Consider the following 109,220-nt stretch of genomic DNA (forward strand, 5'->3'; position numbering starts at 1 on the left):
TTTATCTTCTTTTTCTTCTTCTCCATCATCATCATCATGTTCAGCATTATAACATTAGTAATAAAAGTCATCATCATCACTGCCGTCCCCATAATCATCTTTTCAATAATCATAATCATCACCATCATCATCATATCACCACCACCATCATAATCACCATCATAATGACCAATATAATGATAGTAATCATCATCACCAGCATCACAATCACCGTCACCAGCATCTTCTTCATCATCTTCTTCTTCTTTTCTTCTTCATCACCAGCATCACTATGATGACCAATATAATGATAATAACCATCGCCATCATCATCACCAGCATCACCACCATCTTCTTCTTCTTCTCCTTCTTCTTCTCCTTCTTCTCCTTCTTTTCTTCTTCTTCTCCTTCTTTTCTTCTTCTTATTCTCCTTCTAACCACCCGACTACTAGTAGTAGTACTGTTTGGAGAAGCAATGACTTATAATGCAGATCTTTTATACAGATGGGCTTTTTTAGATAACAATATATTGGCAATGCTATGGCTATTCTTCTTTCTCTTCTTCTTCCTCTTCATCTTTCTCTTCTCTTCATCTTTCTCTTCTTCCTCTTCTTCTTTCTTCTCATCTGCCTCTTCTTTCTCTTCCTCGTCTTCCTCCTCATCTTCCTCTTCTTTCTCTTCCTCTTCTTTCTCTTCCTCCTTCTTCCTCTACCTCTTCCTCCTCATCTTCTTTTTCTTTCTCTTCCTTTTCCTCTTCTTTCTCTTCCTCTTCCTCCTTCTTCTTCTTCCTCTTCTTCTTCCTCTTCTTCTTCCTCTTCCTCTTCCTCTTCGTCTTCCTCTTCGTCTTCCTCTTCTTTCTCTTCCTCTTTCACCTTCTCTTTCTTCTTCCTCTTCTTCCTCTTCCTCATCATCTTCCTCCTCATCTTTCTCTTCCTTTTCCTCTTCTTTCTCTTCCTCTTCCTCCTTCTTTTTCCTCTTCTTCTTTTTCCTTTTCCTTTTCCTCTTCTTCTTCCTCCTTATCTTCCTCTTCCACCTTCTTCTTCTTCCTCTTCTTCTTCCTCTTCCTCTTTCTCCTCATCTTCCTCTTCCTCTTCTTTCTTTTCCTTTTCCTCTTCTTTCTCTTGGCTCTTCCTATTCTTTCTTTTCCTCTTCCTCCTTCTTCTTTTTCTTCTTCCTCCTTCTTTTTCTTCCTCCTCCTTTTTCCTCCTCCTCCTCTTCCTCCTCCTCCTCCTCCTTCTTCTTCTTCGTCCTCCTCCTTTTTCCTCCTCCTCCTCCCCCTTCTTCTTCTTCTTCATCCTTCTCCTCCTCCTCCTCCTTCTTCATCCTCCTTCTTTGATGGATACGAGAGATTTTCAGATGAAATATGAACCATATAAAGGAAATGAGATAATTTTTGATAACAAAATAATACGAGTAGAGGGGAAATGCATATTTTACAAAAACGTATTCGATAAAAATATACATATAATAAAACATTTATTAGACATATTTCCAACAGCTGGAATTGAATTTAATTGAATTTAGAATAATACAGACAATTTATGAAACAATTCCAGTCAGCTGGAAAAGAAATATGAGAAAAGACAGTGGTACGGTTCATGATGTACACGGAATTGCGTTTGTACTGGAAAAAATATGATATCTATAAATGATATTGTATTAAAAAAATCTGCACAGAATTTCTTGAACCGAAATCGGTAACGCCAAATATTTTCGAAAGAATAAAAGATAAACATGTTTTTTCTAATAAAGACATGAAACGTTTTTAAGAGACCAAGACAAAACATTAAATAGCCGATTAAGGGAGTTCCGATTTAAACTACTGCATGGAATTATTTACACATAATCATTTGTATCGATTTGGAATTGCCCAAACTAATCTGTGTTGCTTTTGAAAAAAGGAAGAGGAGACATATCGTCATTTTTTCTGAAAAATGAAATAGTTCGTTTGATATGGAGCTGCTGTAATAATATATTAAGCAAATAATTACCGTTGGTGAAGGTGAGGGGACAAACTTTCACTTCCGAGGCGATCTGAGTGTAGCTATCTTTCAGAAGCGAAGCTGAGGAAAGATAGCGTATACATTCTGATCGACGAGGAAGTTTGCCATCGTCTGAAACCAAAAGGTGATTATTTGCTTTATATTCCACATCTAAAACAATTTAACTACAAAAAGAGAAGGATGTGTATGCATCTACATAAAAGATACCTAGGCCCAAATTCGTACTCAAAAAGTATAAGTTTAACCAAACCACTTGAGGGTACGGTGTGCGTATGTGTTTTCTTTAATTGCGCTCATTGGTAATGCGCGCTTAATTACGCCTGTTTTAGTGCGCTTTTAGATAATCTTCAGTGAAAGTGCGTTGCCCTGTGTAGATAGTACCTCTATCTTCAGTGAAAGTGCGTTGCACTGTGTAGATAGTAGCACTATCTACACAGTGTAACAAACTTTTTGCTCAGCCTCCCATCATTAATGGGCGAACTATCTTTCATCACGTGATTTACTTTTGACCAATCTTAGAGCAAGATTCTTAGTATGTGGAATATTATTGGCTTTATAAATCCATACCTAATCTAAATTGGGAGGAAATTTTTTTTGGAATTACATTAATTGATCAAGGAAAGGAGCAATTGGTAAATCACTTTTTAATTCTGGTACATATTTGATTTTCATGGGAAGAGAACGGATTTCACCTATATAACCATGTACAAAATTAAACGCAGGTTCAAAGAATGTGAATTGGAGGGGAAAAAATTAGCATTGATGAGAAAAAAAAATTTCCCCTACATCTCAGAAAATGGGAAAACTGAGGTGGAACAAAGTCAAGTGAGTCATTTCGACACAATTGTAAGGAAACCTTTACCAGAATGCATTCCCTATCCAGGAGGGGAGGGGGAAAAGAAACGAGGAAGGGGGAGGTGGATAAGTCCATGGGGAAGGGTTTTGGGATAGATCGTGTTTTGATAAAAGAAAACTAAAAATTTCAATTCTGTATAAAAATATGTTGAAAATATGAAACTCATTATTTTTATATATTCTTTTTTAAACTATATTCAGTCTTTTTCTGAAGAAAAAACCCCATTGTTTGTAGTTTTGTGGTTGAATTAACTGTGTAGTGCGGTGCTATATTTCTATTATGTGATTGTGGTATATTTTCGACCTATATATAGGCCTACATTGTGAAATAATGAACAAGGAATTGTATTGTATATATTTTTGTTTATCAAATGGTAACAAAGCTTTGTAATAATTATGTTGCAGTTTTGTATAAACTATTGAAAAAGAATTTTTTTGAGAAATAAAATCAATGAATACAAAAAATAATAATAAATATATAATGAAATAAAGAAGGGATAATCTTTTCCGCCGAAAAATGGTTGTCATTCGATATAGATTACATATTTATTTTAAGCCGATTTTTTAGTTGTATAAGGTCCAGGAGACATTTCACCTCGAGCTACATATCCGGCGAACCGTATAGCTAATTACAGTCTATCGCCACCCGAGCTTGTTGCCACACTGCCACTGAATCGGATCACCTGACGCACACACACGGCAAATTGGTGCAGACGACGTAAGACCCGCAGCAGCTCGCAGAACACAACACAGAAATCAGAATTATAATTTTGGGCAGAATTGGATATTGTATATAAATGAACCGAGTATTATTTCGTCGATAAGCAAGGCCGTGAACAGTCGCTCGGCCACTGGAACTTGTTGTAATGTTACAACCTGCCACTATTGTTTGGTGAGTATATTATACAAATTGCGTACCATTTCAAGTTTCGGGGGTCGGTGTAATATAACTACCAGTGATCAAATGATATGACAAAGGCATGAGAGGCATCGCCGTTGCCTCTGTTGGGCCATATGCAGGGACGTTACATCAGGGGCGGATCCATGCAGCCAGCGGGGAGGGAGGGGGCTCGAGAAAATATTTAGCAGCAACTCCTTTCTCATCATATCTTATGTGAATGCTTTTGGTATTTCCACTTACTTATCATTGGTTCTCTTCTCCTTTTCCTTATGAATATTCAGTCTTACTCTCAAATCCTATTTTGCTATTGGTTGATTATGTTTTTATTTGAGAAAAAATATGAGTGCAGGAAAACGTATTGAAATCTTCAGACGAGCAATATAATGATAATGAACAAACAAACAAACAAACAAGGAAGTAAAGAAGATGTTAATTATTTTTTCAATTCATTTTAAAATCAGAACAACAACAAAATGTTGGGAAAAGTATATTTTTGACAATGTTATATATTTGAAGAGTGTATAGCATTTTGGATTCATAGGTGTCAGTATGACAATGTTTTCCAAGTAATTCATGACTATTTTGTTTTCTTTACTTCTGTAGTAGAGACTTAGAAGATATATCCTGAATGTAATTGTAAAGGTATCAAACTATTCTTTATTGTTAAGTACATATAAAATTAATTTGTCGTCAGTGTAGCTGTTCAAAATAGAAATAGCAAAATTTGAAGAAAAGAAAACTAATCTGAGTAGACGTATCCGATGTTTAAATTAATGTTTTAGCTCTTTAAAAAAAATGAAGACATTTTTAGTTGAAAGGGAAGTTTATGTATGAGTTAAAATTAGACTCATTCCATACTTGGATTTGTTACAATTACTGTTTGTTTCTCTAGTCTCTTCTCTCTATATACATATATTCATTTCACATCATTTGCATATTCACTTATGGCCTTTTGCACATGGAAATTAACTGACAACCCATCATTTACAGGCAGTCTGGCTAGAGACATGAAACAAAGCTTAATATACTATTTTAATAATTGTTATCAGTTCCTATTGCTTAGTTTGTTTATGATATTTCGACAATTATGTGAGAGAGACCTACTAGAGACTAGAGTAGTACTCCAGTAGAGTAGCACTAGTAGTACAGTAGTACAACTATATACAAGCTCATTTACACAGAGGCAGCACACCAGGGGAGTACAGTGCCCCCCCCCCCCCCCACCCCACTTTTTCAAGTACCCCAAACGTGCCCCTTTTTAATCAGATAAGTGCCCCATTTTTCCTTTGACAAATGCCACTTTCCCTCTTCTCATAAATGCCCATATTGAGATCTGATAGGTGCCCTGTTTCCTTCAACAATTCAAATGCCCCTTTTCCTTTCCGATAAGCATCCCTTTTCCATTCTCATAAGTGCCCCTTCTCAGGTATGAGAAGTGCCCCCTTCACATCTGATAATTGCCCCCATTTAAATCTGAGAGGTGCCTGTTTTTCTTTGATAAGTGCCCCTTTCCTTCTGATAAGTGCGCCTTTTCACTTCTGACAAAGGCCCGTTTTATTTTGACACGTGCCCCCTTTTTCAATCTGATTAGTGCCCATTTAGCTTTTCATGAAAAGCCCTTCCCCTTCTCATAAATTCAGCTCTTCGCCTCTGATAAGTGCCCCTTCAATTTCAAAGCCTGTCCATTTTTCCTTTCTAAAGAGTACATATTTTCCTTCAGATGAGTGCCCCTTTTCAGGTATGAGAAATACCATTTTTCACTTTTGAAAAGTGCTCCTTTATCTCTGATAATTACCCCTATTTAAATCTTAGAGGTGCCCATTTCTTTGACAAGTGCCCCTTTACCTTTGTAATAAGTGCTTCTTTTCGTCTCTGATGAGTGCCCCTTTTCACCTCTGATAAGTGCCCCTTTTTTCATTTATAAAAAGTTTCCTATGTCCTTCTGATAAGTGCCCCCTTGTACTTCTTTTATAAGAGTGCTTCCCCTTTTCATGAATACCCCTTTTGCACCTCTGATAAATGCTCCTATTCAATCTGATAAACGCCCATTTTCCTTTGACAAGTGCTCCTTTTCCATTCTCATAAGTGCCTTTTTCACCTCTGATAATTGCCCTTTTTCTACTTTGACACTTGCTCCTTTTCTTTTATTATAAGTGTCCTTTTCCCTTCTCTCAAGTGCCCCCCCCCCTTTTCCTTTCTCCATTACATGTGCCCCTATTAATAAAGCGACAAAGAGCAACTCTTTCCTATGTTTCTCATGAAGCTCCCCCCCCCCCCCCTCCCTCCACTCACTTGCATTTATAGTTGATATAATTACGTTTCTTATTAAAGGTCTTTTCAGTTTTTCATGATTACATTAGGATTTGTTCCTTTTTTTTCTTCCCTTTATTAGATGTAATGTTTTGCCCTGCAACCTCACAAATCTTAAAACTTGTTTGGAATTTTAATTTTAGAATTTCACCTTTTTTATTTATTTAGGCTTGTCCTACCTGACTATTGATTCTGTTACACGTGTTGCTCTCAATGCTTGGATGTTTCTCTTGTGATACGTTCAAGACCTACTCCGTCATCGAGACCAATCGGAGACAACGATATCTATCAATCTAGGAGTCATGTCTGGGTTTATTAATTCAAATCGAGGCAACATGGAGAGGGAACACCTTTTAGATGGAACAGAAGAAGATAGTGAAGAAGACCTGAAGAGAACGCCAGTTAATGCTCCTACTCGGTCGCTCAACAAGGAGTACATCATTTATAAAGAAAGATGGTACATTTTGGGCATTTTCTCAGCTCTAGCCCTTCTCTACTTGTGTAATTGGAATACCTGGGGACCTATACAAGACACAGGTAAGACAAGATTTGAATTCATAGGACTTTTATATTCAGAAACAAATGCAATGATGGTTGTCAAGGACACAAAGTAATTCATTTTATTTGGACCTTTTTTTGAAGTAGAAGCAAAAGCAAATTTATATACTTTTTTATTTTCACCCAAGCTTGGGCTCAATTAGAGGGTGTCCTGGTTTCCTTGAGGAAGATGCCACATTATTTCTTTTTAATCAACATTATTTCTTTTAATCAACATTATTTCATAGGCTACCTTCTTGGGACATCCTATTTTTCAATTAGGACATTCAATTGTGAATTAATTCCTGGCCAGAAGCCTGTCTAGGCTTCATACGTTAAACCTTTTTATGTAGGCCATCTAATGGAAATTTTAAAACTTTCTAAACAGGTCCTACGAAACACATTTGCCCCTATAGGAAGCAAATAAGTGACCACTATGGACAGGTGGTCTTTATAGAGGTGGCTGCTTAGGCAGATTTGACCGTATATTCTGAAAGTTACATATTAGTGAAATTTAAATCACCTCAACAAAATTTTCATTTGAAAAATATGTTGTGGATTAGTGTTAAGACCACAATATACACAAGACAATTTATTGAAATGTAATACCACTGTAAGCCTGCATGCTAATTAATGCTTCGTTTCAAAATGGAAATCCATCCTTAATAGCAAGCTAATATTGGTCCGGTCAATCAGGGTGTTTATGTGTGTATACTGGACATGGCCTGGGTATGTAATCAGAGGTCAAATTCCTATCTCAGGTCAAACTGATATCCTATCTCGATCAGTTCACTTACTGTATTTTATCAATATGATGTTTTCAACGATTGTTCTTCTTTGTTTGCACGTACATGTATGTAAGTAGCTTCTGAGGTTCTGCAGTGGGGTCCAGGTCAATTTGCTCTGCTAGCCAACTGGGGCCCCATTTCATTTCTCACATCTGCTTTCTTCTTTTCATGGCTTCTTCATGCCAAAGGTCAGTATATCCACCATTCATTTTTTTTTAAATGATATCCCTAAAATATGTGTGACCCCTTTGCCCTGTAACTATACAAGAAGGCACAAGCCTTCTCAATCCAATTGTACAAAGAAGAGGGGGAAATATATCAAAATAGAGAGAAAGAAAAAGACCCATTATAAAGTTTAAATATTATCCTTATAAATGTCTTTGATGTGTTATACTATGGATATTTATGGTATGTGTGTAAAAATATTTAGCCTATATGATTGCTTCTTTCTTAATTACCACACTGTTGATGTCAAAAGATTAAAAAACTATAGCGTCAGATTTTGGGCTGTTAAAGGGTACTTATATTATGTCATTTATTCCTCAGCAAGTTTGAACAATCAAAGAACTTTTAACTTTACCATTTTTATCTCTAACGTTTTTAGCTGTGACAATTTTACCTTTGTTATTTTGTACCACCATCTTTTTTTTGGAGAAATTAGTTAAAAATCAGCCTAAAATCAGGCAATTGATTACCTCTATTTACTTTATTTACATGATGCCTTACTGTACAATGCATTTGCATGTATCCATACTTCAAAAAAACAGTGCTGTATAATCCTTGTATTGTAATATATTTTGCAGGTCTTCGTATATCAGTTCTGATTTCTGGTGGACTTCTTTTCATTGGATGTGGTATAAGATGTATCCCTGTATCCATAGCTATGATGAAATGGTATGAACAATCAAAAAGCTTTTAACTTTACCTTTTTTGTCTCTAACGTTTTTAGCTTTGACAATTTTACCTCTGTTATTTTGTACCACCATCTTTTTTACTATGAATTTTTTTCTATCTTTGTCTTTATTATATACCTTAGTTATTTTCACCTGTGCTATTCAGCTCCCCCTCTTGACATTTTATTTCCTGTCCAACTGTATCTACCTCTGACATTTTTACATTTGACCTTTGTACTGGACACCCTACAAATTCCATGACAACACCAGTACTCCACCATATTGTCATTTTTCAGGTAAAATTAACTGATGTAGCCCAATTAACACACCTAGCTAGCCCAAAATGTTCAGCTTAACCATATAATTATGTTCTAAAGACAGATTTGTCAGAAACAATCAATTTATCAAATGGTAGACATTGTAATGTTGTGGTCAAGAAACCTAATATACACAATAGTTTATTAGTGACTTTTTATCAGATTGATCAATTTAACTCCTGATTTGACCCTGTCCTTCTTCTTATGACATGCTATGTTGGACATGCTAGTACCAGTATATTTCAATGAAGAGCAATTAAGGGTGGGGCACTTTGCAGAATAAACCCCAAACCATATAAAACAAAACAAAAACCTTTCAAGTGTAGGACAATTAAGGGGGTAATGAGTGCATTATTATGTACATGTATCTCGAAATTCATCAATGAAGCCTTACCAATATATGCACTGCTGTTATCTTTGATAGATATGTGGCTGAAGTCTGAAACGCCACTGCCAATTTAGATCCAATGTGAGGAATATATGTATAAAAATACATTTTTGAAAGAAATGACATGGCTTGGAAATCTATTTGTTTCTTTAAATTATCTTTTTGCAATACAGGACCATGAACATTGGGCACATCTTCATAGGACTGTCTGGGCCAGTCTTGATGGCAGCAGTCACGAGTATATCTGCCACCTGGTTTCCAACTAATGAACGTACCACAGCAACGGCCCTCTCAGCTACTTCGCCGTACCTTGGACTTGCAGCCTCCTTTGTCATCGGACCAGCCATTGTGACAGAAATTCACAGTCCAACAACTGGGTATGTGACATGTAGTTCAGCCATTATAATAAATCTGAACTGCAGGGCAACATGATAATGCAGTATTGAATGACTAAACACTGCAGTGTAGAATATATGACTGTGATGGATTATTACATTTTCTGGCAGTGGTGAGAATAGGAAAAGTTTTGAGAACTTTATTGGCTTGCATCGTAGTCAAGTGAGCATTAATGTGGTGTAATCAGGCCTGATAATTACCCGATTTAAATCGGTTTCCTGATTATTTTTTTCCCAATTTTTTTTTTTTCCCAATTTTTTTACTCAAAAGACGGGGAATATTGTTATTTAGATGCCATTTTTTTCTTCCTGAATCTGTTTTTGTTTTTTTTTACTCACGGGCCGCAGGTGGTTGAGGAAAAAAAAAATTGTTCTTAGTGCTCACTATCACCCCTGTGTAATGGTTCCTTAGACATCAATCACTTTATCTCAGTTGAGAGTTTGGTTCATGGGTCATTTGTAAGGGCAGAGATTCATACATATCCCACCGCTGCCACCAGAAATTCAGAGATTCCACACACAGGGTTCCCAGCTATCCTGGAAATCAGGGAAAACAAGTTCATTACGGTGACTTAAGCTCACGCACGCAAGCTATTCTCCACTCCTGACGACGGATAGTCAACCTGTTCGAAACGTCGAGCCACTCCCGCCACCCAGGAAATATGAGGAAAAAAACACTTAAATCATGTAAAAAGCAGGGAATAGCTTTGGCACTGGCCTTAAAAGAAAGTAGTCTGTCTAATATCTTGTGTCCACACAGTAGAAGATTACCTATGTGAGTTGTTTGGGGTGTTTTCTTCCTTTCTTTTTAGTGTGTAATATATACGTATATACCTTTTCTTGTCTCTGTAGCCAAGGGGATTAGGTGCATGACCTGTGAAATCTAACTCTATACCTCTATACTAAAAGCCAAATGGGAATATAATGAAATAGTGATCCTGCAATTTTGAGACTCCATCAGGGAAAAAACAGTCATTTTTATTCATGAGAAATGCTGGGAACCGCCACACATTGTTTATAGCCAACCAGAAACAAATGTTACTTGGTTCACTTTGTAAAAATATAGAATATATGAGATGTGCGTTAAAATCCCTGCCTGAAGCATATATGTTCTTAGATGGAGTGGGCAACAACTTTCTTTTATCTTCCTTTTTACTCTGTGCTGATAACAGCTGCCTCAGTTTATGTCAATAATTTGCAAAGCACATGTGAAGCACATATACTAATGAGTAAGCAGATAGTAAGCATTGTGATGTGCAAAATAGGAAAATGTAAAATAAAACTATCAAGAGCTACCAGCTTCTATCAATAGCATTCACAGCTAGCTCTTTTGAAGTGGCATTAATCACGATGTGCTGCATTACACATATTGTAAAATATCATTATTATTCATGTTCCAATGTTTGCTAGACAGTCTCAGTTATGGCACGCGGTTGGTGTAAGTAACTCCTCAGAATTACCCCTTGAAAGGGGTTCTTATGTAAAGAAATGCAGACATACCTCGATATATACTTTAAAGCAAGCAGTTATTGTCTTGTTAATCTTAACTTCTCGATAGCATAAAGCTGCGTGAAGCTTAATTGATTTGGAGCAGTGGTCTCTTTGAACGTAAATACAAACCTGTCTATTGAGGCCACCAAAAAGGAAAAACAAAAAGTGGCCATAAAAGTCGGGCATTGTAGACAGAGAAGTCATTCTAGAGAGGTTGTTCAACGCACATTTCTATCTCAAGGGATACAAACTGCATGGCCACTGTCTACAGGTGGCCTTTATACAGAGATGGCAACTAACACAGGCTTGACTGTGTATATTTTCCTGTTATTGTTATTAAGCAGAGAACAAATGACATTGTTCTTTTTATTTTTCTCTTGCATAGATCCCCATTGACAACGTCTAGTGGGAATTATTCTGATGAATATTACATAGGTGTGAGCTTTGACTTTTACCCTTTCGAGACAATTATTCCACATTTTGTGGTTTGGCTCAATAACTCTTGATTCAGAGCCCTAAGAATTATACCTGATGCTCAAGTAGAAATGGCGATAATTATGTGCACAATGTACGTAACCATTTTTGTTTCACAGCTTTATTGCGTGTGATGCCAGGAAGTTTTAAAGGAAAATAAGCTGTAACATCCTTCAATTGGCAACACATTTAGAGATTCAAATTTATTGTCATTCAATCAAACCTGGCCATATATTTTTGACATGTTGCCCATTTGAAGAACAATACATGATCAATTTAACCCTAAAGATAAATTCTTTCCTGAAAGGGTTAAAGATAATATCATTGTATGACAATAATCAGACTATTATGAAGTCATATCAGGCAAAATTATAATTTTGCATTGAGGTCGATACATGAAGAATTAATCTGTTTCTATAATATGCCTTCGGTTAATTGGAAACGACCCCTTATTTATTTTGAGCAACTTAACTTCAGTTTTATAGGAAACACATTAAAAGCCTCAATCAAAGTCTGCAATTAAAACTTGATGAGATGATATACTTTAAGAACAGGAAACCTAGATTAGCCATTCAAAATGTTTTGTAGTATTTTGATTGTTTAAATAAAAATGGTCAACTGTTTTGTTTACAGATGATGAAATTCAAGAGCATCTACAGGAAATTCGAAAGCTTATGTATGTAGGTGAGTTCACCGAGCATTATATTTGTTTTATTTTTGCATTTATTTTTGTTTTTGTTTTATTCTTATTTTAATTTTAATTTTAGTTTACAATTTCACCAAATAATCATATTCAAAGTGAGATGTCGTTATAAAAGGTGTAATATGCTTCTAAACATCATATCAACTCTGTGTCCAAAGCCATTTGTGTCATCAGCTATTTGATTACATGAGAAACACTTTTATCAAAGTGTAATTTGCTTCAATTCAACAACAACAAAATTAAAGGAGTAACATGGGACACTATACAGATTGCATTTCTACCTGTATGAATTAAGCATCCAGTTTCAGTGCAGAATTACTGAACTTTGGTTCAAGTTAGTCATAAAATCTTCAGGTTATGGAAAAAAATCTCCCATCTAAAGTTGGGGCAGAAACATAACAATATCTTGGGTCCGTGCACTGATGACAATTTATTGAATAGGGTGTGCCTCTGGCCTGGGAGTGCAATTTTTATGAACAAAAAAACTAAGAATTCTATGCATAATACTATACTAAAAAAAGTACATGCACAATGCTTTTTATGGATGACCTTTAATCTGCACCAAACAATATAAAATGCAATGAAGTATAGCAGCTTAATACAATACAATGTCAACCCAGTGGGTTAGGAGGCATGCAGGTTACTTATAATCAACAATATATACAATTGTACAGTACGATAGCAATACAAATTACAATGTATTAATATATGTGTTAAAAAAGGAGCACCGGGATAGAGAGAAAGAAAAAGGGAAGAGGTGAAAAAGAGAGAAAAAACAGAAGACCTTATCTATTCAGGGCTGCAGGCCAGACTACAGATGATATTAATATATCAGTAACAGCATGAATAACAATCTGTGGAGGGGGGGGGGGGGCTGACAATAGCAAAGTTGCAGAGATTTGCAGTGGTGTGATTACCAAGCTACCAGCACCATTCCCATTCTACATATAGAATAAGTACATGTACCAGACTTTTGATGGATGACCTCTTCATTGAATGATATGAAGTGATTTGAATGCATTTTATGTCTGGCTTTAGCTACTTGAAGTCAAGGACTGTTGCACAATAGACTAAAAAAAAAAAATTAAAAGAGACTAGGCTAGACTAGACAGAGAACAGACCTTCGCGCCCAGAGTAATACTTTTGTGTCTGGCAAAAATTTGGAGCAAACAGTTGATATCTTTGTTGATATCTCTCTACTCTTATTTATTTAGCCTAATAGTTATTAGTTTCCAACCCACAACACATCAGTTGGTAGAGTATCAAATTTTCTTTTATTTGATATATCTTTCATTATATTTAATTGATGATTTTTATTGAAATATTGAACGATAGAGAGTACCCACTTTCTGTTTTGCTGAGTGTAGTTATTGCAAATTGCAGAAATACTCATGAAACAGTAGTATTAATGACTGCTTTGAGAGAAATAGTTGTTTTTATACGCTCAAGGGAAGGTTAGAATTGTGCTATTGCCGAGGCATGCCGAGTGCAATAGCCCAATTGTAACCTTCCCGAGAGCGTATAAAAACAACTATTTCTCGAATATTAAAGCAGTCATTAATACTTTTATATGCCAAAAAAAAAATAGACTAAAAAATAAAAAATAATAAACTTTTGTCGAAGATGGGATTCGATCTCTTGCGTACAAAAGGTGATGTAACTAAAATCAGCGCCTTAAACCGCACGGCTATCGCGCTCTGTTACCATACTTACCAGTTTTCTCTAATATATACATTAAAATGGATTTAAAACGGCTTCGCGTGATTGATGATTCGCGGCTGCTCCATTAATCGGGGCCTTCTTTTACTTTTGCAATGCATATTGGCACGAACTTAGATCAAGATCTATCGGCAGATGTTGTTTTTTTGTTTTTGGAAGTTTATTTTCGTCTTCATGTCAACAATGCAAGATAAAATTGTCGGTAAGATCGATCGTGATTCAATTGTATTGAAATTACCAACAAATTCTTCGCACACGTACGGTATCCTTGATCGCTCAAACCATTTTTTAACATGTAAACCTATGGGGTAACCATGGAGACTGACCTATTTTCCCAATAACCATGATGGTTATTGGGAAAATAGGTCTGTTTTTACAGGAACAGTTAAAGTTTATGAATGCAATTTCGACCAATCAGATTGCTGGATTACTTAAGTGAGGTACTTATGTTTTGTTATCTTTATATTTCAAAATATATTTGATAATGATATAGAGATATGCAAGAACACTTCACGATATTGAAAAAATTTAGGTTTCATTGAATGATGCCAGCAGTGCAATAGAGTATTATATGGTTCCGCTTGAACTATGGTAGAAATTTAAATCAAGTAAAAAATATCTTCTGTACCTTTAAATGACAGCATTGATGATTATTTTGAAGTTAACCTAGATGGTGTATGCAGAAGTAGCTAAGTGATGTAGGTTTTAATAAAGCCCCACTACACTACTTATAGCTACTTGCGCCCTCTATAATATAGCAAACAATGCCAATCGGTGCCTGTTGGTCCCTCTTTTTAATTGAAAGCTGATTTGATGAGATAACCACCTGTCAGTGACCTTGCAGGGAGGTCTAATCCCCCTGGCCAAACTAGTGCAGACAGGCTTTAAAGCTTTGCTTGACCACATTCTCAATGATGCCTTCAGATGAGCCAAACCAGCCTCTTACATCATTTGTGCGAGTTTTGAAACATGCACAGAAAATTGTTCGAAAGACCTAGCATCAGATTTTTAATGTTGATGTATTTTCCCCATTGATTTTCAACAGAGTTTGGTGCAGTAGCTGTGGTATGTTTAGTAGCTTTGATTCGCTTCCCTGCTAAACCTGCCACTCCACCTACTGCTTCGGCTGTGACGGAGAGACAAGATATGAGAACTGGAATTATTGCTTTAGTTAAGTGAGTCAAAATTTGTATACATATACATGTAGTTTTACCTTTTTTGGTGGAGATATTTCATTGGAGATATTTATTATTAACTTTTTTTTCTATTTTTTTTAGTTGTATGAATGATACAGTCATATGCTTTTATTTCAAATTATTTGATGACATATCTCACAAATGCATTCTAATGTTGAAAGGCACATGTGTGTTTAAACCTTGTTGATTAAAAAAAGGGGGAAGAGTATAGAGGTGTCATGGTCTAGTGGACTGGACTGTGGATGACATGGATCACGGTTTGAAGTCCTGTCGTGGCGCTAAAGTCCTGTGTCAAATCACTAATCTGCATTTGCTACTCTTCACCTAATTTTCCTACCTACGAATGTATTCCTTGAATGCTTAAAGCGCCTTAGGGCAGCTGAGTTAAAGCCAGGATAATCATACTACTTTGTAGGCATCTTGAGCATCCCCTGGGAGAATTACGTGCGCAATATAAATATTGCTCTTATCACTTTCAACACAAATAATTATGATTAGGATAACCAGGATTCACTTCAAATACTTTCTGTTCAGATTTTATTATATTCCATTGCTAATTAGAATCATGCTCTACGATTGGTCAAAAGTAAATCATGTGATGAAAAAAAGTTCGCCAATCATTGATGGGAGAAGAAAAGTTTGTTGCACTGTGTAGATAGTACTATCTACACAGTACAACGCACTTTCACTGAAGATAGAAGTACTATCTTACATGTATACGCTGCATATGCGTATTGCTCTCCTCTTTCAGCGCTTTTAGTGTTAGTACGCAAATTTTGGTCATGCGCGAACTATATGGTCACACCACCATACTGCATGCACGTACTGTACGGTATATGTATCGTACACCGTTTGCTATAGCTGTTAATTGATTACTTTTTGCTCTAAAATGACGGAAGAAGTGAAATGTTTCTGATGTGGAATATAAAGCATAAATAATCACCTTTTGGTTTCAGGCGATGGCAAACTATGAGGCTGTTCACACCGGCAGAGATAGCGCAGTCTAGCGCGCGCTAGACCGCGCTATCTCTGCGGTGTGGAAGGTACAACATCGTTTCGGTACGCCCAACAGTGAGCCACGGCAAGCCAAAACGGCGTGCCACTGGAGCACCTCTTGGGGGTGGTCCACGAGAGATAGCGCGGTCTAGCACGCGCTAGACCGGAAAGAAAGCTACATCCAGATCACCTCGGAAGTGATAGTTTGCCCTATCCTCATCACCAACGGTAGTTATTTGCTTTCTATACTCCAAGAGTTTAGTAGAAAAACAGCCTCCGAACAGTGTGTAATTACCATGTATTTGTGTATTTCTTTTCTTTTTACTAAAAGGAAAGAATCATTCTGGATTCCTGCTATTGCTTATGCTTGTATCACTGGTGTGTTTTATGGTTGGACATCACAATTGGGGGCCATTTTCAGTGACAAAGTTGACCAGGTAAGAAGATACTCATTTCATGCAAAAAAAATATCTGGGGGTGTTTCACAAAGATCCCAAGTCAAACTTAAATGGAGATCGAGCCATTTGTAGCCTTAAAATAAAATATATTCAAAAGCGAAGATTCTAATAAAAAGGCGCTTTAAAAATGTAATATTATTATATTTATGTATCATATCATTACTATAATTAGTACACTCTCTTCATTGTGATTTATACGTAGATAATAACATTTGTGTTGCTAAATGGTTTTATCCTTAGACAACCTCAGGCTGGATGGGTTTTTACACAAATTTAGCATCATTAGTTGGAGGGGCAGTGACTGGCAGGTAAGGAAAAGTAGGAATTAATGTGGTGGCATTTTCACTATAGATCTCGAGTTTTGTTTTAGTTTGGTGAAAGATGAAGGACATATATGTCACCATACACTGTAATAGGTTTGTTAGTGATTGAAGTATATTCTGGCAAAGTTGTAGTACAGTAATAAAAGAAATTTGACAATATCAAATACAAAAGGCAATCCTTCCGAATGTCCTTATAAATTAATCATAACAAAAGAACCCCCCCCCCCCCAAAAAAAAAGGGGGTGGATATTTGCATTGAAAGCACACAGCTTACATGTCACAACAAAGAAAGACAATTTTAGATCAAAAGAGTTATGAACATGTTGTTATCACAGTTTACCCCTCTCTTTGCATATAATAGATTTATTCTGTTCAATTTCAGTCCATTTCTAATATTTAGATAAAATTACAAACAATATGAACAAGCATATAAAATTACAAAACTAGAAAAATAAATAAAAAAGAACCTATACAGTACAAATCAAAATTGGGGGCTAGCAGAGGCTAAATGAACTATCAAAGGTCAATTAATCCCCAAATTCTCCTAAAACATTAGCTACTTGTTTCAGTGAATTCTACAAAAGAAATAAGCTATAGAAAACATTGCTAGTGCATTAGAGTATATTTATATGGTTGATGCCCTAGGTAAATCATTATTATTGTTACCGGTTCTTTCTTCTTACCACGAAGTATATGCATGTGTATTATACCTCGGTCATAGAGAAAATAGTCACTAATACCACCAAAATTATTGTTCTTCTTCTACTTCTTCATGTTCATCTACTGATATTACTGTTATTATTATTATTATTACCCGGTATAGTATTATTATTACTATGACTATTATTATAATCATCAGTATTTGTTATTATTATTACTACTACTATAATCATTAAGAAAGGCGGTGCTGATTCAAACGATTAGAGAGAGACAGAAGAAATGGCTTGGACACATAATGCAGCATGACGAGGGCTTGATGCTCAGAGTCGTAGAAGGTCGTATTCATGGAAAGAAGAAGAGGGGAAGACCTCGTAAAGGCTTTCTAGACGATGTAATCACACAATGTGGAGCAACAGGGTATGAAACAATGAAACGGTTGGCTCAAGGTCGTATTCATGGAAAGAAGAAGAGGGGAAGACCTCGTAAAGGCTTTCTAGACGATGTAATCACACAATGTGGAGCAACAGGGTATGAAACAATGAAACGGTTGGCTCAAGACCGAGGAACTTGGAGAGAAACTTGGAGAGACACTTGATATAGAAATTTGAATGGGTCACTGAACCTGTCATAAACTGACAGATCACTATTGATGATGATGATGAATTATTATTAATACTACTACATACTACTACTATAATTACTTTGTGCTTTGTGCTTCAGATGTGCAGATTACTTTACTGGGAAGATGAAACCCATTCTTCTATTCCTCATCGTAACATCCTCTGTAGCTCTAACCGTGGCTATTCTTCTCGTCAATGACTACATCCCTTTCAACTTGGGTAAGAGTTTTGATACATATACGAAATAGAATGCTCCCAGGGGAGTGTTACCTCATTATAATTATTATTATTATTATTATTGTTAGTGTTTTTATTTTCGTTATTATTATTATTATTGTTAGTGTTTTTATTATCATTATTATTATTATCATGATCATCATTATTACTAATGTAATTGATATAATCAGCATATTGGTGGGGAGTCTTGAAATTATTAAACCTACCATGTAACCGATTGTGATCCCGAGTTGTATTCTAATGTTTGGATTTTTCCATAAAACTACATTAAGGGGGAGCATTTGAAGTGGAAAGCCAATCATTCACCATGTTAATATAGCAGTGCAGGTGCGTTGGTCTACCTTTGAAATTTCATCATTGATTTAATTGCCTTGTATACATTGAAAATGGAGCTTGAAGCCTTACATTTCATTTATGGAAAACATCACTGATTGATTGTTTTATTTGTTATCTTTCAGCTCATTGAACTTTGGACTGATCAATTATATCTGGAAGTTTGTTGTTTCCTTTTTTGCATTTCTATTTCCATTTTTCGTCCTTGATTAGACCCTGTTTTCTGGAGGTGGATGATTACCGGTATACATGTGAAGGCTTGTTCAGATATGAATGGCAACTCCGTCTGCGCAACAAAGACTTAATTGGGCATGTTCACTCAGCTCTATGTCATAAGATATAGAAATGTGATGTGTATAACACTTTACTGCAGCGACATATCTGAACGACCCCTTAAAACCCGTCAGCACTAATTTGGCCAGGGGGATTAGGCCAAAGGCAAGGTCACTGAAGGGCGGTTATCTCATCAAATCAGCTCTCAATTAATATAAGAAAAAGGGGATCATGGGGGACCAACAGGCACCTTTAGGCATATTGTTAGCTATATAGAGGGTGCAAGTAGCTATAAGTAGTGCAGTGGGGCTTTAAGCGTCACCATTTATGTAAACATGAAACCGAACCTCAAAACATATTATTTTGTCTTCTTTCATAGCTTGGCTGTATGTCACTGTCATTCTATTTGGATTGTTCCTCAACTCCACCATACCACTCTTTCTGGAGATAACTGTAGAGGGCACTTTCCCCATCGGTGAAGAGACGACCACAATTATGATGACTATGTTGAATAATGTAACTACTCTAGGCTTCCTCGTTCTACCCATGGTCCCATCCATAGGTTTGTATGTTGTCATTGAGACAATTTCAAGTTTCCATGTTGTTGCGGTATGTGTTTGTATAATAGACACATATTGCTCCTGTAAAAAATGCTCTGCAGTGATTTCCTATACTTACTAAATTCCTAACTGCAACCCTTGATCCTTGCCCTATACTTGACCTTAACCGTAACTCTAAACCTAACCTAAAAATGGCGACTGGCTGGAATGCTCCCTAGGGAGTGGAAAATGTGCATACATTGTGTGCGGTTAAGCCTGAATCCGATGACCGGGGTAATAATATATCTGTAAAGCGCTGCAAAATCAATGTATTGAGCACTATATAAACATGGAATATTATTATTATTATTGAAAATCCAAATGCAACCCTCAAACTAGCCCTACTGTATAATGCTTTTGATGAAATAAACCCTAGAACAAACATCAATGAAGCATATTTCATATCACCTTGTATTTGCATGTGCTCGTAAAAAAACTAAGACTAACAATCGAGAGACATAATGAAGCATTTTCGTCTTACATTCATCAGTCAACTGCAAAAATGAACAGAAAACTGAAATAGGACTATTCAACTGGCTCTCATTGACTGCCTGTGGTTATGTGAAGCTATTAAAGCATATATATACAGCCATTGATAAAAGATAAATTAATGTTCAGCCATTTTATATACCAGTAAACTAGAGCAGATTAGCTGTTACAGTTTACTTTTTCATTTCATTTATTTTCCATTAAAAATTCAGAATAAAATACATAACAAATTAACAGCAAAATCGGAAGGACCCCAAGAAAAGCATGCTTGTGAGAATGGGACCCTGTACAAAAATAATCATACAAGCAAATTATTATAACAAACATTGTAAAACTTATCAAAACAAACATACACTCACCTCATTCATTCACATGCACACATGCACACAGACACACCAACACACACCGCAGGAAGAACATTGATGAGTCATGACAAAGAGCCTAATTAATGCATCTCTCTTAAAAGCTGTCTCGTAACTTATAATCAAAATTCAGTTTTGCATTATTTGAATGCATTCAAGATTATCGTTATTACATTATTGTAGTGTAAAATCACAAAAGAGAATTTCTGCGAGAAAAATATTGTGATGGCAAATGAATTCAAGTATGACTTAGGCAACCCCGGGTGTTTTTGAACCAATGACCTTTACTTTTTCAGTCAAGTGTTTGACCACTTCACCCTGACACCTCTACTGCTGATCATTTCATAAGGAATAATGAAATCAAATGATAATAGTAATCCATTCTTGTATAGCACATAACACATTATGATATAGACTAATGTCCCAAGACGCTTCCAAAGAGCTTTAGAAGTTGCATGTTTTACCCTAGCTTTAGCTAATTATTGTCTCTTCTTTTTTTTTTCTTCAAATTTTCAGTTGACTTTGCTTGGCTGAACTGGGTGATGCTAGGATCTGTGGTTATATGCATCCCTCTTATGCTCTTCTATAGAGAGCACTACAACCGACTTGACTTTGACGGGAGTCATCCAGCGAATGATGAAAACTCACCAGACATCTAATGGAGAAAGTTGTGTTAATTTGTAGTGATTCTGTCCCCCCTCCCTGTATCACTTCACGTTGTCCTTGTTTGCGCACGATATTCAGACATTTTGCAAAACAGAACATTTTCAAGTATTTCAGTATTTACAGATTTGAAGGGGAAAAAAGAGATATTTTACGTATTAATTTCACAAAAAGGGTTATATATTTCAAAGAGAAAGTTGTGATATGAATGACACTGGCAAATTCCTTGAAAAGGGGGTACTTAGTACTTTGTTTGAATTTTTACTTGATCAGCCGAAAGAAGGGTTGTATGTAAAGCCTATTTTTTAGTTTTTTTTCAGGCAAAAAGGGGACAGATTTTATGAAAAATATTCTTGAAAGTCTTATCTGAAATAAGGGGGGGGGGATTTTTTACACCAATAAACAATCATGTTACCCCTTTGAATATGAAAAACTGAACACCACCGGAACTTGCCAGTCCTACCCAGGCTAAGTTTTTTACTGCCATGGGTAGCTTTTAGCACCCAAATTGTATATGGTATCCAATATATTGAGAATAGCTTGTCTTTCTTTTTGAAATTCAAAATGGATTCATGACTGTGAAGTTACATTTAAATATCATGGAATAGTGTGTGTATCAAGATGAACTATGATGAACAATCACTGAAATTGCACTTGTCTGCCATTTCTATGTTATATCAATGCTTACTACAGAGGTGCCAACCAGTACGATTTAATCGTATTTAGTACGATAATAAGAGTGGAATACGATAATACGATATCACCTCGATTTTTTTTTTTTTTTTTTTTTTTTTAATATTTTTTTTAAATATTTTTTTTAATGCCCATAAAAACCACGGAATCGCCCCAACTTTGCTTTTCTTTTAAAATTTTAATGAAAGAGCAAACATTTTACTTGACTGTACGTACCAGTATCACATTTTTCTGAAATTTTAGTGGCCCGGGGCCAACCGGCCATTGGTGTGTCGAGTTTTCGTGAAAATCTGATTTTTCTCTCCAAAATCTGATTTTTTAGGATACTCAGTCCGTTTTTTTTTGTGTCAAGAGGTTGGCATCTAGATAGATGAACAATTACAATTGAATTTGTTTTAAAAAAACTAATTACAGCAAAAATATGGTCTTTACGGTATGCATTTGCGCTGCATTACGACATCAATAGGTTTTTAATAGGTGAAAGGAAGGCCGGTTGAAAAATTCTAATTTTGATGGTATAATACTAATTTTGGTGGTGCTGAGTACTAATTTATACTTCCAAAGGTTAGCAGCTCTGTTACTAAAAGAGTGCTTGATAAGAATTATTATTCTAGCATACTATGATTATATTAACAACAACAACAACAACAACAACAACAACAACAACAACAATAACAATAATAATAATAATAATAATAATAATAATAATAATAATAATAATAATAATAATAGTGGGTTCTTGTATAGCGCTCATGTCAGTCAGATTTGACCCTCCTGGCGCTCCCGATTATTACCCTGGCTTTAGCACGGCTGCCATACGGCGCTCTAGCATTTCAAGGAATAAATTCCTACCAGGTACCCATTTACTTCACCTAGGTGGAGTGTGGCAAATGTAGATCAATGTCTTGCCAAAGAACATTAGTGCGGCGGCAGGACTCGAACCACGGACCTTGTGATCGACAGTCCGGCGACGTATCCACTCGACCACAATACCTCTAATACTTGTAAACAAAAATTGTAATTCAAATGGAGTCTGAATTAATACAAAATGCTGGGTATAAAATATCAGGCATTTGTAAACTTCATAAAAATAACTGAAATACATCAGATTTTGTCAGCTTGGGCAAATGAAGAAAAATAGTTGTTGCAGATTTGTATATAGGCCTAAGTTACGTCTGATGGAGAATGTTGATGCCAAAAGGTATTACATACCAGAACACTGGAATTGCGCTTGTATATAAAACGCAAGTATTTACCTTATATTTAGAACGGAAGTACATTTCTACCTCAATTATGTTTCCTTTGCCATTCATTGCATTTTTTTCCTTTCTATGATGTATGTACAAAGAACTTTCATACCTTTTTTTTAAATTTCCTCACATTTTTTCTGATCATCTCCTTATTTTTACTGTATTTACTATAAAAAAAACCAACTTATATTGGTCTATCTTCACTTCAGCACAAAATATTTTATATGTATTACCATTTGTCATTTTCTTATTTATTTGAAGGAATGTATAAATACATGCTTGTACAATGTTGTTTTATGATATTTAATTGACTATTTTCATCTTCCTTCCGACCATCATGATGGTAATATGTTGTTTTCATGTATCTTTCAAGTGATTTTTTCTTCCATATTTGTAAATCTTATGCCTATGTCTTGTAAAATATAACTTGTTATAATGAGACCCCTCCCTCTCTCTCCCATTCCCTCTTCCCCGCTTCAACTCTCTCTCTATGGAGATAGGTTCTCGTGGTTGATTACTCATGATATTAAAGATACTATGTCCCTTTTAAAGCCAACCTCAAATTCTGTAGAACTTTGCAGGAATTATGAATATGTCATGTATGTTCTATCTGTGAAATTTGAAGGTTAGCAGTGTCTTAATATTCAAATTATGCAAGGAAACTCGTTTACTTGCTAGACTTCACTGTCAGACACTATTGAGTGACTAACTCGCTTTTTATCAATTTGGTAATAACGTACATAAAATGAGTTGTAAAGGGTACATGAGCATTTGTCTACATCAATAACCCACTTCGTGTGATGGCCACAATTAAACTGATTGAATCTTTGCGCAGCATAAAACGTATGACCATTCAGCACAATGGTCTGAAAATCAAGACTATTACTTATTGGCTCTATAGCTCTCAAGTCGATTTGACAACTAATAGTCGTAATTTTCCCACTTGAAGCCTTTTTTAAGCCCCACCTTTTTTAGGGAAGCTCTAAATAAGCGTTATCTTTCAAATGCCGTCGGAATTTAACCTTTTCATTTTTTGGCCTGCAAATGGGACATAGTACCTTTAAGAAGAGATTGATAGATATGACCACAGTATATAAATGTATAGTGAGGTATTCCTATTTAAGAAAATAATTATTTACTCTTTGTCAGGAATCATTAATCTTTTCATTCTAAAAAAAAAAATTGTTATAATGTTCTCTTTTCCGTTTTATTATTGTGGATGAGAAGCATCCAATGTAATCCAAATCTCGGTCCTGGGTTTTATGTAACGTCTTTATTATCATGTTACATGTATTTTCTTGAATAAAGATGAATAAACAATATATCATGTGAATGAAGCCTTCTAATAAATATTTTTTGAGTACATAATTACATGTTCATTTTCAGTTGTACTTGTTTGTTTTATCAAATGATATTAATTCTATATTCCTTCTCGTCTGATTGGTATGTCCTGTGAAAGGATGTGAGAAAGATAAATTTCTTCTTTTCAGCATCATTAATCAAGAATCATTCTTGATACAAAATAAACAGAGGGCTACTCACAAGGGAAAGACTAGTCCTTATCAAAGCCAGGTTTATAAAACTTTAACAGACAGCTCTATTTTACTTCTCTGCCTCTATATAAATCAACTGAATGGAATTTCCTTTTAATTTCCCAATGAACGACTTATTTCAATTCCCTACTCTCATTCATCATCTTTCCTCATTTTTTAAAGTCGGTATTTTCCCTCTTCCAACTTACTGACTTTTGCCCCATTATGACACTGCCTCTAGTTCTTTTCCTCTTAAAGCCCCACTGTCCTACTTGCTCCCTCTATATAGAAAACTTCCCTAATCGGTGCCTGTTGGTCCCCCATGATCCTCTTTTTCTTGAGAGCTGAGTTAATGAGATAGCCACCTGTCAGTGACCTCGCTGTGTGGTCTAATCCCTTCTGGTCCGGTAGTATTGACGGTTTTTAAGCATCCTCTTTGTTTAGACAACCTTACTGCTTTTTTTCTTCATCATATCTTTCCATGAAATCTTTGACTCTTTGACAACTTTCATACTGGTGTGTTGGCTCGGTCAGTAGAGCGTACGCCTCATAACCGGAAGGTCGTGGGTTCGAACCCCGGCCGCGTCATACCAAAAGACGTTAAAAGACGGGAGTTGCTGCTACCTTGTTTGGCGTTCAACAATAAGGATAGAGCAACGTCGATCTGGCGCTGCTCAGTGGCTGCCGGGCTCACGATCAATTGGGGAAAAAAAATTCCATTTTCGGTCTTAATAAAATTTGGAGTGGACTTCAAAAGATTATTATTATTATTATTATTATAATTATTATTATTAGCTTTAATATTTATCAGACAGATCAGTATGTGCGCATTTGTGTGCATGGGAGAGAGTGTATGTGTGCAAGTAATTTTTTTTCTCTCCTTCTATTAAATAAGTAATAATTTAAATAATGTACATATTTATTTTAACACAATCACTGGAGACAGATTTTTACATAAAGCCCAGCCTTCCTGTCTTGTCTCAAAATACTTTCACTGATGAACATGTTTAGATCTTTTGTTTTGTTTTGTTCTTTTCTTGTCTTCTCCGCTTCTGTGATTCTCATGTTATATATAGATATTATATTTCAACTTTTATATGTTTGTTTACCTTTGTATATTTACTGACTTTTGCCCCATTATAACACAAATGTCACAAAGCTTTTTTTCAATGACAAATGACAAAAATCAGTGACAAGTCTGCTGATAACTAATCAGAAGCAAGGATTTCAGTAGCTTATAACAAAAACTGTCATGTGTCACCGATGACAAGTTTTGTGAAACGGGTCCCTAGACCCAACCTTTCCTGGCCTCTCTTTAGTTCCTTCTTTAGGACAGTTTCACATCACGCATCTTCCATACCATTTCACTTTCTGTTCTCCTTAAGATACCTTCTTCTGTCTTCACATTCAAAGTTTCTGAACCATATACCATTCCTGTTCTAAGACGAGTCTTATAAATCTTGCCTTTTATTCTCATTGTAAACCTTTGAAATTCAATTTTTTTTTTCAACACTTTCAAGGGACTAACGAACATTGTTCAGATGAGAGGAAAATGTTGCTAAGGTAGTGACCTCAATGCTGTATGTACAATTGGAGATAATCTGAAAATTTGAGTGAAAAACGGACCATTTTTAGTGATAGAAATTGGGAAAAACTGATCTGATCGCGTCGTTAATTCTCCCAACTATATTATTACAATTTAATACATTTTAGGTGAATGTAAATCATCACAAAGCAATGAATTGGCTCTATATACCATTCCAGAAATTATAAGTGTAGAAATATTTTTAAAAGCCTGTTTTAGGTCTTAGTTTCATGGAAAAAAGGTTGGGAAAATTCAAATATGGTTGGGAAAATTCAAAAATGATTGGGAGAATGTACTGTTAATTAATTAAGGTGCTGCACAGTGACACCTTCAAAGAAAACCATAGATATCTATGGTTTGAGAATTTGGGGCGTTTTAGAGGGTTAGTACAGTAGAAGGAATATAATAAGTAACATTTCATTAAAAAAAATACGCAATTTGTTCATCAACCTTCAACAATGTTACGAAGTCACTCTGTTCTGTTCATCAGTTCATATAAAACACTTTTTAGTTCTGTTAAAGGGAGTGTAGCTTAGCAAATTCTGGTTAACGCCATCTAGGTCTTCTTTTGGACAACTACACGTACATGTAAGTGAATGGACTTGATTAATGGTAGTCGGCGCCTTAATCTCTACATGGTCTGCGTTTGAGTAGGTCGCTTAACTTGGCACCCATTAGAGGAAGAAGTGAAAAGAAGATTAAGCCTATCCAAGTTTAATCGCACAGCTCTACTGTTTGATTGTTTGTGATTTTCAGTTCCAATATTCGGGCAACCATCACCTGAAGTTCGAGCAGCAACGTGCCCAAATTTAATTTTTATATCGTATTTGGTGTATTCTAATGATGAATCAACATTTTTTTCTATGGTGGAAAAAAAAAATTATTTGCTCACTCACTTCATTGGCTTACAAAATTTAGACACAGGATGGTTGATATTTGGCCAAGAGACCCATATACATGTAGTTCACTACTCCAGGGTGCAAATGATTATGGGTACTCCGTGGGTGATCAAGAAAATATGATTACTTTCTTAACTTTTGCAATCTGTTCTTGCAATTTTTCTCCGGTGCTCCTGCTTCCTTTCATAAACATCGAGGGTGGAATTCCCTTCAGTTCTACTAGAGGGACTGGGAAATTGGTCATTTAGTACCACACTGACTTCATATTTGAACCTCTGTCCTTCCACTCTGGGGATCAATGCCATAAACCACAGAGCTAATATTGCACTGTCCAGTGTCCATCTCTTTGAATCCTTCATTTCATTCTATGTCATGTGTCGGATGCCTTCTTCTTCTGTTCTTCTTCTTCTGTTCTTCATATTTGAACCTCTGTCCTTCCACTAAGGAGATTAATGCCATAAACCACAGAGCCACATTGCACTGTCCAGTGTCCATCTCTTTGAATCCTTCATTTCATTCTATGTCATGTGCCGGATGCCTTGTTCTTGTGTCCTTTGCTATGATGACCACTTCTCTGATGACCGGTCGGGAGTGTCGGAAAGGAGAAGCGTACAAAGTCCACTTCTATGTCTACAGAGGAGTGCTTGTGAAATTTGTAGGACGAGGGCAAATCAAACCGCAACTCTGGAAAATGAAAGAAAAGAAAATAAAATATCAAAAGGACTCCTGCTCTTTGGAGTACTGCTGGACAATACTTCCAATACATGGAAGGAAACCTCACCCCCAAAGAATAAGTGTAGGTACGCTGAAAGATGAGATCTATTAATGCCTTCTGACAATTGTAATACAAAAGATAATAGCAGTTGAATGATATACTTCATCACCACACACATCTGGGGAGGAAGCATCCATAAATTTGAATACATTTTCTTGATTAACAACTTTGTATACATGTACATGTAATAATAATAATAATATGTCTTGTTTACCCAGGGTAGCCTCATCAGTATTCATACTGTTCTCCCTGAGGGCCCTGCAATCATATCATTACCCCGGACATCGGATTCAGGCTTACCCGCACACAATGTATGCACATTCTCCACTCCCTGGGGAGCATTCCAGCCAGGCATCATTTTTACATGCGCACACTTGCTAATCTAAGCACATTAGCTTTCGCATCCTACCAGGTACCCATGTAGTACATCATGTTATCAAAAAAATGGCGATGCCCATGTCATGCTAAGAAATTGTACATTGTACCTCTCTCTCTTGTACACTTTGGTGGGGAATCTTGTAGATTAATGGGCAAGAATACAATTAAAAATCTCTCAAAAATAATTTAAGTTATTTCATGGGATGAGGTTTCCTTAAGCTTGAAAAAAATAATAGCACCTCTACTACCTCACCTGCAACAACCTCGCAATCCACACCCCACTGCACAGCTTTCTTCTGAATATGCTGCAAGACAAACAAGATATATTGATATATATTGCACATTACATTATCATCTTCAAATTAATAATAAAGTACAGTGGAAACTCATTATAAAGAGATCTGATATAATGATGTATCTGTTATAACAAGGTGATTTTGCTGGTCTCGGCTCTATGATTGTTTGTTTTTTTACCCCGATTTAACACGATTCCTGATATCACAAAGTAATTTCCACGTTCCTCCAAAGGACCTCATTATAACAAGATTCCGCTGTACCCCCATATTAACTTAAGCTCAATATGAAACCTCCAACAAACTTCTCAATTTCTTATAGCTGTTGAATGAATAAATGCAATGAATTGCATGAATGCACTTAAAAAAAGAAGATTATCATTTTCAGGGCAGCTGACACAACATTTCCTTTACCAAGATAAATGACAATTATTTCTTTCCACCATATACCCCCCCCCCCCCCCACAAACAAGAGTCTTTCACATGAAGTATTCAAACTTTAATGGTATACATATACTAATTAGTAGTAATTGATAGATGCCTTCCACCATATACCCCCCCCCCCCCAAACAAGAGTCTTTCCCATGAAGTATTCAAACTTTAATGGTATACATATACTAATTAGTAGTAATTGATAGATGCCTTCCACCATATACCCCCCCCCCCCAAACAAGAGTCTTTCCCATGAAGTATTCAAACTTTAATGGTATACATATACTAATTAGTAGTAATTGATAGATGCCTTCCACCATATACCCCCCCCCCCCCCAAACAAGAGTCTTTCCCATGGAGTATTCAAACTTTAATGGTATATATATACTAATTAGTAGTAATTGATAGATGCCTTCCACCATATACCCCCCCCCCCCAAACAAGAGTCTTTCCCATGGAGTATTCAAACTTTAATGGTATATATATACTAATTAGTAGTAATTGATAGATGCCTTCCACCATATACCCCCCCCCCCCCCAAACAAGAGTCTTTCCCATGAAGTATTCAAACTTTGATGGTATACATATACTAATTAGTGGTAATTGATAGATGCCTTCCTATAGAAACATGAACAACTTTAACCCTTACTGTACTGGGGGGGGGGCTGGGAGACCCCCACCCCCTTCCTTGAAATTTTCGAAGATTGCGCCGCAACCGCTTGGAATTTTGAATTGTTGTTTCATGACTTTTTTCCCTCTAGTCTTACGCACATTTTGATACCATTTTCGTCGAAATCGGATATACCTGTAAGGTGTTACATAGTATGCGCATGTATTCATGTACAAGTAGAAATGTGAATACAGGTTTAGATGTATTGCTTCCTAAGTGGGAGATATGAATTCATATCAAATTGCTTTTATATGTTTCTCAAAGTAACTTAATGTATTCCAGAACAAGAGAATACATTAGAAATAAAACAATAGATATGATAAGAAATAAAAAAAAACAATAAAATACATGAGAAAATAAATATTTGAAAATTGCATCAAATTTGCATAAATTATCATTATTAATTACATCAAAATAACTATCTTGTGTTAGAAAAGAAGTTTCATATGAATAATGAGTTTCAACATTTAAAAAGTGGAGTCTGACAATTTTTGTACTGATTCTAGTTCCCTATATATATATATATATATATATTTCCAGATTTTATATTTATGAATGCGTAATTTGCGTATTCATAATTTATGCAAATTAACCTATGCATTTTCAAATATTATAAAAATAATGAAACCTCATAAATTTGAGATGAAGGAAACATTTATTCAATACATTTTCAAGTCTACTGACAAATATGTAGAGTTTTCTTTAAAATGCATAAATTAGCATTTTGCATAATTAATCAGGCTATAACAACAAAAATTTGCTTATTATGAAAAAAACTAATTATACCATCTTGTTCCTAAGGGTTAAAGGTAAAGACCAGTTATGGTCATGCGATTGCATTGTGAAAGAAACGTTGTGGAATCGATCAGAAAAGGTTGATCATCTAGCATCTGCAAGATTCTGGAATCATCAAAATGATAAGAAATTTGGCCCATTCTTCGTAAAGTTACAAGCACTATACACAGAAAGATGTATATGGGACTACCCTATATCTCTCACAGACCATGAGAGAAACAAATTTACCAAATATATGAATTAGTAGGCGGTTTCCCGGCAAATTTTTTATCATCATGTATTAGTCAAAACATATTCTTTCACATGATTGGTAATGAGAGCTTCCATTTCATTTTTTGAAATTGGGGCATTTCCAATACTGGTCTTTACTTTTAAGGGAAGAAGTGTATCACATTTTTGTGAATCTATCTGGCTCATCTTACCTGCCTTGTTGATGTTTTGTGTAAAGAATAGACAGACTTTGTCGCCATCTCCAAACCCAGCTGTACAAACTGCAAATCAATCCCTGGTAATACAGATATAATGCATTATGAGACAATGGAAACAATTTGGAGAACCACAGAGAGAAAAGAACTCATCGACCATAGATGTTCATGACTGCAACAACAACAACAACTTTTTATTTAACTTGATATATTTTATAACGGAGATGTAAAAAATGTATTTATAAGGTAAATAAAATGTTGAAAAAGACACAACCTATACAGTTAATTTACAGAGTCAAACCTATTGTTGTGTTGGGATCGGATTTTGAAGATGAGGAGCATAAATGAAGAGACTCTGTACTAGTTCTTGTTACAATTCAATAAGGATTTATTAAACGTAGATAAAAACAGTCTTGATACAATTACAATGTGCAGAATTGGAGATACAAATAATATGTCTCTCTGGTCTCCAATCTCCTTCTGTAGTTGAGAAAGCCCCTAGAGTGAGGCTTTCTCAACTACGAATACACAATCGCTTTTTTTAAAGCTGAAATGTGTTTGGCTTATAAAAGTACCATCCATATTTGAATATCGAGCCTGATATAGCTTGCGACACATTGAAACTGGATGCAAATTCATGTCAGACAAAACTGACATGTCCAGTGAGTTCAAAAGAGATTCTACAAACCTGCAGACTACCCCCCTATTCACACAGGGTAACATTCTTTAAAGCTGATTAGTTTAAAGAGCTTTTAACTAATCAGCTTTAGATACAACTTCATTCACACACAGACAATTTTGGTGCGGTCGTTCAAGATTCACTGCTCTTTAAACGCTCAGTAGGGCCATTGCACATTTACGAGCAGTGACTCGCTAGATACGATGAATTTTACCCCTGTGTGAAAAGGCTGTACGACTAACCTTTGTTGTGCTTTGTTCCAAAGGGTGGGTTCATGATGACCGTGTCAAACTTTTTGCTCCAAGGCCCTGCCTCCATCTTGGTAAGGTCAGACTGGACAGTGTCAATGCAAGGAAGCTCAAACTCTTCACAGTTCCTCTGACAGATCTCCAGAGCATCTTGGTCAATGTCAAACCCTATGCACAGACTGAAAAGGAATTGTTGTGACAGATAATCTCAATCCTTTAAAGGTAAAGACCATTTCTGGTCATGCGATTGCATTGTGAAAGAAACGTTGTGGTATCGATCAGAAAAGTTGATCATCTAGCATATAAGTATTGGTATGTACTGCAAGGTTCTGGAATCATCAAAATGATAAGAAATTTGGTCCAGTCTTGGTAAAGTTACAAGCACTGTACACAGAAAGATGTATATGGGACTACGCAACACGTGCACGATAGCTATTCGATCCAGATAGATATATAATAATTTACCAATATATCAATAGTAGGCAGTTTCCCGGCAAAATTTGTATCATCACGTATTAGTCAAAACATATTCTTTCATATGATTGGTAATGAGAGCTTCCATTTCATTTTTTGTGAGGGGGGCGTTTCTAAAACTGGTCTATACCTTTAACCCTGACAAGCAACTTTGCTTTTGTTTTTCACCCTTCGCAGACTGGTTTATCATCTTATTTTTCCCTTTTGTCACTCACTTGTCTTCTTGTTATGTATGTATTCCTTTGTATTTTATAAAGTACACTATTTTGTATTTGCATGTTGTTGTTTTTTTTACCGAAATGTGGAAAATAAATGAAATGAAAAGAAAGACCAAGAAAAAAATATCTGATCTTAAAGGTAAAGACCAGTATTGGGAACGACCCAATTTAAAAAAAATGAAATGGAAGCTCTTATTACCAATCATGTGAAAGAATATGTTTGGACTAATACATAATTATAACATTTTTGCCGTGAAACCGGCTAGGCGCCTACTAATTGATATATTTGGTAAATTTGATTATCTATTGTTATGTGATAGATAAAACGCACGTGTCGCGCACGTGTGCGTAGTCCCATATACATCTTTCTGTGTACGGTACTTGTAACTTTACCAAGACTGGGCCAAATTTCTTATCATTTTGATGATTGCAGAACCTTGCAGTACACACCAATACTTATATGGTAGATGATCAACCTTTTCTGATCAATTCCACAACGTTTCTTTCACAATGCAATCGCATGACCAGAACTGATCTTTATCTTTACGTAATTAAAGTGGTAATGAAGCCATTCTTTTTTTTACTGTTACATTACTTCAATAAAGAGAGTTCAATGAATCTGATATTAACAATGAAGATGAAGCAAACATGAAAAAAGGGGTTGTGATTATTGGGGTATGTACATTTTTAATTCAGCTTTGCTAATTAGTCTGCATAACTATTTATTCCTTTTCCTGCTATTTTTCAAATTTTCTATTCTCAAAATGATGTTAGTGTAGTAATCCAGAATTTATGGATTAAAAAAGAAAGAAAGAGAGACATTTAAACACCAACAGTACAAATAATGTACCAGTTCAGTGTAAATAGCCCAACATTTATAAGTTTAATCACAAAAATAAGACGAATCTTACCCTGCATCAAGCATTGCAGCTCCAATGCTCAACATCCCACAGCCACAACCAAGATCTGCTATCAGATGACCACTAATATCTCCATAGCTTGCCTCAATAGTATGCAGCATTCGAGCTGGAAGATGAATGAAAGACAAGATACATGTAGATCTAGAACATGTTCCAAGAACGAGAGCCGTTCATATGTACGCAAGTCATAAGGATTATAAAGATTAGTGCAAGTTATCCACATTTGAATGAATGGATAAACCACTCCAGCAAAGCATAGAGAGTCAATGCTAATGTGTATTGACCTCTAGCACTGCATACTTGCTGTGAGGCAGGTATTATACACAAATATACACATCACACAATATTGCATAGACTGCACACAATAGGACCGATTGGGCTGATCGGCAAATTCGACACTAGACTTACAATTTGAATTTTTAAATTATTCTTTTTAACATCAGTAAGTTGGAAAAAATGTATTTTACTGCTATTTAAGTGTCATCAATTATCACTAAAGTACCAATTTTTAGTGAAATCAGTTGAGTTTTGGTGGTGTTTGAAATGTTGAGAATCAAAAGCACAGCTTTTACTGTAGCCAGGATAGTAATGCACGTATCTGGGGATAAACCTGTGTTTTTAACTGTCATACTGACTAACTAGTAAATCTCTCTTTTATAGTTATGCACGTTCCCATGTACGTTCTATCTCTTTACATATTTAAAGAATTTGCGCATATATTCTGTTATTTTAGTCATGTTTGATTGGTAAATTGTACTGTTTTTCTCTGTAAAGGAAACTTTGTCATTTTCTTTGTTATTTCTTTCTGATTGCTTCCCCTTTGTCTTCTTATTTTCATCATCATTCATCTTCTCCATGTCTTCACAGTTCCAGCTGTTCCATTCTTCTCATACCACTCCCTCTCTCTCTCTCTCTCTCTCTCTCTCTCATCTTCGGCATTTCTCCCTGTTTTTCTTTCTAACCCTCTTTCTTTAAATCGTTTTCTCCCTGACACTTTCTCTCTCTAACTAAGTTTCAGTAGACCTAGATCTAGATCTAGATCTTTATTTTATTGGTTAATCATGTTTCTATGATAAATCCTCATATATTACGGTTCGAAATCAAACAAATCTTCAGTATTTACTTGTCATAAACTCAATTAATCAGCCTCAGTTTCTATTTAAAATATGAATAGGCCCTATTCCTCACTTAACAATGATTGCAAAAAAAATAATAATGACAATCAAGGCCACACAAATTTGAGTGGTTGGGACTAAGCTACACTAAACATGGAAAGGGCGAGGACATGATTTACTTGATTCAACGATACCTGCAATATGTGGCCTAGTTGGATACTGCTCGAGCCATATCTTTGGTTCTTCAAATATATCAACTTGCTGGAGAAAACTTTCAAATTCCTTCAATTTCATTGTTATTCGTGCCTCTCAGCTCTGATTTACAGTTTCAATGCAGCAGCCGCCTCAATACTTGCTCATTGTGAACAATAGAGGGCTAGGAATAATTTTGGTCAAGGCATGAATGTAGATATATGCGACATAATTTATAGGCCTAATATATATTTATATCCCGCATATAAGAATCTTGCAATCAGCTGATTGGTCTAAACGAGGTCACATGATAGATAAGTACTATCTCCCTGCGATAGGACTTTTGTAAATGAGATATGTTTTAAAAAACATATGCGAGTAATCGTATTTTAGCACAGCAGCTCAATCACAATGTATCCCATGGTCGGTATTATGAAAATTGTTCGTGTCTGTTTGTACCTGACTGCTATATAAGAAAGCATGCTTGTTAATGAATTAAGCATGCAGCCATGCATGCAGGGGACCGACGGCTGTTAATCCTATCCGATGGATTTGCCAATACATTATGTAATGATATTTCTTTAGATTAACCCAGCAGCAACGAAACCTCAATATTGGATAAAGATTTATTTATATCCTCTGAGCGAGAAACGTTTAGGCCTATTTTGCCTTTAAATGGTCTGCCTGAAAAGTTGCTAGCTTTAAATCAAATCTAGATAATTACGTAGATAAAATGAAGAGTGAACAGAGTGCAATAAATGAAAGACCAACGTCCCAGTTGAGTGTGGATGGTTTTTGTACACTTCTTTGTCATTCTTTTGTAAATGCTGCCCTAGAAGTTGGGGTCTGTGACAAGAAGTTCGAAGAAAAAATTTAAAGGAAACAATTGGTATACAAGTAAATAAACCATGGTTCGATAATGAATCTAAACAGGAAAGGGATTCGTATTTTAGTTTCAAGAATAAATTGAAGCGTAAAAAGAAGGGTGAGCCATCTAATAAAATAGAAGAAATTAATGTCGAAATTTGTAAAGCAGCGAGGGAATACAAAAAGTTGCTTCGTAGAAAAATGATTTATGACAGCAAATCTCTAAATCTCAGATCAACATAAAATACGAATCCAAAGGGGTATTGGAAAATTTGAGTTGTAACTCTGGAACTGAGCAAAACAATAACAAGGACTCACTTAATAATTTTGTACTTCATTTTCGTCATTTGAATGTTCAGTGCTCAAGATGAAACAGGTGCAGTACACCAAACTGAAATGGTGTCAGACTTGGACAACTATTGAGGAGGTTATTTCGATGATTAAGAAATTGAGAAATAATAAGGCATGCGGTATTGATCAAATAGGTAATGAATTTTAGAAAAACGTAACCGGTAAGGTTCTGGAAGTGATAACAATTGTTTTAATATAATTCTAGAAAGTGGAATAGTGCCTCATGATTGGTGTGTAAGTTGATTGTTCAAATATTCAAAAACAAAGAGTCGGACAAAGATCCAGACAACTATCGTGGTATTAGCCTTTTAAGCTGTTTAGGAAAGTTCAGCGGCGGATTCAGGAGGGCACAGGGGGCACGTGCCCCCCCCCCCCCCCCCCGGTAAAAAAAAAAAGAGTGTGAAAGGGGGAAGAGGAAAAAGAAGAAAGAGAGAGGAGATAAAAGGCGGAATAAGAAAAAAGGGCGGAAAGACGGAGGAGAGCAAGGGAGGGAAAGTAAAATAATGAGAAGGGAAAAGATAGAAAGCGGGTGATATTATAAAAAAGGTGTTGTGTTTTTTTTTACCGGGAAAGGGGCGGAGGGGGCACGCAATTTTGCAGTGTGCATAGTATAGGGTCCCTCCTGCCAGGCGTGTACCCCCTCCCCCCCCCCCCCCCACTAACAAAAAAAAAAGCACAAGAAGAAGAAGAAAAAAAGATGGAAAAGGGGGAAGAGAGCATTTTTGTGAGTTAAAGGAGAAAGGAAACAAATGAAAGAAAATTAAACAACGATAAAAAAAAGAGGTGCGAAAGCATGAGGAATTGCATTTCTTTTAAAAGAATAATGGGATAATGACCAGGGTCGTTGCTAAAGGGGGCGTGGAGTGCGACACCCCGCCCCCCCCCCACCTGTCACGATATTGGCGGTAAAATTGCGCTGCTGTCGGGGAAAATGAGGAAAAGGGGGAGGGCCATCATGACCATAAGAGGTAAATGGAAATAAAAAGAAAAAAAGAAAAGGAAAAGAAAGGGAAGAAAGGAAAGAAAAGAGAAGAAAGAAAAAGAGGAAGGAGAGGAAAAGAAAGAAAAAAAAGAAGAAAAAAGGGAAAAAAGAAGAGAAAAGGGAAAAAAGGAAGAGAAAAGGGAAAAAAGAAACGGGGGATGAAGGAAAAGGGACAGAGAGGGGGTATTAAGAGCCTAAGAGAAGAGGGGTGGAAGTGAGAGAGAGAGAGAGAGAGGGGGGAATGTTGGGTGGAGTCACCACGTCGAGGGGGCAAAAGAAATACGCACAGACATAATCATGTTGCTGTATAGGGTTCGCTGTGTCGGTATTCTTGCTCGATCCTCGTGTACTGTATCAATGCAGAAGTTTGAATTCGGTAAAACGTCAAAGCTTCCGCCCCTTCGGAGGGGGGAAACTACTTTCAGACAAGGATTATAGTTTATAGGGTTAAATATGTAGACGTTGGGACATTGGCATTAATATATTTGTCGGTGATTGGTGGCTAGTTTTGTCGGTAATTGGTGGCCTCTACACCCCGCCCCCACTGAAAAAGGTCTAGCGACGCCCCTGATAACAACACAGTTTATACACTCGAGATAATGTTTTACTACTGGTGAATCGCCAGACCACCGGCTTTGTGCATTGTGCAGCAACGAAGCATTATACAACGTCTCTCGACGTGACAGATCACTTTTCTCTAACTTCTAACCAATCAGAAGGCCTCGTTTTTCCAGTAAGGGCCGGTGCACATTAATGCGCCAAATATGGTTCTCAAATTGCAAATAATCCCTACTCTTGGAGGGGGTAGCTAGGAGAGAGCAATTTTACACCACGTTACTCCAGGAAGTGCCTAAAAATGCTCCTACTGTGGTTCTAAAGTTGCTATGCTTCACACTCACGGAGGGGGTTCTGACCCCCCCCCCCCCTCTAAACCCACCCCCGCTTGGTTGCTCCGCTCCCTCGCCGCTGACGCCTCGCTCCATTATTTGTTTAATATTTCACCAAATGCGATATTGTGCCCCCCCCCCCCCCCCGGTAGGAAATTCCTGGATCCGCCACTGAAGTTGTTTACTTCATTATTGAATCATAGGATTACTTTATATTTTGAAAATGAATCTGTACTTGGAGAAGAACAGGCAGGTTTTGCTAAGGTTATTCCACAATGGATCATGCACTTGTGTTGAAATCTTTACTGGATATTTGTTTGTCAAAGGGAAGGAGGATTTATTGCGCCTTAGTGGATTTTAGAAAGCCTTCGATAATAGATAGATCGAGCATCCCTTTGGTATAAATGATTATTGTCAGGAGTAAACGGCAATGTATTTAAAGACATTAAGAATATGTATGCCTCTGCTTAGTCGTGTGTTACGACATGTGGTCAAACCTTTGAAACATTTGCTTTTAATATTGGGGGTAAGGCAGGGTAATAATTTATCCCCCCTTATTTTTCGCCATTTATCTTTATGATTTTGTTGGATATATTCGAACCACAATTGAAGGTTTACGGTATTTATATGACGGGGTATGTTTTGATGTTCTTGATAAAGTTTCTGATGAAGACTTATTTATTAATTTATATTCATTGCTATATGCAGATGATACTCTTATCTTTGCTGAAAATCCAGAGGAACTCTAAATGGCTTTAGATGCTCTGTCTAACTACTGTGAAAAATGGAAATTGCGCGTGAATAATGAAAAAACAAATTGTAGAATGGTAGGTTTTGGGCTAAAAGTAGTTAAGGAAGACATTGTAAATATTCATTTAGATTCTATAATCTTTTAAAAATTACTTATGGAAAGAGGTACCCCGTCTCAATTATCTAAATGGTTGTCATTGTGTAGAAAATAGATTAAATAAATGTGTGGCAAAGGCAAGGGGATGGATTCAGTACATGGATTATTTATGCTCTTAAGCTCAGGTTGACTAACATGTCAAAGCAAGAAATACATATTGTCAAATGTTTGGTCAAATCGCATTATTAAGAACGAAATTTTATTTGAACAGTACTTGTTAAAGTTGAATAGAAGAGGGTGCAATCACTTTGTGCCGATTCCGATGCAGGTTACATCGCCTACCAATTAATAATGGAAGGTTTGAAAGTAGTCCCGAAGAAAATAAAATTGAATGTCCCTGTTAAAATTTAAAGGTTTTTGGAGATGAATTTCATTATATTTTTTTTCTGCCCTTTTTTCAAGAAAGAAAGGCAGTTATACTTAGATTGACGGTTTGTTGTGAGTAACCCTAACACATTTCACATGGACAAATTGTTTAAAAGATCTAGTGTCAAACAATTAAGAAAACTCGTAAAATTCATAACAGTAATGATACAATCTTTTCGGTGGATTCTAAGGCTGAAAGTCATGGTCTATATTTTTGTTAATAAAAGTGTAGTTATACTCGTACTGGTAGACAAACCAAACCATGTGATATTTTAGACTTATAACTCTAAACTGTATATTGTATACTTAGTCTTTAGCTCATGTTTATTGTGTTTTAGAAATATTAAAATGTATAATACCGATTGTAGCATATCTATTTCTCTCTAAAAGAAAGAGTGAATTTTCACTCTGTTTTTACTTTCTTGTGAGTGACGTCAGGGATCACTTGTTTAGGAGTGAATATCAATTCAGATTTGCGAGTGCTCTCTAAGAAGAAATTAAGAGGACATCTTTTTTTTCTTTTTTTTTGTGTTTCATAATTTGAAATTTGGTCGATCGGTATGGGGGGGGGGGGGGGTTAAGGTCTGTCATTTTGGGTCACCAATTACCACAATTTTTTTTTTCTCTCTCTTTTTTTTGTTATTATATAAAAAAAATTAAAAAAGAAAGAAAGAAACGTTATAATTTTGTACTTTCTAATCTTCATTTGTGGCTGTCGGCTGTGTGACAACTTTGTAAGCGAAGCATATAATGATATACAGTAAATATATCATACCAACAAAATGTGCAGGGGTTGCTGTGCCCCCCCCCCCTGGAAAAATTCCGGGGGTGCTGCAGCACCCCCAGCACCCCCGCTTCCCAGGGCCATGGAGAAACTCTCCTTTTTCATGTTTTTGGAAGACTTTTGAGAATCTGTGCTGTTTTTATATCAAAAATCGAAGTTTCAAGTTGCTCCGATTTCCACGTACACGATGGCGTCTCCGTCAGGCAGCACCAAGCAGGAAACCAGCGGAACGCTGAGCACGGCTTTCTGTTGAATACTGTCTAGACGGCTCTAGTTTTTCTAAATTCCAACAGTTCTTTTTTAAACTCGCCCAAAGACAATATTACGGACTTTACCCTGATTCTATAATTTTATATCCAATATTTCATTGCAAAAATAATTGTATTAAATATCTTTATTCGTGGTGAATTACCGGACAACCCTAAATGAATATCTATACCCAGTCGACAGACCTTATTTCCTTACCTCAAACTTAGCTACTACATTATGCCATAACCTTTGAACATGTGCACACTCCCAGAACAAGTGTAAATATGTTTCAATCTTTTGCTTACAAAATGAGTACAAGTTATCTTCAACAAAGCCGAATCTGAATAAGTGTTCTCTAGTATATATTGCTCCATGAAGCAGTTTATACTGAATTTATCTTAGTCCGTCAACAAGAGTAACTTTCCTAGGTCAATATCTCCCTAAATACCTCATTTTAAAAATCTGAAAATCCCCGTCCATCATAAATCTTCAAAACACATAAATTTTATAACTTCTTTATAAAATATTCATAAACCTTCCTCGACAATAAATCTCTTAGGAGCTTCACAGTACTGTTAAACTGCATTAAAATATCATACTCTTTTACATCCATTATACTCCAGTTATCCTTTTTTCCGCTTCTTAAAATAGCTTCCCCAATATTCCATACATCAACAATTTTGTTTCCTTTTAACCCCAAATGTTGACAATTAGATATTGACCGCATGCCATTTTCAGCAAAAATATCTTGATCTGAAATTGTATTGCGTGTAAACATGCAACTCCTCATCAACAATCAACAATTTTCATTTACAATAAGAAATTTTGTATTGTTAAAATTAATTGGATTATTCTTTTCTTCAAAATTCCTACAACTTTTTTTGCAATGGCTAGATAAGTGCAGTGACCCGTATGGGTGAAAAACCTTAAATCACATCCAGACACATCAAAACCAATCACACACACCCAAGAACCCCGCCCTCAAAACCACTGACACACACCCAAGAACCCCGCCCTCAAAACCACCGACACACACCCAAGAACCCCGCCCTCAAAACCACTGACACACACCCAAGAACCCCGCCCTCAAAACCACAGACACACACCCAAGAACCGTGCCCTCAAAACCACCGACACACACCCAAGAACCCCGCCCTCAAAACCACCGACACGCACCCAAGAACCCCGCCCTCAAAACCACCGACACACACCCAAGAACCCCGCCCTCAAAACCACCGACACACACGCAAGAACCCCGCCTTCAAAACCACCGACACACACCCAAGAACCCCGCCCTCAAAACCACCGACACACACCCAAGAACCCCGCCCTCAAAACCACTGACACACACCCAAGAACCCCGCCCTCAAAACCACCGACACACACCCAAGAACCCCGCCTTCCCAACCACCGACACACACCCAAGAACCGTGCCCTCAAAACCACCGACACACACCCAAGAACCCCGCCCTCAAAACCACCGACACACACCCAAGAACCCCGCCCTCAAAACCACCGACACACACCCAAGAACCCCGCTTTCAAAACCACCGACACACACCCAAGAACCCCGCCCTCAAAACCACCGACACACACCCAAGAACCCCGCCCTTAAAACCACCGACACACACCCAAGAACCCCGCCGTCAAAACCACTGACACACATGAATTGCACTGTCAATCCAATCTTCTTTATACAGATAGTTCATGAAAAAAAATGAAACCCTGGTTCAATGCTTAATGTGTAATAAAAGTACATTCGTGTAGATCTTTGAAAAGCTCCGACAGCCTACTGTGTTTTTATCGTTCATGTTTCGTTTGTTTTAATTTGCCATCTTGATAAGTAAAAACTGGCCAAAGATATCTGAACCCCTGTTACTTTTGTTGTTTGATTTTATAACACAATATATAAGTCTGAACTGACCCCTTTTGTAACAAAAATTGTTGGTTCATGCCAATTACAGTACCTCGAACCAAGGTTTGGTTGATCTCTCCTAAAAATCATGAAAGCATTCATACAAAATGAGAGTAACTCCTGAACATCACTCAACCCAAACCATCAATTAAAGATAATTTTAACATTTTTATGTAATGGCTAGATAAGTGCAGTGACCCATATGGGTGAAAAACTTCAAATGAAAGATTACATTTTCAACTACCACAATGTGAACAGGGCATTTCTTTCTTCTTCTTTTTTACTATACAGGTGTACTTTACTCTAGCATGATGTAAACAAAAATAAGCATCACAATTTGATTTGCACATTCTTTTTTCTTCTTTTCCTTTAATTCTTTTTCATTCCTATGTTACATATATACAATTATACATATATTTGGACTATCATTTCAAAGAGTGTAATTTAAGCTTTACTTAAACACAAAACCACACATTCTCTATTTATTACATAGAAATGTACAGGTATAATACCACAAATTTGTCCCAGGCAAATTCAAACTTAAAATTCAGTCAATAATTGTTGAAAGTGCACTTGCAACAATTCTGCATGAAAGAAAATGATGTATCTTATGGAATGAATTTATGGATGTATAGGTATAAGGTATATACAAATAAAGTTAAGTGTAAAATAGATTTTCATTCAAGAACAATATACAGTGAATATAATTCAGAGAGGGTCTGCATAAAAAATAGTTTATACAGTCAAGTAAATACAGCATTACATACAGTGCGTTAAAAAAAAGTGTACCCAACTTTGACAGATTCCCATTTAATAGTTATAACCTGTGTGACCTTGAATTATATTTCATTTTAAATAGTAACTAATATTCGGTCCAATGAAACCTTATTCATAACTCTGCTGTCAGGGATGACTGAGCAGCTGCCATCTCTAAAAGTTTGGGCTGAAGCAATGAATGTGGGTCAGAAGCCCCTAGGTACAGTTATTCTAGTATAAATCTATTTGTTGACTTATTCGAATTGTTTTGTGAATTTGAAGATGTGACAATGTCAACTCAGAATCAAGAAAAGGCTAACTTACAAGCGTAAGTTCAGTTTTGATAAATTCTTTGGTATGATCACATACATTTTCTTCTCTTGCATGATCACTTGATTAAGGTTAGCCTTGTCATCGAGTCATTCAAAAATGGACAATGTTTACTTGAGATTCTGGGTGGTATTCTCGAAAGCGTACTAACATATAAACATGTTTTTGAATAATTTATTCTGTCTCTCAATTAAAATAAAATGTAATAACACAATTAATTAACAACAATATAACTATGATATAATTATGTTATCATGGTAATTTAGGGACATATCAAATTATTCAAAAATATATTCATATGGACACTTGGCATTCCATACTTAGTCGGTGGATTAAACCATGGACTAAAGTTAGTCCGCTTTCGAGAATACCGCCCTCTATCTTTTGTCATGACGGTCTATTGTCACTATCTTTGGTAGATATGAACATGTCTTCTTTCTTGCATTTACTGAATATGTGAGGTTAGTAAACCTCTCAACTTTCATGTGCTATTCGAGACAAAAACCTCATATACCTTACACACCTTATGCATGTAAAATAGTGCACTGGACAATGAGCAGAGAAATATCAGATATCGAGACAAGAAATTAGTAGACTGTTAAAATTAATTGAAGTTTATCCTTTGGATTGAACCTAGGTCCTTTAAAAGCTTAGATACATTGGATCACTTTATTCAATAAAGCATCAAGCAGAATAAAGCTTTAACAGTAACACATTAAGATGGTCTGATACACATTCTGGGCATCTACCAACACTTAGTACAAGATATTTTGACAACACTTCATCGCCCGGCTGGCAGAAGGGCGTTAGCAAGCGAGCGACTCGAAAACTAATTTTCGAATTATTTGCATTTAAAGATTTGTTTATATTTAAACTGATTTTCGTCCCGAAAATGGTTTTAAAACTCCAAAGACTAATAGAAATCTTATAACAGAACACGGCCACAAATTTTTTCCGGAAATGAGTCAGTTTTATAAAAGTTTGAAGCAATTTAGTGTTAACGCCCTTTTGCTTAGCGCTTCATTTTTCACCTGAAATTCGAGCTAACGCCCTTCTGCCAGCCAGGTGACGACTTGTATCATTAAAAAGAAAACAAGTTCCTCTTTACCATGAAATAATGCAAGGTCACATTGATTATGACTTGTTAATCATAAGCTAACAAGCTGGTTATGTATGTTTTTTTGATACGCACTGGACGTTGAAAATTTTGTACAGTTTATATTTACAAGCATAAACCTCCATATACCGGTAATTAATGATGTGTGCCATATACAGGCATGTAAAGTCAGATTTTTCTGAAACTATAAAGCCATAGGTGTACCACAATAGTTGACATTATTCCAACCTCTGACAACAGTGTTGGTAAAAATTAAAAGAGCTAGGAAGGGAAGAACAAATGAATTGACAAGATCGTTTTGTACCTCATTTTAAAGAAAGTAAAGGCTAATCTCCAAAGTTTAATGTAGTGTAAATGAACCTTACATTAAGACTTTGTGAACAACAAGTACCTCCAAAAGAAGTATCAGACAGCTTATATGTATATATAAATATATATATATATATATATATATATATATATATATATATACTTGAGGTGATCAGGAATGTAAAAATTCCATGAAAATTGGACCATCTTGTTGGATAGTATTTTTGGTAATTGTGGTAGGTTATTGGAAAAATTACCAAAATACTTGTAGCTCTAAGAAAAATTCACATCATATATTAAAAATTATATTTTTCTGACCATTATAACATCCATTGGTATCCTTAATGAATACCATGGTTCTAATGTTTACAATTAGTGCTTTTATATTTACTTATTCAATTATTTATTTATTTATTTCTAGTTTTATTTTTACTGGGTAGCAATGTGAGTTACAAAACTGCTCTCCACATGTCCAATAAATAAATATTATTTCTCATGAAATGTATATGATTAGAAGTGCACTTATCCTTTCTTTCAACCCACACTCAGTACATATAACAAATATATTTCTTTAAGATAGTGCCCATGTAAGGAACTATTTTATTAAGGGATGAATATGATGATCTTGGATTGGATGGATCCGGCTAGGGTGTTGGTACCGCAAACATTACCATGAACGAGTCAATTACCTGCAGGTTGAGAAAGGAGGATAAGAAAAATGAAAGATTTATTAATCTTCAGTAACTCAGTACGGATGAGTTAATCTGAAATAAATTGTCTCTATTATCACATTCACTATCGTTTGATCAATTATCGGACTTCATTTCTTTTTCCATTCACAACAAAAAGACAGAAAGCACATGGTCATGATCACTCACTCTACCTGTGTATGGAAAAATCATGATTAGAAATTAATCAAAATTAAAACACAACCACACACTTTGAAGAATTTCCCCCCAAATTGCCATAGCCATAATTGTTTTAAGGTATATAAACAGCAAGATACTCCATATCCAAAACTGCAGTAAATATTCTTATATTCACCTACTTAATAATTAATTATTTTTATTATATAATTTTATTCTTTTTTTTGGGGGGGGGGGGAGGGGTCATCCCAGTAGACAGAGAGCCATTGAGACCGATATTTCCTCACAATTTGCTAGACCGACAGCCCACAAGACCAACATTCCATTAGACTGACATCCCATGACACTGAAGACAAAGAAATACAAGAGAAAAAGAATGTTCCAAAAAGTCCCTGAGACCGATGGCCCACAGGACCAACAGCCTACATGACCAAAAGCCCACTAAGCTGACAAAACAGAGAAGTACATTTATAAAGGAAGAAAAAAGGTTGGCATCTTGTTGGCTGTTGGTCTAGTGAACCCTATAAAAAGTAGCTTAAAGGCTGTCGAAGCGAACCTTTAAAGGGATAGTTTAACAATGTCAAATATGAGTTGCATGGCGCTACGCGCTACCACTGTCTGTGATATATGGTGTAGTATTAAAGCCCTAAAAAAAATTGCACTTCAAAATAATCAAGAAGTGCCTCAAAAAGGTACAAATCTTTGAGTGACCGGTTTTACCATACTTGTTTTCCCCAATAGACTGTAGTGTTATGAAAATCGTTTGGCAAACGCAAAATTTGGTTTCGATTTTCCAATCATAAACATCTTGATAATCAGACAGGCGATCGGCTTGTTACAGTCATGGAGTTCCTGACTGACCTTAAGGTTTATAATTATAATTGCAGCATGAGCTAAATCCAGGATTTTGTTTCAGAATCTGAGACAAAGTTACCAGATCCCTTTAACAAAAAATTGTAAGAAGGCTCACGAAAATGACAATGTTGGTCTAGTGAGCTGTCAATCTCAAGGCACTTTTTTCTTATTACTTCAGCATTTCTCTTCTTAAGTAGAGTATGTAAGATCACCATCCATTTCATAATCTATGTACTCATTTCATTTGTTTGTTTGTTTGTTTTCTCTTGCAACCCCCCCCCCCCCCCCCCCAGAGCAGAGCTTACATATAGTAATGTAAATGGATTTAGGAAACTTGCCTCTTTATCCAAAAGATCAACGGTAACATACTATTATTCCAATTATCATAGTGATTCTTGTCATTGTTATAAATAGCCTTTCCCTTCAAGGCAGTATTCAACAACTGGCCTGACTTGAAGCTCATTCTTTGTAAGCAAAACTGGTTAACTTTCCAGTACTGATATCACATTATAGGAAATTTCATGTACATTATATTGTGCATACAACGGTATGTCTACATAGAATCAGACACTAGAAAACCTATATGACTTGTCAAAAACAAAAACGACAAACAAAACTAGATGGAATTTTGACTGCGCGCAGTCAAAAATGATGCCTCCGCCATAGAGCAACTTTACAAACCAAAACGGAAGCAATTTTTAAAATTCAAGTTTGATTGTAATCCATCTGTCGGTTTTAATAATAATGCATTCACAAGCTATTTATAGTCATACATAATGAGCCCCATGACCTTTGACCTGATGACCCTAAAATCTAATCAGTTAATTGGCTCTGCAAGATACATATATACATGTCTTGAGTTTGATAGTAATCTGTCTATTGGTTCTCATTATAATGCGATCACAAGCTATTTGTGCATACATAATGAGCCCTGTGACCTTTGACCTCGTGACCCCAAAATATAATCAGTTCATTGGCTCTGTTAGATACATACATGACCCAAGTTTGGCAGGAATCCATTGACCGGTTCTTGAGATAACGCGATCACGAGCTATTTTTGTAGACATAATGAGCCCTGTGACCTTCGACCTCGTGACCCCAAAATCTAATCAGTCCATTGGCTCTGTTAGATACATACATGACCCAAGTTTGGCACGAATCCATCGATCGGTTCTTGAGATAACGCGATCACAAGCTATTTTTGTATACATAATGAGCCCTGTGACCTTTCACCTCCGACCTCGTGACCCCAAAATCTAATCAGTTCATTGGCTCTGTTAGATACATATATGACCCAAGTTTGGCAGGAATCCATTGATCGGTTCTTGAGATATTGCGATCACAAGCTATTTTTGAATACATAATGAGCCCTGTGACCTTTGACCTTCGACCTCGTGACCCCAAAATCTAATCAGTTCATTGGCTCTGCAAGATACATACATGATCCAAGTTTAGAGAGAATCCATCAATTGGTTCTTGAGATAACGCGATCACGAGAACGGGACGTACGGACGGACGGACGTACGGACGTACGGACGTACGGACGGACGGACAGCCAGAAAACATAATGCCTCCGGCTACTTTGTAGCGGAGGCATAAAAATGTCTATAGGCAAACTTGATACCAGTATTAGTTTCATAGTTTGCCATAAGGAATATTATACATACATTTTACAATTTATTCCTTGGCATTTTGTGAACAACAAATGATTATTCAGCATAATTGATAATCATGACACATGCATCAGCACATTGCAGCAGCAGCAGCATTGCAACAAAAGCAAGGAATGCAACAATTCATGCACAGTCATTTAAAAAATAAAAATGAAAATTGTTCCTTTTGAAAATCTGAGGATGCCATCCTCTTGTGGTCTTGACACATAGGGGTTACCCATAGTTTCTTGGAATAAATGAGTGGTTCATAATAAGATTATTTTTTTTCTCTTTGCTTTTTATTAATACCTGCCAACTTATCAGGGTAGACATTCCCTTTAAATCTTTACTTGAGTATATGAAAGCCTGAAATCAGCAAAATAATCCTGACAGATCGAGCCAATTTTTTTATTTCTCCAATACAGCCTACTTGAAGACACCATACAAAATATTGGTGGCTAATTTTTGTCAAGCATGCTGGACTGATGGATATATTTGAGAGAAAAATATGGGGGTAAATTGTTCTTTTTTGTCATCTATGTAGCATGATACATAGTGAATGTCATGCACTAGCATTCAAATATTTCTCGTCATAAATTAGAACCTAGATATATTCCAAGAGTCTGTCAGATGAAAAGTACATTAGCTTGACAGCCTACGCTTGCATATTATTTGAGCGAGGTTTGCAGTTATTCTTTTGTCAGGGTTGGCTGCATATTAATTCGGCAAATAAAAATGAACAAAAGAAAAGAAATGGAGTGGAATACAATCAAGTTAATGCGATTTTTTGGATAGTTCAAATAAATAAAAATAAAAGCACCCATGATACACAGCTCATAAATATAGGTATTAATTCAGAGACATTGTAAATTAAGACAAGTCCCCGAAACCTCTTAAAGATGACCACTGAATCATGGAAAAGGAAAATAATGAATTTTTAAAATTTTAAGGGGCCATCACAAGCAAAAGGTATTAAGGCAATTCAACAAGTACGGATTTCTCCAAAAAAAAACTTTATAGAAGCAGCAGATAATCAATTGCAAGGTTTCCAGGATGTATAAACAGGCCAAAAAGCTATTCATATTTATACATTTAATATGCCAGCAAAAAGATAACCACTTGCAGATAAACAATTGCGAGGTTTCCAGGTTGCATAAACAGCTAGTCTAACAAGCCATTCAGATATACAATACAGTTAATATGCCAGCAAAAAGAGAACCAATTGCAGATAATCAATTGCAAGGTTTCCAGAAAAACAGTCCAATAAGTCATTCAGATTTATACAGTTAATATGCCAGCAAAAAGATAACAATTTGCAGAAAATCAATTAATTGCAAGGTTCCCAGGATGCATAAACAGCTAGTCCAATAAGCCATTCAGATTTATACAGTTAATATGCCAGCAAAAAGATAACTAATTGCAGAAAATCAATTAATTGCAAGGTTTCCAGGATGGCAGGCCAAAAAGTCACTCAGATTTATACAGTTAAATGCCAGCAAAAAGATAACCAAAATCAATTGCAAGGTTTCCAGGATGCATAAACAGTCCAATAATTAAGCCGTTCACAAGCCAGTTAGAATGCCAGCAAAAAGAAGAACAAGATTGTTTTTCCCACCAGACATTGCGCTCCCTTGGGAGTGGATGTTGTATTTCTTTCTGCACCCTAGCAGTACAGCAAGGATTTCCCGAATTCGCATGATGTCATCCTCGCTGTCAGATTCGTCATCAGAAGAGCATCCACCCTTTGTGTTTCGATGGCCCTTACGTGGTAACACAGGCCTTTAATACCAAGGAAAGAAAATGTGAGGTGCATATATTCTATTAAACCGTAGATCAATGGACGAGTCCGACAGATAAAATGCACTGATCTTCTACATCATCATCATCATCATCATCATCATCATCATCATCATCATCATTATCATAATTGGTGATCTGATTTGTTGAGGAAAGGTTTACGTTTTCAACTTCATTCAAATGCAAAATTATGAATTAATATAGACTTGAGTTACATTTTAAGGGCAATATTCTCGACATTATGAAGATCATAATTTACCTGTGGCATCCCAGACCTACACATGTACATGTATGGATGTTTTTTCATGCATTGCTCTTAATGCACTTCCATTAACATTTCAATATTCAAATCACATGAAGGACACTTGAATACAATAATGAAAAACAATATAATAGGCCTCCACCTAATATGCATCGTGACCGTAATCAACTGACCTCACAAACCTAAATAAGTTTCATTCAATTGTTTAATGCTTACACATACACATAATTTATTAATTAAAATTGAATTATATACATTCAGCAAACCATTTCCTTTTTTCTCAATTTAAAATGAAGACTATGATTATAGGCTTTCATTTTTAGTAATGAAAAAACAAACAACAATCCACCATATAGAACACAAAATCCCATTACAAAGAATATGAAAGAATAAACACATGCAAGCCATACCAAAATGCCACACTTTATGCGGTCCCTTCACCAACCCAAAACTCAAATAAATCGCACAAATAAACATTTAAAAGTTAGATTCAAATAAAAACAGTCCACATGCGTGGGTTTAAGCAACATTACTTGAAAACATGACTTGACCTGCGGTGAAGCTACATTTTTAGGCTTGAAATGGAAGGAAAATGAAACCCGACAAACTCTAGCTCGATAGCCTTATTGAAAATTGTGAGCCGGTTGAATATATCTTGAGATTACTCCTGCTTGATTATTTAGCAATTTATCAAACTGGAACGTTCAACAGGCAAGGAAACAGCGAAATTTGGAGAGATGGTTTTTCTCGCTAAATAATCAAATAGAAGTAATTTCAAGATATTTTTAACTGGGCGGCTCACACTTTTCAATAAGGCTATCGAGCTAAAGTTTCTTGGGTTTCATTTTCCTTTAATGGCAATTAGACAATGATGAGTTACACTGGTAAGTAGTGACTTTTATCATCATATATTGTTAGCTGAAAGAATAATTTTTTTCTTTTCTTTCTTCAAAAACACTAAATGGGAATAAAACTGGTGAGGTGGGTTAAATCTGACATACCAGCCTTTTCTCAAAATAATCTAAAGTTAAATCTTTCATTGGTAGAATATCGGTATATGTATTCTTATTTAGTTTGCTCATATTTTTTTTCTACCGGTAATTAAACAAAAATCTTAAGCAACTACAACTAATTAATGCATGGCAAGCACAGTAATAGAGTTATTGATGTCAGGCTGAATCCATACAAAACAGCATAATAAGCACCAAATTTACCTAATTGGTACAATTTTCTTCAGGTACATGTAAAATCCAAATGCCCTTGAAAGAAAGAGAGTTTTAGAGGTATTTCAAAACACTGTAGTTTACCAGTACTATATATGTTCTTTCATGCTAATAATCTGAAAATGAGACCTATACATATAAAATTTAACAACTAGGATATTGAAGCTTATACATCCAGGCTACGTAATTGCTGGGCAATGGCGGTACATGCACAAGGAACAAATATGTATATTTGAGATTCTACTCCTGTTTAATGCAACTATATTTACAAGAGTCATAAAATTATTTTATTTTATTTCTCATGCTATTTGATAAGTTGTTCTAACTAAAGCTTGACCTGGGGGGTGTTTCACAAAGATCCTAAGTAGAACTTAACACTAAGTTTGACTTAAAAATTATGGACAGCCATTGGAGCCTTAAAATGAAATATACTCAAAAGCAGAAATTCAAGTATTTTAGACATTTTATAAATTCCACAACAAGAATATGAAATCTCCTTAATGATAGAAAATATGAATGATTAGAATAAACATTTTATGCCTTTCAAAAATATTTTTACCAAATTTTTTTAAAGATGCTAATGGCTTTCCATAATTTTTAAGTCCAACTTAGAGTTAAGTTCTACTTAGGATCTTTGTGAAACACCCCCCTGCTGTGTAAAAAAGATCAGATAATTGCCGTTAGACCTTTAGAAAGTTATTCCTTCTATGCATTGATGCATGTTTTTTAAATTGTTAAATGTGATAATAATTATAATTATATTTGTTTATATAGCGCCTAACACTTACTTTATCAGAAATCTCTAAGCGCTCTACAATAATGCAGCATAATGACCCTGGCTCAAGCAGTTCAGCTGTTACGCGCTCTGCGTTTCAAGGAATAAATTCCTGCCAGGTCCCTATTTACTTCACCTGGATGGAGAGTGGCAAATGTAGATCAATGTCTTGCCAAAGGACATAAATGCTGCGGTGGGACTTGAACCGCGGACCTTGTGATCGACAGTCCGGTACTCAATGTAATTTTCTATGAACACTGAAAGATTTCCATGGGTATTTTTGGAAAGGTATGCACAATGTAGTCACTAGCTGAACAGGAAAACAATGCACCATTCATGCAAATTTGTTAATTTGAAATTCCCATCTTGAGTGATCTAAAGAACTAAAGCAAATATCTTCTGTTTCTCTAATATATATTGCTCTGTTTTATTTTACTTCAACTTGCTTTCGAAGATTGGAATTTCATTTATACACTGTAGTGCAAAGTGCCTTGAGTGAATGGCAAGCAAAACATGAGATATAGGAGCATTGGAAGTTGCACATGTGAATAAAGCATGTGTGTACTCATGAATGAATGAGCCTGTGATGTGGTTACTACATGTAGTTACCGGAATGAATATGTTCATTAAATGATGCAACCACTTCCAAATCTCTATCAAACGTTGCAAACAAATAAATGAATTAATGCATAATGCAGTGATACTGATACATTAGAGAGGAAAATAACGTATTAATTATAGGCCCGTTCAAATATGAAGCTGCAATTAAGGGCTGCCGATTTGTGACGCCTGGCTGTAACATTTTTTTCAACCAATCAATTTTATTTTTCAAAGTTTGCATAAAAATTTGATATGTCACAGCCTGCGCAGCTTTTGGCAAAACTCTCCTTGAGAGGAATTTGCAATGATGGCTAGGTTCAACCAGCACCTTTTTTTAAATTTAATCCAGCACTATATGGATATCACAAGAATCAGGAAGTCTTTAATGTGGGATACCATCGGAGCAAAACCGGGAATATCAGCTATGGGGAGAATTTATCCATCCACAATCTGATGATATAATGTTTTGTTAATGAATTTTAAGTTTCAAGATTGATTACAAACTTTATCTGCTTCCAATGTATAACTGGGTGGTATATTGCGAGTATAGAGATTAATACCTAAGAAGCGTATTTAAAATAAATTGACTACATTTTTTTGGTATAAATTATGTATACCGTATTCTATTCTTCAATGATTAATGGGCAGATTTGAGAGTTTCAAAGAGCACAAAACTATTTTGCAAGCAAAAGAGAAAATCACAGGCTTACATTTGATTATTGATTGATATTCATACCGGTAGTCCATTGAGGAGCTACTTCGGCTCCATATGAACTTGCAGTGAGCAATGCAAATGGAGTACATACGGTATACTAGTGCTCAATGGAGCATACTGTGCTGTCTCCCCAAAAGCCAAATCGTACGTGTACAGGAGTAAGAAATGTGTTATTTTTTACTTCTCTTTTTAATCATGAATATATATCTTGACCTCTATCAATGGAGGAATATAGGCACACATTTGAATACAGCACTCATGAATTCAGGAAATAACATTTTAGATATAAGCAAAATTACAAAAATGCCTACGAAGGGCAATCCAACCCTTGTAATGAGTTCATTTGTATGAAAGAAGAAAAAGAAGAAAAATAGAATGTTGGTGAAAGTTTGAAATAAATCAGACCAATAATAAGAGAAATATGAATGGTTGAAATGTGAGATCATTATTGGCAAATTGGTTCGTGGATTGCGACGTGGACAAGGACAACTTTCCCATTAGTGGAGTTAAAAAATAAAGTTTTTTTTTCTGCCTTCTTTATAAGGCAATACTACTCAAAACATATTATAGGTAGCACTTTATTATAGGTCCTCTAAAGAGTAAAGACCCTCCTTAGCCATAAATTGTTGAAAAATTGAAACTTTGGTCATGATTTTGTGGGTATAGGAACATACCGGTATGCAAAAGTTGTCCGTCACTTCTTTACAGAGACATAACTGATTCAGTCAATTTGATGAGCTCATACCTATAGTGATTACAATTAACTTTCAAAAATTCATATCTTTCTCATTTTTTGTCCAATATCATTCAAACATTTTAACCAGTCTACTTCGCTGATTTGTCTGCTCTCTTCCAGAGTAGTTTTATCTAGGTTGGATTTCCCTTTAATCTAAAATGGTCAACCAACCAGCACGCAAAGCCAAGACAAACCTTCCACCAAAACTACCCAAAGCACGGTTAAGGCCATTAAAAAAAACATGTTTAGTGTCTCCACCCGCTTCCTTTTGGGGGGCCGCCTCCTCTTTTTTTCTTTTTTTTTTCTTTTTAAACATGAAAAACACTGCTAAAATGGATCCATTTCTGATCTTTTTTCTTTTTTTTTAAATCGGCGGCCATCTTGAAAAATAGCCCGACTGTAAGGGAAAATGTACTGAGCGGCCATTTTGAAAAAGAAAAAAAAGGGCCTCCTCCTTCCTATTTTTCAAAAAGGCAGGACACTAAACATGTTTTTTTTTTAATTTGGCCTAAGACATGAACGAACGACAAGGATACATGAATGTGACAAGCTTTAAGAAGAAAAAAAAAGTGTAAGCATGATGATAGCAAGAAAGAGAACTCAGTTTACTGACTCTGGGAATAGAAGATCCTCCATCATCCGTCTCTTGCATTCCCCCAAGAAATGGTTACAAGTCTAGTATGCATATTTAACATATAGATTGAGATTAAGATTCAAGGGAGCAGGGTAGGACAAAGGTGAAAAAGAGGCAATTTTGTTAGAATCAATTATTTCGAAATGAAACATCATATTCTCATGGATTTCATTGCCATAGGCAATTCTTAAGCAGTGGAAATTTTTGCAACATGACCACAAAAAATCAGAATAATGTGCAAATGTATACATTACAACTAAAGATGGCTCTATTTCTGATCAACAGTTATGATTTTTTCTATTTTAATTTTTTATAATTTTGATGATTGATGAATATTTTTCTGAAATTCATGATTGAAGGCTTTCAGTAAAACCATGTGGTGGCCTTACTGAAATGGCTGCTGCTGAACTCTTGCTTGAAAATTAGCCACTTATGGTTTGTCTATATGAATTAAGGAATACATTTAATAAAAGGGAATGAAAAGGAAAGAGGTGATAATAGTATGAAGTTATTTTAAATCGAACTCTCAACACAACATTACTTTTGGTTCTTGGTTTCCAAGTCTATACACCAAGAAGGATTATAAAGAGGAAACGGAAAAGGAAAGGAGGGGTAATTGCATTTGAGGTTGTGAGAAGATCACAGAAGTTGAAAAGTGCAGTTCTGAAAAGAACTGTTGGTATTCCTCTATGGACAAGTTTGGAAAGAGAATTCAAAATTAAAGTATCCTTTCATGAAAAGGAGTAATTTGTCTCGACACGTTTGGAATAGCTACCTTGTGCAACGTCAGGAGACTCCTTTTCAAGTAAAAATACTCAAGTTTGTAAAATCCCTATCAGAAGAACTACTTTACACAGGAATACCAACACTTCTTTTAAGAACTACCGGCCCTCAACTGCTGTGATCTGCTCAAAACCTGCTCAATCTTGATCACTCTTTTCCCTTTCCATTAAGTCTCTCCACTTAACCTCAATTTTGGTTTATAAACACTAAAATCAAGAACAAAGTTAGCCTTGTGTATAAAAAGTTTTTACTTTCAACTTCATTCCTCTTTCATTTTCTTTCCCTTCCCTTTATTTCAATCATAATTCCTCTAAATGCCATATGAGTGTGTTCTTTCGACAAAATAATAGCCTTTTCTAAGGCTACCACATGGTGCTACTGAAAGCAAGCCCTTCAAACGTGAATGCTCACTCATCATGGAAACCTGCAGAAAACATAAATTTCTTTGTCAAAGGAATTTAAAATGCTTCAATCATGTTGACGAAATAATTAGATCTGTGCAAATCTAGCCATTTCTAGTATGGTCAGATAATGATTACTGTGCATTCAAAATCAGTACATCATGCAATATCACAGACTAAATGTACTTCTAAATGTAGAAAGTGTTTGAAAGGTACATCAAAGTTTTTAAGTACAAGTTAATTAATACACCACAAATTATCTATATATAGAGAGAAAGAGGGGAATGTCTTGGAGATGGTTAATTCATCTACTGTATTCTTGCATGGTACATCAACTGGAACTGAAAATAAATAGGAGGGGAATGTATGTATACATCTATTATCTACAAGGTGTTCTGTCTCTACTAATAATATTCTGATTGGTCAAAGTGAGACTATTTTTTTTAAAACTCAGAACTCACCTTCTGCTCCGGTAAGCATGTCCCGAAACACTCTAACAGTAGCGGCTCAACATTGACAGAGTCAGAGAAATCCTTGAAGGACAGCTTTCCATCATGGTCAAGATCCTACAGAGAGAGGAAACATACCAGCAAGATAATTATATATAATACTTTTTCATCTGGTGTAAGAAAACTATATAGTACCTATAATAGTTATTATATTCCACATACTAAGAATCTTGCGCTACGATTGGTCAAAAGTAAATCACGTGAAGAAAGATAGTTCACCTATCATTGATGGGAGAAGAAAAGTTTGTTGCACTGTGTAGATAGTAGTACCATCTACACAGTCCAATGCACTTTCACTGAAGATAGAAGTACTATCTACACAGTGCAATGCACTTTAATTGTATACGTTACATATTGCTCTCCTCTTTAAGTGCTTTTAATGTTAGTACACAAACTTTGGTCACGCGCGAACTATGGCCACACCACCGTGCTACATATACACTGTACGTTTCGTACACCTTTTGCTAGCTGTTAATTGATGACTTGTTGCTCTAAAATAAGGGAAGAAGTGACCATTTAGTTTCAGGCGATGGCAAACTATCACTTCCTCGGCGATCTGAATGTATATGCTATCTTTCCTCTGCTTCGCTTCGGAAAGATAGCTACATCCAGATCGCCTTGGAAGTGATAGTTTTCCCATCACCTTCACCAACGGTAATTATTTGCTTATTATATCCTGCATCAAAAATGTATTAGTTTTTGATTGGTTGAAAGCTCGTCACATGACCAGAATATTTCAACTATTTTAAGGTTGCACTGAAAAAGTACTATTTGGGAGTAAAAGTACTACTTGAGAGTACTATTTGGGAGTTGAAATTCTTTTATGAATTTTTTTTTCTTCAAATCCAAATTTAATAATTTTGTCTTATTTTCAATTCTTTTTTGATAAAAATTGTACTTATGATACTGTTTTGAAGTGGCAAGTCTTAGTAGGGATAAATTTAAACCTACCATTTTCTTGATGATGATCTCTACCAAGTCCTTGATACCTTCCTCTGGGTCTTCCTCGGTGGGTTGCTTCACCATCGATGTCTTCAGAAGATGAAACATTTCCTCTCTTGAAATGAAGCCATCACTGTTCAGATCATACACCTTGAAGCAAACTTCATCAAAGCAATGATTAAAAAAATCAATCATCGTCATGTCAGGTCGAGGAAAAGGAGGAAAGGGACTCGGAAAGGGTGGTGACTCAAGTTTGTGAAAGCTTTACACATCCCTGCCAACTTTTTCATTTGCCAAAGACAGGCAAGTAGGGTAACTATTATATTTTCATGGGTATTTTTCAACATTTTGAAACACGTACACATGTATCTTACTTGATTATGGTTATTTCCATGAAATGAAGGGGTTACCCATACATGTAGCTTCATGTGTACAAGTCATTATCTACATGGTAAAGCCACTTGAAAGTACATAGCGAAAACATGCTCCAGCAGTGCATTTACTCCAAAATTATTTGTTTCAAAGATATACACTAAGGGTTAGGTTTAGACTAATAAGGTATATCGTGTTTGGTCCAGGGTTTAAGTAAGTCTTGTTTGATGTTTTCGATTAGTTACAGCCAGTCTTACTCTATTCTACATATATTCTTTTGTCATGATTGTGTAAAAACTTGCAATGTTTTGTTTGTTAATCATATTTTTAAAACTGCAAAAGAAAAAGAAAATCAAACAGAAATAAATAAATCAAATCAAATCAAATCAAGTGACCATTTAGCAATTGTTATTAGAGCATTTGTTGTAGAACCGATAGTGCCCAAGTTGAATTGCCCGGAAGTTTCACTTTTAATAAAGCCTTAACTAGTATACTCACATTGAATTTTCTCTTCAAGACTGCCTTTCAGAAAGACAGATAGACCTGTCAACCATTCGTACAGGTTAATGCAGGCCTCGTGGTCCTTAACGAATGCTCTCAGGACTGTCAAAAAAAGTATAAATACAAGATGAATGACATTACAAGTTCAAGAGATTTAGGCTGATTAGGCACAACACAGGAAACAAAAAAGAAATAGCTATATTCAGTAATGACCAGGGTTGGAAGAAAATCACGATTATTATTATTTTTCTTTTTTTCAAAAATTCAAATCACAATTTTTTAAAATTTCAATCAAATTTTTAAATACTTTTTTTAAATCAAGGACATGTGTGATTGAAACTTGGTCAGATAGCTAAGGTTATAAGGATATTTTCCACTACTTGTAGAGTAACCTATTATCGAAAGGAAGAAACCAGCATTGAGATAATCAAATCAGTTATAATTTTTTAATTATGAAATGCCTATACATGTACAGTAGTGGATAAGAATTTCAGAATTTGTCATTTCATACATTACATGCAAATTGCATATTATATTTCTACAATAATTAATATTAAATCCTACAAAGAACAGGGACAAGCATTCACTGGGAGTACAGTATACCTCACCTCTGTCCATTATGACATCATCTGTCATCTTGAAAATTGAATGAAGCACTTCCCTGAACTGTGATCTATCTAGTTTGTCTTCTCTGATAGAGCCAGTGTTATCTTTGGTGAGCTCTTTGAACATTTTAACAAGGGACTCCTGCTCCTCTTTGCTGACTGAAATAAATAAGAAAGTGTGAAAATTGAGTAGAAAATAAGTAAAGAAACCATGGTGCTGAATTAAGTCTACAGAAGAGAATCAATACAGACAGAATAGATCAATCGAGGCTGATCCAGCATTTGTATCCAGGCTTTAATTAGGTGGTCTGTCAACGACAGATCACCTATTGATTTCGTTAGAATTTTCTTTCTTTATTTATTTATTCTTTCTTTATTTATTTTTACTTCTGTACACTTTTTTGTGCACACGTTCACTCGAAATCGACATATTCAATTTCCTTCGAATTTCTGTCAGTCATCAGGCCCTATAATTTCAAGTCTAATCAACTTTTTCAAGGTCATTAGGTCATTGTGACGTCATCCAGACGCCATTTTGTAAAAATCAGGCCATTATCATATCTCGATAACGAGTCATCAAAAATCAACTTCAGGTCAAAGGTCAACTAAAAATGTCAACAAATTCCGCGCGCCTACATACGCGCGCATCAAAATTTCATAATGCTCCGATTCGTCCCAAATTAATTTTGCATTTGTTTCAGGCCATTTTAAGCATTTTGCAAAAAAACGCGCAGACGCACATGCGTGCGCGTTTTGCATTTCGCATTTTGCAACATAGAATCGCCAAATTTTCTGTCATCATATTTGGCACATTTTTTCAAGCATTTTGATACCTTGTTCACCTTTTTCTGACCATTAATAACGGAATGAGCGTCTGTTAAGATACGCATCCGTGCGTGCGAGCTCTTGTAATACATAACATACATGTGCAAAAACATGCCTATACAAAATTCATTGTAACTCTTCAGAATGGATGGATACCCCCCATTTTTTTTCATATTTGGATGGATTATGAGTCGGAGATATGATTTCTAGTCTCATTTGACCCTCAATTAACTCATGACGTCATCATAATGGCCTCCGAACACAAAATTTCAATTTGCATATTATGACGTCAGCAGATTTTGGAAAATTGATTGTATCTCTGTAAATATTGATCAATTTTCTTTCAAATTTTGATATGTTCTACCTGAGAATATTCTCTACAAATGCAGTTACCACCAATATTTCATTTTGACAATGGTATCATGGCGTATTTTTGCGATTAAAGGAGGCATATCAATTTTTACATTTTGCGTGTATTCTCTATGGGACATGACTTTTTCTCAAAACTGGATTCTACATTCTCGTCTTTCGCGAGCAATATCTCCGTCGTTTTATCTTTGTTTACGCTGAGCTTTGAGTATGTTGTAGCTGAGAGAAAAAGCTATCACAAGTGTGTCCTTTATTTTTCGATCAGATGCGAGGATCATGCTCATATTTCACTTACAAAGTGGGATTTGAGAATTCCATTTTCCGTTTACGTGTAATCTCTGTGGGAAATGTTCTGGTATATCGGTAACGCACTTGACTTCCGACCTGGAGGTCCCTGGTTCGCGTCCAGGCGTCTCCAACAATTTTTTTTCTTCACTTCTTCACTTTTTTTTCTTTTAGACCTTTCACTGTACCATATCTCCTTTGAATATTAAAACACGTAGAATCGCAAATAATGTAATAAACAACCATATTTACTTTATTATTACCCTATTATCACTTGATCCATTACTTTTTGCGTGTAATCCTTATGGAGATGACTTTTTCTCAAATCTGGATTCTACATTCATGTCTTTTGCGAGCAATATCGCCATTATTTCAGCTTGATTTTTGTTGATTTTTGAGTATGTTGTATCTGAGACTATACGCTATCTAAATGTCCCCTCATTTTTTCAATCAGATGTCATCAATGTCTGTTGATGATGATCATCAACATCACCATTATCATCATCATCGTCATCACCATTACTATCAAGATCATCATTATCATGATCATCATTGTTTACATGTCTATACAACTTCTCCCTTTTTCAATATAGTAAATATTATAATCTATCATAAGACTTGAAGACAGACCACCTTATTCGTCCTCGTGACAAACTAAATTCTAGTTGTCTTTTAATATTGAAAGACATTTTTTGTTTTTAATTAGATAAAATGTAATTTGATTTTCGATGCTTTTCGGAAGTGTGTATCAATTTTTAATTTGAAACAAGTTTTTTTTGTACAAGTTAAAAGACCTTCTAGCAGACATTAAAAAAGTGTAAAATTAATTTTTTTGTTTTTTGTAAAGATTTTAAAAAAATAATGAAATATAATTAGGCCTATATTTAGTTACAAAGCAATCTAGCCGGAAAATTATATCCCAATTTTATTGTTTCTTCATTGACGATTGTGAACATGTGCATGCAGTGTGCATATACAGGTGTATGTTTACAATCCGTACACAGATAATCACTGATGGAAATCAAAACATTGTGATTGGCTAATTTTCCTGCTGGATTGCTATGACAGCATTTAATTATTACAACATTTACGGATGTGAGGGCAATTGGGTGTTCTAAATTCAGGGTTTGAGAGTAAAACTATCTACCGGTAGTAATTAGAGATTCACAATAAATTAATTCAAAACGTGTGAATCCAATTTTGTTGGCAATGATAACAAATAATTAACAATTCATACCTTCCACATATATTTGACATTTTCTTTATTTATAACAGGGATAATGAACAAATTTAATCATTAATAAGCCATATCAAATGTGCATGTGCAAAAATTAGCATGTGATGTATGTATACCAATACGTTTTGTGTCTGAACAGTTTGAAACAAATGGACAGTTGATTTAAAACAGCAAGTTGAGAAAGTTTACTAGCGATGTTTCATTAATCTTCTAAAAAACCTAAGACAATTATGTTGGAAAATATCAGAGGACAAATATTAATGGTTAGGCCTTGTATTATTTGATGAATATTTTTCATTCAATTCTGAAGACAGACTTGAACACTGGAAGAATTAGGAGCAATATAATTCACCTGTTTCACAGGAGTCGATCACTCCAACGATGACCCAGCAAGCACGAGACAGATTCAAATTGACCTTGGACCTTGGTGCAAGACACAGAAACTCAGACATCCCCTCCCCCCCCCCCCCTTCCTTGAAGTTAGATCTGGAAGCTTGGAAGCTGGAGACAACTTTCTTCCAGTTGGAATTCAACCTTTAAGGTATTCAAGTCTTTACGTTTGTTAATTTAGTGTCCCGACACCCCTCCCCATCAAATGATCTAGTGAATTTTAATCCATAAAAAATCACTCAGGGGTGATAGTGAGCTCTTTAAAAAAAATAAGTTTTTTGCTTTCCCCTCAACCACGCCCCCTTTGAGTAAAAAAAAGAAAAAGAAGAGGATTCGCGGGGAAAAAATGACATCTAGCAACATTCCCCCCTTTCGAGTAAGAAAATTGGGACAAATCGGGAAGAAGAAAAAAATATCGGGAAACCGATTTAAATCGGGTTTTTATCAGGCCTGAACTGGCTTTAATTCATTTTAAAACTGGAATTTCGTACAATAACAGAGTATAAAATAAAAAGGATCAAGAGCCAGATCTAAATGAAGTTTAATTTTTAGATTGTTTTGAGAGTGGCGGTAAATCTCTATCCCAAGCCACATATATACTTCATGACTTTTGATCAAAAAGGTTTACTTTGTGGCAATCACCCAAACTTCAGAAGTCAAAGTCTGCATTGAACTTCCGGAGTAGAGCCAGAAGATGATCATTGACATTTGAGGATCGGACAGACCTGGCTAGGGCAGTAGGGCCGGGGCTAGTACTAGTAGGCCCTAATGTACATGTAGGTACATGACAATTTGCCCCGGCCCCCCACTCCGGTATGGGAATGACTGCATGCGCGTTACCAAAATGTCAGGTAAAGGGGTACTTTTCGTGCGACAAAGTCCGGCCCGAGAATTGTAAAAAAAGGGGTGTATTTGACTTTTCACCCGGAGATTTCTTTAAAAAGGGGGTGTTTTTTTTTTTTTTTTCTCTCATCTCTTTGGACTCCTGAGAAATTATTCAGAATTTAGGGGGTAGGCCTACATTGAGCATTTTTTCTGGGTTAAGGGGGGTCTCCAAGGCAGGAAAAGCCCGCGAAAAGCCCGCGAAAGGGAGGTTCCAAAATGTTGGCAGTCCTCAGATAGGGGGTGCTTTCAAAAAGAGGGAAAAAGCATATGCACACCCTAAATAACACTGAGTGGGGGGGGGGGGCCGGGCAATTCGCGCGTCCACGGTGCATCAATTTGGCACCTCGCTCTTAATTCACGATCAATTTCAAGTGCACCCACAAGGCTCTCTTCAAATTGCTATAGCGCTACTATTTTTAGCGCTGCTATTTTTAGTGCTTATCATGACTATGGTATCGATCAAGAAGTGGGGAAATTCCACTTCGTAGCGTTCTCCTTTTTTTTTTTTACAATGATCAGAACAGGAGCTACGAGCAACCGAACATCAACTAAATGTTCAAAGCGTCAGATTTCAAATTAAGAAACTTACATACGGCATGAATTTTACATGTTTCGATAGAATATTTATTTATTTACCTAGGTGATTTGAGCTCTGAAACAATGTTTTTTTGCTCCGAAACTTAAACAATCTGTGCCAACTTACTTTTACTCTATTCCCGCCTCTCTCCTCCTCCCTTTTTTTTTTGGCCGGCGTTCCCACCCCCCCCCCCCTCCCCTGCCTACACGCCTGGTGGTTAAGGGGGGGGGGGGACTGAAAATGGGTGTTTTATTTAATTTTTTTTAATTTTAAGCATTTTGTCATTAAACTGTCGATATCGTTATTTCGCTAGACCTAGATCTAGGGTCTAGACCCTATTTTGTTGATCTTCAGCATCAGCATCAGCATCAGTATACGGAAGTGTGAGGTGATCCTGTTGAAACTTCCGGTCGTTTCATTGAGTGGTGCTTCGTTCGAAAAAGAACCTTAACTATTTTTGCTCGCATGGCGGGTGGACGCACAAATAAATTTTATGGAAGCATTTGGTGCTGAGAGGACCAGTGCTTGTCCAATCTAATCTTGAAAGAAGTGATTGAGGATGAGGAGATGACAGATGTAGGAAGACTATTCCAGGATTCTACTACTCTCTGACTGAAGCTGTTTCTTCTTAGGACTGTGTTGCTCCTTTGCTTATACAGCTTCTGGTGGTGTCCCCTTGTAGCTTCATGAGGAGCAGATGTGAAGAAGGCTGCAGGATCGGAGTTTACGAGTCCGTTCATCAGCTTGTAGACCTCAATCATGTCGCCTCTTATCCTTCTGTATTGCAGTGAATACATTTTGAGGTTCTTAAGTCTGTCTTGATAGGATAGGTGTCTGATCTCGGGAATTAACTTTGTTGCTCTTCTTTGCACCTTCTCAACTTTCACTGCTTCAGCCTTAAACCTTGGATGCCAGATGACATTCCCATATTCAAGAAGAGGGCGAACAATGGTCGTGAACAGGATTGGTAATGTGTCTCTTGATATTCTTGTGAAAGTTCTCTTTATAAGTCCTAACGTCTGATTGGCTCTTTTAACTGCAGTGTCAATATGTGTATGAAAAGTCAGCTCATCATCTACCATGACACCCAAATCCTTTTCTGCAACAGTTTCTTGAATTATTTGGTTGTTTATGCGGTACAATGACTTGGTGTTACCCTTTCCAATGTGCATAACTTTGGTTTTTGCTGAGTTGAAGGTGAGTTGCCACGATTTGGCCCAGGAAGCTGCTTTGTTCAAATCCTCCTGTATTGAGTCTCGTTGGGTTGATGTACTAACTTCTCCATATATCTTGGTATCATCAGCATAGATTTGAATGCCGTTACTAATCTTGCAGGGCAAGTCATTTACATAGAGGACAAAGAGTTGGGGCCCGAGGACGCTACCTTGAGGCACGCCGCTGATCACTGTAGTCCACTCTGAGAAGTCCCCTCCAATTGCAACCCTCTGAACTCTTCCTATCAAAAAGGCTTCGATCCACTTGAGAACCTGGTACTCGATGCCGTAGGCTTGGACTTTCTTCAGGAGCCGTTGGTGAGGCACAGTATCAAAGGCCTTACTCACGTCTAGGTAACACACATCTATGGGTTTCCCTAGGTCTAGTAGTCTAGTCCAGTCTTCCATTTGTTTCATAAGTTGTGTGCAGCATGACCGGCCGGGAGTGAAGCCATGTTGGGCATCATGTAGTATGTCATTGTCGATCAGGTGGTCCATTACTTCATTCCTTATAATGGACTCCATAACCTTGCCAATAGTAGAGGTTAAACTTATTGGTCTATAGTTACTAGCAAGTTGTCTGTTGCCTTTCTTGTGGATAGGAATCACGTTTCCCGCCTTCCAGTCCATTGGCAGGAATCCTTCACTTAGGGACCTTTGGAAAATAATTGCCAGTGGGCAACTTATCTCTTTTGATAATTCCTTCAGCACTCTAGGGTGGAATCCATCAGGACCAGCAGATTTGTTTACATCAAGTTTCTTTAGCTGCTTTTCCACTATTTCTTGCGTGATTTCCACCGTTGATAAGCATGGTCCATTGTATTGCCACTCTGGTGCAGGCATATTAATCACGTCTTCTTTGGTAAAGACTCTTGAAAAAGTGGCATTGAAGGTCTCAGCAATGTCATTGCTTGCAGTTACTTGCTCACCGTTCTCTAACACAAGTTCGTCTATCCCTCTCCTTGCCTTGACTCTGGAGTTGACATAACGCCAGAAGTCTTTGGGATTCTGCTTGATGCTGTGAGTGATGTCCTTTTCAAAGTTTATACTGAGAGTTCTTGTCAAGCTCCGTAGAGAGTTGCTGACATCTCTATAGTATCTGTAGTCATTTTGATCGAGTGTCACTTTATATCGTTTCCAAGCCCTGTGTTTCTTCTTGCTCAAGGCAATCGATTCTCTGGTTGTGTAAACCTGTCTCTTCTTCCTCCGACTTGTGGGTCTTGTCACTGGAATACACTCTACCATACTGTTCTTTAGATAAGTAGAGAAAATTTTCCATGATTCGTCACAGTCCTTATTCGCGAGAGTGTTGTTCCAGTCATTGTTTGACATCATAGTTCTCATATCAACGTAATTTCCCTTGTTGAACTGAAGTTGAGTTGGCTTTGACAGACATCTTGCAGACTTTATTTTATTTTATTTTATTTTATTTTATTTTAGATGTATTTTTCATGCTCTTTCAGAATGGAATTTTTCTAAAGAAGAATCAATGCTTTTATGTTTCATGCATTATTATGATATTTGCAGGAGTAGGAATAGGAATAGGAATGCATGGGAAGACCACTCCAGCAAAGCATAGAGAGCATCAAGAGAGTCAATGCTAATGCGTATTGACCACTAGCACTGCACTACGTGTTAATAGGCAGCATTTAAATACAGGAATAGTCAATACACTCGTAACACATAGATGCACACAATCATACCGATGCGGCTGATCGGCAAGTTTGACAGAGGACTCACAATTTGAATTTTTTAATTATTTTTTCTAACATCGGAAAGTTATAAAATTGTATTTTACTGCTATTTAGGTGTCATCAATCGTCACTAAACTACCGATTTTGAGTAAAATCAATTGAGTTTTGTACAGTGGTGTTTGAAATGTTGAGGATCAAAAGCACAGCTTTTAACACACTGCCAGGATAGTAATGCACCTAGGGGCCTGTGTGGGGAAGACACGGAGTAAAATTTAAAAAAAGGATCGATGAGAATCAGTGAGAATTAAGATCTAACTACTAATGATGAATACTTACAATGGCAGTCTTTAAGACGATGTCCAGCGTTCTTATTACGTCCTTTCATCATGGTGAGATATATACAAAGACGACTCAACAATTTTATCTTTATTTTTCTGTTTGGAACTTTGGATACGACATCGACAGCTAGCTACCGCTTCACGTCTCTATGCAATACAGCGCATGCGCAACTGTAAAAGCTTGTGTATTTAAAATAAGTATGATATAATTTCATAGAATCTCTGTAATGTATGTATTAATACAAATTATTAAAATATTATCAAATATTAATTGCAGAATTTTAGAATAAAAATAATTGGAAATAGAACTGTCGAGGAACTAAATAACAAAACACGTTTTGGTTGAAACAAACATGGCGGAGAACATGGACCCACCAAAAAATGAAGATACGTGCGACGAGACGGCTACAAATGGAGAAAAGAACGCTACTGAAGGGAGCAGTATAGCGCAAACTGATTTAGGGTAAGAGGAAACAGCTGAGGGTGTGCTAATTTTAAACAGATATTGATAACATTATATGGGATTGGCATCATATCCAGTAACCTACCGCACATGTGCGCTTAGCCTGGCTTAGCTCATCTCAGCCAGCGACAGTCATGATCATGACAGAGCAGCCGCTGGCGCTAATGTCTGTACTTTCGTATCCAGACTTTGACCCCTAACTCCGACGTACGTGGAGATACGGTTAGAGTGTCTGATCGCCCACCCACTGTTGTGTCATAAAATCCTTCCCATAGAGATTGCACGCACGCGCATCCCTATGATGAAGTCTAAGAGTATGAGTAATGAGTGATTTCAAGTACAGTGTTGGTTGGTGTTGGTAGGGAGGCCAATGCCCAAATCTAACTTTTTAATTACTAATTTGTTTATACTAAAACTAAGATTAAAAGAAAGCATTTACTTTCACTAAGAAAATCCACCCATCTGCCGACTCCATAGGTTCCATCAAATAGGAGATATCCAGCTGGTTTGTAGCCATTTCCTTCTACGCCTTTCCGTACGTAAGAGCCTTGAAATAGGCAGTTCAGTTTAGACCTTCGCGATGGGGACAACTTCTTATTCACGTACGCAAGTGCGCATTTCAGCTCCCTATACGAATCCACATACATCAGGGTGAGCGCGCTTTCGGCCACACTTTCGTGAGCTTTCGTGGTTCTGCCGAAAAAAAACACTCGGTTTATTTCGGATTTCCCCGCCTTCTGATTGGTTAAAACAATAAAATATGACGTCATTTCTCTTCGACAATTATCGATGCACATCGGAAGTGAGTTGTACGTTGAATAGCCATCGTAGTAGATGGTTTTGCTCAAATCTGCCGACAATGTGATGAAATTCAGATGGAAGGAGTTTTTCAATTAACTTACAACTCCGTAATTAACAAAATTAAACATCTTACCTTCTTTCCTGAAAGTTTCATATAATGATGATGAGTAGATCTTATGGTAGATATGATAATATGACTGCAGTTTTTGAAAATTGCACGAACTGATTTTGACGATGCGACGCGTGATGCGTGTACATAGTGTGTACGTGAATGAAACAGCTATGTGAGTGACGTCGAGACCATTTCGTAGTCTTAGAATTCAGACCCGTTTGTGACTTGATTGACTTGTTTTTTCAATTTTTGTTCATTGTATGTCGTATTTTATTGATAATTGTGATATTTATTTTAATATGTGGAATAAATATTGTAAATAGTCTAACATGAATTGGTTATATTTTGGGGTAAAGTAACAATATTTTTTCGAAAAAACTGTTCATTTACTGCAAGATTGCTGCAAGTATAGACTACATAGACGATTTGTCACCTCATCCTTTTGTGTGTGTGTGTGTGCGTGCGTGTGTGAGAGAGAGAGAGAGAGAGAGACTAGGATAGAAAGACCGAGAGAGAAAGACCGAGAAAGAAAGAAAGAAATAGAGAGAGAAAGAGAGAAAAAAAGAAACAGAGAAAAAAAGAAACAGAGAAAAAAAGAAACAGAGAGAGAGAGAGAGAGGGAGAAAGCGTGCGTGTGTGTGTGTGTGTGTGTGTGAGAGAGAGAGAGAGAGAGAGAGAGAAAGAAATAAATAAATAGACAAGATCATTTGGTAAAAGTTTAGATTCAAAGGGTTTTTATTTACCTTTTATAACAATATGATGACAAAAACATGGAAATTTGCATAAATTTGCATAAATTTGCATATTTTATTACGGTGCTGTTTAAAGATATTAAATTTCATATTTGCCAAACATCACTGAATATATCTGCCAAATTTCAGCGAGTTTGGTCATCGCATTGAAGAGATATGACTATTATGAGGCTTAACAGATCACAAACTTCTGAAAACAATGGTGCCACTGCTTAAACACAGGTTTAATTGACTTCAATACAATTATAATAGGTTAGACCTTTTGATCTTTTGTCCTCATCAATATGGTTCTGAAAATTATTTTAAAAATCCGTATCTCTGGAACCGTTGGTCCAAATTGAACAACTCAAAGTGCATTGTGTAAATAAAAATGTGATCTTTAAAATGATATTGAAATCACCCCCTATCTCCTACAAAAAAAAACCCACCTGAACTGCCTACTTGAAACAATTATATTTCATGTCGCAAAGTTACGTTCATAATTAGACAGGCCCGAGGGACAAAGTTCATGATGAAGTTTAAAACTTCGCGCGAAAGTGCAATCACTCAACAGCGGCTAGCCTTGAATCGGTCGCACACGTACACGTACACACCTTCTTCTTCTTAGTTGATCCCTCCACCGACACAGGCAAGCCCCGATGCAGGCTGAAGTCCAGCCATCAATGTGCGAACGATTACATCTTCTACTACTACGAGCCGAAGACGATGGTTCAAAAAAGGAAAGAAATATATATAATTCATTGATATTTACCTTAGATGTGTATTCCAATAATTTGATTTCCTCATGAGTATTCCTTATTATCAACGATCGAGAAGTTACGAGGTCCAATTAAAATCCATCTTGCAGCGAACACAATCATAGCGCACATCCATGCATGCAACGTACGTGTACTAATATTTCTCTCACTCTCTCTCTCTCTCTCTCCCTTTCGCTATAGTACGTAACATACACACTCACTAACCATGTATCATACAACACACACCTTCAAATCATGGCTTTCATTTCAATTCTCAATTGGAGTATAGAATGCTCAAGTAGACTTTTTTTTTTACTGAAATATCTTTTTTAACACTTCTCATACATTACTGCACGACACTCGTATCTAGTGCTGTGAGAATAAGGTACTAGGGTCTATAAATAAGACTACGCTTTGCGCACGATCTGACTGGAGCTCAGATTATGTCGCAATACCCTTTATTTTTGGCGCGAACAATGACGTCACTGTTCACTGTTTTCCTTCTCATTTTGAGATGGATGTAGCTATAGGGCTCAAACCAACGCAAGATTGACAGAAACATCGTACTCTATCTACTTTCGAATGTTCAGTTTGTAAAAATCTGTATTTAAAAAGATATAATCTTTTTTCTTTATATTTTCTAGTTGTTAGAAGTGGCAATTGTGAACATCTGAAATGTTGATCTCTATCAAAAGTTCTTTACTCAAAACGGATCCCATATTTTTAGGGTCTACCTTCTGCCAATGAGAAGGTTTTTAGTGAGCAAACCTCTACGCCCTCTAGGATTTTCTTAGTCGGTGGTGCGAGTGCGTCAAGGTCGTCTGCAACCACAATTATTGGATTAAAAAACGTCAAAATCTGCAAGATTGTCAACAAATGGTGAAAGACTGTTACAGATCCGTGATTATAGGTATGTTGTGAAATGTATAATTGTATTTTCTTTTCATATTTTCTTCAATTTTTATTTTTACATCATTTTTTTCCCTTTGCTAATTTTTTGAAGTGGGCGACGAGCGCACAAATCGTAGGTGTAGAAGCCTTACGCCCGGGCATTGGCCTCCCTAGTGTTGGTGTTGGTGATGGTGTTAATAAGAGCGTGGAAAGGCTGCTGAACCAGTCAGTAGGGGGGCTGGTCCGATATTTGCAGACGTTTTTTTTTCATCGCCGCTCTTGCTCTGCGGGTTTCGGGTTACCAAACTTCCCGCTGGCTAGGCAAAAAATGGATTCCCGCGTAAGAAAATTAAAAAAAGTATAACCCTAGGCCTACTTCACCGTCTACTTTAAAGTACCACTACCAGTCCACTCCAGAACTAGAGTAGAGTCTCCGGTTTGCGGCATCGCCCGGTTTGCGGCCAGGGGTATTTGTTTCAAAAATAAAATGAATATGACTCGATAATAATCATTGAAACCTACCGTGGATTCCACGGTAAGTTCTGCTTTGCCGAAAACGTCCGTAGCAGGTGCTCCTATCGGTACGGAGTATCCGTCAGCGATGTCGGAAATCTACGGCACCAGTCGCCGATGAAAATTCCAGCAGGTGCTAACTTTTAAGTTAAGAGATCGAGGCATGACTAGATCAATATTGTAGCTCTATTTGTCCGATATTTGTCCGATTGGAGGTGAAATTTGATGTTTTTGTGGAAGTATGATGGCTGTGGTCTGTCTCCTATCGCAGATATTTTGATTGTGCCACCGCATGGCTAGTTGCATGGGGTGGCCGCAAACCGGCACGTAATTACGTGTTTTTCTGGTTTGCGGCGGGGGGTGTTAATACACACATAACATGCGGGATCGTGTATGATGGTATGTGTGCTGATGTGTGTACCTGCTATGACCCGATAGTTTCTAGTAGTACGTACCCCCGTATGGGATGATCCATTCGAGGAAAAGGTGAAATTGTTTAAAACTTCACAAATTTACCGTAGCAACAGATAAACATGAGAATTTGGGTTACCCGTAGTAATTTGGTACATGCTTTCATCGTGACGTAGCGCATAAAGCTTTCAGCATCAGCATCAGTATACGGAAGTGTGAGGTGATCCTGTTGAGTGGTGCTTCGTACGCGTGCCGCAAACCGGTACTGCGTGCCCGCAAACCGGGGAACTCGAAGCATTTCGAAACGTGGTCAATGCTGACCACACTGTGGGTCAGTTTGGTTATTTGTGACTTCTATTTAATAAGTAAGTATATGGACTCTTTATTGAGGGTATTGAAGTATTCTGTGAGTATTCCAATAAAAATAGAATCGGCAGTTCCCGCCGATCGGCCGCAGACCGGAGCCACTACTCTAACTTACTTTCAATAGAAGTACTCAAGACTTGAGTCAAGTAGGGTGTCTGATCGCGCACCCGATGTTGTGTGCTAAAATACTTCCCATAGAGATTGCACGCATCCCTAGACTCAATGATTTTATGAACAAATTTGAAATTCAAACCTTTAGTAGGGTGTCTGATCGCGCACCCGATGTTGTGTGCTAAAATTCTTCCCATAGAGATTACACGCATCCCTATGCAGTCTACGTGCATTGCGCAATTTTTTTTTCTTCAAATCGAGATTCAAACCTTTATCTGTTGTGATCCTGAAGGTGATAATCAATGAATGAGGTGTCATATGAAAGAGCAGGTGAATTCCAATATTTCCAAAGGGGCGTAGCCCCCGAAATTCTAAAAATATCTTGGTCAAAACAGCAATTTAAACATTGTGTCCTGGCTAACTCTGAGGTTTGTCACTTTTGAGATATGACGCCCCGATCGATATTTAGTCCCAGTCCTGAGGAACAATTCTATGTGATTATATTTTCGCTAGCCCCCAGGGATCACAACTGATAACAGTTTAAAAATACCCTTCTCGCTATTTGGTGGATCAGCTAATAAGGGGGCGTGCGCTCCGCTCAGTCCAAACCATGGTTACATCGCGTAACATCTCCGCGCACGAACGAAACCCCAAATTCAATTACACATTATAGTGACTGAAATTATGGTTGGCAATTCCCTCGATAAACCCGGAAGTGAATACACGTTATAGTCAATGGCAATATCGCGGAGACAACGTTGTCTCCGCGATATTGCCATTGACTACAACGTGTATTCACTTCCGGGTTCTACGGCGCGAATTGCCAACCATACTAGTCAATGGCACATATCGCGGAGACAGCGTGGCTCAAGCTGCAAGTCGCGCATTGGCTTAGCAACATGCGTACTATATGCATACGCTTGCATATCGCGCGATACAGCTGTTTGTCTGAATTTAGCAAAACAACATCACTCTGCGTGGACGTCTTTTTCGTCAATTTTGACCAAAATGATATGAATATACCAGCGTTTTGGAGGGGCTGTAACTTTTGATAGAAACATCGGTGAGACTTGAAATTTGAAATGTATTATTCTGATAACATTTTTTATTCAAATATCAAACAAAAATGGTGAAAAACGATCCCAAATTGAAAATTGAAAAATCGTTCAGACACCCTACCTTTAGGCCTCATGATCCTGAAGGCGAAACTCAATAAATGACAATAGAAATCACTACACAAGTTGCCAATTTGGTTATCAGTTTGTGACGTTACGTCCTCGCTATTTATCAATTGCTTTATATAGTTTAATGATTTAATCCCATTAATTTCCCTTTTTATCCCTCAAATCTTAATTTTCCCATGCCTTTGCCCAGGTTATATGATTTGTATCATATTGCGTGCATTCAATTTATGAACTTTGAAGAATTATACTATTTTCTGAATATTGTATATTCATAATTATTGATTTTTACATAGTCTAAATAGTTTATCAAAATTCACGTTTTTCATGATTTAACTGAAAAAAGTTACTTCTTCTTCTTCTTCTACAACGATACTAAGCAGGATCCATAAGTCAGGACTTACAGTGCATCCACACAAAAACATATTACTATCAATCTGAATTGGATACTGGTGTGAAGAAATACGATTCTTGGGGGGAAAATAGGAAATTTATATTATCAATATAAAGAAAATAATTACCGGATAGTGAGGACATCACATCACAGACACATGAGTGAGTTGCCAATTTGTCTAGTGATTTTCAAAGCTTTTCATGTCATTAAAAATTCATAACTTTCTTATTAGTTATCCGATTTTGCTCAAACTTTTTTGGATTGGTTTAGACGTAAGGATAATATCTAGGCACTTATTTTTTTGCTAACCCCAAGGGATCACAAGAGATAACAGTTTGAAAATACCCTTCCCCCCATCAGCTAAATAGGGAGGCGTGAGCTCCGCTCAGTCCAAACCATGGTGACAATGCGTAAAATCTGCACATGCATATTCATTCGTATTATGTTTATGAGGCAAACAGACCCGGAAGTGGATGCACGCTGTAGAAAACGGAGGTAGAGCTTGCCGATCGGGCTCAAGTTGGCATGGTACATTCGGTAAAAATGTTTCCCAACTCAAGCACTGTCAAACTCACCACTCAGACACTGGGACCAAATGTCCGGATTTCTGTTTGGACTCGGAGGACAATGGATTATTCTGCCATCTTTGGTTTTTAAAACAGCATTGTTTACTGTTATTATTATTATTTAATCGGCGCCTTCAACTGCAACTCGAAGTAAAATTGCATGCGTTTTCGGCTGGAATACTGCACCAGTGGTATGGTGGTGGCAAAAAAAAAATCAAAATTCAAAAAAATTCAAAAAAAACATGGCGTCCGAATATTTGAGTATTCGCTTGTAAACCTGGGAGTGTACTCGTGTATCTCATTACACTGTTGTGCACAGCCTCACTACATTAAGTCTAACGTATTTCACCCTGAGTCTGAATTTTCATGAAATAATGAAAGTGTTAAAACACATTAGCACAAAGATATACACCACATTCTCATCATCAATTTCAGATTTTTTTCTTTTTTTTCTCTCTCTCTCTCCCAATACTTAGTCCTGCCGGTGATTTAGAGGAACAACCTTCAACCAGTCAGCAAGGAGCAATAGGCGGAGCAGATGATGGAGGGAAAGACAAGAAGAAGAAGAAGAAGAAAAAGAAGAAGGGAGATGTGGCTTCAGGGGGTGCCTCAGGAGGGGTGGACCAGATTGATGCCCGGCTAAGTCAGGTAATTCCTTCCTCTAATCATCGGGTCTAATGTCTATTGTAGGCTTTAAAAAAAATCTTTTTGTTTCCATCTCTCTTCTCTATTTGTGTGCCTCTGCCCACCAATAGACCAGTTCACGGTTAGCACATCTCCCAAATGACCTGAATATCAACGGTCAAAGAGGTCACTTCTCTGAAATTACAGGATTTAGCCTCGTTATCACGATGTCTAAAGAGCCACCTAATAGTAGTAATACGTATGTATCAGCATAGGAAGACAATCTCAAGAGAATTGAAGGAAACTAGGTTAGGCATGGGTATAAAAAAGTGAGTAATAATGTTAATGAAAATAATGATTGTGATGGTGATGGTGACGGTGATGATGATAATAATGATGATGATGATGATGATTGATGGTGGTGTGGTAGTGGTGGTGGTGGTGTGGTGGTGATGTTGGTGGTGGTGGTGATTATGATGATGATGATGATGATGATGATGATGATTGATGGTGGTGTGGTAGTGGTGGTGGTGGTGATGTTGATGGTGGTGGTGATTATGATGATGATGATGATGAAGATGATGAGGATGATGATGATGGTGATGAATGATGATGTTGGTGATGGTGATGATGATGATGATGATGATGACGATGGTGGTGATGGGGGTGATGGTGATGATGATGGTAATGATACTTTTCATACACCTTTATCATTTTCAGAATCCTCAAATATCCATGTCAAAGTTAAAAGCTGCCATGGAGTTGTTTGTACCTCAGGGCCCTGCTAAGAATATGGATGAAGCCAAGAAAAAGACCTACAACTTCTGGGAAACACAGCCTGTTCCAAGTTTGGGTAAATAACTCCTTTGATTATAGATTGAGAACTGTTAGATTTATCATTAATTATATATCACTAGCATACATTAACTCATTCAATTGTTTTATGTTTTTGAAGGGATGGTAGAACAAACCATGCCTCGTTTCTGCATCTTACATAAAGAGTTGTATTCATTTCTTTATTGGATGTACAAAGTTTTATTCATTATCACATGTGTACCTTGGTAATTTTCTCACCACCTGATATTTATTGAAAAGTCTTTATAAAGCAGGGGTGGTATTCTGAACATTGTTGTAAGTTTTGTGTTATCTTTTGTTGTATCTTCCATAGATAACACAGCGCTAATATTGTTGTAAGTTGGTATTCTGAACATTGTTTTATCCCTGTGTTATCTCTAGAAGGACCGCCTCTATCTTATCTTTTACCACTGTTGACACGCCCATTTCTATGGACCCTACCAATCAAAATCTGTTTTATATAAGCATGATAAGTAGGTCAACCAATAGAAATACTTTATGCCATATCTGAAGATGCGCCTAGTGCATACTAATCTTGGGCGTAATTAATTATTTGAGCATTTAGTACGCGCGTCTTTGATATGCGCTGTGGCATGTGGATCATGAAGACAAATCACGCTTTCACTATATTGGTTGAGATAAGAGCACTAAAATCGTCATATTCTAGCATGTAGTTTCTTAAAAAGTTCTCATCTGTGATGTTTCCGGTCGACACACAATGTTTTTCTAACTCGTCTATTGGCAAGAAGTTGGTTCTGGGCAAAAAATATTGCCGCCATTATATCAACACGAAAGATACAACAACCCCCTACCTGTTGTAAATATTGTTGTAAATACCATGAAAGATAAGATAAGATAAAAGATACAACAACTTTCAGAATACCAATTATCTCGACATATTATCTCCCGTGCGCATATGCAAATGAGGATTAAATGCCACTGTATTAATAATACGCACAATTACAAGCGCACCAAAGTAGGAGCGCAGGCGCGGCCAATAAGATGAGAGAAAAGATACAACAAAAGATAACACAAAAGTTACAACAATGTTCAGGGGGGTGTTTCACAAAGATTCTAAGTTGAACTTATCTCTAAGTTGGACTTACAAATTATGGAAAGCCGTTAGCATCTTTGAAAATATTTTGTAAAATTTATTTTGAAAGGCATAAAATGTTGATTCAAATCATTCATATTTTCAATCATCAAGGAGATTTCATGTTCTGGATTTGGAATTTATACAAAAAGTATAAAATACTTGAATTTCTGCTTTTGAATATATTTCATTTTAAGACTCCAATGGCTGTCCATAATTTTTAAGTCCAACTTAGAGTTAAGTTCTACTTAGGATCTTTGTGAAACACCCCCCAGAATACCAACTTTATCCTATCTCCAAAGATACAACAATATTAGAGATAACACAGGGTTCAGAATACCACCCCAGGACTGCACTACCTGTAGCTACTTGCGCCCTCTAAATAGCCAACAATGCCTAAGCGGTACCCGTTGATCCCCCATGGTCCCCTTTTTCTTATGGTAATTGAGAGCTAATTTGATGAGATAACCACCTATCAGTGACCCTGCAGGGAGGTCTCATCCTTCCTGGCCAAACTAGTGCAGATAGGCTTTAACATATAACTCTTTTATGGGATTTTACACAGCCAAAGATGAGAGCATACTTTGTATTTTTTTTTTCTGTTATGAATATAGAGGAGACCGTTTCTGTTGAAGTAAATAAAGCTGTCGAAGCAGACAAGACTGATATTAGGAAGGAACCCTACTCGTTACCACAGGGATTCTCATGGGATACTCTAGATATACATAGTGAAGTGGAGGTAAGTTTTCAACTCTAGTCTTATGACCCAAGTAGGACTGAATACAGAGATGCCAACTAGTACGATTAAAGCGTATTTAGTACGATAATAAGAGTGAAATACGATTTTTCATCTTTATAAAAAATAAATAATAATAATAAATTAACCCATGAAAACAGCAGAATCGCATAGAAACATGTACAAGTAAACCCCGGCAACCTCAACAAAAAACTTTGCTTTAAAATTTTCTCATTAAATTTTGATGAAAAAGCAGACGACGGGCCAGTGGTAGTGTCGAGTTTTCGTGAAAATCTGATTTTTCTCTTCAAAATCGGATTTAAATTTTTTTTTTTTAATGATACCGAGTCTTTTTTCTTGTGTCAAGAGGTTGGCATCTCTGTGAATAGGCCGGTTTTCAATTCAATTCAAATTTTATTGTCCAATTATTGGAAATTTGTTTTGTTTGCATTACAATACAAATTACAGATTATAAACATCAATAAGATACAGATGGATAGAGAATAATACAATTGATTTGAACATGGATAACACGAATTGCACAAAACGCGGACCAAAATTCAATTCAAAATTCAGACTAAGTTATTAAATTAAATTCATAATTCAGATTCAAATTTATGGATGTTTCTTTCCTGGGGACCTAGTGAAGAGGTACCCATTAACCTGTTATTAGGGACTTTTCGATTTGCACTTTCATAAGTGGACTGCGACGTATGCGGTCATTTTTAAGCAGGGTTGACGAGGCACGCTGACTATTGTTCGTTACCGTTTCGATGTTACACAACTACGACGCTCGCTTAGTGAGCGCGAAACGCGATCAAATAGCTAAAGATATAACACCAAATTCGGTGCATGGCACTGTTCTAAAAAATTATGCTGCAGCAGATTAACGTTGCATGAATAAAATGTGTTCATTTTATGAATTATTCTGCTTGGTGAGCGCGAAATTCGATCGAAAAGCTAAAGATTCATCACACCAAATTCGGTGCATGGGACTGATCTCGAAAATTATGCTGCATCAGATTGGCGATGCGCAAACAAAATGTGTTCATTTCATGAATTATTCTGCAACAATTTTGATTTAAGAGAAATAACAGACATGAAAATGTGTTAATTTAAGAGAATTCACGCTTCCACCACTCTCCGGTTCTAGAATTAGGTCAATTGGGTCCATTTTGTGACTTCAATTTGATATTTCGTGCCTTCAAAAGATTGCTTACGAACATGTATCGTCACAGTTTGCGAACGACGGCAAAACAAGGGCTAACGCGTTCGGAAATTCTGCTACGAACGATGAGCTCGTCGATGCGCATGTGTCGCAGTCCACTAGTCGCATACGTCGCAGTCCACATACGTCGCAGTCCACTAGTGAACGTGCAAATCGAAAAGCCCCTATTAACGAATGAACTGTGATATTCGGAATCCAGTCTGCATACATTATGTCAGGCAATCCTTGGGCAGGTTTTCAGGTTGTCAAGTGTCAAGAACAACCGTTGTTTAAAAAGTATGCATAAAATTTGAATATGCTAGTAAACCAGTCTACTGTGTAAGATGCTGTCTACAGTCTACAAGTTCCTGGGAAAAGTGGCTATTATAGACAATGTAAGAAAGATATTTTGTGTGAGATTTGATAGTATCACAATAATAACAATTTTGAAAATCTGAAACCATCTGCGGTAAAACATTTTTTAAAAAAATTAAAAAAGCACTACATGCAGATATGGATATAAGGGATAAAACACACATGTGGTATCAAAATCGGGTCCAAGTTGAGAATATCCTGTAGGAGAGCACTTCAAAAACAATCCTTTTCATGATATATTGCTTCTATCCTACCTTCCAAATAGAAATGAAGAAATGAGAATTTAATATGAGCTTTTTCATTTCTCCATTGCAAAAACTTAGTCAATTTGAGTTGCCCAAATTAAAAAGTCTATGAATCAATACAATGTACTTTACTAGTATTAGTTAACTTGTAGAGGAATTGTGTGTAATATTTGACAGTACCTTTCATGTCAAGATTTCCATGTATGTGGATGTATATTGAACACATCAATTGTGTTTTTGTTTTTTTACAAAACAGTACATGTATTTTCCACAGGTATGTCTTTTAGGTCAGTCCTTGATACATATGCATATAATGAAGTTGATATAACATTTCCCTTATTTTATCTACTATTACAGCTCAGAGAATTATACAACCTCTTGAATGAAAATTATGTTGAAGATGATGACAATATGTTCCGTTTTGATTACTCTGCCGAATTTCTTCAGTGGTAAGTTTTTTCATAGTTTTTTTTTTTTAATAATAAAAACGAAGAAACAAACATAGCCTCATGCTTTAGCTAATCAGCCTTGACTTAATTAGATTATTTTTAAGCTCCATAGGTTATAAAGATAAACACTGTTAAAATAAATGATTTTTTTTTCTTTCTTTAACCTATATTTTAGGCCTGAGTCATGTCGGGACTTTTATAAACCGGGTCCCGACGGCCTCGCACCGATCAGGACCAGGTGTCCCGAAATCAGCTCGCAGGATTTGTCACTTGCCTCTAAAAAAAGCGCATAATATCATCAGTATGTCCCTTTAAAGTGACTTTTTATCAATCAAATAAATAAACACATGCATACCTCGGCTCAGATCGGTATATTCTCCCATTTGATATTATTTTCATCCATGTTTGGCGATGTTTAATGCCATTATCATGCCTCTAAAAGTAAAAATACTAGGGCAAAAATAGTAAGACAACATTCGAGCCACCATTTTGATTCATGCAGGTTGAATAAATCGGGTCAAAAAATATAAATGTTAAAATTATAAAACAGCTTTCTAAAAAAAACAGGCGATCGGCTTGTAAAAGTCATGGGATTCCTGACTGACCTAAAGGTTTATAATTATGATTGCAGCATGAGCTTAATCCAGGATTTTGTTTAGAATCTGAGGCAAAGATACCCGATCCCTTTAAATGAATATTTCATTACTCTGTATTCTAGGATGATGAAGACATTTTTAACACCAAACTGTAATTGATTTAATAGTGGTGTGTACTAAATATTTTCTCTTCCAGGGCCTTAACGCCACCAGGTTGGTTAAGGGAATGGCACTGCACAGTACGGGTTGATGCAAACAAGAAACTAGTTGGGTTCATTAGTGCTGTACCGGCAAGGATAAAGGTCAATGGCAAGTAAGTTGACCCGTCTCATATGACTTTTGACCCCAGTCCGAGTTATCTTGGGCTAAGCATTCAACGTGACATGAAGAGTTTGCCAGGGTATATTCATTTGTTTTTCAATGTATCATTTGTAGTCATCCATGTTTGTTTGTTTGTTGTTGTTGTTTTTTTGTCACTGTTAGTAGTTATTCTGAATAAGCCATTTCGTAAATACTATCTGCGCATGGGCAGATAAAGATTTTCTGATAAAATTGTAAAACCCACCGAGATGAATAAGTGCTCATGTTATGTAATCATTATTCATGTGTGCACCTACGGTACATTCTATGATGCAAGAGGGCAAACACAAGCTTTTCATGAAGCACATACATGACTCTGGCATTGATTATTCTAAAATACACAAAGTGGGACTTCTCCACAAGTAAAAGATCTGTGGATATTTGGGGTCATTTGACCCATGTGCTAACTACGAAATGGTCTATTAGTCTGGCTTTATGTTAAAATTTTAGTTTGGCCTATTTTTTTTCTTCATTAAGGATTAATTGAGCAGGCATGAGATTCCTCCGCGGTTTTAGAAATTTGGAGAGAAAAAAAATAGGACCATATTGCTGTACACACTAGATATATGCCCGGGTAGGTGCAGCAAGATTCCATTGGTCGGAGATGTGTAGTAGGGAAACAGAATGGCAGGCAACTATCTGTTTAGGAAATTCACTTAATGTTTACCTGGCAAAAAATACCATACATTGTTAATGAGAACTTAAGAACCATTGAGGCAATTTTAACTAAACTTTGCTGTAATAAGGACTTGATTTATGTACTGTGAGAATCAAAATATTGAATTCGTAAAATAGTCAAAGGAAAAAAGGATCATGGATTAATTGAACATAGCTTAGAGGCATAATGGATCCACATTCATCTACCGTAGTATAAACCTTTCTTTATATTTTTTCTTCTCCTCCTCGAAGAATTGTAAGAATGGTAGAAATCAACTTTCTGTGTGTTCACAAGAAGCTGAGGTCAAAGCGTGTTGCACCTGTACTCATCCGTGAGATCACGAGGAGGGTCCATCTCCAGGGTATATTCCAGGCCGTCTACACAGCTGGCGTTGTTCTTCCCAAGCCTGTCTCAACGTGCAGGTCAGTCAGTTAGACAGCCATTCTATATCGTCTTTAATCCCTGTTCATGTATTGTGTTCTGACATCGTTTCTAAACAAAAAGTCTGTTTCTACACAAAACAGGTTATGGGCAGGTTATGAGCAGTTGGGGTTCCTATTGCTTCAGCTCCAGGCAGGACGTTGCCCCTGAACCCCCATCCCCCCCCCCCCCCTCCTCCCCCCACAGAGTTCCTCTTTTTCCAGATTTTCTCTGTCACATGCCTGACCTGATAGAAAACCTTGCAACTCCATATACAATTAGGTCTTTTGTGCCATTTGTCAACTCAGATCCCCCAAACAAGTTTGAGTTGTGAAAAAAAAAGTTACCTGTAGATCTTATGATCCAGAGATGCCAACCAGTACGATTAAATTGTTTATAGTACGATAATAAGAGTGAAATACGATAATACAATATCACCTCTTAAAATATGATTTTCATCCTTTTTTTTTAAACCCATAAAAACAGCGGAATTGCATAGAAACATGTACAAGTAAACCCCCGCAACCCCAACAAAAACTTTACAATTTTCTCATTAAATTTTAATGAAAGAGCAAACATTTTACTTGACCGAACTTACCAGTAAAACATTTTTCTGAAATTTTACTGGCCCGGGGCCAGTGGTAGTGTCAAGTTTTCATGAAAATCTGATTTTTTAATATACTCAGTCTGTTTTTTTTGTGTCAAGAGGTTGGCATCTCTGCTTATCAGTACAGTGTTGTTCTGTGTTTGATAGACCGTTTTCATATCGTATTGTCTATTCTTTAACCCATTGCCAACTGGAACCAGGGGGGGGGGGGCTCCTGTATTAAGTCTATGTGAATGAGAGAATTCAGTAGTCAACAGGTTAATACGGTCTGACATTTTGAACCAATTGTGTCTTTCTTCAGATACTGGCATAGATCACTCAACCCTAAGAAGCTAGTAGAAGTCAAGTTCTCTCATATAGGTCGCAACATGACGCTACAGAGGACGATTAAACTCTACAAACTTCCAGAGGTAGGTACTACACAATGTCCTCTTACATTCTCAAGCTTTTACCTGAAGTATTATGAATGGTATAAACTCCAATATTTTGCTTCAGATAATTTATGAGAAGACATGAGAAGTATATCATTATGTCCCTGGCAGAAAAGTACAAACACAAATTTGGGTCAAATTTCCAAACTGCCTTCATTTATCAAATAGTGAAGTTACTGTACTTTTGTAACTTTTAACAATTTGGACGATTTAGAGAGAGAAGTGTGTTGTATAGTTGTAATCAAAGATTAAAATCAAATCATCGGAATCTTGTTTTCCTTTCGATGTATATCCATTCGGTCCATTCATTTGCGCCTTCTGCTACTAACAAATTGTTTTCTATGGATTATTATAGCCCTATAGAATATACATACATACATGCCAAGTATTCCGATTTTGGTGGAATCATGGTTTTCATTTCAATTCAGAATGACAGTCCACAAAGTCTGATTTCTTTTGTATTTTTATTCAATAGGGAAAAAAATGCATTTGTAGCACACATCTAATCATTGTTTATACCTTGTGTTTAACACCTGGAGAGTGACAGATAATAATAATTAATAATAATACATATGATTTATAAGGCGCCAAATCCACTTGACAGTCAAATGCTCAAGGCGCAGCTTGTGCAAAGGATGAAATACATACATACATGATACATTTATACAAAGTGCGATAGGAAAAGTACAGACATGAAAGGTTATGGTAATCAATTATAAGCTAAATTAAACAGATATTTCTTAAGATTGTTTATGTAGATTAACGTCTTGCCTAAGGTCGTTAGTGCTGGGCTGTGTCTCCGTAGAGTCCATGTTTGGTTTTCATGTTAACATGTTTCCTTCCATCGTCTTTTCTTTGTAGGAAACGAAAACGCCTGGGCTGCGTCCCATCCAGCCACAGGACATGGAGAAATGTCACAAACTCCTCTCAGATTATCTGGACAAGTTCAAACTGGCACCAGTCTTTGATCTTGTAAGTATGATGTGTAACAATGAATTTAGCAATAACCCTTTGGTGACGATCATTCCACATTTTGTGGATCGGCTCGATACCTTATGCAGAGCTGCCAACTAGTATGGATTTCCCGTAATTGGTACGGAAATTAGTCATCATTACGGCAGTACGGAATGTTGTTTAAAAATACTGATTAAAATAATTAATGTGGTTTATCATAGCGAGTGCTGTGCAGTATGGCGGCCATCCAACACTTGCTGAGAAAGACGAAAAAGTATCAGGTTTTCTGTTAATAGAAGCCAATTTTTTATGGAAAACTGATGCGTTGTGATGACCTGAAATTCAATATTTAGCAACTTTGTGTGAGTAAAATCACAAAGTTATAACAGATATGTTGTTATATCAGGGCCTGTTGCATAAAACTTACCATTAAAGGTAATGCAAAGTTTTGGGAAATTTTGAAAATTGGATGGATAGTAATTCTTTAAAATGTTGATATATTTGGATGCCCCAGTGGATGTATTATAAGCACTAGAAAATTAAGCCCCTAAACACTTCTGCTTTCAAGAAAATTGAATAATCAAAATTTACCGGTGCTCCCGGTAAATTTCAAATATGCAGTTCTGATATATGATTTCCAAACATTAATAGCAAATCAGTTGATTGTAGTCAATAAACCTTGTTTTAAAGCTAAAGTAATATCAGTCTTGAGAGGGCCCTATACAACATAAAGAGTTTATTATTTACAATTTAATCACTTTAGACTCGATTTCAACCGCGACAACGATCATTGAATAATTGTAAAATTGCACATGCTTCCAATATGTTCATTTGAACCAAATTCATGACCCATTACCGACACTTTGTATCAACTTTAATGGTAACTTTGCCATCAATATCAACAGCCAATCAATCAAGGTTTTCATGGAAGTTAACACTGATGGCAAAATGATATGCAATAGGGCCAAGACCTCTTTATAATATTTGCTTGATTCATCCGGATGACTGTAGGAGGAGTTCAAGCATTGGTTCACCCCTAGGCCAAACATCGTCAGCGCGTACGTGGCTGAAGTGGACGGTGTCCTGACGGACATGATCAGCTTCTACACCCTCCCTTCTTCCATCATGCACCATCCAGTCCACAAGCAGCTCAAGGCCGCCTACGCCTTCTACAATGTCACCACAAGGTCAACCTGGGAGACGCTCATGCTGGATGCTCTCACCCTAGCAAAACAGGTATGTTTTTATCTAAAGCATCATCACCTGAATGTTCCAATATTGGTACTCATATTTCGGGTTATTTTGTACAAGTGCTGTCCCCAAAGTGGCTTATCAACACAGCATTTGGCTATTATCAAATCATCATAGGATAAAAGCTGTTTAATTCTCTTGATAATTGATGTCAAAGTACATTCAAACCTGCTTTAGCGACCACCAGTATAGAAGGTCCACCTGTCTACAGAGACCACATTTTTTGTTTCCCTTTAAAGTGGTTTCTCATTGAAATATGTACTAAAGGAACCTGCCTATAAAGACCACTTTCTTTTCTTGTCTCCCCTGGGTGGTCTTTATAGACAGGTTTCACTGTACTGGTATTTTTCTGCTTCCTAAATATGTTCTTTTTGTTGTGATGTTGATCATGTAGGAGGACTTTGATGTATTCAATGCTCTGGATCTCATGGATAACAAGGAGTTCTTGGAGAAGCTCAAGTTTGGCATCGGAGACGGCAACCTTCAATACTACATATACAACTGGATATGTCCTACCATGAAACCTCAAGAAGTAAGTCAAATAATGATTTGATCTGGGTCTACCGTCTACTGTCTGTCTTACCTTTATTTGTAGAGGTGTTGTGGTCTGGTGGATAAGTCGCACTACTACAGATCACTTGGCAAGATGATGTAGGGGAAACAATAGGACACATCCAACACGTTACAATATTTTTCACAACCAAAACTAGATATTACCTTTAAATCTACATGGGTTGTATCTTTCACATTATTGCTGAGGGTCAGATCATAGAAAAACTTGGGTCAAATCATAGTGAATGTAGTATGTGAATTCAATTAAAAAGTCTGTCTCCAACTTAGCAACCTATTTTCATGAATTGGGTAAAACACAGAACTAAGGGGTAAAACAAATGTTTGTCGTTCTGTAAGGCTTTTTCTATGACCTATGTATTTGACAAATAAATAATTAATCTTACTCAGCAAATCTCCTGTTAAAATTGCAGCATTTCTTTTCCCAAGCAAACAACAACTGCACAAAAATTACAAGCATGATCAAGAGTCATTCACCATCATTTATACTTTCTTTCGGATAAACTTGATTTTTTTTCTCGCCTGCGTAGCAAAAAAGCAAGACATAGGCGCTGCTTTTCCGGTGACGGTGACGGCGGCGGCGGCGGCGTCAACATCAACATCAAAAACTTAACCTAAGGTTAAGTCTTTGAATTTTTGATATAATTTTGAAAATAAAAGGTCTTAGTCAATGAAACTTGGACTATAGGATTATCAAGTCAATTATTCAGGTCAACAGACTTGGACTATGTTGTGGCATATTCATCAAGATTTTGAATTTTTTAGCATATTTTCAAAATTGATTGTTCAAATTCCATGAGACTTGTATCCAAGGGTTATCAAGTATCACAAATCATATGACACAAATTCCAGGTCACAAGGTCAAAGGTCAGTAGACTTGGATCATATTTTCACAACTTAATATGAGAATTAATAATTTGTTTAAATTAATTTGTTCATATTTCATTCAAGTTATCGATCGTAGTACATTTACCGGTAATAGTAAATAATTCTTCTGGTGATTCTTAGTCAATATTCACTTCAGAATGTGATTATGTTTAGAGAATTTCATTTTGTGGGGCCTGCTAATGGGCCACCCTGCCTATAAACAATGTCCCAACCTCAATTTTTAATCATGTCGAATTGCGTAATGCAGGCGAGATCGCCGAGAGCGTTTCCCTTGTTATTCTTAGTTCTGTATTTGTCCCCCTTCCGCTGATGTTGACAAATAAACAACACACAAAGCGTACATAAATTGTGCATAGTATGTGTAAAATGCGATCTGTGCATTCATCACATTGGCAATTCCTCACATTAGTGCACTTTAATTCCTGCATGACTTGGTGAAAACTATCTTCACCCGTTATGTGTACCATTATCCCTTGTACAAAATAGCATAAAATGTACTTGCAAAGAACTTCATGTTTATTTCCATGTTTCTTTTTCTTTATCCTATTCTTTTACAGATTGGCCTTGTTTTACAATAGTGGAATGACGACCAAAGTGACATCCTAATAATAGATTATAGGTAATTCTAGAGTGTACCCCAAGCCTTTATAGATGGCAACTGCAATGTAGCTTATTTTGCTTCTTTTCTTGGCCACTAAGAGTTCCATGTTCTGCCAATTGAGGTCATGGTATCGTTGGCAAAAATATGGTATTTCTTTAAGAACAGTCAACCAACTTCATTTGGAAAATCATATATAGTAGGGGTTTTAGAGACCAAATGGAATCCAACCGTTTGACTATTTTTTGTTTTGTAAAATCCCTGTAGGCAATTCCATTGATGTATTATGTGCTAGATAAACCCTGTCTAATATGCAGCAGCAGTACCATTTTTACTGCTATACCTGGCATTATTCAAAGTGGACTGAATAGACCTTTTTTCATAATGTAATCAAATTTAATGCACAAATCTGTCAGTGCCTCGTTGCAAATCGTTTCATTCACCTGTTAGGAATAATTATATTTCGAAATTGAGAATGTATATTATGACTTGTCCTACCTAACAACACGTCATGTATGCAATTTGCATTCTGAATATTGAAATATAATTATTTGTAACAGTCAGGTGAATGAAACAACTTGTAACGAGGCACTTAAAAAATTGTGCATTCAATTTGAGTGTTTGAAAATGGCCTTTTTCAGTCATGGCTAGGCCCCAACCAAGTGGGCGAAATAGTCCACTGACTTTAATATGGCATGCTAAGTTTTAAACTCTTGATCCCATCCAAATCACTCTTATTTCCCCTTTTCATAAGACTTCAATTTTATTTTGTGACAGAACTAAGTTTTGTTACAAATGGACAGCTTGACACTTGTACTCCATTTGTAAGGGGCAGGGCAGCCATGTTTTAAAAAAAGTTGTCCACTTTGAAGTATCCAGACCAGTAGCATCTAGAGCAGTTAGTATGATAAACAATTATTTTAACTTTATGTACCATGTTTTAATCAGTCACATATTGGGTATATGGTAATAAGTGTGATTGCCCCTTGATTACCAAAGTATATGTTCCATGTACTGGTATTTAATTCTTGTTCTCTTTCAAAAAGTGTTACATTATGCATTACTTCGTTTACTTTTGAATGTATCTTTTCTACCTGTGTCTATAATAATGGGGAATGTGTTGATTATCACTAAATTATTTTATCCAATTTTTGATTTACCCAAATAAATCATTTGCAGAAATACACTCCATGTACAGTGTATTTAATTCTTGTTCTCTTTTGAAAAGTGTTACATTATGCATTACTTAATTTACTTTTGAATATATATTTTCTACCTGTGTTTACAATAATGGGGGGATATGTTGATCATGCCAAATTATTTTATCAAATTATAAATTTATCGATACAAATCATTTGCAAAAATTTCTTGCTATTGAAAAACAAATCTTTTTCAACATTGCATTATATTCCATGCACTGAATGTGTCTGAAATATTCTGTTATTCTTTTGAAAAGTGGAGAAAGTGTTTTATGTTATGTAATGAATTTCAAAATGGTAGTTCTGTGATTTTTTTGTACATTTGTGATACAATCCAATTAGTGTCTTTTGCCAAAATATAATTTGCTATCCATGCACAGTACAGTGTGCCAGAATGACACATTCATGTGTATATGCATTCACATGACTATTCATTTTCTTGAAAAGAGTGGGCAATATCTATGTGTATAATAATAAAAATAATACATTTATAGAGCACAGAATGAGCTCCTGATACACTGTATATTCAATTAAATTCAATTTATTTGGCATTTAAACAAAATATGTATCATAATTACATTATAGGCCAGGACCTCTAAGAAAAAACTTATGCTTGTAAATGAGGCTCCTATCAAGTTGAACACAAGCTTTCAAAACATACATTTTTAAAACAGTGTTGTAGTCAAGTCTGGCCGCGGCCTGGGACTGAGTAGCGTGTACAAAACCTTCGGACAGTAAAATATTTGTCAGAGGTCTTGTGAATAAAAACTGCTAGCATCGACTGCCTACCAGATCCCTTTAGGACTTGCACTGGTTCAAGGCACACTACAAGAGTCCTATCTTGCACCTATGGGCAACGTGTCTGACACGGCCGGTTGTAGCAACCACTCCGAAGATCAAGATTTAATTTAGGAACTTGGAATTTGATCTTATATTTATGTTAGGAGTAGATAGTTAGGAGACACGAACGAACAAACTGGTTTGAAACATTGCTCATATCTTTAACTTACGATTGTCCTTGTAATCAACAACTTTCATGCATACATGATGATGTATGGCATAAATCAAAGGGGTCATCTCTTTCTTCCAAATCCATCATCATTATTTTCATCCCCATTGTATGGTTTCATCATCATATGTGTGTCATCAACATCATCACTTCAATCATTATTATTGTCATCATCATCATCATCAATTCCTATCATAATTTTTACAACATAAAAAAAAGACATGAATCCAACTCAAATTCAAAACATTGTAGTAGTAGTAGTAGGCCTACCCCTACCAAAACATTGACCAATGTCAGATCATGTGGATCAATTTCTGAAAGTGATGCGGTGACTGGTGTAAGCAGTAGTTACAATACTCAGGAGGGAACATGTTAATGTGAAAAGGACATAGGTCCTATTGCATGAAAAAGTTGCATTTGATTGCAACTCAAAAAAAAAAGTAAATGTAAGAATACATGATCCTGATATGTTGAATTTGTTTTGTTTTGTTTTTGTTTTTTACTTTTGAGTTGCTTTTAAAACTAATTGAAGGGGTATGGTGCTTTGAACAATTCTTCTGCTACTTCTCCCAATTAAGCAAGAGAGCAGCACAACATAGATTTCTTAATCAATTTGAAATCATGATGATCAAGTTGATGACTTGCTAATAGCTCTTATCATCAGCATAGTCAATTTAAGATAAAGCATTGGTGATATAACGATGAGTCCTGGGGGTGTTTCACAAAGACTTGTAGTAAACAGTGTACCCTTTCCTCCCCCTTCTATAGAAGATCATCTCAATCGAGGTAATATTTGGCAATTGTTTTTAATTCTTGTGTTTATACTCTTGGGGGAGGGGGAATTGGTGCTTTAAGATTATAATCGACTCAGATCAATGGATGGAAAAACAACACCTCTTCAGGAATGTGTGTAATATGAAAATTAAGAAGAAGAAAAGAAATTTATTGAATGTTTTAAAGGAGAATGTGTGTAGAATGTGGTTTAAATGCAGTGCAGCATTAGTTAGGAGGATATTAGAAAGTGTTTGAAATTAATTACCGGAATGCATATGTGGATTTTTTTTCTTCCATTTGCGGCAAGCATTATAGCTGTATCTATTTGTCATTTCTTTTCATGTTTTCCCCCTATTTCAACCCTAGAAGAAAATATCAGGAATCCTTCTTTAGCATTAATCTTTAAATGGTTGATGGAAATTCATATTTGTACTCCCAGCTTTCAATTTTGTTTTCTTACGTCTTTCTTTTTGTATTGTTATTTAGAAATTAAGATTGCAATGTGTAAGATCTTATTTCAAGATAATGGCAAGTTGATTAATACATGTCACTGCATAATTATCCACCTGCATTAGGCAATTTTTGCTTCTTTTTGAAAGCAAATGTCCAAGTTTCAAGAAGATTTTGTATTTTTGTAATGAAGTAGATTCATACCACCTAATTTCCAAATGCAAATTTATTTTATGTGCCCCCCCCCCTTGCATCTTTCACACACTCGCTCTCCTTTCTCTTTCTACTTTTCTACATTTTTCATTTCTTTTTCTTTCTTTTTCTTTCTCTTTCTTTCTCTTTCTTTCTCTTTCTCCTCTACCATGACTCATCTTTTCTTTCACACTTCACTTTTCAATCCAACTATTCTCTCCCCTTTTCTGCCCATAATAATAATAATAATACATAACATTTATTAGGCGCTTAATACTGATGTTTCTAAGCGCACAGTGTTCAGTGTTCAGTGCACAGTGTACAGTGCACAGTGCACAGTGCACAGTGTTCAGTGGTATGTTTAGTGGCATGTACTTTTTGCAAATCCAAATATTAACAGTTATTACGATTGTGTAATTTGCAAAAATATGTCCATACTTTTTTTGATAGTATTTAATCCTTGCAGTGCCACCGTTAAACTTATACAGTTATTTTTGGTCCAAAAATATTAAACAATATTATAATTTGGGCATTATAAAAATAAACTGCCTGATTGGAGCTGTAAGGATTAATGTACCGAATGTTTACACGATTACAAAATATAATTTATGCATATCTTTGTTGAATAAGTCATTAAATATCCTTACATATTAGAGGCCTTTGTGTCTTATTAATAGAGTATGATGGGGGCAATTATGTTTTGTCATTATATACACATGAAATGTCCATGTATTTAAAAGTTTGAAATTTGATTGTAAATGAATTAAATTGAATATAAATGTTACCATATCAAATGTGTCAAAGAAATTCTAATCTTTAACAAAATATAAATAATAGTTGGAGAGAAAACTGGTCTAGTGCATCAGAAAATCAAATAGCACTTGGAAGTGAGAGAAAAGTTGATGGTAGAGAATCAATTGATCTTCTAATCAAACAGGATTGTAATTCCCAACTCGATGAGGAATGCTCGATGAGGAATTATGAACTTGGAAAAATACATCACTAGACTCTAGCTCAAGACGTACTATACTCGCCTGGAGTGCTGAAACATTTCGCACAGTATAAACTGATTTGTGCAGAATTCAAACTCAAACAAATGAACCACTGCTCAAGCAGTAGAGTCCGATCAGCCATGGCAGAAATTGGGAACAGACATTATGTTACGTATTACGCATCTTGCTTGGGTATTCCAAGGGAAGATCATATCCACCCCTCTTTTTAACGGCGAGAAAAGGAAGCAACAAAATGGGAGAAGAAAGAGGGAGGGGGAGGGTAAGAAAGGAATTGTGAGAGATGGGGTCAGAGAGAGGGAGATGAATGAGGGTCGAGGGGAGAAAAGGGGAAGTGACTAGCCAAAAATGAGTACATGTTGGAAAGGAGAGAGAGAGCGGACAGTAGGGAGAAGATAATTAAGCTGAAAGTACAGAAATACATGTATTAAGATGCGAGATAAGAATGAAGAAGAAAAAAAAGAGGAAACAATCAATTCAAATTACACTTCAACAAAGTTTTTAATACAGTTTTAGGCAGATCCAGGGTTCTTTGTCGTGCTGGGATGGGGGCAAATATGTCAAAAATTCTTTGAGAAATAAAACGGGAAAAAAGAAATGCGAACAAAAAATTCATCAGCCCTCTTTTTCCTCCTTAATCTCTCTGACGGTTTTAACCCAGGTGGAAAGACTAATTGAACCTCTGAATCTTAATTTCTTTTGATTAAAAGCGACTTTAGACCGGCCTCGGGTTAACAGAAATAGTAGAATACGGGCCTTTTATTTTTTCAGTTCAAGTTTTATTTCAATTCAAATCCATAAAAAAAAACATAAGATACAGATTTTATACAATATAGAAAACGGAAAACACACACAAAATGGAAACGTGTCTACAAATCTACCGGAATTATACAAAGTTAATCAGCAATAGAAATGAATTGGGGAAACTGCAAATTGGATTTTGGAAATGTCCATGGCACAGGCTTGAATTATATAATTGCACACAACAAGTACACTCGAGTACCAATTTGATAACTACATGTACCGGTATATTGCATGGTTGGAAAATCATGCATCAAATAACAAGAAACTTGCAGGTTCTAGTTCCAGATAAAAACATATAATTTCTAAAGTTTATTATGATTAAATACATACTCTAATATCCAAATGACATTCATATTTATGTTGAGGTAGGTATGGAGACGGCGACTGGGGTAAGAGTAGATGGCGAATCGTGGTCTTCTTCATCGCTGTCATCTTCCCCATCACTCATCCTTGTCAACGATGTGTCCGCGAGGCTGGCTTTCTCAAGGTTCCATGAGTCAAAGAGAGGTGGTTCGGCATTAAAGATAAAGGCCAGTTATGGTCATGCAATTGCATTGTGAAAGAAACATTGTGGAATCGATCGGAAAAGGTTGATCATCTAGCATAGAAGTATTGGTGTATTACTGCAAGGTTCTGGAATCATCAAAATGATTAGAAATTTGGCACCGTCTTGGTAAAGTTACAATCACTGTACATAGAAAGATGTATATGGGACTACACAACACGTGCGCGATATCTATCCGCAGTATCCGGTCCAAATAGATATAATAATTTACCAAATATACCAATTAGTAGGCGGTTTCTCAGCAAGATTTGTATGATTTGTCTAATAAAAACATAAATATAAAAAAAAGATTTGTATGATCACGTATTAGTAAAAATATATTCTTTCACATGATTGGTAATAAGAGCTTCCATTTCATGTTTTGAGAGGGGGGCGTTTCCAAAACTGGTCTTTACCTTTAAGAACTTTGGGCGTGGTCAGGGGATAATATCGTCGCAGGAGCGAGAAGGCGGCTTTGAAGATATGCTGCCCTGAGATGTGATTTTGCCATATGACCTCATGCAGCCAGGTATGCCTCAAAGTTGGACATGGTGGTGCCATTTATTTTGAAAATGGTCCTTGGCGTGTTTCCACGCCCCCTCTATCCGGTTGGTGCAAACCTCCTTCATCTCACCTCACCTCACCCGTGACGGCGTGTTGATACGTGGCTTTGAACGTTTCTTTATGAATCACGTTGAAGTGTTCATAGCCGAGCTCGTTCAGGAACGCTAACCCCGCCCAGGCATCGGTCAAGATCGTCGATCCAGCTTTGACGTGGCGAGTGATGATATGGAGGACGGTCTCCTTCTTCCAATCCTACACTGGATAGAGGATCATAGCATGTGTAAAGCAAATACTGTGTCAGCCCTGGAAGTGGGCTACCCTGTATATAGTGTCTGTACAAAATAGATTTCTAATACTGGTATGGACAAAACTTGTCATCAGTGAAAAATGACAGTTTTTGTTATAAGCTACTGAAATCTTTGCTTCTGATTGGTTATCAGCAGATTTGTCACTAATTTTTGTCATTTGTCATTGAAAAAAAGGCTTTGTGAAACAGGCCCCTGGTGTCATATTCTCTGCCTCTTGGTTGGTGGTGGGCGTGGTAGTAGACCCATTCTCTCTTGGTTCCTTGCTTGGATAATTGCTGTTTGGATGACAGATCTAGGAGCTGTACTACTTCTCACGACTGCTTCAGATAGCTATAAAAAAAAAGAAACATATCCTTCTATTACTTCTTCAATCTAAAAACATGTCACATTAAAGCCGGTCTCCACTAGTTTGGCCAGGGGGGATTAGACCTCCCTACAAGGTCTGTGACAGGTGGTTATCTCATCAAATCAGCTCTCAATTAACATAAGAAAAAAAAGGATCATGGGGGACCAACAGGCACCTATTAGGCATTGTTTGCTATATAGAGAGCGCATGTAGACGTGGGTAGTGCAGTGGGGCTTTAAGATCTCAGTAGGAGAGAAAATTACAAATCTAAATTTTCATGATACTCTGTAACTTAATAGGAGATAATTTTGAGTAACTCAAAGCTTTGCTGCCAATAACTTTAAAGTTCACACAATATAGATACCGGTAATGACATCATAATTTGAAAGTATGACGGTAAATAAAAGACAGAATGATCATTTGAAGTATGAATATAGACAAATCTAATGTCCCAGGCAAAATGCTTATTCACAAAGGGAATCACTCTATCCAAATACTGTGAAAAACATGTGTTGGTACATCTTGCAAGTGGATCAAATTCATGCATGATACAACGCAAATATAACTGAATCACTTCTGACACAACAATGAATTTTGCAAATTTCTAAAGGTTTCTTGCTATGGAACTGCTCTCACTTGCAGATCGCAAATGTTTCATATCACAAAATGTTCATGTCATACAGGAACACTTCATGCATTCATACCAAAGGAGAAATGTTAATTAAAGCTAACTTTTCACAAAGACAATAATGACCTTTTTAAGTGAAATGGCCCAGTACATTGTAACCTTTAAAGATGTTCATGCATGGATATATAGTCATTTGTGAAGTAGGCAACTTGGCAATCACTACATAACACTGAGCCAATGGGTATTACACTCCTGTGCATACGTCCATGTGCTGCCCTCTATAACCCATGCATGAGCAACTTTAAATTGAATGTATATGCTAACCTGGAACATCTGTTCTCGTACACTGCTGACCGTCCTATCGAATGAAGGGTCCCCTGTCGCTAGGGTCGGGGGGCTTTGATGGCCATTCTGTGGGTCAGCTTCATCTATGCTGGAGGCTGACCTCTTTGCTCTGGTACTAACTGGACGAGGTACAAAGGCATGCTGGCTGCAAAGTCAACATCAAGAAAGAGAAACAATTCATTTCATGAAACGTCTGCCCTCTTTTTAGGCATTTTCTGAAAATTAATATGCAGAAAACTATATATTAAAAAAAAATCATTCAGTTCTAGAGTGCCAAAATTTGCATTTAAAAATATATTTTTAAAATCAATTCATACATTTTTTTTAAATGTTAATGTAAATTTTTAGGTTTCATATTTTTGTACGCTGAACCGGTAATTAAACAATAGATATTTTTTTTATAATAAAATACCATAAACACACACATATATACCTGGTAAGGCTTGAAGTACATTGTGTATTGCTGTGTGTCACATCTGTTTGCTTATCTGGAGAGCTTGAAGGGTTGGAATTTAATCTCCTTTTACCAACCAGCTTTGGTCTCTGCTCGCTTTGCGAATGATCAGAATCAGCATCACGATATCCTCCTTGGAATCCAACACTTTGACACTGGCCAGTCTGGATTTGTTGATAATCATTCTGCTGCTCCATGGATTCATGGTGACCACTGCCGGTAGTCTGTTTAGAACGAGTAGATCCATCCTTTGGCCTTGCACCTGACTCCCTATACATGTATCTCTGTCCAGGAGGCAATGGACTTTGTGTGTATGAATCTAACGTAGGGTTGATTGAACTCCTCTCTGGGGGACGCAATGGTCCAACAAATGCACCTGTAGGTGCTGCTGATACTGATGATTGATTTTGATGAGGATGTTCCATCCCAGCTTGATTGGGCTGACCACCCCCCTCAGGGAATGGATTGTACCCAACAGGGAGAGTGTCATGTTTAGTGCGCAGTCTTGGGAAGTCTGGCTGGCTAGGAATGTTCCACTGCCAGGGAGGTAGTCTTCGAGGGGGTTCAGGGAGGGACGGAGGGAACCGCATTATTTCCTGATCAGGGTTACCATGCTCATGAATAGAATGTCTGTGACCTTGATCATATCCACCCTCTGCAGTCACTAATGGAGGACCATGACATGCTGAATGTATTTGTTGTGGAGGTGGAATGGACATCCATGCTGTCATAGGTGAAGGTCCATCAAGGTATGTGTCATTTGTTTCTGTTGTGCTTGACAAAGCACCAACAGTTTCTATGCCTGAAAATAAAAGATAAACAGCATATTGTCTCACATATTATCAATTAATTTCAAAGCAAGTGAAAGAGTTTGAAATAAAAATATAGCTAAAGAGAATAGCGACATAAAGCCACTTACAGAAATAACAAAACATGTCAAAAACACTTTAAGATGAAGCTAATGTCACATACTTTTGTGACCTGTTGATGGCACCACTGAAACAAAGCTGTTTAATGCAAGCAATATCTTAACATACATGCGTGAGAGCACTAGAGTCTTTGCCCTTCTATTTTCTAGTGCCTTTGTTGCACATGAATCTCTGAAGTTTGTGTCCCTTGTTTTCAATTAAAACATATGGTGATAAGTTCCGCTTATCAGCATGTCAGCAAGGTGATAAATAATAGCACAGCATGGGGCAAGAAGGCGTCTTGCCAATGCATAACGCGTTAAAAATGTAGGTTTAAATCAAAATGTGGGAGAATTCTAAGGAAAATCAAGGGATATTTCTCGCTACTATGGATAAGAAATATGTAAATAAATCATTTAAATCTGCAAAAAGGCTTCTTGGGTCTTCCCAAATCATCCTCATAAATGCTTTAAGGCCACTACTACTTAACTCATTTGACATCAGGTACACAGTAGGCCTGTTTTCATCAGCTCGAGTTTGTCAAATCACCCGCTATCTTCAAATAATTAGCGGGATATTTTGCTGAGAAAATATCCAGAGAAATCTTGGTCTTGTGTCCAAAATATCCTGCTATCTCGGAAATAGCGGGCTGATTTGCGCCCATCCAAGCTAGTTTGTGATGAGCATATCGGTCTGGTGGAGACGCAATTTCGAGCTTTGGGATAATAGTCTGGAAATAGCGGGTTATTTAGCAAACTGGAGCTGATGAAAACAGGTCTAGTGTCTGCTGTGGTTAAAACAAGTCCAACTCACTGTCATCAACATCTGGCGCCCTCTCTTGTGCAAGTTTCCTCAGTCTGCGTGCCACATCCATTCTCCGCTGCTGGAGCTTCTCCCTGGTGTGCTGGATGCTCTCGGACTCGGGAGCATAGGACACATGCAGGAATCCTCCATAGAAGGAATGGTCATCCATCTTGCGCTTGGCAACTCTGTCACATCAACAGTAAATCAGAAGACAACTTTAATGTGTGTACCGGTACAATAATATTACAAACAAGATGAATGCTGAAAGATGAATTCCTTAAATGCTTTTCAAGTTATCACAGTAATAAGATATTTTGGTACATGTATTTATAATGTATATGTATTTTATATAGCTCTTATTACAATCACTAAGCACTTCCAAACTTGGACATTATTATCCCGGCTTTAGCTGTGCTGCCATTACAGCGCTCTAGCATTTCAAAGAAAATGTAGATCAATGTCTTGCCAAAGGACATTAGTGCCACGGTGGATATCGATCCGTGGACCTTGTGATCGACAGTCCGGCAATGTAACCACTCGACAACGGCACCTCTGCACATTCACAACAAATACATTCAGCATGTCAATAATTGGATGTCCTATCTTCACAGGGCCCTCTATTAGCATCAAATAAATCTTCACCTCTCATTCATTTTCTTTAAAGGCTATGTTGTCCCACTGTCCCACATGATGTTTTATGGAATCCCACCCCCCCCCCCACCCCCCTCCCTTTCTACTTGTGTATCTGGTATACATTTTTTAGGGCTGTGAATAAAAAGTTATTGAGCCGAACCACAAAATCTGGAATAGTTATTGCAAAAGGGTTAAGTGTGCACTAATATGCAGCATTGACACTAACCTAGCTGCCTGGATGTTTGCATACTTGATCCAGTGTGTCTTGGTGAACTCCTCTGCAGTTGAATCATCATCCAGAGTGCGATACTCCTCTATCACACCATAGAGGGACAAGAGCTTGAGAAGCTCATCGGTGATGTTGATATCAGGAACCCCATGAACAAGCAGGTAGCGGGATTCCTGGTTGATGGTGAAAACCTGCATGTGAAGAGGGGAAAGAGAGACAGAGGAGGGGAGAGAGAGACAGAGAGAGGAGAGAGAGAGAGAGAGAGAAAGAAGAGAGGAGGTAGACAAAGTGGGGGGGATAATGGAAGAAAAATATGAAAGATTAACCATTCAGCTATGATTATTTGGTTTTTTTATCAAAGGAATAACTAGCACCCTTTTCAAGAACCCGTCATGATGTGGAACCGAGGGGGGGGGGGTCGGTCCAGCCCCTCACTTGACAGTGTTATTTAGGGTTTGTGTTAGACAGAAATAACCATCTGATTTGGGTCATTTCTTTAATAAAACTGACATTTGTTGACATTCCCCAATACAGATGGTAACCCAGAGATCTCGTACCGTGGGGGTAATTTAGAGCCACAGCGGAACATCTTTTCGTTCCCGACATTTCTCCCCCGATTTTCTTTATTTAGATCTAATTTTCTGATTTCTAAATCAGATGTAAATTAGGTTGGTATGTCATTTGTCCTAATTACAGTTATCAAAATTTGATAACTTAATATTAAATACATAATTTACGGACTTACTTATTATGAGTTATCCAATTTTATCTCAGAACCGCGAAGCAGTACGTTCATGCATTCAAACTATTACCCGGCGGCCGATATATTTCCGGTTCAACCTACCAAAACATAGCCAATGGCCAATCAGAGCACTCGTTTCGTGGGAGTTCGTTGGTCAAGCCGGGCTGACTCGTACGTAGCTACGGTAGCTATTGGACGTTCAAAAGGAAAAAATGAATATTCATCAACTAAAACCAAGATGGATAATGTTGACGACGAGACTTTCTCGGATTAATCATTAATTTAGGATCTAAATGAGCAACCTATCGTAAGTCAAATAAGCTATGTATATGTTATTTTTAATTTTTATCATAATTGCAGCAGTTATGAGGATGTAAAGAGTGAAAATCTCGTTGCATATCTCATTCATCGCGGTCCGGTCGAGCCGAACCATTTGTTCCGTACAGTCCCATACAGTCCCGATAGGCCATACTTCAGTCTCTATAATCGGAGGTCTAGTGGAGCCAGACGTAGTCTCAGTGGAACAACCGACGATTAGATAGACTGAAGTTTTCGGTCTAGGTTTGTGTATGCTTGTTCTAAATCTTATCTAATGCCAGAAAGAAGCGTCAGAGTTTTCATCCGGAATAGTATCGAGAGCTCTAGTAGCTGGAATCGGTCTTCATCTTGACTGTGCATTTTTCTTTTTTTGTCAGTAATTCAATGCTTCAATTCCGGGAAAAGTTGATGAATAGTTCATTATTAGCAGTTTCAATAACTGCAAGAAGGCACCAGAGAAGTTTACAGTCCATGCCAAGAGCAGAATGCACAGGAACCCAATGCACAGATATACATGTAATTATGTATGTTTTTTTTAATGATGAATGGAATAAAATGAAAAATGAAATATGGTAAAATGGCAAGATTATAGGCATAATAAGCCCCTTTAACAATTGCCACACGGATATTTACAAACAATAAACACTAACCAGGAGGTGTCATGACACCTCCCTGCACTAACTTAGTTAGAATTAGATCTACACTTAAGTAACTAAGATTATAAGAATAAAATTCAGTTTCTATTTGATCACAATCACACTCACACTCACAGTCACAGACTAGGTCCTACTCTGTACTCAACATCAAATCAAATTGTGATTTTTCATTATCAATAATCTGTGATAATCTTTTGAATTAGATTCTAGAGGTAGAGCCTTAGTCCTATAGTCTTACTCTTATTAGAGGTGCATTGCATTGCCAACTGCCATTAATTTGAACGAATATCAAAATATGCTAAGCCTAAGGAGTAAGGGGTAAACTGATCTACATCCTTGATTTTGATACAGTACAGCTACAGTACAGTAGAGAAGAGAAAGAAATGGAGAATTGGAGATAGATAGGACAGGAAATATACTTTCTTTCAAATAGTGCCTAGCTATAGCTAGAGCCCGGTAGAGGGTAGAGGCTACTCCAGGCAGCTCCGCCGCCGACGCCTTCGGCGGCGGAGCTCCCTTGAGTTAGGTAGAGTCAGCCCTAGTCGATCTAAGATCTAGGGTCTAGTCGAGTCTCTAGATCTAGTATGTAAATCAATTCAATATTCAAGATACAGGAAAAGTGTAGCTATATACCTTAACCGCCCTGTCACGCCTCCCATCACGATACAACGGTCGATCCGGGCAAACATTTCGATGTTTCCGAGAAGATGGCGTTTTGCCCGTGGAGGCATCCATGTTTATTAAGATTGTTGCGTTGACCCTCGGCGAGATCGAGAGTTAAGTGTATGGAAAGCCACGGGGGAAATTAACGTGATCTCGAAGACGCGCTTCCGATATAAATCCAGCACATATTTCAGACATTGTCGATACCCCCCCCCCCCCCCCCCCCCCCCCCCCCCACTCAGTGTTATTAAGGGTACGCGTATATGCTTGTTCCCTCTCTTTTAAAGCACCCCCTATCTGAGTGTTGCCAATATTTCTGAACCCCCCTTTCGCAGGCTTTTCCTGCCTTGGAGTTCCCCCTAAATCCTGAAAAATGCTCTAGATCTATGTACCCCCCTAAATTAGGAATAATTTCTCAGGAGTCCAAAGAGATGAGAGAAAAAAAGAAAAACACACCCCCTTTTTAAAGGGAAAGTCCACCCCGAAAATAAGTTTGTTTCGATAGAGGCAGAATAATAAGAAAATCAGGTGAGTGAAAGTTTGAGCAAATTCTGAATGAAAATAAGAAAGTTATGAATTATTGAAGTTGTGATCAATCAAACACAAATTGGCAACTCTATGACGTATCATGCGAGCTCAACTTCCATTTGCTCAGTACTAAAAAAATCTAAAATTTTCATTTTCCCTCAAGAAAAATTTCAACCATACATGCACCCTAAATATAATAATTGCAAATATGTTTCTATACTCCCCCTGTAAGGAACAAATATATATTCCGTCATCAATAACGAAGAAAACATGATTTTATGGAATATTATGCACAAAGCAAATGAAGGAGAGCTCGTATAGTAAGTCACAGAGTTGCCAATTTGTATTTGATTGATCACAACTTCAATAATTCATAACTTTCTTATTTTCATTCAGAATTTGCTCAAACTTTCACTCACCTGATTTTCTTATTATTCTGCCTCTATCGAAACAAACTTATTTTGGGGGTGGACTTTCCCTTTAAAGAAATCTCCGGGTGAAAAGTTAATACACCCCTTTTTTTACAATTGTCGGGCCGGACTTTGTCGCACGAAAAGTACCCCTTTACCAGACATTTTGGTAACACGCATGGGGTCCGTCCGTTCTCGGAGTGGGGGGGGGGGGCGGGAGTCGATATGAGTCCCTGTAGAAAATAGATGATCGAACAAGAATTGTTCAATTGAAATCCAAAACAGTTTTTGCTGTAATTCTATTTTAAAAGAATGATGAAAAAGTGGGGGAAACTACGGGGAGTAGGAACGAAACCAACTTTTGAAAGAAACCCAGAACTTCCCCACTAGTCAAGTGACTTAATTTCGATCAAAAACAAAAACATCCATGAAGGTGTTTCCCCTAGCTCAAGTTCAATGTTTCTTCATTATTTTGTTACAGATGTCAGATTTACGGACACGGTTTGTAAAGTCAAGGTGCGTTTGATGCATAGGGGATCTCTCTCTCTCTCTCTCTCAATATGTATTCTAGCTTCTATCGATCCTCTTCTCTACCGCCGCACCTCCCCCCCCCCCCCCCCTCTCTCTCTCTATATCTACCGTATCTCTTTCTCCCTCTCTCTCTCATTTTTATCTATGTACTAGCTTTTACAGTCTCTTATCTTCTCTAAACCTTTCACTCTTTCTTTCTATCTTTCTCTCTCTCTCTCTCAATGTATCTATGTACTGCATGTCCCATTCATCTTTACACCTTCCATTCTTTCTTTCTATCTCTCTCTCTCTCTCTCTCTCTCTCAATATATATCTGTGTACTATAGCTTCTGTCTCTCTTCTCGATCTGTCTATCTTTCTCTCTCAATATTCATCTGTGTACTAGTTTCCACTGACTGTCTCTCCTCTTATCTACCTTCCTCTCTCTCTCTTTCTCTCTCTCTCTCTCTTTCTTTCTATCTCGATCTCCCTCTCTCGTTATCTTCAGCCCAGTCTTTTCTGCACAGGAATATCTCTCTTCCCCATCCCTCCCCATAAGAGGAGAAAGCATTGAAATACACTTAACCTTTCCTCGTAAATCATTTCATATTTATTTATAGAGTGCAATGTTGGTATGTTAACTTGCAATATATCTTTACAATAGTAATATGTGCAGCTGACTGCACTAGGGTGCCAGCAAAGAACCCTTAACGTACAATGCAAACTAAAGCTCATGAATAAAATTAAAAAATCTTAATAATAAATACATGAATAAATAAATACCAAAAGAATAATGGTAAAATAATGATAATTGGCCCTCGTGAACCTTCACAATTCATATCAAAACATATCCAACCTGCTCATCACAGATGGATAGAGAGAGAAACAAAAAAGTGAACATCTTATAATCACCTAAATAGCTGACAAACGACAAGGATGGATATTCTCAATAAAGATGAAAATGAAAGACTTCACTAGAAACCAGCAAATCACATATTTTGATTTTCAATGTCAATAAACAATTAATATCACAAATATTCCTTTGAGGAATGGACATGTTTACAATGATTATATACAGTCTCCACGTAGCGATACAAAAAATAGGCTACATGTGCCGTATACGTTACATTAATGTACAGTTGATAATTGTACACATATACTTCTGATGATATATTCAAGGTTATGCAGTTTTGGTAAAACCCTCCAAAAAACAACTTTTGTCAAATTTCTTTTATTTGTAGGTGATAAACAGGAAAATACTTGCAATACTAAACTGCTGAGAAGTTTTTTCCCCTCCTTAAGTGAAATTTTAAACAAAGGAGAGGTAGAAAATAATTTCAACACCATGGCTAGGACGTATACAGTATATAATCTGTAGTGTGACTTTATGCAACTTTGATGTTTGTGTAACTTTGATTGTTTCTTTTTATGTATGTATTTATCATTGTTTTGCCTTTAAAAATGATTTATGTATTACTGAATCAGTTATTGTTATTGTTTGTTTTCTTCTTCTAATAAAATAATAATTCATAATTACTTACACAGCCGGGCCTACACCATACAAGCTTTGTTTTTTAGTCGGCCCTCCTTCCTTTTGAATTTCATGTTGTTTTAATGTATTGTATTGTGCAAATTGATCTATATAGTATAAGGGTTTACAATGTAATGTACAGAAGTAAGAGAAAAGATGCAGTGACTTGGAAAAGGCTAACAGCAGCTATGGTCAAGAGTCTTACTTAAAATAAAGCTATTATTATTGTTGTTTCAACTTAAACTATCCTGTTTGAAGTCTTGTTCTTGGTCAGGTGTATTCTTCCCCTTTCATTTGGGGTAATCATCAAGAGAAGACTGCGTTTGTGTACAAACAAGGTCGGTTTTAGTTCAAAGTACTTCCTTTTGGGGATGTCAATGGGCCAGCGAGCTTCCAAAGATTGATGCAGACTGTACTTGGTGATCTCGTTGGAAGGTGTTGCTATGTCTACTTGGATGATATTGTCTGTTTTTCTGGTAGCGCACAGGATCACTACAAGGACTTGAGGGAAGTCTTGGGTAGGTTAAGGACTGCGGGGCTTACTGTGAATGTTGAGAAATGCCAGTTCTTACATAGGGAGATGAGGTATCTTGGCCATTTCATTGGGGCTGATGGCTTGAAGCCCGACCCGGACAAGGTGTCTGCCATCAGAGAGTATCCCGTGCCTACCTCTGTCAAGGAACTAGAGAGATTTCTGGGAATGATTGGATGGCATCAGAAGTGTGTACCAGGGTTTGCAGATAAGGCTGTCCCACTGTATGCCTTGAAGAAAAAGGATACCAAGTGGAAGTGGACAGAAGAGTGTTCCATTGTGTTGAATTTCTAGAGGCACTGCCCGGATGACGTATTCATGGGTGAAGACTACACGCCAGCAGCCTAACTCTATGATGCCTCATCCACCATAAACGAATCGGACTACGACTTGCAACGTTTGACTCTAAGCATAAGGGAATCTTTTGACGCTTGACCCACCGCAGACATGGCAGGTTTCGAGGATCTGGTGGCCGATGTGAACGACCGGCTGAACGCGGGTACAAGCTCCTCAAAGTTGCAGAGATTCTAGAGAGGCCAGGGGCTGACGTGTCGAAGGGACGTGTTGGGCTCCTTCGAATGCTGCAGCGGTATCTGTGCAGCAAGGAAGTAGAGGAGCTGGAAGATGGAAGGTGAGGCAGTATAGGGTAAGATGAGGGAGGTACTGGTTGGGAAAGCTGGGAATGTCCAAGGGGATGGGTTTGAACGTGACTCTGATGTGAAGGAGATTATTCAGGTAACCCAAAGCGTGACAGCAGCCCAGCCAGATGACGTCGCACCTTCTGTTCTCACCACCAACGTGGCATTCAGGAAGGAGTTCCGGATTATGGGGCAAATTGGAGACACCAGCAGAAGGACAAGCTGTCTTTCTCTAGCCTCGCTCGACAGAACGACATTGGACTTTGCATAAGGTATGCCAAAGAAGAGGTTGTGGAGCAGGTCATGCATTAGTGCTATCAGTCCCGGGCTCCTGAACCGGAGTAATCTTGAAGAAAGGTCTGGCCTTGACTTACCCATTCTTCAAAAGATCTTACGGGCTCACTACAGTGAAAAGGATGCTACGGCACTATTTCAGGAGCTGTCAACTGCTGCTCAAGGGAGCCGTGAATCAGAACATGACTTCACCCTTCGGTCGATGGACTTGAAGCAAAAGGTTCTCTTTGCCTGTCAGGAAGCTGGGTCTGGAGTGAGCTACAACGACAACCAAGTACAGAAGATGTTTCTTCATGCTGCCTCCACAGGCCTACAAAATGACACTATCCATCATTAGCCCTGAACACTTATTTGTTTTCAAGGGTTTCCTAGAGCTGCTTTGTCCTTTTGCTGGTTAGGAGGTTGGTTCGACATAATGGGTGTTTGTTTGTTGAATTTGTAATATGTCACGTCAAATAGTTTTACTCACGTGTAATCAAAGGTGAATTGGTTAAATTCCCCATAAATATTTTTTTTGTCATTTGCTTTTCTACTTTGTTAATTCATTATGTTGTTTATATATTCAAATTTGTCATGATTGTAAAGTGCATAGAGAAATTTCTCTATTTATTATCTATTATTATTATTATTTTGAGTTGAAGCCATACCTAACAGAAACAATGTCTGATGAAGAGGTCCTAGAAGCCCTTTACCACCGTTGTATGACATGAGGTAGAAAGACAAAACAAGTTGAAAATCAAGACAAGGTCAAGTGGCATCAATGAGATATCCGACTCTTGGGAACAGCCTGCACAGCCACCAAAGAACCCCAAGAGGAAAGCAGCAGACGACGGATCTCAAGAAATGCAAGTTTGGAAGGACATGCAGGCCGCCATCCGCTCCAGTGTCCAAAATGAAAAAAGAACCTGTCACCCAGATTGAATAATGACTCTAATTATGTCCTCGAAAACATTGAACTGAGAGGCATGCAGCAAGATTATTGGAGCAGATGTCCAAGAGGAAATTCACTTTTCCTTAATATCTGCTTTACTTTGTAGTATCCATGATGTATAACTTCAACGTCACGTGTGATAATGTCAAAAAGCTCATAACTCTGCCAGATGATGACTGCAGTTACACTGACTTAACCACATGCATTACCTTGACATTCAATCTGGGCGGTAGACGTTTCGACATTCAGTATTTCCATTCTGAATGGGATGACTGGTTAAATCTTGACGACGACGAGGAACTCCCTGCCGACAAATCCAAACTCCAGGTCTTCCTACAAGATGACCCAAAGCCAGCAACTACATGTACACCTGAAGCAGATACCTAACATCTACCTGGCCCTTCTCAAGAGGATGTTGAGTTTGTTGATAATACAGAGCGAGTTGTGACTAACATGAATATATACAATGGCACTAAAGTAGCTTTATTTGTTTTATTGACTATTTTTCTTGCTTTTAGTGAAAGACGAATAAAAGGGACAACATTATGGGTTTACACCAGTGACCACCGATTCTATTAGCTATCTTTAATAGTATAATCCTACCATAATAGCAAGTTGCTTCAGGTGAAAGCAACAACAAAAAGTTGGAAGAAATTGACTTGTGAAAGTTTGATAAAAATTGGTTAAATAATAAAAAAGAGTTTTGAAAGCTTACAGTTTCCCGGAAAAACAAAAGTATTATTTGATAATGAAAACAATTGAATACAGTGATATAGTTGTAGGCAAGCAATGTGATAATATGATTTCAAAATATGTAGTTTTTAAAAATCTATTAATGAATGTAGCTTCTCATGTTTTATATACGCAAAAAAGAAAATGTAATTTTACAAACATATTCAACATTTATTTAAAGTGCTGAGTTACTTGAATTTTGATGTGTTCAAAAATTTAAAAAATGCTGGGTAAAAGATTATTTGATATATACTGAACAAATAAATTGAAGTTTTTTTACTCTCTGATTTACCGTTTTTTTGTTATTAAGTGTTGAAATTGGCATTTTTCAGCCAACATAAGCGTTCAATTCTGAAAAGCTTACTAAAAGTCACGTGATGCAGGTCGGGATTTGACGTCACCACTGACGTCACTTGCAGTAGTGTTGACCGCGCGCTGATCTGACATGTCGAAAGTACCCGCGAATTACACTAACGAACATCACGATATAGTAGAAAACCACCCTATCAAAAAATGCGTTTTTGTCGAAATTCGGCAAAATGCCGACAAACTGCATTGTTTACGGACGTTCTGGAACATCTCAAAACAAGACAGCAATTTTTCTACGGCTTTCCGAGTTAAAAGAAGGATCCCAGCCGACGAAACAAATGAGTGAAATTTGTGAAAAGTTATCGCAAGGATTTTACAGGCCCCAGTGTCTTCCATAACAACCGTGTAAAAATATGCGACGGTCACATGAAAAGATACAAGCTAGCAGAAAACTTGCGTAAGGAAGGGAAATTTTCTGCTGAATTTAAACGGGAACTTACGGACAATGCCGTGCCAACCAAGACATTTATACCAGCAAAAATGGACAAAACACCATCATCAAAGAAGACGAGTGGAAACCCCCGGCGTCGGCTTTGTAATCAATATAATTATGTGTTTCTTATGTACATATTATTCAATTAATAAATGATGGAGAAAAAAAGGGACCAGAAGCCAAAATCAAAGCCAAAGATGGTAAAATGCTGCAAGTATTGTGGTAAACATGATGACCAGGTGAAAGAAAAATGCCCTGTACTTGGCAAGGAATGTGTTCAGTGTGGAAAGAGGAACCACTTCCAAGTTGTTTGCAAAACCAAGATTCTTGAGGAAGTGCATGAAGTAGATAACAACTCTGTCCAGTTACAGTTGAATTCAGTGAAACTGGTAGATAAAATTCACTCGATGCAAGAGAAACCATTGAAACGAGTATTCGCGGTAATGCTTGTTGAAGGTGAACAGGTTAGATTTCAACTCGACTCGGAAGCAAGCTGCAATGTGCTTCCGAGTCGAGTAGATGAAACTCGACTGAAGCCGACAAATAGTGTACTTGGTGTGGTATTTGAACAATTGTTTGTAGTGGCCTAGCGCCAGCTACGATGAAATGAGAAAGTAGTTGAGAATAAAGATGGCTATCACCACAACAGCATAGAATGGACTTGTCATTGCTATGTCCCATATTTAAGGTGCTTCCAAGGTATAAACACTCGGTTACTACATTGACGTCTAGGGTGACTGGCAGCTGTTTTCGATGGTTTGTGATTTGTATGTTTCTTTTCTGTTGTATAGCGCTCTGATCAGTTTGTCTGTAGTAGCGCTCAATAAGAATCAATTATTATTATTATTATTATTATCCTTATTTGTTCAGATGAGGGATGCTTTTTGATTGTGTGTGCTTTGTGGAATTCATGTGTGCTTGTGAGTGTCTGTATGTTGAAGCTGTACTATTACAAGTGTAGCGAAGCTCGACAATATTGCCGTTGGTGCATTTTGTTAGTTGGTACTGTTTGGAACTGTGTCTTTCCGCTGTGCCAGAATCAACGAGAATGGCAATTATTGGGAGTATTGAACAGTATGATGGTTCTGGTGAGTCTTGGGCTGAATGTGTTGAACATATGGAGCATTTTTTTTAATGTCAATGATTTTGGTGAAAGCAAGAAAAAGTCAATATTGTTATCGTCTGTTGGAGCAAAGACATACAAATTGATGAAGACGTTGTTGGCTCCAGCCAAGCCAAGGGAGAAGACTTCTGATGACCTAGTTAAGATTGTGAAAGACCATGAATGCCCACAACCCAGTATCATTGTTCAGAGATTCAAATTTAGCAGTAGGGTTCAGCATGACATATACATAACCCTCATAACGCAATCAGCCTGAAATAAAACAATATATATTTTGTCATTCTGTACTGTAGGTTGCTGTCCTATCTGCAAAGGAAAATAATATCCCATAATATCTGGCTTGATCCAACATCACCTCGATGTCAAGGAAGATGATGAAGAAGCCATTCGCAGCTTCAAACATACAACGAGGCTGCAGCTTGAGACCAGGTTTCGACAGCCCGATTTTCAAGTTGGAGAGGCAGCCATGGGCGCAGCAGTCAACCCACGGTATAAAGATTTGACCTTTCTCCCTCACGCCGATAGCGAAATAGTCAAAGCAGAAGTTCGCAGATGCCTGGAAGCTCTCCAGCAGGTCCGTGGCGACGCTGAGAGAGAAAATGAGGCCGAGGCCGATGACGATGACGAGCATGCCGCCGACTTCGAATTAGGCGTCAATTATCTGATGGGCGCAGCTCCCGCTGGGAGAGAGAAATCAGCTGATGACGAGTACGACGAATTTCTGGCTCAGCCGTCTGCCAATGTAACTGTCAATCCCCTCATGTGGTGGCAAGGGAGTCATACGAGATTGCCACTACTGCAGCAACTCACCCGCAAGTACTTGGGGATCCCTGCCACGTCTGTGCCGTCTGAGAGGGTGTTTTCAACAGCAGGGAACATAGTAACAGCAAAACGAAACTGCTTGTTGCCAGAGACTGTCGACATGCTGATTTCTGAGGGTACAGGCAAGCTTGAAGGAGATTATCATCTGGAATTAGTTGACACAGTTAAACCTATA

At 36.9% G+C, this 109,220-nt stretch overlaps 6 protein-coding genes across 7 annotated transcripts; 3 read left to right on the forward strand and 3 right to left on the reverse strand.

Annotated features, from left to right (window-relative positions):
- The first annotated feature begins 6,322 nt into the window (after positions 1 to 6,322).
- Positions 6,323 to 21,081, forward strand: LOC100889210 (solute carrier family 49 member 4 homolog). Its single transcript, XM_030990458.1, has 12 exons — positions 6,323 to 6,585; positions 7,451 to 7,561; positions 8,177 to 8,267; positions 9,145 to 9,348; positions 11,243 to 11,292; positions 11,965 to 12,015; positions 14,799 to 14,928; positions 16,277 to 16,382; positions 16,644 to 16,711; positions 18,107 to 18,225; positions 19,229 to 19,411; positions 20,816 to 21,081. The coding sequence occupies exons 1-12, from the start codon at positions 6,351 to 6,353 to the stop codon at positions 20,956 to 20,958; spliced, it is 1,491 nt and encodes a 496-aa protein (XP_030846318.1). The 5' UTR covers positions 6,323 to 6,350; the 3' UTR covers positions 20,959 to 21,081.
- A 4,799-nt stretch (positions 21,082 to 25,880) lies between these two features.
- LOC115918785 (methyltransferase-like protein 5) lies at positions 25,881 to 34,694 on the reverse strand. Its single transcript, XM_030990459.1, has 6 exons — positions 34,538 to 34,694; positions 33,220 to 33,334; positions 31,611 to 31,795; positions 30,687 to 30,769; positions 28,328 to 28,379; positions 25,881 to 27,605 (listed from the first exon to the last, which is right to left on the reverse strand). Exons 1-6 carry the CDS (start codon positions 34,635 to 34,637, stop codon positions 27,445 to 27,447), a joined length of 696 nt encoding a protein of 231 aa, XP_030846319.1. The 5' UTR covers positions 34,638 to 34,694; the 3' UTR covers positions 25,881 to 27,444.
- A 5,172-nt stretch (positions 34,695 to 39,866) lies between these two features.
- Positions 39,867 to 41,543, forward strand: LOC115925832 (extensin-like). Its single transcript, XM_030989822.1, has 2 exons — positions 39,867 to 39,910; positions 41,027 to 41,543. Exons 1-2 carry the CDS (start codon positions 39,867 to 39,869, stop codon positions 41,541 to 41,543), a joined length of 561 nt encoding a protein of 186 aa, XP_030845682.1.
- Positions 41,544 to 43,884: 2,341 nt separating this feature from the next.
- LOC583121 (EF-hand calcium-binding domain-containing protein 1) lies at positions 43,885 to 66,565 on the reverse strand. 2 transcript variants are annotated; one of them, XM_030990462.1, is made up of 7 exons: positions 66,396 to 66,564; positions 58,587 to 58,742; positions 57,976 to 58,080; positions 57,115 to 57,266; positions 56,116 to 56,220; positions 54,450 to 54,511; positions 43,885 to 45,044 (listed from the first exon to the last, which is right to left on the reverse strand). In XM_030990462.1, exons 1-7 carry the CDS (start codon positions 66,445 to 66,447, stop codon positions 45,041 to 45,043), a joined length of 636 nt encoding a protein of 211 aa, XP_030846322.1. In that variant the 5' UTR covers positions 66,448 to 66,564; the 3' UTR covers positions 43,885 to 45,040. The 2 variants fall into 2 exon arrangements, with proteins under 2 accessions (XP_030846322.1, XP_030846323.1); XM_030990463.1 differs by lacking the exon at positions 54,450 to 54,511 and having other exon boundaries at positions 66,396 to 66,565.
- A 149-nt stretch (positions 66,566 to 66,714) lies between these two features.
- On the forward strand, positions 66,715 to 87,803 carry LOC576032 (glycylpeptide N-tetradecanoyltransferase 2). The gene is made up of 12 exons (XM_030990461.1): positions 66,715 to 66,860; positions 74,172 to 74,343; positions 75,040 to 75,172; positions 76,882 to 77,006; positions 79,188 to 79,279; positions 80,072 to 80,188; positions 81,145 to 81,315; positions 82,222 to 82,330; positions 83,213 to 83,323; positions 84,317 to 84,541; positions 84,951 to 85,088; positions 86,572 to 87,803. The coding sequence occupies exons 1-12, from the start codon at positions 66,751 to 66,753 to the stop codon at positions 86,590 to 86,592; spliced, it is 1,524 nt and encodes a 507-aa protein (XP_030846321.1). The 5' UTR covers positions 66,715 to 66,750; the 3' UTR covers positions 86,593 to 87,803.
- Positions 87,804 to 93,662: 5,859 nt separating this feature from the next.
- On the reverse strand, positions 93,663 to 100,264 carry LOC576908. The gene is made up of 6 exons (XM_030989823.1): positions 100,163 to 100,264; positions 97,811 to 98,004; positions 96,961 to 97,136; positions 95,219 to 96,041; positions 94,765 to 94,930; positions 93,663 to 93,796 (listed from the first exon to the last, which is right to left on the reverse strand). The coding sequence occupies exons 1-6, from the start codon at positions 100,262 to 100,264 to the stop codon at positions 93,665 to 93,667; spliced, it is 1,593 nt and encodes a 530-aa protein (XP_030845683.1). The 3' UTR covers positions 93,663 to 93,664.
- Between the last annotated feature and the right edge of the window lie 8,956 nt (positions 100,265 to 109,220).

The sequence above is a fragment of the Strongylocentrotus purpuratus genome, unplaced genomic scaffold (genome assembly GCF_000002235.5).
Source record: "Strongylocentrotus purpuratus isolate Spur 01 unplaced genomic scaffold, Spur_5.0 spur5_scaffold_19, whole genome shotgun sequence".
Classification (NCBI taxonomy): domain Eukaryota; kingdom Metazoa; phylum Echinodermata; class Echinoidea; order Camarodonta; family Strongylocentrotidae; genus Strongylocentrotus; species Strongylocentrotus purpuratus.

What these genes read in the sequence shown, in the direction of transcription:
- LOC100889210 (XM_030990458.1), top strand. Translation starts at nt 6,351, where the DNA reads ATGTCTGGGTTTATTAATTCAAATCGAGGCAACATGGAGAGGGAACAC. An exon ending in GGGACCTATACAAGACACAG is followed by an intron (nt 6,586 to 7,450) that starts GTAAGACAAGAT and finishes GTATGTAAGTAG; the next exon opens with CTTCTGAGGTTCTGCAGTGG. An exon ending in TCAGTGACAAAGTTGACCAG is followed by an intron (nt 16,383 to 16,643) that starts GTAAGAAGATAC and finishes TTTTATCCTTAG; the next exon opens with ACAACCTCAGGCTGGATGGG.
- LOC576032 (XM_030990461.1), top strand. Translation starts at nt 66,751, where the DNA reads ATGGCGGAGAACATGGACCCACCAAAAAATGAAGATACGTGCGACGAG. An exon ending in ACAGCCTGTTCCAAGTTTGG is followed by an intron (nt 75,173 to 76,881) that starts GTAAATAACTCC and finishes TTATGAATATAG; the next exon opens with AGGAGACCGTTTCTGTTGAA. An exon ending in AAGCCTGTCTCAACGTGCAG is followed by an intron (nt 81,316 to 82,221) that starts GTCAGTCAGTTA and finishes GTCTTTCTTCAG; the next exon opens with ATACTGGCATAGATCACTCA.
- LOC576908 (XM_030989823.1), bottom strand. Translation starts at nt 100,264, where the DNA reads ATGGATGCCTCCACGGGCAAAACGCCATCTTCTCGGAAACATCGAAAT. An exon ending in GGCGCCAGATGTTGATGACA is followed by an intron (nt 96,042 to 96,960) that starts GTGAGTTGGACT and finishes TTTTATTTTCAG; the next exon opens with GCATAGAAACTGTTGGTGCT. An exon ending in TGTACTTCAAGCCTTACCAG is followed by an intron (nt 94,931 to 95,218) that starts GTATATATGTGT and finishes TTGACTTTGCAG; the next exon opens with CCAGCATGCCTTTGTACCTC.
- LOC583121 (XM_030990462.1), bottom strand. Translation starts at nt 66,447, where the DNA reads ATGATGAAAGGACGTAATAAGAACGCTGGACATCGTCTTAAAGACTGC. An exon ending in TCTTGAAGAGAAAATTCAAT is followed by an intron (nt 57,267 to 57,975) that starts GTGAGTATACTA and finishes GCTTTGATGAAG; the next exon opens with TTTGCTTCAAGGTGTATGAT. An exon ending in AGATCATCATCAAGAAAATG is followed by an intron (nt 56,221 to 57,114) that starts GTAGGTTTAAAT and finishes CTCTCTCTGTAG; the next exon opens with GATCTTGACCATGATGGAAA.
- LOC115925832 (XM_030989822.1), top strand. Translation starts at nt 39,867, where the DNA reads ATGGCGTCTCCGTCAGGCAGCACCAAGCAGGAAACCAGCGGAAC. An exon ending in AAGCAGGAAACCAGCGGAAC is followed by an intron (nt 39,911 to 41,026) that starts GCTGAGCACGGC and finishes TCAAAACCACAG; the next exon opens with ACACACACCCAAGAACCGTG.
- LOC115918785 (XM_030990459.1), bottom strand. Translation starts at nt 34,637, where the DNA reads ATGAAATTGAAGGAATTTGAAAGTTTTCTCCAGCAAGTTGATATATTT. An exon ending in GCTGCAATGCTTGATGCAGG is followed by an intron (nt 31,796 to 33,219) that starts GTAAGATTCGTC and finishes ATTCCTTTTCAG; the next exon opens with TCTGTGCATAGGGTTTGACA. An exon ending in ACAAAACATCAACAAGGCAG is followed by an intron (nt 28,380 to 30,686) that starts GTAAGATGAGCC and finishes TTTGTCTTGCAG; the next exon opens with CATATTCAGAAGAAAGCTGT.